The following is a 121,896-nucleotide window of genomic DNA, read 5'->3' on the forward strand; positions in this document are numbered from 1 at the left end:
AAAATTTTGTTTCTCCAATCTTCCCAAAACTCTGGATTCTGATAGAGGGCCATGAGATTTAGACCTGAGTGCAAAAATGGAGGCTCTAGCCCCTTCCAGAGCTGAGATATCAAAACTCAAAAATTCGGCCCGAAAAAAAAACCCCACAGTGGTACCCCTTACGTTTTTTTTTTTGGGCGAAAAATTAAGTTTCTCCAATTTTCCCAAAACTCTGGATTCTGATAGAGGGCCATGAGACTTAGACCTGAGTGCAAAAATGGAGGCTCTAGCCCCTTCCAGAGCTGAGATATCGAAACTCAAAAATTCGACCCGAAAAAAAAACGACAGTGGTACCCCTTACGTTTTTTTTTTTGGGCGAAAAATTAAGTTTCTCCAATCTTCCCAAAACTCTGGATTATGATAGAGGGCCATGAGACTTAGACCTGAGTGCAAAAATGGAGGCTCTAGCCCCTTCCAGAGCTGAGATATCGAAACTCAAAAATTCGGCCCGAAAAAAAAAACGACAGTGGTACCCCTTACGTTTTTTTTTTTGGGCGAAAAATTAAGTTTCTCCAATCTTCCCAAAACTCTAGATTCTGATAGAGGGCCATGAGACTTAGACCTGAGTGCAAAAATGGAGGCTCTAGCCCCTTCCAGAGCTGAGATATCGAAACTCAAGAATTCGGCCCGAAAAAAAAAAACGACAGTGGTACCCCTTACGTTTTTTTTTTTTGGGCGAAAAATTAAGTTTCTCCAATCTTCCCAAAACTCTGGATTCTGGTAGAGGGCCATGAGACTTAGACCTGAGTGCAAAAATGGAGGCTCTAGCCCCTTCCAGAGCTGAGATATCGAAACTCAAAAATTCGACCCGAAAAAAAAACGACAGTGGTACCCCTTACGTTTTTTTTTTTTGGGCGAAAAATTAAGTTTCTCCAATCTTCCCAAAACTCTGGATTCTGATAGAGGGCCATGAGACTTAGACCTGAGTGCAAAAATGGAGGCTCTAGCCCCTTCCAGAGCTGAGATATCGAAACTCAAAAATTCGGCCCGAAAAAAAAAAACCACAGTGGTACCCCTTACGTTTTTTTTTTTTTGGGCGAAAAATTAAGTTTCTCCAATTTTCCCAAAACTCTGGATTCTGATAGAGGGCCATGAGACTTAGACCTGAGTGCAAAAATGGAGGCTCTAGCCCCTTCCAGAGCTGAGATATCGAAACTCAAAAATTCGACCCGAAAAAAAAACGACAGTGGTACCCCTTACGTTTTTTTTTTTGGGCGAAAAATTAAGTTTCTCCAATCTTCCCAAAACTCTGGATTATGATAGAGGGCCATGAGACTTAGACCTGAGTGCAAAAATGGAGGCTCTAGCCCCTTCCAGAGCTGAGATATCGAAAATCAAAAATTCGACCCAAAAAAAAAAACGACAGTGGTACCCCTTACGTTTTTTTTTTTGGGCGAAAAATTAAGTTTCTCCAATCTTCCCAAAACTCTGAATTCTGATAGAGGGCCATGAGACTTAGACCTGAGTGCAAAAATGGAGGTTCTAGCCCCTTCCAGAGCTGAGATATCGAAACTCAAAAATTCGGCCCGAAAAAAAAACGACAGTGGTACCCCTTACGTTTTTTTTTTTGTGCGAAAAATTAAGTTTCTCCAATCTTCCCAAAACTCTGGATTCTGATAGAGGGCCATGAGACTTAGACCTGAGTGCAAAAATGGAGGCTCTAGCCCCTTGCAGAGCTGAGATATCGAAACTCAAAAATTCGGCCCGAAAAAAAAACGACAGTGGTACCCCTTACGTTTTTTTTTTTGGGCGAAAAATTAAGTTTCTCCAATCTTCCCAAAACTCTGGATTATGATAGAGGGCCATGAGACTTAGACCTGAGTGCAAAAATGGAGGCTCTAGCCCCTTCCAGAGCTGAGATATCGAAACTCAAAAATTCGACCCGAAAAAAAAAAACGACAGTGGTACCCCTTACGTTTTTTTTTTTTTGGGCGAAAAATTAAGTTTCTCCAATCTTCCCAAAACTCTGGATTCTGATAGAGGGCCATGAGACTTAGACCTGAGTGCAAAAATGGAGGCTCTAGCCCCTTCCAGAGCTGAGATATCGAAACTCAAAAATTCGACCCGAAAAAAAAACGACAGTGGTACCCCTTACGTTTTTTTTTTTTTGGGCGAAAAATTAAGTTTCTCCAATCTTCCCAAAACTCTGGATTCTGATAGAGGGCCATGAGACTTAGACCTGAGTGCAAAAATGGAGGCTCTAGCCCCTTCCAGAGCTGAGATATCGAAACTCAAAAATTCGGCCCGAAAAAAAAACCCACAGTGGTACCCCTTACGTTTTTTTTTTTGGGCGAAAAATTAAGTTTCTCCAATTTTCCCAAAACTCTGGATTCTGATAGAGGGCCATGAGACTTAGACCTGAGTGCAAAAATGGAGGCTCTAGCCCCTTCCAGAGCTGAGATATCGAAACTCAAAAATTCGGCCCGAAAAAAAAAAACCACAGTGGTACCCCTTACGTTTTTTTTTTTGGGGCGAAAAATTAAGTTTCTCCAATTTTCCCAAAACTCTGGATTCTGATAGAGGGCCATGAGACTTAGACCTGAGTGCAAAAATGGAGGCTCTAGCCCCTTCCAGAGCTGAGATATCGAAACTCAAAAATTCGACCCGAAAAAAAAAACGACAGTGGTACCCCTTACGTTTTTTTTTTGGGCGAAAAATTAAGTTTCTCCAATCTTCCCAAAACTCTGGATTATGATAAAGGGCCATGAGACTTAGACCTGAGTGCAAAAATGGAGGCTCTAGCCCCTTCCAGAGCTGAGATATCGAAACTCAAAAATTCGACCCGAAAAAAAAAAACGACAGTGGTACCCCTTACGTTTTTTTTTTTTGGGCGAAAAATTAAGTTTCTCCAATCTTCCCAAAACTCTGGATTCTGATAGAGGGCCATGAGACTTAGACCTGAGTGCAAAAATGGAGGCTCTAGCCCCTTCCAGAGCTGAGATATCGAAACTCAAAAATTCGGCCCGAAAAAAAAAACGACAGTGGTACCCCTTACGTTTTTTTTTTTTGGGCGAAAAATTAAGTTTCTCCAATCTTCCCAAAACTCTAGATTCTGATAGAGGGCCATGAGACTTAGACCTGAGTGCAAAAATGGAGGCTCTAGCCCCTTCCAGAGCTGAGATATCGAAACTCAAAAATTCGGCCCGAAAAAAAAAACCGACAGTGGTACCCCTTACGTTTTTTTTTTTGGGCGAAAAATTAAGTTTCTCCAATCTTCCCAAAACTCTGGATTCTGGTAGAGGGCCATGAGACTTAGACCTGAGTGCAAAAATGGAGGCTCTAGCCCCTTCCAGAGTTGAGATATCGAAACTCAAAAATTCGACCCGAAAAAAAAACGACAGTGGTACCCCTTACGTTTTTTTTTTTTGGGCGAAAAATTAAGTTTCTCCAATCTTCCCAAAACTCTGGATTCTGATAGAGGGCCATGAGACTTAGACCTGAGTGCAAAAATGGAGGCTCTAGCCCCTTCCAGAGCTGAGATATCGAAACTCAAAAATTCGGCCCGAAAAAAAAAACCCACAGTGGTACCCCTTACGTTTTTTTTTTTGGGCGAAAAATTAAGTTTCTCCAATTTTCCCAAAACTCTGGATTCTGATAGAGGGCCATGAGACTTAGACCTGAGTGCAAAAATGGAGGCTCTAGCCCCTTCCAGAGCTGAGATATCGAAACTCAAAAATTCGACCCGAAAAAAAAACCGACAGTGGTACCCCTTACGTTTTTTTTTTGGGCGAAAAATTAAGTTTCTCCAATCTTCCCAAAACTCTGGATTATGATAGAGGGCCATGAGACTTAGACCTGAGTGCAAAAATGGAGGCTCTAGCCCCTTCCAGAGCTGAGATATCGAAACTCAAAAATTCGACCCGAAAGAAAAAAAAACGACAGTGGTACCCCTTACGGTTTTTTTTTTTTGGGCGAAAAATTAAGTTTCTCCAATCTTCCAAAAACTCTGGATTCTGATAGAGGGCCATGAGACTTAGACCTGAGTGCAATAATGGATGCTCTAGCCCCTTCCAGAGCTGAGATATCGAAACTCAAAAATTCGGCCCGAAAAAAAAAACGACAGTGGTACCCCTTACGTTTTTTTTTTTGTGCGAAAAATTAAGTTTCTCCAATCTTCCCAAAACTCTGGATTCTGATAGAGGGCCATGAGACTTAGACCTGAGTGCAAAAATGGAGGCTCTAGCCCCTTCCAGAGCTGAGATATCGAAACTCAAAAATTCGGCCCTAAAAAAAAACGACAGTGGTACCCCTTACGTTTTTTTTTTTTGGGCGAAAAATTAAGTTTCTCCAATCTTCCCAAAACTCTGGATTCTGATAGAGGGCCATGAGATTTAGACCTGAGTGCAAAAATGGAGGCTCTAGCCCCTTCCAGAGCTGAGATATCGAAACTCAAAAATTCGGCCCGAAAAAAAAACGACAGTGGTACTCCTTACGTTTTTTTTGGGGCGAAAAATTTAGTTTCTCCAATCTTCCCAAAACTCTGGATTCTGATAGAGGGCCATGAGACTTAGACCTGAGTGCAAAAATGGAGGCTCTAGCCCCTTCCAGAGCTGAGATATCGAAATTCAAAAATTCGGCCCGAAAAAAAAACGACAGTCCCCTTATGTTTTTTTTTTTGGGCGAAAAATTAAGTTTCTCCAATCTTCCCAAAACTCTGGATTCTGATAGAGGGCCATGAGACTTAGAACTGAGTGCAAAAATGGAGGCTCTAGCCCCTTCCAGAGCTAAGATATCGAAACTCAAAAATTCGGCCCGAAAAAAAAACGACAGTATTACCCCTTACGTTTTTTTTTTTTTGGGCGAAAAATTAAGCTTCTCCAATCTTCCCAAAACTCTGGATTCTGATAGAGGGTCATGAGACTTAGACCTGAGTGCAAAAATGGAGGCTCTAGCCCCTTCCAGAGCTGAGATATCGAAACTCAAAAATTCGGCCCGAAAAAAAACGACAGTGGTACCCCTTACGTTTTTTTTTTTGGGTGAAAAATTAAGTTTCTCCAATCTTCCCAAAACTCTGGATTCTGATAGCGGGCCATGAGACTTAGACCTGAGTGCAAAAATGGAGGCTCTAGCCCCTTCCAGAGCTGAGATATCGAAACTCAAAAATTCGGCCCGAAAAAAAAACGACAGTGGTACCCCTTACGTTTTTTTTTTCGGCGAAAAATTAAGTTTCTCCAATCTTCCCAAAACTCTGGATTCTGATAGAGGGCCATGAGACTTAGACCTGAGTGCAAAAATGGAGGCTCTAGCCCCTTCCAGAGCTGAGATATCGAAACTCAAAAATTCGGCCCGAAAAAAAAACGACAGTGGTACCCCTTACGTTTTTTTTTTTTGGGCGAAAAATTAAGTTTCTCCAATCTTCCCAAAACTCTGGATTCTGATAGAGGGCCATGAGACTTAGACCTGAGTGCAAAAATGGAGGCTCTAGCCCCTTCCAGAGCTGAGATAAATTCGGCCCGAAAAAAAACGACAGTGGTACCCCTTACGTTTTTTTTTTTTGGGCGAAAAATTAAGTTTCTCCAATCTTCCCAAAACTCTGGATTCTGATAGAGGGCCATGAGACTTAGACCTGAGTGCAAAAATGGAGGCTCTAGCCCCTTCCAGAGCTGAGATATCGAAACTCAAAAATTCGACCCGGAAAAAAAACGACAGTGGTACCTCTTACGCTTTTTTTTTTTGGGCGAAAAATTAAGTTTCTCCAATCTTCCCAAAACTCTGGATTCTGATAGAGGGCCATGAGACTTAGACCTGAGTGCAAAAATGGAGGCTCTAGCCCCTTCCAGAGCTGAGATATCGAAACTCAAAAATTCGGCCCGAAAAAAAAAACGACAGTGGTACCCCTTACGTTTTTTTTTTTTGGGGCGAAAAATTAAGTTTCTCCAATCTTCCCAAAACCCTGGATTCTGATAGAGGGCCATGAGACTTAGACCTGAGTGCAAAAATGGAGGCTCTAGCCCCTTCCAGAGCTGAGATATCGAAACTCAAAAATTCGACCCGGAAAAAAAACGACAGTGGTACCCCTTACGTTTTTTTTTTTTTGGGCGAAAAATTAAGTTTCTCCAATCTTCCCAAAACTCTGGATTCTGATAGAGGGCCATGAGACTTAGACCTGAGTGCAAAAATGGAGGCTCTAGCCCCTTCCAGAGCTGAGATATCGAAACTCAAAAATTCGGCCCGAAAAAAAAAACGACAGTGGTACCCCTTACGTTTTTTTTTTTTGGGCGAAAAATTTAGTTTCTCCAATCTTCCCAAAACTCTGGATTCTGATAGAGGGTCATGAGACTTAGACCTGAGTGCAAAAATGGAGGCTCTAGCCCCTTCCAGAGCTGAGATATCGAAAATCAAAAATTCGGCCCGAAAAAAAAAACGACAGTGGTACCCCTTACGTTTTTTTTTGGGGGGGCGAAAAATTAAGTTTCTCGAATCTTCCCAAAACTCTGGATTCTGAGAGAGGGCCATGAGACTTAGACCTGAGTGCAACAATGGAGGCTCTAGACCCTTCCAGAGCTGAGATATCGAAACTCAAAATTTCGACCAGAAAAAAAAACTACAGTGTTACCCCTTACGTTTTTTTTTGGGGGGGGGCCAAAAATTAAGTATCCCCAATCTTCTCAAAACTCTGGATTCTGATAGAGGCACTGGCGATTCTAGGGGGTGGCCTGGCCTGGCCAGGGCCACCCCTGAAAGCTCATTGGCCACCCCTGTGGCCACCACAGATCTGATAGGTAGTTGGTCAAGTTCGTCAACACAAGAAACAAGAGAAATGCTGTCAATCAATGGTGACAGCTGATCAACCGATTTAGGTCCAGTTTTACCTTTTTTAATAACACAGTAATAGTCATACTGAGGCTCTGAGAGCTGTTTTCTGCTCAGCGGACGTTTGGCCATGCAGGTCAGGTTACTAATGAGATGCGCGCGCTGGCTGCTGCTCCGTGAAACAGGTGGACAGTCTTACAACAGCAACAAATACAACGATAAAAACGCGGGAATCTGTAGATTGAGAGGTATGGTAATTTAATGTTTAGTTATGTCGTAGTTCCCTGTGAATGTGTAGGAAAACTGAAAAAGTCGAACTACACTTTACTAGCTAGATTAGCATCCTGAGAGAGTGCAGACGGTAAAGAGGACGCGTGCAGCTCTTAAAGGGGCCACACCTTATTTCCACTCATACATCGCCATTAAATATAAAACGCTATTTTCTGGAAGACAGATGGTGGTTTTTGCAGATGTGTGTGTTCAATTATAGCTAATGTTATATTTTTCGCCAACCAGTGTGTTAAATATACTGTGACAGTAGATTTAAGTTCAAACACAAAAAAACAAGCTGTGACTTATTTATTTGCTCAGTGGTTTAAGGGGAGTTTAAAAAGGAATTTTTGTTTGTATCAATTAGCTCATCTTCACAGTCCACATATATTTTTAGAAGTTTAAATAGGCAGAGTAAATTGCATTAAAATGGCACAAATGTCATAAGTTAAATTATGAAGAAGCATCTTGACTATTTATGATTTTGAGTCTTAACTGTTTGATTTTAAAAACGTATTAATGTATGCTGAATCAAAGCCAACGTTTCAATTTATACTTTCATCAAGGCCTTGGACATGAATACTGTCTGGGTTGAAAAACACTTTTTGCACATTTTCATACATCACAAGGCATCCTAATGAAATTATTCAGTCATCAGGCCATTCTCTGTGTTACCTGTGTTTGCTTTACTTATTTAAGTCCCCTCTTGTGGTTAAATAAAAACACTCCTGGCAAAGAACAAACTAAGAAATTCAAATTCCAGTATCTCTAACAAATTATATTTAAGCTAAATAATAACATAAACTAAACATGTAAAGAACAACAAATATTTTGTTTTTTTCCTCACAAACTTAGTTTTTTCTTTTGCTTTTACAGATACACTTTTGAATAAGGTCCTATCTTTAAGCATGTTGGTTTGTCCTGTTGGATTTCTGTGTTTTCATGTAACCACAAGATGGTGCCTCAATTAGTAAAGCAAACTCAGGTAACAATACAGGTGACACAGATGATGAGCTGACGACTGATACATGTTATTGTATAGGATGAGTTAAAAGCAGTTTAATTTTGCTAATCTAATCTAACTTGTGAAGTGACAAGGACTTAAATCCACTACAAGAAAATAGCTCTTAGAAAATATTTACCCTATCCTGACCATAATTACTGATTAAAAATAGACATGTTAAAATAACCAGAGATACTTGAGGACTGTCTGTGATTGGTGGTTACGACTGTTTTTAACAGGATAGACACCTTTATTCGACAGTTATTAGACAGGAAATCATGGGAGAGAGAGAGGATGTGATATGCAGCAAAGGACCGGGATTTGATCCATGGTCGGCTGCGTACATATACGCATTTAACTTCGCTATGCCATGGCCACCCCACTCTAGCTTTGTGTCCCATCTTGGCCACCCCCCAAAAAATGTCCTGGATACGCCACTGCTCTCCACTAGAGCGTGTTAACGCAAACGTGTAAGTTTCACGTTTGAGGGGGTTAAACCGTGACATCTACACATTTTCCAAAGTGGACTATTTAGGCTGCTTCATTAAAAATGTGACATTTAGACGTTTTTTTCGCCGTGGATCGAGGCAAATGAATCCTTTTCACCTTGAAAATAATAAATGTTTTTTGCATTTTAAATAATAGACCATTTCTCAGTGATCGTCAATAAAACAAAATTTCATTTTTCTCGGTTTAATGAAAACCAATAGGTCGTGATGGTAAGTTTCAGTTTAAGTGTAAGTTTCACGTTTGAGGGGGTTTAAACCGTGACATCTACACGTTTTCAAAAGTGGACCAACGTTCACGTCTTGTCGTGATACCGGAGGGGTATTCCAGAAAGCAGGTTATGTGACTTACCCGGGTAAGTTTAGGAGTAAGTAAGCGGATAACCTCTGCTTTTGGTTCCAAAAACGGAGGGAACTTTCGGGTTATGTAAGTAACCATAGCAACTGACTCTCTGAGGATAACCTGCTCAGGAGCAGGTTATGTTGCAGGGTTAGTTTGTTTCAGACAGGTGACGGAGCATGGCGTGCCCTTTTGAAGACGATCCAGTGGATGTGGAAGCACAGATAATATGGATAACAAAAAATATATATATAATTTGAATATATATATATATATATATATATACACTCTAAAAAATGCTGTTTTGTTTTAACCCAGTTTTGGGTAAATGTACAAGCCCAGCCATTGGGTTAAAAAATGCAATTTAAAAATGCAACCCATGGCTGGGTTCATTCATATTTTACCCAAAATTGGGTTAAAACAACTCAGCATTTTTAGAGTATATATATTTATATAATGGTTTGTCCATTCTATGATATTCTATGACAGACTATTTACTAATCTATTCATACTGGTTATTTACAGTCACAATCATTTTAAATGTTTCTAATTATATAACTCAATTTAAGGGTTCCCAAATGTGAATGGGTGCATTGATGGAACCCACATTCATGCATTAAAGGTCCTTCAGTCAATAAAGGAGACTATGATAATAGGAAGTCAATCCATAGCATCAATGTGCAGGTGACAATAGATTTTTTGGGTGCTAAATGTTTGGGTGTTTAAACCATTAAATCACCCTCATTACTGGTCCCCACTAACTAGGTTATATGTGATGCAACCCACCTCATCACTAATGTTGAAGCCAAATGGCCAGGGTCTGTACATGTTGCCAGTGCCACAAATTTCAACAGGGTATGTTTTGCCTTACATAATGCAATTATACACTTTAACTACCTTTATAGGACACTTCAATGGTTACTTGCTGGGGTACAGAGGGTACCTTTGTCTGCCCTATATGATGACACCCTACCCTGAACCTGAGCCTGGACCGCAGGCACAATTCAACCTGGCCCACAGCAGAACACGGGTCAAGTGGAAATGACCATAGGCATCCTGAAGGCCCAGAAAGGTCATGTGACATCATTGCTGCTTGTCTTGTTCGTCACAACATTGCCACTGAGAGGAGAATCACTTTTTCTGATTTGCTTTTGAAGGTGGGCCTTATACAGCTCTTAGGCAACTAGAAAGACAGAATAATTAAACATGACTGAAAAATTCTGTAATATAAACACAGACCAAATATTTAAATGAGGAAGGAGAACTGCAGAACATTTCTTAGACTGCTAAGATTCTGTGTGGAGGTAGATATTAAAATCTCCTGCCATTTTCTGTAAAATGACAATTTATTTATTCTCTTTTGTAAAAAAGGGGGAATGCATTGTATTCATCATACCTCTATGGGCCTCTTCACATTTTGTGTTTCTGTCACAGCAGAAGTGGTCTCTTCATCGTCATCCTTCAGTGAAAATAAGGCAATAATAAGTCTAATGAACTGCCCCCTGGTACCCCATTGCCCACAGGTCGCCCTTTATTCAGGGACAGTGCCAGCTCCTCGGCTGGGGTGAGGGGAGGGGAGGTGGAGGGGGACCACACCTGTTTTACAAGCCTCAGCCTTCTTTCTATTAGAAAACTAAATTACATTAGATACTAAATTACATGGCATCAGTAACTAGTTTAGTAAGTTTAGAAAATATTACCTTGCTGGGGAATGTTTTTGTTTCATTTTGACTTGGTTCACACTTCTTCTGGTTCCAGAAGGATTAACGTTTCACCTTATAAGAACCTAACATATAACTAGCCAATTATGTGCATTACTAATATTAAGGAATGTATGGAGTCCAACAAGTAAATAGGCTACTTGTCTATTTTTAAATGCCCCAGATAATTTTTGCCTAATGACAGGGGGAAATATCCCATTTATATATATTTTTTAAATATAATTTATAAAACTCAAGCATTTACTCTGTCCGTTATTTTTTGCCAAGCCAACTCTCTTTCTTTTGCTGATGCAGCAATATTGTTTTTTTTTTTTTTAGTTATAATGGGCTTGTAAAGGGCTCAAACATATTTTTAGCTATGAGAGTCTCAGTCTGCATTACATTATCAATGGATTTTTAGGATGCCAAACAATTATTATAATAATGTAATAATGATTTATAATTATTCCTATGACGTACTGTAAAATCCATTTATAGCCTATAAATGTATGTAAATGAAAATGAATATTTCAAAAGTATATTTTAACCTACATTAGGAAAATAAAAATACTTTTGTCCTAATTTCTTCACTTGCAAGAAATAAACCCTTGAGCTTTTATTTAGGAGAAAACACCAGCAGCCTGACCATGATGATCGCGTGAGCAAAGTAATCGCAGCACAAACTGGATGCTATTCTAATGTCAGTTATTATAATGGCGCAACGCCATAACATGGTTTCAATTTTAGTTCGTTGGGAAAATATAATGCTAGAGAGACCTTAATGTTAGGGTTTACATTTTATATCTTTACAAATCTGTGTTTCGAAAAGGGAGAAGAGAGAGTTCGGCAAGGCGGATTCGAACTCGCGTTCAGCGCTTCAAAAAACTGCTGTCACGTTCTTCACGCCCTACGACCCACGCCACTGAGACTGTTTCAATACGGGTGTCGTTTTTTTCGTGTAAAGACAGGCACTAGTTCAAATGCTCCGTTGTAGAAAATGTAAAAACAAAAAAAAATGTTTTCTTCCCTTAGCTTGGGACATGGCGAACTTCCAATAAATACATTTTATCAGACCGGGCCGGGCCGGCCCTCGCGGCTTCGAAACACTACCGGTGTCAGAACACCGGCCCACCGGGAAAACTCCCGACTCTCCCGATTGCCACTCCGCTACTGATGAGCAGTGACAGATCAATGCGACTCAGACGAACGCACTGAATTATCACTACTGAAGTGAACACAAATCTGTGCAGCCAACTCAATTACTAATTATTATTTTTACTAACCCCCAAAACTATAAATTTCATCCCTTTTGGGAGGGTCCAAATGTTTTCAAATGTTTTTCTCTTTGAGAAATGAAGTGATGTGCAGTATGAGTAAAATAGTGCTTTTGACATTGGGTTAATGTAAACCTGTTGTAGGAGAGCTGCAAAATAAAAACAGCCTAGTAGGCACTTTAAAAACTAATGGAAATGTTACACAAATAATTTTTTTATGCTTATTCAAACCTACCTACCTAGATCACTCACATCAGCTAGAAACACCAAGGGTTCACTCTAAGCATGGAGAGTCTGCTTTTAGCTATTATGCCAGCAGCCGCCACTGGAACCAGCTTCCAGAAGAGATCAGGTGAGCTCCTACAGTAGTCACATTTAAATCCAGGCTCAAAACACATCTGTTTATTTTTCATATGTTTTAATCTAAACTGTTCTAATTATTCTGATTGCTTTTGATTACTTTAATTTTTTCTATGTAAAGCACTTTGAATTGCTATTGTGTATGAAATGTGCTATATAAATAAACTTGCCTTACCTACCTACCAGTATTAACTTTCACATGCAGTTACACATTAACCTACCTACCAGCATTAAAAAAAAATTATCAAACAACCAGTACATCCCCACGTTGTTTGAGAGGGTTTCAAGAAAGATCCTCCTCACTCCTCCAAAAACAAACTCCAGCATATTCAGTGGTCAGACATGACTGGATCTTAAAACGGCACAGGGTTCTGTGGTCAGATGAGACTAAAAAAAGAGCTTTTTGGCAGTAAGCACACTAGATAGTTTGGTGGACATGAGGATAAAAAGTACCCCATGTCTACAATTTAATAAACCATTGGATCTTTAATGTTGGGGAGCTATTTTTCTGCAGGAGGTCCTGGACTTCTTATTCAGATACATGGCATTGTGTATTCTATTAAATATCAACAGATAAAAAATCAAAACCTGACACCTTCTGCTAGAAATCTTATTATGGGCCATGGTTGGATCTTCCATCTGGACAACGATCCAAGACAAACATCAAAATCAACACAAAAATTTGTTAGGGAGCACAAAATTAAGCTTCTGTCATGACCGTCCAAAAACCCTATAGAAAATAAAGTGGTCCGAACTGAAGAGAAGAAGCACCAACATGGATCTGGGAAACTGTATGGAGGAATGGTCTCTGATCTCAGGTCAGGTGTTCTCCAAACACATCAGGCATTATAGCAGAACACTCAGGGCAGTTATCTTGGCAAAAAGAGATTGCAAAAAGTATTTAATAAAAGGGTATGAATAATTGTGGCCAACGTGTTTTGGAGAAAAACATTTATTTTATAATGTGATCCCACATTACACATTAACAAACATACCTACCTACAGGTATTAACTTTCACATGCAGTTACACATTAACCTACCTACCAGTATTAACTTTCCCATACAGTTACACAAACCAACCTACCTACCTACCAGTATTAACTTTCACATGCAGTTACACAAACCAACCTACCTACCTACCTACCTACCAGTATTAACTTTCACATAGTTACTCATTACCTTTCACATGCAGTTACACATTAACATACCTACCTACCAGTATTAACTTTCACATTCAGTTACACACTAACTTTTACAGAAAAAAATGTACACATTAATGTGTACAAAAAAAATACACATTAACCTACCTACCAGATTTAACTTTCACATGCAGTTACACATTAACATACCAACCAGTATTAACTTTCACATGCAGTTACACAAACCAACCTACCTACCAGTATTAACTTTCACATTAAGTTACTCATTATCTTTCACATGCAGTTACACATTAACTTTCACATAAAGTTACTCATTATCTTTCACATGCAGTTACACATTACCATACCTACCTACCAGTATTAACTTTCACATGCAGTTACACATTAACTTTCACATACAGTTACTCATTATCGTTCGCATGCTGTTACTCGTCATTTCACATGCAGGTACTCATCATTTTTCACAGGCAGGTACTCGTAAACTTTCACATGAAGCTACTCGTAAACTTTCGCTTGCAATTACTCAACAACTTTCTCACGCAGTTACCTATCGATTTTCACTGCAGTTACACATTAGCTTTCACATGCAGTTACACATCAACTTTCACAAGCAGTTACTCGTCGCCTTTCGCATGCCCGTTACTCATTAACTTCGCTTGCAAGTTACTCATTAACTTCAGTGCAGTTACTCATCATTTCACATGCAGCTACTCATAAACTTCGCTTACAAATTACTCATCAACTTTCAGATGCAGTTCCACATAAACTTTCTCTGCAGTTACACATAGACTTTCACATGCAGTTACCGGTTAACTTCGCTTGCAGTTACTCATTACCTTTCACATGCTTGCTACTCGTCTTTCACATGCAAGTACTCATATCTTTCACATGCAGCTACTCGTTACCTTTCGCATGCAGCTACTGGACATTTTCCGATGCAGTTACATATCGATTTTCACTGCAGTTACACATTAGCTTTCGCATGCAGTTACACATTAACTTTCACTGCAGTTACTCGTTGCCTTTCGCATGCAGCTACTCATTAACTTCGCTTGCAAGTTACTCATTAACTTCACGTACAGCTACTCACCATTTCACTGCAGTTACACGTTAACTTCGCTTGCAAGTTACTCATACTTTCACCTCAAGTTACTCGTACTTTCACCTGCAGTTACACATTAATTATCACACGCAGTTACACATATGACTTTCGCAAGCATTTACTCAATAACTTTCACCAGCAGTTACACATTAACTTCCACTTGCAGCTACTCATAAACTTCATCTGCAGATACTCATCACAGTAACATGCACTTTACTCGCCGACTTTCACCTGTAGTTACACATAGATTTTCACTGCAGTTACACATCAACTTCCACAGCAGTTACTAAATAACTTTCGCATGCAGTTACACATTAACTTTCACATGCAGTTACACATTAACTCACATGTAGATACACATTAACTTTCACATGCAGTTACACAGTAACACTTTACAATAATGTTCGTTAGTTAACATTAGTTAACTACATTAGTTAATATGAACTAATAATGAATAGCACATATACAGCATTTATTAATCTTTGTTAATGTTATTTTCAACATTTACTAATACTTGATTAAAATCTTGTTAACATTAGTTAATGCACCGTGAACTAACATGAACAAACAATGAACAGCTGTGTTTTCATGAACCAACATTAACAAAGATGAACAAATGCAGTAACAAATGTATTGCTCATAGTTAGTGCACGTTAGTAAATACATTAACTAATGAACCTTATTGTAAAGTGTTACCAGTTACACATTGTCGGTTAAAAACAAGAAAGTGGCTAGTAAAAACGTCGAGTGGCTGGTCGATTTAGAAATCCACAGTGGCCGCCGGTGGACAAAAGAGTTGATTTCCATCCCTGCTTGGTAATGTCAAGGTGTCATAACAAAGACATCTCAAACAATGTCATATTTGCATTAAAACTTTCATAACTGAGCAAAAGACACTTAATGACAGTTGTCACAAACATGCATAAACCTTCCTTCATATTCATAATACATCATGTTAGTCTTATGCATACCCCTTCAAGTAACGAATGAATCTCAGACAGTTCATAAGAGAAACGTGTGCAGGATTCCGTGTTGCAAGAATGCGGTCTTGACGAAGCCTAACTTGTTTCATAAATGTAATATATTTTTTAATATTTAATTTATCAGTCAGAGCAGGAATCAAGGCTACATTCAGCAGACAGTTGTAAACAAAGCCTGCGGAGCGATTATATCCGTCCATCTTGAGGAATGAAAACGGTTGAACCAAAGAACGTATATTGACAAAAAGTGAACGCTCAATTGCAACACAAGTATTTTGCAGTATTATCTTATATTAATGACCGTTAAAACAAAACTATGTAAACAAAAAAAACACAGCCACTGTTCAAAGTGGCAATTAAAGTTATAGGATAACGGACACAGCGCATCAATGATCATCATGTTTGTAGCATGATCCAGGGGATTAAAACGTACAAAATATATTTCAGGCCTAATGGAGTTGGTAACTAATATAAGTAGTAAATGTGTAAAGTTGCATACAATGGAAATACCATAGACTGTAAAAAATATGGACAAAGCGTCTGTGACGTCACTCACAGACTTTCTGAAGAACAGGTTTGAGGCTGTTTATGGGGGGTATGGGCGGCGCCATATTAGAAAATCTTGAGAAATACAAAATACAAATGTTCAGAAATACAAATGTTTCAGAAAGGATACAGAGATGCGTCGTGTCAGATCATGGCCAAGACGTCCAATTCCACTCGGCGCAGCCCGTTATCAGCTGTCAATCAAAGTTAACCGCCCTTATTTTTCATACATTTTATATCTAAATACGATCTAAACTAACGAGTTAGAAAAAAATTCACTCACCTCACAGTTGTCAGGCACTCAGAACCTATCGAAAAATACAATAAAAGTCAAACTGTAAATATATGAATTGATGCTGTGAAAACGGACATTTTAATGTGAGGTCTATGGATATTCACCCCCTTTTGGGACCGACCCCTAGCAGATTTTCGATGGATTGCAGTTTCTCCCACTTCCGGGTAGGCTTCATTTTTCAGATTAGAATTTTGCCGCTTGGGAAAAATTAGAAGAAAAAAACTACCTCAAAAAACTGTTATCTATGCTGCTGTCCAGTAACTCCAGTTGGAATTTTCACCCCAAAATGGCGGCCGCGCTCCTGAAGCACCACCAAAAAAAGCATCAGAGTTTTGCTTCTTGTTCTTCTATACTCTTTGGTTGAACTCGGACCAATAAGAGGATTGTTTTATACATGTGGCTTGCATAAACACATTTTGGTACGCTTTGAAATGTTGCCTTGTGAAAGCAAACCGAACGAGTAAAAAATTAAATCCGTGCTTCAGAACAAAGAAAATGACCTACAGGTATGAAAATGCAGCCCTACACTGCAACCTATGGCATGAGTTGGGCTTTGCTAATCAGGTTTTCTGATAATCAAGTCATTTTGTGTGAAAAGACAATGGTCATGAAAACAGTAGACTTCCTTTTGGAAAAAAATACATTTGGTTGGAGAGACAGTGCTCACAGAAGGCACATGCAAACTTTCTTTCTCAATTGGCTCATTTTGGCTTTCATGGGCTCTATAATAACATTTTCTACCTCATGAATTTCGCTGAATATGAAATGAATATCTTCATAAATGGATATTAAAGGCTTTAGCTGTGCTTTGCCGCTGGAGTATAATAGAAACCCACATTTTGCTTAAGCCGAACAATAACTGCTGGCAAATAAACTGTCGAGGTATAAAACGGTTAACGGTAAAGCGGTAAACGTGCGTGGGAGAGAGCAGACCTTGCCTATATCAGAGCAACTCAAAATTTCGACCCAAAAAAAACGACAGTGGTACCCCTGTGGGGTTTTTTTGGTGCGAAAGAATAAGTTTCTCCAATCTTCTTGAAACTCTGGATTCTGATAGAGGGCCATGGGACTTAGACCTGAGTGCAAAAATGGAGGCTCTAGCCCCTTCCAGAGTTGAGATATTGAGATCCCACTTAGCATTTATGCCATTATAAATATCTCAATATCTCAGCTCTGGAAGGGTCTAGAGCCTCCATTTTTGCACTCAGGTCTAAGTCCCATGGCCCTCTATCAGAATCCAGAGTTTCAAGATGATCAGAGCAACTCAAAATTTCGACCCAAAAAAAACGACAGTGGTACCCCTGTGGGGGTTTTTTTGGTGCGAAAGAATAAGTTTCTCCAATCTTCTTGAAACTCTGGATTCTGATAGAGGGCCATGGGACTTAGACCTGAGTGCAAAAATGGAGGCTCTAGACCCTTCCAGAGCGGACATATTGAGATCCCACGTAGCATTTATGCCATTGGGTTCGTGGACGGTGGAATTATGGGACTGCGCTTAGTGCTACGGACTCAGGGGCCCTAGCTGAGTGCGGGAAAATAGTTTTTATCACGACAGAAAATTTAATTAAAATGTCTATCAAAAATACTCCCCCAAATCCCCATTCAATAGATTGCCGGTGGGATCGTGCCAATTGCAGCATATTGAATGAACTGCGGAAAAACGTAAAAAAATACAGTGGGTTATTGGACAAATAGTGGGCTTGTGGGACGGGGGCATGGCCCGGGAGTGGTAAAGGGACGTTTGGTAAATATAGTGGGTTATTGGACAAATAGTGGGTTCGTGGGGACCGGTCAGTGGGCGGGGGGCCGATCGCCCTTACGAAGCGGTGGTCGGTTGGAGACCTCCAATGATTCCACGCTCATTCACGGCATCATCAAGCTATGCCTTTGTTTAGAATAAGTGACTTCTAGTGGCGAAACTTACATACTGTGCCTTTAATAAAGAATCAAGAATTAACACCAACCTCTTTGTTCTTCAGTATGTTTCATTCTGCAGTGTTCTGGATCTCATGTTCTCAGTGTCCTTCAATAAACTCTGTGTTTGTGTTGGCTCTTCCTGATGGTTTGATGCTCGTCTTCACTTGTAGCTGAGGGGAATATTCCAGCGTTTATTGGTGAACTGCAGTGGGAGGAGCTTCACTGAAGGAGGAGTTTCACTGGAGGAGGAGGAGCATCACTGAAGGAGGAGATCTGGCAAAATCAATAAGAAAACACATACTGAGTTTGTTTTTATACTAATTTACACATTTTAAATGTTTATTCCCACCTTTTCTATCTAGTAAAGTAACTTTTAAGTTAATTAATCTCAAAGGTCTGATTTCACAGACAGGACTTGGATTAAGCCAGGAATAGGCCTTTGATCAATTAGGGCATTTAAGTAGCTTTTGGGCTAGGGGTGTAACGATACCCTCATGTTAGGATTCGATATATATCATAATAGTGAACTCCGAATATCGAATGTACAGTCAAATCAAATAAAACTTGTTTTTTCTCCTGTATAGTTTGGTAATGCTACAATAAGATACCATTTATCAACATTAGCTACTTAATTCACATCAACACATTGAGTGAACAATATATTTTTACAATATTAATTAACGTTTGTAAATGTTATTTAATAGAAACACTTGATTGTTCATGTGCTTCATTCATTGTGCATTAAATAAATGTTAACGGATTAGAACTTTACAAACAACTTTAAAAATGTGTTAGTGTATACTATTGTTTATTTTAGGTCATTTTATCTAATTTTTTTCTAAAGTGTTTATAATACAAATGTACAGTTTCCATACTTGTAACCGTGATAAACACTTAAATATATGTAAATTTAGTACGAATTTAATTAGAGAGCTCTATAATTGTAATTGCTACTAGTAGGAATTAAATTGTAAAGCTCTCTAATTGAATTCTTACTGGTAAAAATGCAATAATGACGAGTAAGGCTGGGTACAATTTAAGCTAAAACGGCTTGCCATAGAAGTGTCAAGAACAGTCGTGTGTATTATTTGTGTGATTTTAGAGACTAAACTCACCTGAAAGCAGTGAAAACAGGGAGAGTCAGAGTTTTGCTGTCTGCACTGGTGACCTCCGTTTCCATGGCAACTCAACTTCACGCGCATGCCCGTTAAAGGAGTAGTTCACTTTTGAAAAAACTTTTGCTGATCATTTCCTTACCCCCATGTCATCCAAGATGTCCATGTCTTTCTTTCTTTCTTTCTTCAGTCGAAAAGAAATTTAGGGTTTTGATGAAAACATTCCAGGATTTTCTCCATATAATGGACTTCAATGGGAACCGGATGGTTCAAGTATCAAAAGACGGTTAATGACAGTTTCAGATGCAGCTTACATTGATGCTACATTATATGTTACACAATATCTAATTGTCTATACACAAAATTCAATAATAACTATTTTAAAACTATTTTATTTAAAGTCAACCTACAGTATTAATGTTGTGTAAATGTCTATGTGGTGTTTTTAATATGCTTTAAGACAAACCATGTGTAAGTTCATGAGGGGCTCATTTGAATATTCATAGAACTGCGTATAGAAAATGAGGGAAGGGTGTCCAGTTACATTCAAGATATTTTAGAGGAACGTTTTATGAAGAACATTCAACATCTCATCTCTCGATGATATCCTCAAAACATTTCCCTAATGTGACACAGAGAACGTTCTTCTCTTGTTATTATGAAACATTCTGCCCTACAAAGCAAAAAGGCAGTAACTACGCAGAGTGCAGAACTGAGAAAAATTACTTTTGCTAGGGCTTTTTTCAGTTATTGTACAAACGACTACCATTTTTCTCTAAAATGAGATGCATTTAAGATAAGATATTTTGTCACATAACAAAGGATGCCTTGAATGTCATGAAAATTGTAATAATTAATGCTTTACCAAAACCGCAGTTACTGCCTTTTTGCTTTGTAGGGCAGCGATTGGGATGATGTTATTTTGAGATCATTGTACAAACTTTAACTTTAACAACATTCATAAAACATGCTCATAATTTTGCAAGTAAAATGTTGTAATTTTGTTAACTTGTCACATTAGAGGAACGTTTTATGAAGAACATTCAACATCTCATCTCTCGATGATATCCTCAAAACATTTCCCTAATGTGACACAGAGAACGTTCTTCTCTTGTTATTATGAAACATTGGGATGATGTTATTTTGAGATCATTGTACAAAAACATTCCTAAAACGTCTTTTGAATGTTGCAGTTAAAATGTTATATCTTAGTTTGCATGTTACATTATATGAACATTTTTAGACATGTAAAAACATCCTTAAAACATTAGTTAGACATTATATTCAAATGTTTTCTTTAGAACATTAACCAAACTTGTAGGGAATGTTAGCCAAAGTTCTGAGAACGTTCCCTGCTAGCTGGGTAACGATGCTTTCGGGAAATGCACCCCTGGACGGGAAGATCTCTAGGAGTTGGAAGATTGTGTCGTGATTCTGATTCTGACACAGGTTTGTGGATCTGAGTATCGAGATTTCGGTTTTATTTCACATGATTCTTTTTTATTATTATTTAGGAACAGATGAGAACAATCTTGTAATAATCTTGTAATTAAGAACTCATTGTGGAAAAAACGCTGTATTTTTGTATTTTCATTGCATTTTTAATTGATAAAAAGTTAAACAAATTAAATAATACGTTTTAGAATAAATATGAATCATTAATCGATAGTCGAATGAATGAATGAGGTCACATCTCGATTGTTTACTTCGAACCGGAAGACGCACCCACTTTTGACAGAAGGCCTCATGTGGCGTAGGAAACTTGTGGATAAAGTTAACTGAATTACTATTTATAACTTGAAAATTAATATACTATTAAATACAACTCATAAATATAATTTATAACTAGGTTTTATGTAGAGACAGAGAGAGAAAATGTATAAGACGGTTTCAAAGGTGTTCATTTGAACATAGCTAATATTTCATTTGAATAATTAATTTTCTTTTTTTCATAATTTTAGGGAGATGACCAAATGTCTTAACCCCAAATACCACCCACCCTCTATAGGGACTGTTTAGCCAACCAGCTTATTCCTGCTTGGTATGACACTGAAAAGCAGAATGTATAATTGATGGTCTGAAAAACGTCCACAGTGATGGATGGACCAGCATTACACAGGACCACTACATTACCAACATGACATCATGACTTTTGCGTAAACATATACGCCACTTTCGAGTCAGGTGGCGTGTTATCTCCACGTATTTTGTGCTATCCGCGTGTATCCGCGTGTATGCGTATATGTCTACGCCATTAACGTCCGCGTCATTCCGCGTGTCTGAACACGCAGTCAAATCTCCAGTCATAAATGCCATTAACCCCAGTGACGGTTAAGTTTAGGGATGGGGTTGAGGTAAGTCATATCTTTTTTTTACCTAGGATGGTAAGGGAACAGTCATAAATGCCATTAACCCCAGTGACGGTTAGGTTTAGGGACGGGGTTGAGGTAAGTCATATATTTATATAACGTTAAATCAACGGTGTTCATAAACACGCTGAAAGGCGATTATGCGTCTTGATAGCACGCCAAAAATGGAAATACGAATTGGCGTGTCATACACACGCTACTTCATGAGATCAGTCTGACATTACAGTCACACTACATTTTGTTTGTGAGGGAAAAATGAAACAAACAGTCCTAAAAAGTAAAGCAGTCTACGACGTTCAGACAGGTCCTAATGTTGCCCACGAAATAGAGACAATTTTGGAAGAGTTTGGAGTTAGGGAGAAAATAGTTGCAGACACAGTGGACAATGCTGCAAACATGATTGTAGCTGTCAGTAGACTCCATCTTTAAAAAATGCATGCTTTTCACATACACTGAACATTGCTGCACAGAAAATCTATGTTTAAGTGTCATTGTATGGCTGAGGAGATCTTCAATGGCCATGACTGTTTTGCAAGAGAAGCTGCAACAGCATACAGTAATCCTGGACGTCAGAACTTGGTGGAATTCACTCTATCTAATGATAGACAGATTTCTTGAGCAATATCTTGCCATCCAAGCAACTTCCATGGACCCAAGGCTGAGAGGCTCAATGGAGAGGCACAGGTAGAAGGAATGCATGTGATACAGGATAACTGATAATGATGAATCAGATTAATTCTGTAATGGGCAGTGTATTAGATGCAAGATTTCATGTTTGCAAATTTCAGATTGGAATGCATCACTGACGAAGACCACAAAAAGGCAGAGGAGTTTACAAAGCTCATGAGTTAAATGTACACTTCCACTCTATGTGTATCGAGTGACAGTACTCCAACCTGTGGCCAAGTCCTTCCTATCCTCCAGAAACTTGAAAAACCCTTTCAAGTTCAAGAGAATGACACACTCTTTGTGGCTGGAATCAAGAAAAAGGTTTGGGAAGATCTGTCTAAGGTACAAAAGAAAAAAAATACTCTAGCCATCTACCACTTGGTATTTCATGATGATAATGCCGTACAGATTAGTGCTTAGTGCATCAGTGCCGTTTACAGATTACTTGTTTTGAATTTACTATCTTAAAGAATGAGGACATCAGGCACTTCCTTTAAGAGGCTACAGTGATGGATCCACGCTTCAAAAACAAGCTGCATGCAGACAACATTTGGGAGAGGGTAAAACTGGCTGCTGTAATGGCACAAAACAAGGTATTGTTGTTTTCTTTCACACAAACTCATGCACACGGGGAACAATGTATACTGTGAATGTCTGCTTCTAATGCGAAGCTCTCTCTAAAGGTGTCAGAAGAGCAGGAAAGAGAAAAAGGCCATGAGCAAGAACAGGACAACACTTTAAAATGCAAACTCACAATGTTAAAGATGCATTGTCTGGATGTTGTTGACAAGGATATATACACTCTGTCATGGTGCAATATATCACAGGAAGCAATAGCGAGTGAACAGTTATTTATTAGAACTCAGTCAAACGCAGTAAGCCAGGAACACAGTGACGCAGGGACTTCGATGGTCAACCCGATGATGTGAAGACAGACGGTGAAATCCACAGGAAACGATGAACAAACACTCAAAGCACGATCGAAACTTCACGGAGGACGAGACGATCAGGAACACAGGAACCAGGGACCAGGACAAGGACACACCAACACCAAACAACGATCTGACAAAGATGAGAGAACAGTGGTGAGTATATATAGCGTGGTGGTGATCGACTGCAGCTGGTGATGATTGATGATGAGCAGCTGGAGTGGATCAGGTAATGCCACGCAGACACGCCCCTCACACACGTGCATTCATACAACAACATAAACACGAGACTAGAAGGAAACAGAGGAACTGTCCACCGTGACACACTCGCCTAAAGGATTATTAGGAACACCTGTTCAATTTCTCATTAATGCAATTATCTAATCAACCAATCACATGGCAGTTGCTTCAGTGCATTTAGGGGTGTGGTCCTGGTCAAGACAATCTGCTGAACTCCAAACTGAATGTCAGAATGGGAAAGAAAGGTGATTTAAGCGATTGTGAGCGTGGCGTGGTTGTTGGTGTCTGAGTATTTCACAATCTGCTCAGTTACTGGGATTTTCACACACAACCATTTCTAGGGTTTACAAAGAATGGTGTGAAAAGGGAAAAACATCCAGTATGCGGCAGTCCTGTGGGCCAAAATACCTTGTTGATGCGAGAGGTCAGAGGAGAATGGGCCGACTGATTCAAGCTGATAGAAGAGCAACTTTGACTGAAATAACCACTCGTTACAACCGAGGTATGCAGCAAAGCATTTGTGAAGAAGACACAACACACACAACCTTGAGGCGGATGGGCTACAACAGCAGAAGACCCCACCGGGTACCACTCATCTCCACTACAAATAGGAAAAAGAGGCCACAATTTGCAAGAGCTCACCAAAACTGGACAGTTGAAGACTGGAAAAATGTTGCCTGGTCTGATGAGTCTCGATTTCTGTTGAGACATTCAGATGGTAGAGTCAGAATTTGGCGTAAACAGAATGAGAACATGGATCATCATGCCTTGTTCCCACTGTGCAGCTGGTGGTGGTGGTGTAATGGTGTGGGGGATGTTTTCTTGGCACACTTTAGGCCCCTTAGTGCCAATTGGGCATTGTTTAAATGCCACGGCCTACCTGAGCATTGTTTCTGACCATGTCCATCCCTTTATGGCCAGCATGTCCCCATCCTCTGATGGCTACTTCCAGCAGGATAATGCACCATGTCACAAAGCTGGAATCATTTCAAATTGGTTTCTTGAACATGTCAATGAGTTGACTGTACTAAAATGGCTGCCACAGTCACCAGATCTCAACCCAATAGAGCATCTTTGGGATGTGGTGGAACGGGAGCTTCGTGCCCTGGATGTGCATCCCACAAATCTCCATCAACTGCAAGATGCTATCCTATCAATATGGGCCAACATTTCTAAAGAATGCTTTCAGCACCTTGTTGAATCAATGCCACGTAGCATTAAGGCAGTTCTGAAGGCGAAAGGGGGTCAAACACAGTAGTAGTATGGTGTTCCTAATAATCCTTTAGGTGAGTGTATTTTTTTATATTACTAACTAACACTAATTTTCTTGCTTTTTAGGAAGTGCCTTGCAAGAAAGTTAAAAAGTGTCCATTAGCCATTCTGTTTGAAAAGGAGGATAAAGCTCTGCAGGGGATTGTGCTACCAAATGCTATTGGCTTGTCAGTTGATGAGAGAGTTGACAGAGAACTTCTTTACTATAAAGAACGGTCCCCAATCCCCACCTATGAAGACCCTGCTGTTTGGTGGGAGAACAGAGAGGCATTGCCTATTCTGTTTCACCTGTCTGAATCGTACATGTCTGTCCAAGCATCTTCTACACCTTCAGAGAGGGTATTCTCCACTGCTACAGACACAATAAGCAAGGAAAGGTCCCGCATTCTCCCAGAGAAAGCAGACATGTTGATTTTCCTTCAGAAAAATTGTTAATGTTTTTGTTGCAAAAATGGCTAAATACAGTAATATATGTTGATTTTTTTACATTGCCAACCTGCAAATTCTTTTGACAGTAAGTAATAAACACAAAAAAGATTGAGTATTGTGCAGTTTGCCTTACCACTATTTATTTATAATTTGTTAAACAATTTTAATGGAACCGGAATCGGAACCAGAATCGTTAGACAGAACTGGAAAAAAACACCAGCAGAGACAACAGAGGGAAAGACACTCAAAGACACAGGCTCGTCCACAAAAGAGCTGATCATGGAGGAATACACATATAGGGTACATACCGCTACATATGGACACCCCAGTCTAGCACAGCTTCCACAATGCATACGAGTGTAGGCCTGGCTTCGGACGCTTCTGTCCCCCTGAGAGTCTGAATGCCTCTATTGTTGGTCTTTTCTGGTGAGTATACGGGAAGATACTGGCTCTACACGGAGGCTATAGAATCTAGCGACCGTATTAGGTGTCGCCCACACCGCACGTCTACATATATCTGTCGGTGAGGTGACTTGAGCAGGCGCACAGGAGAAAGCAACACTTCTAGGGCTCTGATCTTGGTAATTGGCCCGAACGCAGAGTTCCTCCATCACCCCCCGCAAGGTGGACCGCCCGACACTAGGTCTATTACCTCTCTTAAAGGATTAGTTCACTTTTGAAAAAACTTTTGCTGATAATTTACTCACCCCCATGTCATCCAATATGTCCATGTCTTTCTTTCCTCAGTTGAAAAGAAATTAAGGTTTTTGATGAAAACATTCCAGGATTTCTCTCCATATAATGGGAACCAGACGGTCCAAGGTCGAAAAGAGAGTTAATAACAGTTTCAGATGCAGCTTCAAATGTCTTTAAATGACACCAGACGATGAATAAGGGTCTTATGTGAAACGATCGGTTATTTCAAAACTTATTCCAAAAATGTAACTTTTCTAAGGACAAATGCTAGCCTTGCTCTATTCTGTGAGGCGCGTTTGCAACGTCACGTAATACGTAATTACGTTCAAAAGGTCACGGGCGACGTAGCCGGAAGTACAGAATCAAAATCGTCTGACATCGTTGTTTTACCTTTTAAATCCTTTTGTAATTGGCGTTTGAGTTAGTTTGCACGTTCAACCTATGCGTTCAACTTGTAAACACTGACTCTGTACTTCCGGCTACGTCGCCCGTGATCTTTTGAACGTAATTACGTATTACGTGACGTTACAAACGCGCCTCACAGAATAGAGCAAGGCTAGCATTTGTCCTTAGAAAAGTTACATTTTTGGAATAAGCTTTGAAATAACCGATCGTTTTGCATATAAATAACTATATATATATATATATATATATATATATATATATATATATATATAACTATATAACTGAAAAACTGGAAAATAAATTTTTTACCCTATCCACCTGTAGTGTTTCGGCTGTGAATAATGCACCTATTGTCTCGATAACAATTACAAGAAAATGGGACCCTTATTTCAGTGTCATACGGTGGATCCTTATTCAGGGCACATTCTTTCTAATTATGTGGTACAACAACTTTTCCTCAAAAATGCCTACAGGGTTACACAATCTTGAAGATTCGGACCTGACTATTTTACATTGTATGAATTTTCATTTTGTGCTGAACAGTCCCTTGAAAAAAAATCACTGCGTCACTTTAAGCTTTTGTAAGTTTAGTATGGTTTTGGGAGGTTGCTGTAGGACAAGTGTCTGAAACTGGGCCACCGGTTGTCTGTTTGTATTGCAGCAAGATTTTTCCATTACTGGAGATACAAAAACATGTTGATCGCTATATGAGTATAGTTCTTAGGCAACATTTTATTTCTGAAGTGTCAAATTTACAGTGCCCTATCACACATTATATAAATATATTTTGATCACAAATTCTTTAAAACACCAATTTAGCAATATGCAGGGCAGCTTTACTTGCAGCAATACACCAGCAAGTAGTCCCAACACCAGCAACAGCATTCCCAATCTTGAAAGCAGCAGCAGCAGCAGAGCAGGGAGCAGCAACAGCATTCCCAATCTTGAAAGCAGCAGCAGTAGAGCAGGGAGCAGCAACAGCATTCCCAATCTTGAAAGCAGCAGCAGCAGAGCAGGAAGCAGCAACAGCATTACCAATCGCTAAAGCAGCAGAGCAGGGAGCAGCAACAGCATTCCCAATCTCGAAAACAGCAGAGCAGGGAGCAGCAACAGCATTCCCAATCTCGAAAACAGCAGAGCAGGGAGCAGCAACAGCATTCCCAATCTCGAAAGCAGCAGAGCAGGGAGCAGCAACAGCATTCCCAATCTCGAAAGCAGCAGAGCAGGAAGCAGCAACAGCATTCCCAGTCTCTAAAACAGCAGAGCAGGGAGCAGCAACAGCATTCCCAGTCTCTAAAACAGCAGAGCAGGGAGCAGCAACAGCATTCCCAGTCTCTAAAACAGCAGAGCAGGGAGCAGCAACAGCATTCCCAGTCTCTAAAACAGCAGAGCAGGGAGCAGCAACAGCATTCCCAGTCTCTAAAACAGCAGAGCAGGGAGCAGCAACAGCATTCCCAGTCTCTAAAACAGCAGAGCAGGGAGCAGCAACAGCATTCCCAGTCTCTAAAACAGCAGAGCAGGGAGCAGCAACAGCATTCCCAATCTTGAAAGCAGCAGAGCAGGAAGCAGCAACAGCATTCCCAGTCTCTAAAACAGCAGAGCAACAGCATTCCCAGTCTCTAAAACAGCAGAGCAGGGAGCAGCAACAGCATTCCCAGTCTCTAAAACAGCAGAGCAGGGAGCAGCAACAGCATTCCCAGTCTCTAAAACAGCAGAGCAGGGAGCAGCAACAGCATTCCCAGTCTCTAAAACAGCAGAGCAGGGAGCAGCAACAGCATTCCCAGTCTCTAAAACAGCAGAGCAGGGAGCAGCAACAGCATTCCCAGTCTCTAAAACAGCAGAGCAGGAAGCAGCAACAGCATTCCCAATCTTGAAAGCAGCAGAGCAGGAAGCAGCAACAGCATTCCCAGTCTCTAAAACAGCAGAGCAGGGAGCAGCAACAGCATTCCCAGTCTCTAAAACAGCAGAGCAGGGAGCAGCATTCCCAGCATTCCCATTCCTACTGCCAAGCTGAGGGTTGATTTGTATGTTTGAAACTAATATTTTCAGATTGGAAAATCGAGAGTGATGAACAGCAGGCAGCATACCAGTTTCGAAGAAATGTATTACTTGGATCGGAAAACCGGACACCCCTTAAGGTTACACTAGATCTAACCAGCAGTATGCAAGACAGAGATACACAGTTACTTTGCGATGCTTATGTCCAGAGTACAATACGGCTTCATTTTAAATATTGGTAAGTATTTTCTTTACTTTTCTTGTGCAATTGAGAAGGGTTTTGTCTTAATTATTGTGCGAACTACTTGTCAACTTTTACAATTTTTTGAGATAACACTGGAAAAATGCTGTTCTTCAATGGAGAAGATGATCACTTGGTGTCATCGTCCTCACGCGTGACCTTTTTAAGGTCATTGGTCAAATGATTGGCCACTCTTCATTCACGGAGGGCCACTCTTGACAGGACTGAGCACCTCCATGTTCAACCTACTTCTAGGAAGTGACGAGCCAGCCATCACAGACATGAGAGACTGCCCAGACCCAGATATAATGCACAATCTTTCTCTGGTTAGTTTAATTCTACTTTAAGTCATCACATTGCTTTTTATTTTGCAATTTAAATGACAAATAATTTATTTAAACAATTTGCTTGTTCTTTTTTCATAGCTTGAAGAGCCACGGAATCTGACAGATGTGGAACGATACAAAGTGAATGATCTTGCTTTTTGGCTGGGACTTACCAACATTAACCACAGAAAACCGGAAGTGGCTTGCAGAAACCAATTTTATACATGCGGTATTCAGTACTGTGGTCTATTTCTGCATGACACGGACTGTTAAATGAGCAGGAGTAGCTTGTTTGCAGACACATGATTCTAGTGAAGTGGAACAGTTGGTGAGGTGGTGTGAGGACAATAACTTAATCCTTAATACATCAAAAACGAAAGAGATGATTGTGGACTTTAGAAAAAAGGCAGTCCGGCACCTCCCCCTCTCCATCAATGACCAGATTGGTGAGAGGGTCACCTCCTTCTGCCTTTTGGGCACTACCATACATCAGTCCCTCTCATGGGACATGAACATTAGTCACATAGTAAACAAAGCCCATCAGAGACTCTTTTTCTCCATCAGTTGAGAAAATTTGGGGTTAGCCAGAAAGGCATGACTCACTTCTACCGAGCCATCATAGAACACGTGCTGACCTTCTCTATCCTATCCTGGTACGGTAATGCGACCAGTCAGGATAAGCAACAGTTAGAGAAAGTAGTCCGCAGAGCCTCTAAGATCACTGGCTGCAGCCTGCCAACTATAGCCTCACACTTTGACACCAGGATTAACCAGATGGCAAGATACATCACTTCTGACCCCGATCATCCGGCTCATTACCTGTTCACTCTTCTGCCATCAGGGAAGAGGTACAGGAGTATTATCAGCAGGACATCACGCTTCAGAGATAGTACCTATCTCCAAGCAATACACTATTTAAATAATTCGCTTGTACACTTAACGTCCAAATAAGCTTCATGGATTAGTTGTTATACTGTAAGTGTTGCTGTGTATTTGATGTCTTTTTTGGGGGGGAGGGGGGGGGGGTGTATCTGTGCTGTTTTTGTGTTGTTGTTACTTACTTTTTTGTTGTGATGTGTATGTGTGGCATATATGCGTGGCATGGGCTTTGGGGCCAGTGTGTTGATATAAATTAAGTGGTATATGTGGGCATACCAAGACACATTCAACTGTATTGTTGAAATGGCTAAATAAATCTTTGACTTTGACTTGACTTGAAGTTTGAAATTCAGATGGAGGACAGGAAGTGAAAAGCAGATTAGACCACAGGGTCATATAAAACAAATTTCAGAAATTTCCCTAGCTCAAGTTTAGTGCTGAGCAGTTTTGACCAAATTTGTATTTATTTAAGACTCTAGCCTAACAATACCCTTCAACCGTGTCTTTTTCACGATACAGCACTGCCTCTTGTACCTTTTTGCTTGCATTAAAATTAAATACATTTTTATTTGTACTTGCAATTTTTGTCAAATCAGTACATAAGGCTAAACACATGTATTTAAAATGTGATCAAATGAAAAAATATATAAAATATCCATTCTTATCCACAAGTTTCCTATGCCCCTTGAGGCCTTGGGTCAAAAGTGGGCGCGACTTCCGGTTGGAAGTAAACAAAGCGCGATTTGACATGCTTGACACTCGTTCATTCAACAGTTGACAGTCATTCAAGTTATAGCGATCCAAACTAGCTAATGAAGTGGGAACACAACCTCAACGAAATTAAAAAGGGTGAAATAACAGTACCTTTACCCTCCGCAGTAGCTGATTGGGAGTATTATAATAACATTATTAATAATCAATACTCATCAAGGCATGGTGACAGACAGTTGTGCGAGCTGACAAACAATTAAAATAAAAAATACACACTTAGTCATTGTGCTTTGGAGTTTATTCAAAATTATAAATGAATGTGCTGCTTGAATACATTAACTGGCACATTTGGTATTCTGTCAACACCGGCTTTGATCCTGAGTTTAGCTGTAACATCAGTAGCGAACAGCCAATCACATGCTGAGAGAGTTTATAGAACATTAAGAATTTTAACAAATGTACACAGGAAGATTCGTTGTCTTTTGGGAGGTGATGGAAACTACAGTCGTTGGCAGGATCACTCTGATTTCGTTTTCAGCTTATGTTCAAAACAATCACGTTTAAGCCACTAAATTAGTTTAGTCCGGCTATACATACAACCGCGAACAGCACATGTTGTCCCTGAGCTCCGTAACGACATCTCTCATAAAGATTTGCGTCTTTAAATAGTAAAATAATTCTCCAAAAAACAGCTAGCCTCTTCGCTAACTAACACAAAATACCAATGGACCCACTTTATTGTTTACAGGAGCGCCCCTCGGAAACTTGTGGATAATATGGTGCCTAATTCTCTATGGTCGTAGAGAGAAGCAGATGAAACAATGATTAATTTCAGATGTCAGTAAGCTAATTTCACAACTTTGTAAATTGTGCACCCACTTATTATTTTTACAGCTACAGCATTGGATATTGCGCAGCTTGTTACATTTTGGGTGGGTTGGGCAATCCTCTCACAACATCTGCAGGTGTCTAACTCCATGAAAATGCCCACCGCGAAATAAAACTGCCTTCTCACAACACTAACTATATGGACTTTCAGGTGGATGTAAAAGCAGCAGTGTCCACAAGTGAAAGTGGATTTGGATGAATTTAATCATTTGGAGAGTTCCTGTGCTTTTTAAATGAAAAGGCCAGTCCTCAACTGTTAGCCAGTTTTCTCCCTGCCATCAGGCTTTAAACTGGACTGTTTAGTTCATGTCCATTAATTTATTCGTTCCAAGTTACATAATTTGTAACTTAAAGATGAAATTTGACGTTAAAAAGGTAAATGTACTTGTTATTTAATATGTGTATTTGCAAGTTTTATGATTTCCATTACACAAGAGTAGATGTTAAAACTTCATGTTGATTTGTACTCGGCTTTCACCAAGATAAGCACAAACTAAGATGTATCTTTACAGTAACCTTTCCTTCTCCATCCATTAACGCTTCTTTCCATATGGTGGTGTGACTCCTCTTCTGTCCGGCGTTAACGACTGCGTGTACTTGGCGTGTCAGCACACACGACGGCTGCAACTACAGTGTGTTCTCCCTAGTGGACCAGCACCACAACCGTCTGGATTGAGCCGAGTAGGGGACATCTCTAGGGTCTTCAAGTGGGCATCTTCCGTCCTCAGTGTTTCGTTGACTAGCCCACTACACCTCAAGAGGGCTCGACAGAGCTGCATCCCAGAGTCCCCCACTCAACTCAGCCCAGCTTACTGACCTCTACATCCCTCCTGCTGCTGAGACCTAACCACAATCTTTCAATCTCTCCGCAACCCAACCATACGCGCCAACCCGTTTGACTAAGGCTGTCGAGCCCCACTGGTGCGTTAAAACAGGTTCAGTGGCAACGGTTCCGTATGGCATACTACCTACCGCAAAACACAATATCTGCCTATACACAGGAACGTAATAACTGTAATTACTATGCAACTATACCAATAAACCAACAGACTCTTCAAGTTTTCAAGAATTCTACGAAACCGTAGCGTGTACACAGCCAGCTAGAATCTTTCCGTCTCAACCACAGCCAGTTGCTGCTTCAGATCAGTTCTTTACTGTGCGACGCAACTCTTGGCCACTGAATCCGACGTCTCTGAGGAACCGGGTTGTTGAGTGTGCCACAAAACCTCGACAACCCACTTCCACTGGATAAACCTGGACTCTCCATCCTCGCTGTTCTGCTTCAGTGGCCAGATGAGCATACCGCAGTTTCTTCCTCTCATATGCTTCATCTACCGCATCCTCCCATGGCACTGTTAACTCTATCAGCTGAACAAAGCGTGCTGATCCAGACCACAAAACTATATCTGGTCGGAGGTTAGTGGTGGCAATCTCCGGTGGAAAAATAAGCCGTCGATCAAGATCAACCAGCATCTTCCAGTCCCCAGCAGCTTCCAGTTGTCCTGGGCGGAGGAATATGTATGAAAATGTAATTACCAGCCACTTTCTGCATCCGATTTTTTTTTGTACATCATTAAACAAATTGTAATCAAGAATCTCAAGAGTTGAACAAAGTTATTAAAACAGGTATACGTTTCAGTGATTATGACATCAACTGGTTTATCACACTGACTGTATCGTAATAATTTTGAACAGCACTTAAAAATGGAACATCAGGATGAGGCAAGGTTGCAGTTTCCTCATGGGTAAGTTCTGGTGGTAGTTGAACCTCAGAGGAGTGTGGTCCTTCCCAGTCCACCCCATAGTCGTCATCCACCTGGAGTAAAGAAAATCTGTTACATTCTCCCCAATCTAGAGTTAACGATGCTTAGAAAGTGACAGGAGACTATTCATGTGATTTCTACATTTTTATTAAGGTCAACATAAGATCAATGAATGGAACATATTAAGGAGAACACAATGTCCATAGGTTCTCAATGAATATAAGTTTTAATATATTTATGTAACTGGTTTAAGAAATGAAATATTTCTATATTTTAAAGGAACTACACTCATCTTGCTTTGAAGATTTAATTTATTGTTAATTTCTAATGTATTTTACAAAAAAACTACAGTATAGAAAGCACTTTTGCAGCCTCCTGATCATGTATTGTTATTCAGATATATGTTTTGGAAAACAAGAAAATGATTGCAAAATAGATTTTTTAATGTCACGCCTTTATGAATTTAAGGTCTTGTTTTGTTTAATGGCACATTAACAAAAAACAAACCTGCAACTATTCCTTTAATATTTGTGTAGTTCAGTTTTTTGTTTGGCATCCACTACTTAAAGTAGTGATTTTTATTAGCAGGTAACTAACCTGGCAATTTGAAAGCACCTGGTATGGATCTTGACTATCCTGGAACCTTGTCCAGAGTTGCAGCGGAGACTGGTAAAATCCAAGATGCCTTTGCAGCTGTGGCAGATAGGTCCAATGCAGAGCAAAAAGATGCACCTCATTGTCAGGATTTAATGTGCCATCTTCCTCCAGATCAAGACAGGAGAACAGGTCCAAAACTTGCTAGCAAACATCTCTCCACAGTCTCTCGATCCTGTAATTATAACATAAAAGCTTCCTCAAACAGGCCCGATATACTGTAGATACTTAGCTACTACATTTCTTACTAAACATGCTGAAATTATAGACTATTTTCAATCCTCATATGCATTTCTTTACAGTAGGAATGAAAAAACCCAGTCTTAATTTTAGATGCCAAGATTTAATCAGTCACTTACTGGCAAAGTACTAAATAATAAAATGTGGGAGTATTGGTTTTCCCATCGATAGGACACCATACAGTCGGCCACATCAACATTCTCCCGGCCATTATCAGATCGCACTCTAGAGGGTAATCCAAAGCGATTTACAGCTTCTATGAAACTGTGAGCACATCAGAAGCACTGTTTTTCATACCAGCTTTTAGATGCACAATCATCCTGCTGAAGCCTTCATGGACCACACGTCTCCTCCTATGCAAAAAAACATTTTTAAATGCAAGCAGAGCCGGCTTCACACTGCGCTCAGCAGGGGGGCATTTCATTTCAATGGGTGGGCATTATCTATGGGGACTTTTTTTCCGGATATCAGATATCCTATATTTATTATTGCTGCTTTTTCTGTTAGCTATATTACCATGAAGTGATGCAACCCATACCATAAACACATTGTTGCAAGATGTGCAATTCTTAAGAAAATTGATAAAATAAGGGTTAAATAGGCCTATACAAACAAATAAAAAAATTAAAAATTCCAAGACCGACTCTGACTTACCACAGATTTATTATAGCAAACGAACATGCATGCGCAGTCTCTCACTGACAGGATAGTAGTTTACCTATCTCACTGGCAGATGTGAGAAAAAAAGCTATCTTTATTCGGCTTTGCTCCAACACAAGCATTTACTGTAGTAGCCTACTATTAAAAAAGCATCATGTAGTTAATTAACTTTATCAAAACAAATAAAAAAACAGCCACAACATACACAGATAGTATTCTACAATTTCCATTTAAGAAAATATAGGCTTAAACACCTGTTTCTCCACGGCGGGAGTGACATTTCAAGACAACGGACAGCGCTAAAACTGAACTAAATAGGCCGCCTACTACACAATTTAGTCTCATCACAACATAACGTGACAACAAAATATAGTGAACTTTGACATTACATAAAGCCAGAATACACTAACAACCTGCCAGCATGAAACTTTAAATTTAACTTACAGCTAGAAGAGCCGAAGACGGCTAAGCTGATTGGAACTTCCTGAGAACAGCGTCCTTCCATGCACCACAACACTTTTTTGTCAAGTCCTTCTCGAATGCAAGTTGAACTAGGCTGGCCTTTCTTGTGTGAAGCATGCTCCTTCTGTGTTCTGAAAACACATTTTTGTGCGTGGAGAACGAATTTTCGCAGGTCGCGGTAAAAGCACCAAATACCAAAGCCAGTTTGAGTGCCGTTAACACATCGCCTTAAAGGGTAACTAAACACCAAAACAACTTTTTTAGTTAATGATCTGTAAGAATGGAGCTTCATAAATGCTGTTCATTGATTCGAGTACATTTTTTGACAATTGAGTATAAAGTGTTTTGAATTTCAAATATATGGTGTAAAAACGTCTGAGTGCTGCCCTCTTTAGGTTAAACGGAAAGCTCCTGCAGTAGGGGTACTTTCTGACGTAGGGAACTCTCAGACGCCCCTCTGTCACGCCCTTGGTGCGAGCTCACCACGCCCTTGGCAGCCCCTGGTATAAAAGCAACTGGTTCCGTCAAAACTACTGTAGCGAGTCAGGAGTTGGATTTATGAGTATTGAAAACGATCAGGATAGCATATATTAGCATCTAGTTAGCATAGCATTTATATAGTTATTACTTAGATTATTTTTGAAAACGATCAGGATAGAGTATTGTTGCATCTATTTAGCATAACATTATATAGATAATTTAGATTATTTTGTGTAGCTAGTAGCATAGTACAGTTAGGATAGCTTCAAGTTAGCATAGATTTATGAGTGTTTAGTACAGTGATCAGGATAGTAACGGAATAGAGGTGGACATGGGCTTCTCCACACGCAGTGCCAAACACGGACTCCTCCACCGCAGCGGCGTCTTGATGTGAGTGATCATGGATATTTTAATCACAATTTATGGTTAGGATAAAGTTAATCCTCTGGGGTCGACAAACGAGCCGGCGCATTTTGCTGGATTTTTTCACATAGCGGCAGAATATCAATATGAATATATGCCCACAGAGCGCGCGCTATTGAGATCAACTCGACGACAAAACTCATCAGATGCCGGTCGCGATGCGGGAGTTAAGACCGCAGTTTCAGCCAGCGGCTCGAATGGATTTGGCCCTGTGTCTACATACAATTCACCCTCATCCATTTCAGGTGAAGGTGAAGGTGAGGGAGAAAAGTCCTCGACTTCAAATGGCCGCTCTGTTGCAAAGGCAGCTACTTGCGTCACTCCAGTCTCTCTCTATTTTAGAGTCTGACAGCAGCTGTCACTCACGGCGGGTCTCAGGTGCACGCCCCCTGGCCCCGCTGGGGTCTGCCCATTTTTTCAGCATTTTTCAAATATTGCTAGTGGGTGGAGTCAGGCTCTGACCAGGGGTTTAGTTACTCTTTAAGCGTTTTGTCCCTGAACTGTCCATTTCTCCTTTGAGTCGTCTTCCATTTGTGACTGTAAAAATCGGCGTGCGACGCAGGACTCTGACCCCACTCTCTCCACTCCTACTAAATCCATAATGTGTTTGATTTTTTCAACATTCAGAAAACTTTTATTTTCTGGGTCAAGAGCTTCCAATGCGCTAATCACATCCATTTCTCCAATTACGGCATCAATCGCACTGAAAAAAAGTCTCTTCAGCTCCGACTTGTCGGTGTCGTTTGGTCCCATACTCTCCTCAAGAACGTACTCGTCCAGGTTCCTGTTCTTAACACGTTTTCTTTTGCCGGCTTGTATGGGCTCGTTGTTGTTGGTAGCAGTACTCCAGAGCTCGGTAAATGCATCGTCACAACTCAGATCACGAACACAGTCTATCGCACTTTGCACGAGTTTCGCTGCATTCAGTAGGTCCATTTCCTTCGCCTGTAGCGGTTTGTTAGGCGAGTCCATGTGCACACCAAGTCCAATGAACACAAAGCTGGGCTCCTTTATTTGGTGTAAAGTGGAAGTGGCATGTTTATGGAATCCTTTGTTGGATTTGTTTGCATGCTTCTAGTTGCAATATCCCTTTGTGATAAAAACTGAATCAACATTGATATGCTGTCTGTGGCTGACCGAAATTTCCTACAAGGAAAACAGAAAGCGCTGTCTGTGTTCACGGAGTACTCCAGCCAGTCTCTCCCATGGTACCACGTACTCACAAATGAGCGTTTTTTCCCATTGTAAAGGCGGCTTGGATACTTGTCCAGTTTCACCTGGTTGGGCTTTTCGTCACCGAGATCCTCAGGTGGACTTTGAGGTGTAGGAGGGTTGGGTCCAAATGTAGTGGAGCTGGAGCTACAGGTGCTAGCTTGGGAAGCTGCTTTGTTAGCGGCCACGCCGGCCACGGAGTCTGAGTCACAAACGTTAGCCGGGCTGTCGTTGTGTTGCTGTATGTTGTTAGCAGAATTGTTACTCGACGTGGAAGGATAAACTGTGGAATTGAACCATTTTCTTATATCTGTTTTGTTTTGAATGCAGTCAGGAATCTCGCGCCAACTGAAAATCATTTCATTCACGTATTAACGTGCGTGATGGGGGGGGGGGGGGGTGCTTTCCTCACAGTGCCACACAGGGATTTTAAGTTGGTTTTATTATATTTTCAGCTAATGAGCAGTTTGTAGAAATATATTTTTATTATTTCTCACAGAAATGTGAATTAAATTAAACTGATATTATTTTGTAAATTATATCATAATTCAATTTGGGGGGGGCATTGCCCCCTAATACCCCCCGATACCGCCGGCACTGAATGCAAGTCTTTTCTGTTGCTGGAAGAGTGAGTTAAAAAAAAAAAAAAAAAAATCAAGGAACAAAATATCAGCAAACTAAAAGATAAATTCTGTCATTGGCAGTAATCGGTTCTCATGTGGACATCTGTAAAAAAAAAAAAAAAAAAAAAAAAGATTAAAAAATGGGCTTGGCATCTGATAAAACTCATGCACTCAGACAGTTGTGTTTACAGTGATAGGCCTAGTTCTGAGATCCTATGAACATGGAAAAGCACTGCTTATGTGGTCAGTCACATGGTTGTACGAACGTCTTGGATGACGTGGGGGGTGAGTAAATTATCAGAAATTTTAATTCTAAAGTCTAATCCTTTAAATTGTAAACACCTACCTTATTGGTTTGTTGTCACGAAGACTGCTGCGTGAGGAAACTTCAGGAGACGAAAAGCAGGTTAACAGTCTTTAGTAACAAGGCAGAGCCGCACGGCCGATCCACAGAAATAATCTCTTAATATTCTTGAAGGAACAGTGAAGCACACGCAGCAGGTCTCGTGAGCTGGAGATGGGAGAGCAAAGGAGAATTGGTGAAGCGCAGATCCCTCACACCTCTTCTGGACTCAAAACAGGTAGCCGCCAGATCTGGTAAGGTTCAGTAGATTTCAGACAACTGGACAAAACATACTGTATAACGAGAGAGTTCAACAGCGGTAACTAACGCGACGGTCAACAATAATCCGACAAACTAGAGTGAAACACGAGACTAGAAACAGAGAGTAGCAAATGATAGAGGATAGAGAACAGGTACGACAAACTGATGAGAAACAGCTGGGAAAGATAAGTGGGAGAGCGAACAAGAGGGAATAGAGACAGAGAATGACCAGAAGAGGGAGACAGAGACCAATAAAACACGAGAACAGAACCAGGTCAGGATCATGTATAATTTACACAAATATATATATATATATATAAACAAATATATTATGTAAACAAAATGTTTATGTTATATATCTGATTAGTTGATTCGACATCGCACACACACACACACACACACACACGCACACTTACAAGTTCCCCCTCCAGTGGTCTCGGGGCATGACTGTCAGAGTGAGGTCAAAGCAGATCAACATGGTGAATTTCATTATTAAAACACTGTTAGAAAACTGGAGTGCACACCATTAAGATGACTCTTCACAATCACAATTTATTTCCTAATGTGTAAAACTTGCACCTTTAAAAAAGACAAATTCACAGAGATCACAGAGTACAAATTTAAAAAATCACTAAACAGGAATAAATAGGAATAACAACCTGAATTAAAAAAAAAGAAACCTATAATAGTATTGGTCTATTCTCATGTATGAAAACTAATATACTGTATCACATGAGTCACGAGTACTTTTTTTGGTATGTTTTGCGTTTTTGGAGGATCTCAGAAGTATGATTTGTTGTATGGAAAAGAGTGTTTGAACAAATATTGTCAATGAAAGATATGACTCTCTCACACACACAAGACACTAGCTGCCACCTACTGGTGTAATGATGTAAACAAAACAAAACAAGTCACTGAACAAAACAATGAACGTTTTTAGTGAATCGATTCATTGAATCAAGTACAAGGATTCTTTGATGTCATCATTGATATCCAACACCCATTTTATTTAGGTGTTGTGATGTGTAGTAATAATATGTTATATATTTATTAATATATTATTTTCTTTCTATTTTCAAATACATTATATTCTCAATTGTTAAAGTAAGTGGTTATTGTACTAAACTGTTAAAAATGCAGCTGTTTTCTTTCAAGTATAATGTAATGCCTTGAGACATTGGAGCAAAAATGCATTTTCTAGAGAGAGGCAAGTCTTTAGACATGGCTGGGAAAGATTGTCCCGGATGGAGATCTTCCAAATGAGATTCAGAGCCACTGAAGTCCCTCACACTGCTTTGACGTCGATGTTGGCGACTCCATGCACTGGAGGAAGTTGACGGCAGTCGAGTGAAGCTAGAAGTTTCTGTGGCCCGGCCTCAGAGGGAATGAACTTCTCTGTCAGAGTCACCGTGTCCAAACTCTTTATGTCTCTGGGAAAACATACACACAATAGAGAGTGAGAGTGTATCCGTGTTTTTGAACTGATTTGTTACACTGCTAAATATTGTTTTATCATAATGTTATATAATGTTGTATCAGTTACTAGGCTGTGAAACAGTTAAAGGAGAACTCCGGTGCAAAATGAACCTTATATTTATTTTATGATATTTTATACACACAGTCAACTTCGCGAATACAGGAAGAAGCCATCTTGGAAAAATAGTCTCTACCAGTCGATCAGCGCACTTGGATCAGCGTTCGTAGATTGACTGGTAGAGACTATTTTTTAAAGATGGCTTCTTCCTGTATTCGCGAAATTTACTGTGTGTATAAAATATCTTCTTATTAAACTGTTTGGACACTGACAAAGTTCTCAATGCTTCAGTTTGAATGTAGGGACCCTTATTGTGCTACCGTGTTACTGTGGGGGTATTTTGAGCCTTGTTAGTGGTAATAACAAGCGATTTTTATTTACTATGCCCTATATACTAGCGTTATACTAGCATTATAGGCTAAACTGGTTTTAGAGATAAAACTATTTACATTCGGCAATCATGAAAACAAATCTCGGATAACGGTTGACTGGCAATGTGTAATTAGACCAAAGGTTCATTTTGTGCCGGAGTTCTCCTTTAACAAGAGATGTATTAAATGTATACCTTGTGCATGCTTTTGTAAATATAGTTTGGCTTTTTCTGTTTTGCCATCACATGAATTAAAATATATTCAAATACACAGTTATTTTAATTGCTAATACTGTTTTTGTTGTTGTTGTTGTTGTTGTTTTAATCAAATAAATGCAGCTTTGGTAAACATAAGATAATTCAGACCCCAATTACGGACCCCAAACTTTTGAGAGATAGTTGATCTAACAACAGACCATAATGAGGCCAACCACATCTGATGTACATTTGACATTGAGCATCTTACCCGTAGGAAACCTCCCTGACACTCTGCAGTCCCAGTCCTTCAATGCGAAACTTCACGTTCTTCAGTGGGCGCTTAAGGGGGTTCTGGAAAATGATTGTAGCCTTCAACTCTTTCCCAACTACTGCCGCATCTCCATCAGGCTGAGGGGTAGAGGAGCTCACATTACAACAAGTGTCATGACATTCAAGGAGTAGTTCACTTTTAAAAAAGCTTTTGCTGATAATTTCCTCATCCCCATGTCATCCAAGATGTCCATGTCTTTCTTTCTTCAGTCGAAAAGAAATGAAGGTTTTTGATGAAAACATTCCAGGATTTTCTCCATATAATGGACTTCAATGGGGTCCAAACGGTTCAAGGTCCAAAAGACAGTTTCAGCGCAAACTGTTCAAAGGGCTTTAAACGATTCCAGACGATGAATAAGGATCTTATCATGCGAAACGATCGCTCATTTAATAAATAAATAAAATAATAAAGTTTAAGTTTTATAAGCTCAAATGCTCGCCTTGCTCTGTTCTGTGATGCGCGTCCGTGACTCTCCTGTCTGAACGAATCTTTTTTCGTGTCATTTGGTTCATTCAACGAACAAAATGAGCGAGTTGACTCAGAAAAAGATTTGTTCATTTTGATGAACGAGTTTGAACAGGAGAGTCACGAACGCGCATCACAGAACAGAGCAAGGCGAGCATTTGAGCTTATAAAACTTAAACTTTGTTATTTATTTATTAAATGAGCGATCGTTTCGCTTGATAAGACCCTTATTCATCGTCTGGAATCGTTTAAATCCCTTTGAACAGTTTGCACTGAAACTGTCTTTTGGACCTTGAACCGTTTGGTTCCCATTGAAGTCCATTATATGGAGAAAGTCCTGGAATGTTTTCATCAAAAACCTTAATTTCTTTTCGACTGAAGAAAGAAAGACATGGACATCTTGGATGACATGGGGGTGAATAAATTGACCCTTCACTAAGCCCCGCCCTCCCTAGTTACTGTTGCTACGCCTGTCAAGCTTTCGCGGCTGGCCCATCTATTATAGTGTGGATGCACCCGGTGTCAGACATTTCAATGAGACAATTAATAATTTTCGGCGAACAAGTGAAATATCTGAGAGAGCAAGACAAAAGGGACTACAGTATGCATTCGAGGGATATATTCACGACATTATATGCAACCGATTAGAGAATAATTTCTTAAAAATTGAAGTTAAAGCCTAACGTCATAGTCCCAGCACAAGCAGCAACGCCTCATACGCTGACCGTTCAAATGGGAAACACAAATTGAGGAACAGCTCATACACAGCAGGGTATGTGAAAATAATCTTAATAATTATAAATAAAACAGCTTATCAATAAATCTTGTGGAATAACACTAATACCGGGAGAGCCGCGATCGGATTGGGTTAAGTTACTTTTAGCCCCGTCCACACTACTGCGTTTTCGTTTAAAAACGGAGAATTAAAACGAATACGATCTCCCTCCACACCAGCGTTTTATCTGCGTATTAGAAATGATCTCCGTCCACATTAAAACGACTGAAAACGCGGATCACGTGACCATTCACCAACACTGGGCGTGCGCGTGCCGGTGTAAACAGGGAATTACGAATCAGGGAAGGATACGTCATGACTGATAACGCCCAATCATAGAGCCGAGCGTCAGCGTTTCTGAACTCCTCCGTTTTGTCTCGTCCACACTAAAACACCCTCCGGAGATTCAAAACGCAAAACGCAGCTGCAGCGTTTCTAAACTTCTCCGTTTTAAGGTCTTCGTTTTTTCCGTTTTAGTGTGGACGGGAGGTGCAAACGTAGCAAAAGGTCTCCGTTTTTAAACGAAAACGCAGTAGTGTGGACGGGGCCTTAGTAAGGGGTAACGTTAGTAGGACGTCGAGTAACAAAATGCTGAAATATATTTTAAAGTATGTCAGTGAGCCTTTGTCTTGTCTCTTTAATTGTCTTATTTTACGTTATATCATTATGACCAAAGAACCGTCAATATTTCCAAGAAATAGGTGTTTTTGTTAAGCATGTCGACATTTACCAGTAGTTGTGAATGGGTCTCGCACATAGATGCTAGATCACGCCAATCATTCCTCCCCTTGGCTTTTAGATTTTCTGGAAGGAAAACAATTCCTCTCCGCTCTCCCCCGTCCAAACTTTTAGTATACCGGTATCAGATTTGCACAATCCATACGCACAATGCTTCAGCATGTTTCCCTCGTTCGAAAGCTTGCCAGACCTCCCGCGCATAGTTACGGTTGCTAAGACATGATTGGCCAGTGGCGGTTTTCGGGCGTGGCTTAGCGAAGGGTCAATTATCAGCAAAAGTTTTTATAAAAGTGAACTACTCCTTTAATGAGATTTCAGGGTTGATTTCATGAAACCTAAATTAGGCCTGGTTTGTAACCTTAATTTACCACACATATTAGTCTTGATAGATACACGTTAAAACAGAGAAAGTCTTTTAAACTCACTTTGATGACTATGTCTGGTGTGCGCAGTCTGAAGCGAAACTGCGTCGCCAGAACCTGTTTGGTCTGTGTGACCCGTCCAGTGAGCGTGAGCATCAGCATGGCCTGGTCCACCAGCTGGTCTTTATAGTGATCATATGGCAGACACCACTCCAACGTCTCAACTATGACAAGGAAGATGAGTCTCTAATTGGCATCGGTAATCCAAAATGAACTGAGCGCTGCATTAAGGTCTCTCACCTCCGTTGGCTTGGAGTTCGATGGGTATCTCGTCTTTCTTCACTGTAGATTTGTACACCCCGGTGTAGTAGATAACAGCCACCTGGCTGTGGAGGTTGAACGTGCGCTGTTCTGCACTCGTGTTCTTCACCGTGACGACCAGTTTGGCGTCTGCACCGAGCTGAGGCTCTTCTCCATCGATGGTGACCTGAACGGTGACGTCATCCGCACTGGAGACCTCGTACATCGCTGATTTAGAGCCGTACTGACAGGCTGTTTCCACAGCAATGCGTTCTTGCTCTGAATCTAGCAAAGGAATAGGGATGTGACGCTCATTGTTTTGTCTGGATTTTTTAATTTATTCATAAGTACAATGAAAATGCATTTCATTCATACAATGATTAAGGATGAAGATGCGACGTCAGCCATATTGTGCCAGATCGCCGGCAACACACCAGCTTACCGATGGAGAGGAGACACTATGATGAAGCCAATCAGTATATGGGGATGATTAGGAGGCCATGATGGATAGAGGCCACTGGGCAAGTACTTGATTTATCTATACTTGATAAATTAGGACTTGATTTATCGTGTCATTCGAAGGACGGTGGTCTTTGACAGTATAGTGTCCCCAGTACCATACTGGGGTGTTAGGACCCACACAGACCACAGGGAGAGCGCCCCCTACTGGCCTCACTAACACCTCTTCCAGCAAAAACCTGGTTTCCCCGGGAGTCTCCCATCCAGACACTAACCAGGCTCGACCCTGCTTCGCTTCAGTGGGGGACCAGTCTTGGGCTACGGGGGGATATGGCAGCTGATAGCATGTCAAATATACTTAATGATAGCATGTCCAATTCAACCGAACGAGCCAATTGTTTTCAATGAACCACTGATTCATTTGAAAATTGGATTGATCTGTTCTTGAGTCAACAACTCCAGTCTGCTCCAGTTAACTCACTCCTATTAAGCACATTACAAATAAAGTAATTTTGTACTTTAACTCAATTTGAAAATAAGCACATACATTTACTGGAGTTACATTATATGAAGGTATCTGTACTTTTACTATTTTACTTGATCATCCACCCCTGATGAATACAAGTATAACATCTTTGCGCATGTGTAAAATGTGGAAATGTGTGGAAATACCCCCCCCCCCCCCCCCTATAACATCAGGAACATTCAACATTTATCCACCCATCTTTTTTTAAGGGTTTATAATTGTCAATCAATCAGACTATTTAAAGGAGTAGTTCACTTTTAAAAAAAAACTTTTGCTGATAATTTACTCACCCCCATGTCATCCAAGATATCCATGTCTTTCTTTTTTCAGTCGAAAAGAAATGAAGGTTTTTGATGAAAACATTCCAAGATTTTCTCCATATAATGGACTTCAATGGGAACCAAACTGTTCAAGATCCAAAAGACAGTTTCAGTGCAAACTGTTCAAAGGGCTTTAAGCGACACCAGACGATGAATAAGGGTCTTATCAAGGACCCTTCGAGTCACGACTCGAAAAAAGATTTGTTCATTTTGATGAACGAGTTCGCACAGGAGAGTCACGAACGCGCATCACAGAACAGAGCAAGGCGAGCATTTGAGCTTATAAAACTTAAACTTTGTTATTTATTTATTAAATGAGTGATCGTTTCCCTTGATAAGACCCCTATTCATCATCTGGAATCGTTTAAAGCCCTTTAAACAGTTTGCACTGAAACTGTCATTTGGACCTTGAACCATTTGGTTCCCATTGAAGTCCATTATATGGAGAAAGTCCTGGAATGTTTTCATCAAAAACCTTAATTTCTTTTCAACTAAAGAAAGAATGACATGGACATCTTGGATAACATAAATTATCAGCATTTTTTTTTTTTAAAGTGAACTACTCCTTTAAGTTTTTAGTTGACTTCCCTTTTATTTTTTTACCTTCCGGGAATTTGTAGAGGTGCGTGATGTCCTCTCGTTCATCAGAACCAACTGCTTTAGTGCTGATGAAGTGACCGACTGATTTCTTCTTAATATGGACGGGAGTGAAGGTGCCATCCGCAGTCCGCTGCCAGTAGACTTTATCACTGTTCACCTTGAACAAAAAAGAGTGAAACATTCAGTACCTGCACACCTCTTCTTAAAAATGAAGTGATATACCAGAAGTTTTAGGTATACCTCTGCAAATACAAATGGCGTGTCATGCTTGAGGTAAACTTGTCCATTCCGGACAGCTGCGACAGAAGCGGGACCACAGCGAAAAACGCCCTGACTGGTCTCCTGAGGTGTGGCATCTACTGCCTGCCAACCCCCCAAACCCTCGGGTAGATCCGGACGGGCCATCCAGCAGTCATTCCACACATGGAAGTTCCTGCAGACACAAGACAGGGACATGTTTATGTTTACTGCCATGTTTAATTTGACAGGATTGAATGGTACAGAATTTGGGAGTAACAGTAATAGGCTAAGCTATTTAACATTACAGTGTACTCTGTACTTGTCTAGATTTGTTTAAAGTTGCTTAAACTATTGTAAATGAAATGTGAGCTGACCAGACAGAATCTCGATTAAGTTCCTCAATCGGCTCATAATTCTCATCTAAATACACATCTGTCGTCAAAGAAACATCTGTGTCGTGAGCAGACTCGAAGTTGGTAACGCTCCGGGTGGGAATCCCTAAACACCTCATCACTGCAAATGAGAAAGAGGTTTAATTGTTATGCTCAAATCAAATTGACATTCGTTCTCTTACACATCCTCAGACACATGCTCTAACCTGAGGTGGTGACCCCAGAGAAGACCCAGCACTGTCCGTATTTGACCGGCGTTCCTCCGTTCTCGTAGAACTGTCTCAGGATGTCACTGCTGCCGCTCCAGAACGTGGGGGCCATGCCATCATCGTACGTACCTGACCAGTTGCCTATCAACACACCGTTGTCATCAGGAGAGTTAATCTGTTGAACGATAAATTATTCTTTTAGTGCATCTGGATATTTTTAATGGTTGAATTTACGCATAGGTCAGCCATGATAACTGATATGTACTTTCAAGGTGGTAGGAGAAGCCAGATGATCTCTCTTTCCTGTCTATACAACTTTGTTTTTTTTCTGTCTCGACTTGATCTCAGTAGTGTGGGCCAGGAGAATTTCTTTAACCCCCCTGCACCACCTGTCTACACTCACCTAAAGGATTATTAGGAACACATACTAATCCTGTTTGACCCCATTTGGCCTTCAGAACTGCCTTAATTCTACGTGGCATTGATTCAACAAGGTGCTGAAAGCATTCTTTAGAAATGTTGGCCCATATTGATAGGATCGCATCTTGCAGTTGATGGAGATTTGTGGGATGAAGCTCCCGTTCCACCACATCCCAAAGATGCTCTATTGGGTTGAGATCTGGTGACTGTGGCGGCCATTTTAGTACAGTCAACTCATTGACATGATCAAGAAACCAATTTGAAATGATCCATGGTGCATTATCCTGCTGGAAGTAGCCATCAGAGGATGGGGACATGGTGGCCATAAAGGGATGGACATGGTCAGAAACAATGCTCAGGTAGGCCGTGGCATTTAAACGATGCCCAATTGGCACTAAGGGGCCTAAAGTGTGCCAAGAAAACATCCCCACACCATTACACCACCACCACCAGCCTGCACAGTGGGAACAAGGCATGATGATCCATGTTCTCATTCTGTTTACGCCAAATTCTGACTCAACAGAAATCGAGACTCATCAGACCAGGCAACATTTCTCCAGTCTTCAACTGTCCAGTTTTGGTGAGCTCTTGCAAATCGTCGCCTCTTTTTCCTATTTGTAGTGGAGATGAGTGGTACCCGGTGGGGTCTTCTGCTGTTGTAGCCCATCCGCCTCAAGGTTGTGTGTGTTGTGTCTTTGCTGCATACCTCGGTTGTAACAAATGGTTATTTCAGTCAAAGTTGCTCTTCTATCAGCTTGAATCAGTCGGCCCATTCTCCTCTGACCTCTCGCATCAACAAGGCATTTTGGCCCACAGGACTGCCGCATACTGGATGTTTTTCCCTTTTCACTCCATTCTTTGTAAACCCTAGAAATGGTTGTGTGTGAAAATCCCAGTAACTGAGCAGATTGTGAAATACTCAGACACCAACAACCACGCCAAGCTCAAAATCGCTTAAATCACCTTTTTTTCCCCATTCTGACATTCAGTTTGGAGTTCAGGAGATTGTCTTGAGCAGGACCACACCCCTAAATGCACTGAAGCAACTGCCATGATGGTAAACCACCAACACCCCCCAAAAAACCCACCCGCAAAACAAAAACTTCTAAATTAGCATAGCTAAACATTAAACACTACTAAGTCTCACACTGAATATTAATCTTGGAAAAATATATAACACTTAATTTGAGGATTTACCGTCCCTTTGGGTAATGCTGGGACATTGAATCCCAGTTTCAGTTAAATTTAAGTTAGGCCTAAATTCTAGAGAAAAAAAAAATTACTCAGTTTTATGAACTCAAAAGAAAAAGAAAGTTCTAAATACTCATTAAAGTTCATTTGAAAGATGTTGTTATGGACTGCAATAAGACGGGGGACCCAGAGAAGAAGGTTGCCATTATACTGTAAGTGAACCCCAGTGGACAGAAATAATATGATCCCTTTAAAGGGAGCATTCAAACTCACCATTGCAGACAAAAGCCTGACCACATTGACAGGATCTCCCCATCCTGATGCTGGGGTACCACTGTGCTCCAGCAAATACAGACACGATGGAAGGATGCCTTTATCAAACTAAGATACAGAAGAATGTTTAAAAAAATGCATTTTATCTTTGAATGAAATTAAATATAATCCAATTTGAAATCTGTTTTTCTGCCATACGTTCTAGCTGAGAAGAACTCAGGTTTTAATGAAAACAATAGATATGTTGTTTATATGGATGCATTGCTCTGACCTGGCCAAAATTCCACGGCCTGTCTCCGATCTGGTTGTCAGTTCCGTAATAGATTATTCCCATGTCATTTAAAACATACTCTTTCCTCTCTTCCTCATTATCCATGTACACAGAGTCGCCTAGAAGAGGAAGAGAAAGTGGATGAAGCAGAGTTTACATTTCCCAGCATCTGAGACAGACCGTGTCGAGAAAAATCAGGACAAAAATGAGGCGGCACTGTCCACAAATGGGACAAAACAGGCACTGGAACTAATACTCCCACTACTTCTTTACATATTTTTCAATACATGATATATATTTGTCTTGATTATATACTTGATGTACATATATCTGTCCAAATCATGGATGTTAGAGACTTAATATGATCATACATTATGAAGCTGTGCGCAAAATGTGGGACAGTAAAATATACTGATAATGGTAATTTGAATACGTTAAGAACTAAAGTAACGTTCTAACTTAATTTAATATCGGTGCAGTAGATTATGTAAAGATTATGACAGTTATTGCATACAGATAAGAAGGTCAAGACATCTGAAGTGGGACAGGACAAAATCCCAATTTTAGGCGGACAGACGTTTGATTAGTTTAAAGGGGACATATCATGCAAAATCCACTTTTTTAGCCCTTAAATGCATTTTGTTGTATATTTGGAGTGTTTATAAGTACAGAAAAGATGAAATTATTCTCTTCAGGTGCTTCGTTTATATCTTTATATTCTGTTTTGGTCATATTTTTCAACCTGTTCAGATTTTTCTGTTTTCTATGACGTTTTTTGAGCAAGTGCGTCACCGTATTTGCAGCAGAACTGCCAAATAAGGACATCGACTACCGGTCCAACACTTCGAGCAATCCGCCCTTATTATTTCTCGCTCCGATTTTGTAGTCCGAGCTCAATGATGCAGAAGTTACGAGAGGGCAAGTCAAAATGTTCAGTTGTTGACCTGAAGCACTTCAAGGATTCCCACTTCAACAACCTCCGCCAGTATAAAGAAGGGTTTGCCGATCGACTTCGTCTGAATGAGAGGTAAATTCCTTCTATCTTTGGAGACGACGAACAGAGCGTTTCGATAAGCTGTAAATATCGTTAATAAAAAAATAAAGTACTTTACTTTCTTAAAACACATGGTGGTCATGGTTTAGCAGTACCTTTGTTTTTCTTTTGAAGTAACGTTACACGTCTGCAGTATTAGGCCGGATTCACATATAGCGCCTAAAAACGCGTAGAAAACGCTGGGCGCGCTGCATTCTCCATTTTCCAAAGCGCCAGGGCGGTTGCGCTTTAGTTGGTTCTTGTCACATGACCTATTGTGTGCGTATGGTGCACTTGCGGTATTCTAAAAAGTTGCGATGTATTTATTCTTTTATTCTTCCATTATGAGCGCGCATACCGCGCGCCTACATTTGAAATAACGAACTTGAGCGCGCAAAAGACGCAATATGTGAACCGGCCCTTATTGTTCTTGAGTTTCATCAATGGTCATTTAGCTGCGTTGTTTTCTGATGCTTTTCTAAACGTATCATATTATCAGCACAGATTGTTTGTGGTAAGATTAGACCGTAGTCATTTATCTTGTCGGTGTGCTTGTTTTAACAAGAGAAATAGTCGACTTTCACTAATAACACAAAACAGTTAACTCGCATACCAATACATCCATATGAAGAGGTTGTTCTGCAGGTTCGTCGTCGTCTTTATCAACTCGCTCGCTCTGGCTGGAATATGTAAGGCTTGATGGACAAGTCTTCTGTGGTTGACATTTTATTAACGTGTGAATAAAAATGTTCTTTGAAGGTATCGTATATAATCGTATATCTCTAATCAAACTACAATAATGGCCGAACGTGGGGAGTTGAACCGACCGTGAACTCATCGACCTGGAGAGCGGGCGGGGTGTGACGCATCTCCTTTTTATTTAAAGGGGCCGCTTTGAAACGGGTCGCTCATCAGAAAAGGGGCTTGTGGAGCTATAATAATGAGGAATTCAGACCCAAGCATTGCAGTTATGATTTATATAGACCACAACGGTATGATTTATATGTAAAAATGAATGATTTAAAAGCATGATATGTACCCTTTAAAATAGGGGTGTCCAGTCCTGCAACCCCATTTAAATACACCGGAACCAGCTAATAAAGCTCTTACTAGAAACTTCCAGGCAAGCAGGTTTGTTGAGGCAAGCTTAAAACAAGCTGCTCAAGGTTAATTTAATGTTAGCTAAAATATATGTAATGGCTAACATATCCAATAGATTTCAACAATAAACATGGAATTTGTGCTTTTGAAACATGTCACCGGACGGTATTTGTGGAATGTGCCAGATAAAATCACACCACTGTTTTCATTATGCATACTTCCTGATGTTATCATTCCCCCTATCTCTCTCACCCCACCCTTGTTTTCACCTTCACACCAGGGGTTGAACAGCATGTAGATGTCATTGTCAGGACTGTACGGAGACATGGCCTCGCCCGTTGGGGAACGTGTCGCAACGCCGAGCCTGTATTTGCCAATAGCAGCAGTTGGCAGGGAGTTGACATGCAGTTTGATTCTTTTGTCTTTCTGTTCAACTATCTTGGCCTCCCAGCAGTTATCCTGGAGCTCCTCCACCAAAGGAACAATCACATGTGTGCCTTTGGACACATCTGGGAGATTACCTGCAAGACATATGCACAAACAAATGCCAAAACATAAACAAATCAAAAGTTTTAAGTCGGTGAGATTCATTTTTAGTGTACATGCAATTTAAAGGAACTGTCTGTGTTAAGGGTTGTAAGATGGCAAAACTGACCTAGTTTGAAATCTAAGTGAAGTTTATCTGCCTTCGAGTTGAAAGGTCTTGAGAGCTCGATCAGCATCTGAAAGGTCTGGCCTCTGCGGATAATGAGGTTTTGGCTGCGGTAGCGATCTGTGTGATGCTCAAGTCGGTTCGGTTCTTTGTTGGATTTGAGAAGGTCTATTGAACGCACTTCCAGTACGGAACCTGAAAGAGAGACGGATCGAGCTTGGATGTTGTGCATTTTATATTGATCCAAAAATAAAAAATCTGGCATCTGTGGAACATTATTGCAAATGTTTTCCTTCCACGGAAGAAAGGAAGTCACACAGGTTTGGGATGACATGAGGGGGAGTAAATGATGAGGTGATCTATCACTTTAATATCTGTGCAAGCTTTATTTTTGGAGCCTAAACAGCCTCTGTCCAGTTCGGTTACCTGTCTCTGGCATCTCGGTGGTTTCTGTAGGTCTATCTGTGACGTCAACGCCTGCTGTTTTGCGGCAGCAGCAGCGGAGGCAGCTCTGGCGCAACCATGTGCAGCATGACCACTTCGTCTCTGCCTTCTTCACCTTCTCTGGATCCTCCGGTGGAAGAGTACCGGCTGGAAAGCGGCCAATGGCAGAACGATTCCTGATTGATAATGTGTCGACAGGCATGCTGAGAAGTAAAACAAAAAAATGGAGAATTTTTGGAAGGATTCAGACGAGCTTAAACATTAACACTATTTGTCTAACTAAGACTTTCACATACTGTTTCTGTTAAACAATCATCAACTCACACATCAGCTGTGGTAAACAGAAGCTCAAGCATGTTCTCTTGATGAGCAAGAACCAATTACGCATCACGTTTGAGCTTCGGCAAGAACCAATGAGGTTCACTCTCGTGTTACGCATCACGTTTGAGCTTCTCAAGAACCAATGAGGCTCTTTCTCGTGTTACGCATCACGTTTGAGCTTCTGCAAGAACCAATGAGGTTCATTCTCGTGTTACGCATCACGTTTGAGCTTCTGCTAGAACCAATGAGGTCCATTCTAGTGTTACGCATCACGTTTGAGCTTCTGCAAGAACCAATGAGGTTCATTCTCGTGTTACGCATCACGTTTGAGCTTCTGCAAGAACCAATGAGGTCCATTCTAGTGTTACGCATCACGTTTGAGCTTCTGCTAGAACCAATGAGGCTCTTTCTCGTGTTACGCATCACGTTTGAGCTTCTCAAGAACCAATGAGGCTCTTTCTCGTGTTACGCATCACGTTTGAGCTTCGGCAAGAACCAATGAGGTCCATTCTAGTGTTACGCATCACGTTTGAGCTTCTGCAAGAACCAATGAGGTCCATTCTAGTGTTACGCATCACGTTTGAGCTTCTCAAGAACCAATGAGGCTCTTTCTCGTGTTACGCATCACGTTTGAGCTTCGGCAAGAACCAATGAGGTCCATTCTAGTGTTACGCATCACGTTTGAGCTTCTGCAAGAACCAATGAGGTTCATTCTTGTGTTACGCATCACGATTGAGCTTCAGCAAGAACCAATGAGGCTCTTTCTCGTGTTACGCATCACGTTTGAGCTTCTGCTAGAACCAATGAGGTTCATTCTCGTGTTACGCATCACGTTTGAGCTTCTGCAAGAACCAATGAGGTTCATTCTCGTGTTACGCTTCACGTTTGAGCTTCTGCTAGAACCAATGAGGTTCATTCTCGTGTTACGCATCACGTTTGAGCTTCAGCAAGAACCAATGAGGTTCATTCTTGTGTTACGCATCACGATTGAGCTTCAGCAAGAACCAATGAGGCTCTTTCTCGTGTTACGCATCACGTTTGAGCTTCAGCAAGAACCAATGAGGTTCATTCTCGTGTTACGCATCACGTTTGAGCTTCTGCTAGAACCAATGAGGTTCATTCTCGTGTTACGCATCACGTTTGAGCTTCTGCAAGAACCAATGAGGCTCTTTCTCGTGTTACGCATCACGTTTGAGCTTCTGCAAGAACCAATGAGGTTCATTCTTGTGTTACGCATCACGTTTGATCTTCTGCAAGAACCAATGAGGCTCTTTCTCGTGTTACGCATCACGTTTGAGCTTCAGCAAGAACCAATGAGGCTCTTTCTCGTGTTACGCATCACGTTTGAGCTTCAGCAAGAACCAATGAGGTTCATTCTCGTGTTACGCATCACGTTTGAGCTTCTGCTAGAACCAATGAGGTTCATTCTCGTGTTACGCATCACGTTTGAGCTTCTGCAAGAACCAATGAGGCTCTTTCTCGTGTTACGCATCACGTTTGAGCTTCTGCAAGAACCAATGAGGTTCATTCTTGTGTTACGCATCACGTTTGATCTTCTGCAAGAACCAATGAGGCTCTTTCTCGTGTTACGCATCACGTTTGAGCTTCTGCAAGAACCAATGAGGTTCATTCTTGTGTTACGCATCACGTTTGAACTTCTCAAGAACCAATGAGGTTCATTCTTGTGTTACGCATCACGTTTGAGCTTCGGCAAGAACCAATGAGGTTCATTCTTGTGTTACGCATCACGATTGAGATTCTGCAAGAACCAATGAGGTCCATTCTAGTGTTACGCATCACGTTTGAGCTTCAGCAAGAACCAATGAGGTTCATTCTCGTGTTACGCATCACGTTTGATCTTCTGCAAGAACCAATGAGGCTCTTTCTCGTGTTACGCATCACGTTTGAGCTTCTGCAAGAACCAATGAGGTTCATTCTTGTGTTACGCATCACGTTTGAACTTCTCAAGAACCAATGAGGCTCTTTCTCATGTTACGCATCACGTTTGAGCTTCTGCTAGAACCAATGAGGTTCATTCTGGTGTTACGCATCACGTTTGAGCTTCGGCAAGAACCAATGAGGTCCATTCTAGTGTTACGCATCACGTTTGAGCTTCTGCAAGAACCAATGAGGTTCATTCTCGTGTTACGCATCACGTTTGAGCTTCTGCTAGAACCAATGAGGTTCATTCTCGTGTTACGCATCACGTTTGAGCTTCTGCTAGAACCAATGAGGTTCATTCTCGTGTTACGTATCACGTTTGAGCTTCTGCTAGAACCAATGAGGTTCATTCTCGTGTTACGCATCACGTTTGAGCTTCAGCAAGAACCAATGAGGCTCTTTCTCGTGTTACGCATCACGTTTGAGCTTCTGCAAGAACCAATGAGGTTCATTCTCGTGTTACGCATCACGTTTGAGCTTCTGCTAGAACCAATGAGGTTCATTCTCGTGTTACGCATCACGTTTGAGCTTCAGCAAGAACCAATGAGGTTCATTCTCGTGTTACGCATCACGTTTGAGCTTCAGCAAGAACCAATGAGGTTCATTCTCGTGTTACGCATCACGTTTGATCTTCTGCAAGAACCAATGAGGCTCTTTCTCGTGTTACGCATCACGTTTGAACTTCTCAAGAACCAATGAGGTTCATTCTTGTGTTACGCATCACGTTTGAGCTTCGGCAAGAACCAATGAGGTTCATTCTTGTGTTACGCATCACGATTGAGATTCTGCAAGAACCAATGAGGTTCATTCTCGTGTTACGCATCACGTTTGAGCTTCAGCAAGAACCAATGAGGTTCATTCTTGTGTTACGCATCACGATTGAGCTTCAGCAAGAACCAATGAGGTTTATTCTTGTGTTACGCATCACGTTTGAGCTTCAGCAAGAACCAATGAGGTTCATTCTCGTGTTACGCATCACGTTTGATCTTCTGCAAGAACCAATGAGGCTCTTTCTCGTGTTACGCATCACGTTTGAACTTCTCAAGAGCCAATGAGGTTCATTCTTGTGTTACGCATCACGTTTGAGCTTCAGCAAGAACCAATGAGGTTCATTCTCGTGTTACGCATCACGTTTGAGCTTCAGCAAGAACCAATGAGGTTCATTCTCGTGTTACGCATCACGTTTGAGCTTCAGCAAGAACCAATGAGGTTCATTCTTGTGTTACGCATCACGATTGAGCTTCAGCAAGAACCAATGAGGTTTATTCTTGTGTTACGCATCACGATTGAGATTCTGCAAGAACCAATGAGGTTCATTCTCGTGTTACGCATCACGTTTGAGCTTCAGCAAGAACCAATGAGGTTCATTCTTGTGTTACGCATCACGATTGAGATTCTGCAAGAACCAATGAGGTTCATTCTCGTGTTACGCATCACGTTTGAGCTTCAGCAAGAACCAATGAGGTTCATTCTTGTGTTATGCATCACGATTGAGCTTCAGCAAGAACCAATGAGGTTTATTCTTGTGTTACGCATCACGTTTGAGCTTCAGCAAGAACCAATGAGGTTCATTCTCGTGTTACGCATCACGTTTGAGCTTCAGCAAGAACCGATGAGGTTCATTCTTGTGTTACGCATCACGTTTGAGCTTCAGCAAGAACCAATGAGGTTCATTCTCGTGTTACGCATCACGTTTGATCTTCTGCAAAAGGTTTGTTCTCATGCATCAAGTAAGAACATAAACAGAACGTCACAGAAGAACAGAAGGTCTTGCAAGACCTTCTGTTGACGTTCTGTTTATGTTCGCTGATCAATGTTCAATTGAATCCATTCCTCATATAAAGCGATTGCATCTCTTAAGAAGATTAATAATTTGGAATAATTTGCTAAATGAATATAGATTACTTGTACAATATCTTCATGAACTTTTCAAAGCATCAAAGTGTTAGTTGCATAGCTGTCTATGGAGGGACAGAAAGCTCTCGGATTTCATTAAAAAGATGGAGCACCAAATGGAGCAGCATTTTTGGCCACAATGTTTTTTTTGTTTTTTTTAACGGGAACTTTATCCCCTTCAACTGAGCGGCTTTTGACCCCAACCTTCTTTTCTTTCTTTCATTCAACAGTTACTGAAATAATGTTGACTTAATCACTTTTTTTCACATCCATTTATTTATTGACTAAGTAGTAGTGCAATAGACAGCATAATACAGACAGGCAGTTATTATTGCAAATTAAGCCCAGATTTTTTTATTCAATTGATCAAAAGTAACAAGATGTTTATAATTGTACAAACTATTAATATTTCAAATAAATGTTGTTCTTTTGAACTACCTATTCATAAAATATTCTTAAATAATTGGTTTCCACAAAAATCTGAAGCATCACAACTTTTTTTCCAACATTGATACTAATCAGAAATGTTTCTTGATCATCATATTAGAGTGATTTCTGAAGGATCATGAGTAATGATGCTAACAATTCAGCTTTGATCACAGGAATAAATGACATTTTGCAATATATTCACATAGAAAACAACTATTTTAAATTGAAATCATATTTGATAATGTTATGTTTTTACTGTACTTTTGGTCAAATAAATGCACCCTTGATGAACATATGAAAAAAAATCTAACCGACTTCAAACATTTGACAGTCGGCTGATAATTATCTCTAAATAAATAGCTTCTGGCTCAGGGTTGGCCATGCAGTTGTCTACATTATCCCTAATCCCTTACATAACAGTTATTTGGGCATATCTGGACATCCACAATATACATAGTTTCCATATTTTAGTATTGCAGTTTCTACCAAAATACTAATAAAATACAGTAGTATACAGTCAACAGCAGTCTGCATCTTCTCAGGTGAGATCCTTTCATGGAATGATAAAGCTTTTCCTTACTTGTTTGCAGTTTGTAAAAGTGTCAGTCTTCCTTAATCCCGGTTCACGTCTCCACTCTAAAAATGATCCATATAATACATCGACTGAGAGAATTGAATTAGGATTGAGCTCCAGCAAGTGTCTAGTTTTTACTATTATATATAGGGTAGGGCGACGAACCAGTGGGAAGATTACATGAGAACTGGTTCAACAGGATGACTGGGATGTTTTAAAACCATGCAATAGTCTAGTAATTCAGGGCATGGGAGATGACACAAGTTAGCCTGGTCCAGATGTTCACCAAATGCATGATTAAGATCATTCAGTGTTTTGAATGGTCTTAGCTGGATTTTAAAGCAGGGAATTCTTTAAATAATCCCATTAAAATACATCATCACAACATTCCATACAAACCAGTTCTTAATAAATGCCAAGACGTGCTCTTTTATGAATCAACAACCACAAAAGCATCAATACTACTCTAATTACTGATCAAAAAACATAATTGCTATACCAAATTGCTATTACATTTTAATTACTTTTAAATAATTTCTTTTTTTAGTAGTCAAAGGCACTAGAGATGATGTATATATATATATATATATATATATATATATATATATATATATATATATATATATATATTAATGAATCATTGCAACTTAAACTGGTGCTTGCAGTCATATTTTGCACAACACTTAGCATCCTCCATCTCAACATAGTCTTTAATCCTTGTGCTGCATTAGATTTTTAACACCGTTGAGTGCATTAAGGACCAAAAATGGCCACATATTAAACATTGCCTAAAATATTATATATTACTATTATTTTCCACTTTTACCAAGTTAAATCTTTAACCAGCATCAGTCCTCATCATAACTACCAAAAATGTTTTCAATTTCAGGATTTTAACCCTTTAATTACCAGTTTTGTTTGCAAAACCATCGATTTGTATAAGAGGAAAAAACACAAAAATTCAATTATTTTCAATAAACTAAATGCAAAGAGAAAACTTTAGATTTGGATTATCACAGTCCCACTTTGCAAAAAATCCCACTTAGCGCGTTAGAGACCAAAAATGGCCACCTATTAAACATTGCCTATTGCCTAAAATAAGGTGCATTTCCACCCATAGGGAATAAATATGTAGTGACGTCATCACTATATAATGCAAATATAATGCTTTTGCTTCAAAATGAAAGGATGTTTGTGCAAAAATCATGTTTCATGTATTACTGACAGCCTCGGATTTAAACAACGTTTTAATGGGTTTCAATGGGCCATTTTTGGTCTTTATGGTGCTGAGTGTTACTATTTGATCTACACAGTGTGTGTTATACATATTTTGCAAAATGGGATCACATTTTTTACATGTATCCAAAAAGTCACAATTTTGCCAAATTTCATACCATTTGCATTAAAACAGCCAAAATGGTCAAAGAAATTAAACTGCAAAAGACCAAAAATGTCCCTAATGCAGCATAAGGGTTAATAAGAGCCCACAGACTAATATCTACAGTGACGTCATCAAAGAATTTGACCCAATTAGACACAAACATGGGGAAGAAGAAACGGGTGTCTTTATTGGCGTGAATACTCACACCACAGATGGCTTTCTTCACCGATACATCGCTAGAACAAACAGGACCTCCAGAACTTGAAGGGTTAACAGTGAAACACTTCTCTCCATCAGCATGCAGGTGTTCATAGTGCTCAAACTTTATTTGAAATGAGAACCGTCCTTTATCACACACACACACACACACACACACACACACACACACAGACAGGGTGCTGACTGTTTTTAAAGGCACAGTTCACCTAACTTTAAAAAAAAAAATTCTCTCACGTCTGTGTCTAAACGTAATTTATGTGAATTAAATTAGGACTGTTACTGTATGGAAAAGAGCAGCATGAACGTTCATCAAAATATACGTACATACAAATACACACGACCTAACAAATGGCTGAACCATCACTGTCCGTCTGATCAGGTTCAGCACACGAGGTACAGGTTTAGAAGTTGTTAGTGAGCTCGTTTTAGTATCTAAAGCAGTACATGTGACACACACATATCAAAGAGACAGGGCAGTAACCAATGGCAAAAGCTGGCTGAGCTCAGACTCGATGTTGGCCGTTTTATGGACCGGGTTTCCACGCAGATCCAGTCTAGTCAGTTTCGTGCAGGACACCAAAGACTCAAGATCAGACAGTTTACAGATCTCTGAGAAACACATTAAGAAAACACTTTTTACACGTTAATGTACAAACTAAAAATGTCAATTACACACTAAAAACCTCAGATAAGATAATTAGATACAGCAGGATACACTTTATTTCCATGGTCCGGTTTAGACCTTCTACTGACTACAAGTAAGTTCGTTAACTTATCCCAACCTAACAGTGTAATACTCTTCTAATACTCTAACTAGATTAAAAAGTTCGTCGAGACAAACTTTAAGTTGGCTTGTGAAAGTTTGGAACAGAAAGTTTGAAGAAGTTTAAAGTAGTTTGAAGAAGTTTAAAGTAGTTCGAAGTTTAAATTAGTCTAAAGTTTAAATTAAGTTTAACTTAGTTTAAAGATAGATAGATAGATAGATAGATAGATAGATAGATAGATAGATAGATAGATAGATAGATAGATAGATAGATAGATAGATAGATAGATAGATAGATAGATAGAGTTAGAGAGATAGATAGATAGATAGAGTTAGAAAGAGACAGATAGAGTTAGAGAGATAGATACATAGATAGATAGAGTTAGAGAGATAGATAGATAGAGTTAGAAAGAGACAGATGGAGTTAGAGAGATAGATAGATAGATAGATAGATAGATAGATAGATAGATAGATAGATAGATAGATAGATAGATAGATAGATAGATAGAGTTAGAGAGATAGATAGATAGAGTTAGAAAGAGACAGATGGAGTTAGAGAGATAGATACATAGATAGATAGATAGATAGATAGATAGATAGATAGATGCTAGGGTATTCTGGGTGGTTGCTATGGTGTTGCTAGGTGGTTGTTAGGGTGTTCTTGGTGGTTGCTAGGGTGTTGCTAGGCAGTTGCTAGGGTGTTCTGGGTGGTTGCTATGGTGTTGCTAGGCGGTTGCTAGGGTGTTCTGGGAGGTTGCTATGGTGTTGCTAGGCGGTTGCTAGGGTGTTCTGGGTGGTTGCTAGGGTGTTGCTAGGCAGTTGCTAGGGTGTTTTGGGTGGTTGCTATGGTGTTGCTAGGTGGTTGTTAGGGTGTTCTTGGTGGTTGCTAGGGTGTTGCTAGGCGGTTGCTAGGGTGTTCTGGGTGGTTGCTATGGTGTTGCTAGGCGGTTGCTAGGGTGTTCTGAGAGGTTGCTATGGTGTTGCTAGGCGGTTGCTAGGGTGTTCTGGGTGGTTGCTAGGGTGTTGCTAGGCAGTTGCTAGGGTGTTCTGGGTGGTTGCTATGGTGTTGCTAGGCGGTTGCTAGGGTGTTCTGGGAGGTTGCTATGGTGTTGCTAGGCGGTTGCTAGGGTGTCCTGGGTGGTTGCTATGGTATTGCTACTTGGTTGGTAGTGTTCACATATGGTTAATATAAAGTATCCATATTAGCATTTAGCTATTCACAGCTAGCATGTTTAACATATTGAAAGTCCTGTGTGCTAGCATGAGTCAAAAGACCCAACCCCCATCGCGATACAATTTTCTGATTTTGAGATATAGCTGTTAAAAAATGGTTGCTAGGGTACTCTGTTTGGTTGCTAGGGATTGGCTTGACAGCTGCCAATCATGAAACTCCAAAGGCAGCTTGTCAGTATGAATGATTTAAACCGATCCCCATCTCTATATGTTGTTCTGATGCAGAGATATAAATCTTGCTTAATGGTTGCTAGGGTACTCTGTTTAGTTGCTAGGGAGTGGCTTGGCAGCTGCCAGCGATGAATCTCCAAAGGCTGCTTGTCACTATAAATCAACTCTCATGACTCTGTGACATTCAGAATGGAAGATATCCCTCTTTAAAATTTGGTTGCTAAGGTGCTCGTTAATTGTTGCTAGGGCGTGGCCAGAAATTGATGAGGTGATTCATGGTTGGCACTTTGCTACCCGGAGTCAAACGAGACCACCCACATATTTCTATGACACTTCTATCCGGAGATATCCCTTCAATCTATTTCAATGGAAGTCTATTGGAGTTGTTGCTAAGGTGCTCTAAATGGTTGCTAGGGCGTGGCTTGATAGCTACACAATGATCCTGAGAGACTGATTGGTCGTATGAGTAAAATGAGCCCGCCCCTTTGTCTCTATGACACTGTGATCCAGAGCTATGTTCAATATAAAACCCTAATGCAATGTGTAGGACGGCCCATTTCATGTAAGTCAATGGGGCAATTTTGGGCAGCTCCTGCCCCCCAGGGGTGCAACTATTCCCCCACTGTGAGGTATTTTCTTACAGAGCCTGTCAGCCTCTTCAAATGTGGTATATTACAAGTTTCTGAGGAATCAGCAATATTTAGTATTGCACGAGGCCTGCGGCCTCGTGCCTATGGCCTACGGTTGCTAGGGTGCTGTAACTGGTTGCTAAGGTGTGAATTTAGAGTTTGAGTTTAGAGTTTATAAGTTTAAATGAGTAAGTGTCCAGTTTATTAATTCATGAGTTTAATAGTTTTATGAGAGTTTATAAGAGTATGAGTTTATGAATTTAGAGTTTATGAGTTTAGAGTTTATAAGATTAAATGAGTCTTAGAGAGTTCAAGTTTAGAGTTTATTAATTTAGTTTGAGTTTAAGAGTTTAAGATTAGATAGATAAGTGTCATAGATAGATGAGTTCATTAGTTTGAATGAGTTTCAATGGCTCATATAGTATATAGAATGGCAGTTTGATTGAGTCTGGGGCTTCAAGGTATTTAGATTTGAATTTTTGACAGTTGGGCAGTTTGAATTTCTCAATGGGAGTCAATGGGAGTTTTTTCCGACTTTGATCGTCATTTTTAGGAGAACCGTAAGTCCGATCAGTTAGAAAAGATATAGCACACCGAGTCAGAACAGTTTGAGTGTCCGTGCCGAGTTTGGAGTATGTGGAGTTAAAGCTCTAGGAGGAGATAGAGTTGCAAATTTTTGAGTAAGAAGAATAATAATAATAATAATAAGTTTAAATAGCATTTCAGTAAGTTGGCTTTCCCAAGCCAACTTAATGAGAGTTAGTTAGCATGTAGTTGCAAAGTTACTAGAGTATTTTATACATTACTAATATGACCATCAAAATTGCGTTAACTGATAAACAGTAAATTACACATTCTTAAAGGCATACTTCACCTCCGGAAAGATGGACGTGTATTTAAAATGGGTCATTTATGTAGAAGAAATGTGAAATTATTTTTGAATTTGGAGCTTTCTAGACTGAGAAAAGCCAGAAAATGTATTTTTGTCTTGTGTGGATGAAAGACAACAACTCCCAGAATGCACTTGCTTCACTGCCCTAGGAGGCCACGCCTACCGGTAACAGAGCGCAGTCGTTAAACAACAAGTCTAGGCTACTAGTGATGAGTCTGCCCGAAAATGTCCACCTGTCTATTTGCTTCCTGTTTTCGGTCGAAGCCCACAGTAGTCGATCGCCGAGTTCACGCGCGTGCGATCATTGGTGAATATCATCTCAAAGCCAACACTGTGTGGTGTACTGAGAATAGCAGCTCAGATGGATAGTTCATCCGAATCAGATGTTGAACACACGGAGGAGGTTTGAGATGATATTCATTAATGATCGCGCGCGAGAACTCGACAATCGACTACTGTGGGCTTCGACTGAAAACAGGAAGTAAATGAAGAGCTCTTTTCCAAAACGCGATAAACGCCATTTAAAAAAAAAAAATGAGTTTTTCGTGTCATTCTGCTGTGGACAGAGCCCTTTCACTGCCCCATCAACGTTTCATGCCAAATCGCTATATTTCCTTGTTTAAAATGTACTGCAAGATATAGTTTCTTTCCAAACCGCGATAAGCGCCAGCCCTGTTTTTAGCCTAAACGCGATAAATCCTCAAATTCGATGCAATCCAGCACGGCGGCACTCTGAACAGAGGTTTATTATGTTCATTCATTCCTCAAAATGAGTCCTAGTTTTCTAGTCGACTATAGTAGTAGATCATTTAAGCCATTTGTCTAATCAGTAATCACATATATTGATTTAATTAAATGGGAGAGAAACCATATGAGCGTTTTTTAATTGCCTATTCCGCATCTCAACGTATGCATAAAGCTTGCCACAAAGAACCGACAAAAAGTAATGATTATGCATGAAACATTTGAATTGTTTATTAATAAACTAGTGTTTTCTGTCAGTGTCAGCAGCAAAGATAAAGTTGATGATGCTTACTCGCCATCGCAGTGAACGCGCATAAGCCTATAGAAACGCATACTTCGAATTAGCCTATACGCAGAGAGTTGCCAATTTATTTTAGTTTTTAATTGTTTTGTTTAAAAGTAGACATTTAAAGCTTTCTGTAGCCTCGTTCTCAGGTCTGTGAGGCAAGCGTCGCGGTGTTTCGGTTCATATATGATGATGTTTCGGTTCATATATATGATTCGGTTCGCAATGTTTCTGTGTCCTGATTTGTCTGATATTTGCTTCTAATGTTTTAATCCAGTCAATTTGTTGATGAAAAATTTATTAAAATGAAGATAAAATTTATATCAAACGAAATTTACAAGCTTTCTACAAAACAAAACTTAATAAGTGGTCAAAATCATGTCTGACGCACTCCAAATATTTTCCGATATTGGGCAGCTTTTGAATTTAGATCCTATCTTACTCATCTCATGCGGTTCCCTTTTCATAGCCTATACTCAACATTGATTAAATAATAAAAATAAGTAACGTAATATTATTAAACACAAATGTGAAACGTAGCCTATTTTTTTTTTTTTTTTTTTTACTTATATTTAAGCGTCACGCCGCTCCGCTTTGCTCACATGCTATGTAGCCTATACATGTGTGTGTGCATGTGCTGGAGGGGTGCCCATCCCTTTTTTAAATATAGTTATCATTATTGATCATTTTTAATAATTTGTTTTTTTTCATGCATATGTTGAAATTGGTACTATTTTTTGAGGTGTGACACTTCACTTAACCCTTGTGCTGCATTAGATTTTTAACACCGTTGAGTGCATTAAGGACCAAAAATGGCCACATATTAAACATTGCCTAAAATATTATATATTATAATTATTTTCCACTTTTACCAAGTTAAATCTTTAACCAGCATCAGTCCTCATCATAACTACCAAAAATGTATTCAATTTCAGGATTTTAACCCTTTAATTACCAGTTTTGTTTGCGAAACCATCGATTTGTATAAGAGGAAAAAACACAAAAATTCAATTATTTTCAATAAACTAAATGCAAAGAGAAAACTTTAGATTTGGATTATCACAGTCCCACTTTGCAAAAAATCCCACTTAGCGCGTTAGAGACCAAAAATGGCCACCTATTAAACATTGCCTATTGCCTAAAATAAGGTGCATTTGCACCCATAGGGAATAAATATGTAGTGACGTCATCACTATATAATGCTAATATAATGCTTTTGCTTCAAAATGAAAGGATGTTTGTGCAAAAATCATGTTTCATGTATTACTGACAGCCTCAGATTTAAACAACGTTTTAATGGGTTTCAATGGGCCATTTTTGGTCTTTATGGTGCTGAGTGTTACTATTTGATCTACACAGTGTGTGTTATACATATTTTGCAAAATGGGATCACATTTTTTACATGTATCCAAAAAGTCACAATTTTGCCAAATTTCATACCATTTGCATTAAAACAGCCAAAATGGTCAAAGAAATTAAACTGCCTAATTCAGCATAAGGGTTAATGACTTTACTAAAAATGATACCAAAAAATGGATGGATGTATAGCGTTTTGAAAAAAAAAAAAAAAATTTACTTTTAAATTATCATTAACAATATTGTTGTTTGATTTAATAATCATTGTTCAAAATCTTCAGACTGAACCAATAAAACATTTCAACAGGATAATTTGAATATTCACACAATGTGTGGGTCTAGGTAAAAAATGTAGTTTTCCTGAACTATTGAAATGGATTTATAGCGTTTTGGAAAAGAAATCCTCAAACACAGGTATGTGCGCTGGCTGAATTAACATTTTAAGAGGCTAAAAGCAGGTTTAGACCATGCCCCATTGAAGTCAACAGGGTGCCAATTTTAAAAAGAGGATAACAAGGTGTGGGCAACACCGATTTTTGTCTTTTTTGTATACCGACAGCACACCAAATGTACAAAAAAATGAGCTCGATGTTAAAATTGACCAGAGTTCTCATTTAACTACTCTTAGTTAATGTTAATTTAAGCATTTACCGATACATTATTAAAATCACATGTTGTTTATGTTAGAATTAGTTAATGCACTGTGAACTAACGTGAGCAAACAACTACATTTTAACCCCACAGAGAAAAGGGTTTTGACATATTTTTGTTAAGAAAAGGATACGATTGTTCTTCAGAGAAACCTCCTCCAGTTTAGGCAGATGATACAGCCCCTCCAGACTTTCAATGGCGTTATCATCGGCCTCCAGCACCTGAAGCATTAAACACTACATGTGAAGCGCAATACACCACGCCACTCCACACAAACACTGAGTTCACACAGAATGCATTTTACCATTCCACTGTGCTAATGTGTTTTTCAATGCAAACACGTGCCAGACAAACCGTTGCAGTCGTGTCTCTTATCTTTTGCGGACACACACACACACACACACACACACACACGATACACCGGCAGGGCTTGACGTGAACTTTTCCGCTCTCAAAAATACTTTCCACAGTTACAAGCCACTCAGGATTTTCACTGGCCACAATTCTGACGTCGATACCAGGGGGGAAAACTGCCATATAGATATTAAGAGCCCGACCGATAAAGGATTTTGAAGGCCGATATCGATACAATTATTTGCTGGTTTTAAAATCCGATATATCGGCCGATAGTGTTTTTCCAGAAACGCGCAACAGATTTCCCGGTCCCACTTTATATTAAGTGGCTTTAAGTACCATGTACTTACATTGAAATTAATAATTTGATACAATGGACTTATTGTGTACATACATGTTTTTACATTGTACTTATATTTAAAAAATACCAGCATGTAGTTACAGCCGTAATTAATACATCTGTAATTACACAGCTGACCCATCCCTTACAATTAAACCCACACTTAAACCTACCCATACCACCACACCTGTCCCTAACCTTACCCATATCACAGCTCAATAGCAGCAAAAGTGATTTACAATACAACATGAGCACAATAATACATTGTACTTATTTGTAAATGTAAGTACATAGTACTTAAAGCCACTTGATATAAAGTGGGACCGATTTCCCTAACATTAGTTATTTTTGAGTTTTAACTAAAACTAGAAAAAAAAGTTTGATGACAAACTTTAAGTTGGCTTGAGAAAACCAGGACCAGAGCGTTTGAAGTTTTGAAGTTTGAATGAAGTTTTAAAGATAGATTAGAAAGAAAGTAAGAAAGAAAGAAAGAAAGATGGATAGATTAGTTAGAAAGATAGATTAGTTAGAAAGAAATATAGATAGATAGATAGATAGATAGATAGATAGATAGATAGATAGATAGATAGATGTTTTTGGCAAGAAGCTAACATGATTAGCATGTAGCTAGCTTGATGCTAATTTGATTAGCATGTAGTTAAGATGATTAGCATGTTGTTAGCATGATTAGCATGTAGCTAGCATCATAATAGCATGATTAGCATGTTGCTAGCATCATGCTAACGTGTTTTTATCAAGAAGCTAGCATGACTAGCATGTAGCTAGCATCTTGCTAACATGATTAGCATGTTGCTAGCATCATGCTAGCATGTTTTAGCAAGAAGCTAGAATGATTAGCATGTAGCTAGCATCATGCTAGCATGATTAGCATGTTGCTAGCATCATGTTAGCATGTTTTTAGCAAGAAGCTAGCATGATTAGCATGTAGCTAGCATCATAATAACATTATTAGCATGTTGTTAGCATCATGCTAACATGTTTTTAGCAAGAAGCTAACATCATTAGCATGTAGCTAGCATCAAGCTAGCATGATTAGCATGTTTTTAGCAAGAAGCTAGCATGACTAGCATGTAGCTAACATCATAATAGCATGATTAGCATGTTGCTAGCATCATGCTAACATGTTTTTAGCAAGAAGCTAGCATGATTAGCATGTAGCTAACATCATAATAGCATGATTAGCATGTTGCTAGCATTATGCTAACATGTTTTTAGCAAGAAGCTAACATGATTAGCATGTAGCTAGCATCAAGCTAGCATGATTAACATGTTTTTAGCAAGAAGCTAGCATGACTAGCATGTAGCTAACATCATAATAGCATGATTAGCATGTTGCTAGCATCATGCTAACATGTTTTAGGAAGAAGCTAGCATGATTAGCATGTAGCTAGCATCATGCTAGCATGATTAGCATGTTGCTAACAAGAAGCTAGCATGATTAACATGTAGCTAGCATCATGCTAGCATGATTAGCATGTAGCTAGCATCATAATAACATGATTAGCATGTTGCTAGCATCATGCTAGCATGTTTTTAGCAAGAAGCTAGCAGGATTAGCATGTAGCTAGCATCATGCTAGCATGATTAGCATGTAGCTAGCATCATAATAACATGATTAGCATGTTGCTAGCATCATGCTAGCATGTTTTTAGCAAGAAGCTAGCATGATTAGCATGTAGCTAGCATCATGCTAGCATGATTAGCATGTAGCTAGCATCATACTAGCATGTTTTTAGCAAGAAGCTAACATGATTAGCATGTAGCTAGCATGATTAGCATGTAGCTAGCATCATGCTAGCATGTTTTTAACAAGAAGCTAACATGATTAGCGGAAAGCTAGCATGATTAGCATGTTATTAGCATCAAGAAAGAACGAAAGAGAAAGAAAGAATTTTTAGAAAGAAAGATGCATAGATTAGTTAGAAAGAAAGATGGATAGATTTGTTAGAAAGAAAGAAAGAAAGAAAGAAAGAAAGAGAAAGAAAGTATTGTTAGAAAGAAAGATGGATAGATTACTTGGGTAGAAAGAAAGAACGATAGATTTGTTAGAAAGAAAGATGGATAGATTAGTTAGAAAGAAAGATGGATAGATTTGTTAGAAAGAAAGATGGATAGAATTGTTAGAAAGAAAGATGGATAGATTAGTAAGAAAGAAAGATGGATAGATTAGTTAGAAAGAAAGATGGATAGATTAGTTAGAAAGAAAGATGGATAGATTTGTTAGAAAGAAAGATGGATAGATTAGTTAGAAAGAAAGATGGATAGATTAGTTAGGTAGAAAGAAAGATGGATAGATTTGTTAGAAAGAAAGATGGATAGATTTGTTAGAAAGAAAGATGGATAGATTAGTTAGAAAGAAAGATGGATAGATTAGTTAGAAAGAAAGATGGATAGATTAGTTAGAAAGAAAGATGGATAGATTAGGTAGAAAGAAAGATGGATAGATTTGTTAGAAAGAAAGATGGATAGATTAGTTAGAAAGAAAGATGGATAGATTTGTTAGAAAGAAAGATGGATAGATTAGTTAGAAAGAAAGATGGATAGATTAGGTAGAAAGAAAGATGGATAGATTAGTTAGAAAGAAAGATGGATAGATTAGTTGGAAAGAAAGATGGATAGATTAGTTAGAAAGAAAGATGGATAGATTAGTTGGAAAGAAAGATGGATAGATTAGTTAGGTAGAAAGAAAGATGGATAGATTAGTTAGAAAGAAAGATGGATAGATTTGTTAGAAAGAAAGATGGATAGATTAGTTAGAAAGAAAGATGGATAGATTAGGTAGAAAGAAAGATGGATAGATTTGTTAGAAAGAAAGATGGATAGATTAGTTGGAAAGAAAGATGGATAGATTAGTTAGGTAGAAAGAAAGATGGATAGATTAGTTAGAAAGAAAGATGGATAGATTTGTTAGAAAGAAAGATGGATAGATTAGTTGGAAAGAAAGATGGATAGATTTGTTAGAAAGAAAGATGGATAGATTAGTTAGAAAGAAAGATGGATAGATTAGGTAGAAAGAAAGATGGATAGATTTGTTAGAAAGAAAGATGGATAGATTAGTTGGAAAGAAAGATGGATAGATTAGTTAGGTAGAAAGAAAGATGGATAGATTAGTTAGAAAGAAAGATGGATAGATTTGTTAGAAAGAAAGATGGATAGATTAGTTAGAAAGAAAGATGGATAGATTTGTTAGAAAGAAAGATGGATAGATTAGGTAGAAAGAAAGATGGATAGATTAGTTAGAAAGAAAGATGGATAGATTAGGTAGAAAGAAAGATGGATAGATTAGGTAGAAAGAAAGATGGATAGATTAGTTAGAAAGAAAGATGGATAGATTTGTTAGAAAGAAAGATGGATAGATTAGTTGGAAAGAAAGATGGATAGATTTGTTAGAAAGAAAGATGGATAGATTAGTTAGAAAGAAAGATGGATAGATTAGGTAGAAAGAAAGATGGATAGATTTGTTAGAAAGAAAGATGCATAGATTTGTTAGAAAGAAAGATGGATAGATTAGTTAGGTAGAAAGAAAGATGGATAGATTTGTTAGAAAGAAAGATGGATAGATTTGTTAGAAAGAAAGATGGATAGATTTGTTAGAAAGAAAGATGGATAGATTAGTTAGAAAGAAAGATGGATAGATTAGGTAGAAAGAAAGATGGATAGATTAGGTAGAAAGAAAGATGGATAGATTTGTTAGAAAGAAAGATGGATAGATTTGTTAGAAAGAAAGATGGATAGATTAGTTAGGTAGAAATAAAGATGGATAGATTAGGTAGAAAGAAAGATGGATAGATTTGTTAGAAAGAAAGATAGATAGATAGATAGATAGATAGATAGATAGATAGATAGATAGATAGATAGATAGATAGATAGATAGATAGATAGATAGATAGATAGATAGATAGATAGATAGATAGATAGATAGACAGACAGATAGACAGACAGACAGACAGACAGACAGACAGATAGATAGATAGATAGATAGATAGATAGATAGATAGATAGATAGATAGATAGATAGATAGATAGATAGATAGATAGTTCATTAGTTCATATAGAATGGTAGTTTAATTGAGTCTAGGGCTTCAGGGAATTTACATTTGAGTTTTTGTTGTACGCTATTGGGCCACCGTAGTCTTGGCTCAATTTGACCATGCTGCAATGAAAGTCAATGGGATTTTTATGATTTTTAATATTAATTTTTAAGAAATCTGAAAGTCGAATCAGTCTAAAAAGATATAGCACACTAAGTCAGAACAGTCTGAAGGTCTGACCCGAGTTTGGAGTTTGTAGAGTTAAAGCTCTAGGAGGAGTTAGAGTCAGAAAATTTTGAGTAAGAAGAATAATAATAATAATAATAATAATAAGTTTAAATAGGATTTCAGTAAGTTGGCTTTCTCAAGCCAACTTAATAATATGATAATGCATATTAAAAAGAAACGTGTTTCTTTTATTGTCACAACAGTACAGAGGAACATCAAAATATATTAAAGTTCTGATAAATAAAATAATAATTTGTCCCTGCATTGCCTTAAAAGCTTCCTGCAACCTGGATCAGCAGGATGTGTGGCGCGTTATACACGAGTGTTGCCAACAGGGACGGTGTAGAGTGCCCTCTGGTGGACAAACTATACAACTCATGACATGGTTCAAGCGTTTTTCATCTGTTTTTATGTTATTTTTGAAGTATTCATTTATCGGCCATTAGAACTGCCGATACCGATAGTTTGGAAAATGCCTAATATCGGCCGATATATCGGTCTGGCTCTAATAGATATATCTAAAATTATATTTAATATGATCTCATAATTTGGCAGCAGGATTATTAGGCTGCTGTCACTTTAACCTGACGCACAGATCCATTGCACTCTTACACGTGCGTTTTCTGTCCCAACTGTTTATGTTCACAAAGAGTGACATTTGGACATCATGTTGTTTGTATTTGACTCTTTAAGTGCAATACGCAGCGAAAAAGAGCTCAATTTAGTGGTGAAAGACGACTTTACGTGCCACGGTTCGGCTGTGAGGACACGAATGTGTAAAATTATGCACAATGAATACACACAACCCCACGCCGAAATCTAGCTTTGTAACAGCAACAATATTCATCCGCAGCAAATGAAACCAGTGAGTGAGTGGAGGCGGGTTTGTGTTAGGGCTGGGTATTGAGACAAATTTCACAATTCGATTCGATTCAATATCGATTATTTTGGATATCAGTTACAATAAATGGCCATTTTTCTCAAGGGAATGAAATCTCTGAACTAATGCTGTAAACTATGGGAGTCTGGTTGGGCTTCATTAGCCTAATATGAAGGTAATAATGAACTGTTTTGTTGCTTTACAAACACTTAAATTACACTTTTATTTATATTTATAATAAGAAGATTATATGAAATATAAACATTTAAATGGTGGCTGTCATAAAAACTTGCCAGATTTATTCAAATATGCATTAAATATTGAAGAACATTAAGATTATAATGCATATGTAATATGGTGTATGTATTTAGCAAAATGCTCCTCTCTAGAGTTATTTTTTCTAGCTGACTAACGAGTTTATGTGGGTTTTCTGAGGTAAATATGACGATGACATTGATTACAAGCTGTTTAACTGACGTCTTTCCACGGTTGAAACGCTGATTGAGCGAATCAATGTGAACCAGACTGTTTAAATGTTGAGCCAGCAATATCATTGGCTGCAGGATCAGCTTGTGGCATACTGTACTGATGAAGAACATCTCTTTTTTAACAGCAAAACACATTCTGTGTGAATTGTTTGTGGGACAATGAGGAAAAGCAGCATGGGTTCACCTCGAGGCACTGCAACATGGCAAACTGAGGCGGCAGCCGCAAAAGCTGATTGGAGGAGAGGTTGATGTGGGTCACCAGGAGAAGCTGATCGAGGTGACACAGGGTCGTCAGGTTCTGATGTAGGAGAGAGACGGACAAAACAAGAGGCATCAATGCCAGATATTTGTTTTCCAGCAGTGTAACATTGACCAAACAGAACTGAGCATGTAGTGCAGGAGGAAGTGTGTGTGGTCAACGCCTGAGAGCCACTGTGTGACAGTAAGAGAGCGAGGGAAGCATGTAGGATGGCTGAGTGGTGAATAGAGAGTGTAGATTACTGTAATCCACAAGTTCTGGTAGACCGGGTGTGGAGCTGTGTGTTTTCACTGTGATTCAGACACATTTCTCAACCTTTAATAGGCGCACCCAAACATTCATTATTTGTAATTTGTCACTCTTTGTATTGAAGAGAATGCATGCCACACTGAAATATAATTGTGCATAAGTACAATACAACTATTCACAGACAAAAAATAAAAACGTACAGAAAACAAACATGGCTTTGGAAACCGTTTTTCATAAATAATAATGAAAAATGTGTACGTTATTTTATTAATACCAGAATGTATGAGGATTTGATAAATAAAATGGTGAATTCTCACCTCCAGTGCAATTTTATTCTTAACAGGAGTAAAACTTTCAAAACTAACTATTATACTAGAGAAATCATATATTAATTCCAATGAATTCTTCATCTGTTTGGTTTTTTCCATTCTTTAGCATTCAACATTTTTCGGGTATGTATTCCATTTAATCTGCTTAGCAAGCCTTCAGAAATGATATTAAATCCTAAATTATTAATGTCTTTAAAAGATTCACAAAACAATCCACACCTCATCAGTGATTGCATTGCATCTTGTGTCCTGAAATGATGCCAATAGTATTATTTCATCTTTACCTTTTTTGAGAATGGGGTTAAAATACACTATTCAAACTTAAATGGTTGTAATTCAAGGATGATTTGGAATATATACCCAATTTGTTTTTAAATATATATACCCAAATTTGCCAAACAAAGTCGTGTTTTTAAGAAAACTTATTGCAGACACTTCAAAAAATGAAAAAGTTATGGAAGTTCAAATTTACAGTAAATCAAATATACTGTACTGTGTATTTTCTATTTTATATAATATATATATTTTAAACCTCTAAAATTATGATAAAATCAAATCCATAAATCTAACGAAGTTATGTTCCAAATTTGAAGTTGATATCACAAAAATTGAAGTTCCCATGAGATTTTGTTTGGGCGTAATACCAAAAATAGCCACCGGGTGCCATTGAATTTAGTTTCTGCCCAAACAAATTAATACATTTCTGTCCAAATATCAGTTCTGTCACAAAATTTGGGACCTTGAGACACAGATCTTTCAAGATGAGAAAAGGTTTTGATCATAAATTATGAAATATAATGATGCCCAAAAGGGGAGGGGCCTAATAAAATAATTTAGAGTACCGTTTCTATGGTAACGCAACATTCAATTATAAAACTGTTTTCACAGGATGAATTCTGAGTTTGTACGCTTTCAAATGATGCAAAATTTATGATAACTACTAAAATACGTGATAAAAAAGATAACGTTATATTTTAGAGGGTAACATATCGTGTAATTTTTAGAGGATAATATTATATTATCATTTTTTATTGAAAAATACTAGATTTTACGTTTTATTATGAACTTTTAGCATGAAAACCCAAAGTTTCGATTATTAAAGGTGTGTGCATCAGCTTTTTGTGACAAAGGTCAGAACTCCCATTATGGTGCAGAGAGGCGCACTCTTGTCAAAAAAATCATCGGTTACTCTTCTTACATAATTTGTAGCAAAAAACAGCAGTCAAATATCTATTTAGCAGTCTTAGACCTTTCCAACGATATATAGTTTGACATGACTAGATTAGGATTTAATAGTAATATAGTGAAGTTCATTTAGGTTACAGTCAAGGGGTTATGAGTACAAACAGATTAACAGTTTATCATATTTAAAATGCGCTCTATTAAAAGGCTGAACGGCCAATCACAGATTTAGAAAGGTCTCTCTCACGTGCAGACGGTCGAGTAAGACTAGTTCATTGTATATTACTCATGTTTCCGTCATGCCATTCATACTCACACCCTAACCCTAACCCATTCAGTCACGTTCATTACGTCAAGAACATCCTGCTCACTATCATCATCCCGAGAAACTATTTAACATACTAATAGGTTACACTTTATTTCGATAGTCACTTTAGTCACTTTTTCAACTACATGTCAAGTAACTCTCATTAGAGTATTAGTATATTATCGTAGACTGTCAGGTTATGGTCAGATGTTAGGCTTTGGGTTAGGAGAAGAAGTTGACTTGTGGTCGCCAAGTTACTTATAGTCAGTTGAATGTCTTTTGGGGGACCAACAAAATAAAGTGTTAGCAGATATTAAGCAGACAGTCTCCTAATACTATAATGAGAGTTAGTTGACATGTAGTTGAAAAGTTACTTATAGTTAGTAGAATGTCTAAAGTGGACTATCGAAATAAAGTGTCACCTACTAATAAACTGAAAAAAAAGGATAATATTTAAAAAATTTAAATTTAAAAATAAATGTTTTATGTATTAATGAAGGCGCATCTGAAAGCAACTGTTTGTAATTGGCAATCTTGCATTATGTCACACACACAAGCATTTATGATTTTAAAGTCATTTTCTAAAAAAAGAAAAAAGCTTTCTTTAATTGTTCACAATGAAACTGTGAAAATACATTTAAAAAGATTCACGCCAACTTTAAAATAACGGCGAAGGGAAGGGTAGTTCAACTGTTACAAGTCCTGCAATTTAACAGTAAATATGCATTAGGAAGATGTATCCCTCAGATCAGACAACTTCATTGGAAATAAAGCAAATAAACTAAATGAAAAACTGAACGCTATAACACTCCGGGCCCTATTTTAACGATCTGAAACGCAAGTGTCAAAGCGCATGGCGCAAGTAACTTTGTGTGCGGGTCTTTGCTGTTGCTATTTAAAGTAACTTTGCTGTTGCTATTTTCCCGGCGGGATAAATAACTCTTGTGCCTGACGCAAGTTTAAAAGAGGTTGGTCTGAAGTAGCTTCATTATTCATAGGTGTGGTTTGGGCGTAACGTGAAATAAACCAATCAGAGCGCCATCCAAAACACCCTTTAAGAGCAGGTGCGCATGTTGATTGTTATTATAACGGCGGGTTTACCAGGCGCGCGCCAGGACAGTGAAAGACAGAAGTGACGGTGTATGTGGATGGAGAAACTCTCGCACATCAGCGTCGGCTAAACATTATAGCATATACTGTACTTATGTTTCGCCACTATTGGGCAAACAGGTCTGATCCTTCAGTACTACAATTAGCCTTAAAAAATGGGTTATTCACTTTTTTTCATCTTCATGTAAAGCACAATGATGTCCCTCATGTGTTAATATTTTTCCATGTTATAATGTATGATTTGCAAAAATAAAAACTACTTCAGCTGTTATTGATGAGAGAATCAGTGTATGCGTTTTTTTTCTGGTCAGTGGCGCAATGGGCTATATGCACGGATAATGGTGCGTTCTATTATACCCAACGAACCGACTCGGACCTCGGATTTGACGTCACGTCCACGTTTCAAGCGTTCTATTATGTTTTGCTTGTCCGAGTCGGAGAAAGCTGTTGTAATGGTAGCACTGGCCGAGTACCAGGCACTTACATTAAAATAAACATTTTATGACTAACGTTACACCTCATCAAAACGCAGCCATTTGAACTTAAAAATGTTCACTTTATTTAAAGTTTTTCATGTTAATCTTCTGTTAGCAACGCTAGCAATTGCACTCACAACAACCGATTCCCATACCTACAGGGCAGAGGTGGGGACAAGTCACACATGGTCAAGTCCAAGCAAGTCTCAAGTCTTAACCATCAAGTCTCGAGTCAAGTCTCAAGTCGCAGTTCAGATAAATCAAGCAAGTCAAGTCAAGTCAAGGGTTCACCCTAAGCAAGTCAAGTCAAGTCCTGATAAGTTTCAAGTAAAGTCAAGTCACACTACTAAAATAAATAGAGGTACATTTTTTCGATACATATTTATTTTTGCACAGAAAAGATGAACTTTTATACATATATTATGTATCTTATTTAATATACATTTGCTATATTAATCATATGCATATCTGTGCTACATTAATATCTGAAAATAAAATAAAATTGTGTTGTTTACACAAAACGTTCAGTGTCTATAGATGTATCGATTCTAAGATGTATAATCCAATCTGTCTAATTCAAATTAATTGAAACGGTCTAAAATGTATGAAATCTAAAATGTAATATCTTATATAAATATAAAATATAAAATCTATGAAATGTATGAGAATATAAAATGCATTTTTTAGTAGTTTTTCTTATCATAGCCAACAAATGTCTTCGGAAACTTCTTTTCCTCGATTTACTGAAACCTATATGTAAAACGCATTTGCAGCTGCACAGCCGTGTATATCTATGCTGCATATACAGACATCCCAACCTACAAGAATTCATTTCAGGGAGGTATATCTCAATGAATGTAATGTTAGGGAGGGGGGATATAAAAATGTTAATAAATATAAAATATGTTAATATGTTATATTAACATATTTAAAATATGTTTAAAATAAATATAAAATAAAAATGGTAATATGTTATATTAACATATTTTATATTTAATATTACATATTAAATAATATTATGTATATTATATATTAAATTTACATAAATATTAACAAATGATTGTTTTAATTATGGAATTCTCCATAATTAACTCCTAAACTTCAGTAGAGAACAATTCTTTGTAAGGAAGGAGGGGTTTCTTTACTGACTATTGAGTGTCGCTAGGAAACACGTCCGCGCTGCGCTGACGAATCGGCTGCGCGGCTCGGATCATTGAACCGTGCAGATGACATGTCTGCGCGGCACGGGCTCTGTAAAGCCCCGCTGTCTCGTCCCACTTTTGGTTTGTTTGGCTTCCCATATCTCTGCCGTGCACACGCCGCACGCTATGTATGTTATACGCGCAGTATCTCGCTCTAGATTCCGGGAGATTTTAACTCATTTGCGGGCATCAGGGAGACGCTATCAATATGCGTGAGACTCCCAGTCCCGGAACTTCCATTTGGCGCGGTTTGAATTGAGCAGCGTTAAAGGCACAGATGCCGATATAGTGATGCTGATGTCACAATATATATATATATATATTTTAATTAACTGTATTGCTGTTTGTTTATTATATGTTCAAGTCATTGTCGAGTCTTCCACTTCAAGTCAAGTCAAGTCTCAAGTAACTTGTTCTCAAGTCAAAGTCAAGTCAAGTCATTTTTGTACTTTAATCAAGCAAGTCACAAGTCCTGAAAATTGTGACTCGAGTCAGACTCGAGTCAAGTCATGTGACTCGAGTCCCCCACCTCTGCTACAGGGGACGCAGTAATACGAGTGATTATAATCGTCATTTAAAATACCAAATCGGTTCAAAAACAATGAATACAATTCATTCTTACAAGTCACAGGGCGCAGCCATTTTGAATTCCGAAACGGAATTCTTGCTCGGTGTCCTCACGGTTGTCCGACGTCCGAGAGGAGAAATCCGAGGAAAGGGGGCGTGTTGCTAGGCAACGTCTGTCGTCCGTTTCGGATCTCCGAGACGGATGAATAATAGAACGCACCATAAGTTCCGCATTTGACGTAAGGATGCTCGTCCATTTCCGGTTGTGTAGATTAAAGCGGAGGAAAACCGAGGAAAACGGGATTATGGCAGAGTCTTCAATATTTACCGTCCTCCCGTCTTTAAAACGAAACGTACATACGTTTAGATGTAATTTTATATACAGTTAAGTTTATTTAATATAATTTTAAAAAGAAGCATAAACACAACGAGGGGTGTCTGTTTTATCTGTTTTTGTGACTAACGTTTCTTTAGTATAACCATGAAGTATAAAATTCAATATAAACTCTCGGTATTGCATTGGACTCTATGATCGGCGGAAGTTATCGAGCATCCCTAATCCTTCACCGGAAATACCGCCGTGCATAGAGCCCATTGTTATCTGGAAGTGTAAAATAGCACCAGGGAATGTTTGCGCCGAAACACGCCTCCTTTATGCGCCGATCCGCCCAGGGAGCGCAAGTTCATTCGTGCGTCTGTGGAGGAAAAAAGCCCACTTTGCGCGCGTGCAAAATAGGACCCTCTGAGTCCAGGCCGGCCGCTCTCACCTTATTGGACAGGCTGAAGACGCGCACCTCGGCGTACTCCATTTTCAGGATGGTGTTTTCAATCAGAAACTTGCTGCACAGATCACTGTAGTAGGAAGAGCGCATGGGGTCCACTTCCTGTGAGAGAGAAAAAGACCAATCACAACATCCCCATCAGCCCACGGGGGTTCTGACTGACATGATTGATACACCAGTGTTGTAGTACTCGGACTCGTCTCGGTCTCGAGACTCATATTTTAATGGTCTTGGTCCATTTGGACTCGGAATTGACTCGTACTCGAACATTATTTTTTTTTAGGACTCAGAATTATTCCCGAGTCCACTCGAGTTCAATTCAAAATATTTTTCATGATTATTAATGTATGTTAATAAAATATTTCTTTAAATTGATTGACACGCCCAGTGATTGGTGATTTTCTAGTGCGCAACTGCGCATGACAAACTGTAATAAAATTACTTTTAACACCACCTACTATGTGGCCTTTTTACCCTAAACTGATCATATTTTTTAAACTCTAAGTAAATTCAGTAAAAAAAAAAAAAAAAAAAAAAGGATTTCTCTCAACCCTCACTGGTCTCGGTCTCGGACTCGACTCTCTCTGGACTCGGTGTCGACTCGGACTCGAGTGAGGTGGTCTCGACTACAACACTGTGATACACTACTCTGAATAACCGCCTGAATGCGGTGTGGTTAGTAGACAGTGTGTGTGTGTGTGTGGTGTGTTCTCACTTTGAGGGATTGGAAATGTGCCAGCGTCTCTTTCTCATGGCCGAGAGGATCCAGAGCTCTCATGAGGAGGATGATGGTCAGCAGACACCCTGAAACACACACACACTCACAGCTTCTTTTCTCTAAGATGATGCAAGAATACAAACGCTATGTGAAGTATGTTTGTATAAAACACACACACCCTTATGAAAACACACACACTTACATTTGTTCTGAGGCTCGAGCTCCAGCAGCTGATTGCAGGACTGAAGCTCGGCCTGTAGCACTGAACTCTTCTCAACCGACAGCTCACTCCTGCAACACACACACACACACACACACACACACACACACACACACACGTTGTTTTCACGTTTTATGGGGACTCTCCATTGACATAATGGCTGTTATACTGTCTCTTCTCTACCCTATACCCCTAAACCCACATCACACACAACTTTCTGCATTCTTTACATTTACATTTACAAAAATTATTTAAAAATGAAAAAATTCTGTCAGCTTTTGGTCACGACATAAAATATAGCTAAGTAGACACAGACACACACAAACATACATGTCCTTAAAGTAATTATAGCTGGAATTACAGGCTGGAATTTTTAAAATATATGTAATTAAACAGCAGACTCTTCCCTCACACCTTAACCGACCCACACACACACACACACCTTACCTGTATCAAATCTCAATAGCAGCGAAAGTGTTTTATAGTACACCATGACCACAGAAAGTGTATTGTACTTATTTCCGATGTAAGTGTATAGTACTTACAGCCACTTCATATAAAGTGGGGCCGATAATCATTAAATGTAATATACACACACTCTCAGAATGCAGTTATTCACATTAAACTTGAGTCCTGTATGATGGATCAATGCATCATTAGCACGTTTAATGCCTTTTTTTTGTTAATTGTAACACAGTTGACACAAGTTTCACTCTAACTGAACCGAAACCCCACCCTCGCAAGACATGTCAGCAAACCTGAATGTGTGTGTGTGTGTGTGTGTGTGTGTGTGTGTGATCGGCAGGCAGAGGGTGCGTCACAGGTTCATCACTGATTTCTGTCAGCTAGCTCAAACGTTATGCATCGAATCACAAAAAATGGCCAACTTTAATGATCACCGCTCAAACGTGATGTGCCCCGTGAGCCAAACATGAATGAGTTCACACACATGACACATGCAAGATTAAGAAAAGCTCAATTACTGCAAATTTACAGTTCAGTTTTGAGAAATACGAAATGTGTTTTAGTGTTTAATAAAAACTATATTTAAAAATGTAAATTCACTGTTTAACTTTATCAAAAGTGTATAGTTTAAATGGCTTTTAATATTCACACTATCAATCAGAAGTGTGGGGTTATTATTGTTGCTTCTGAAAGAAGTCACCAAAGCTGCATCCAAAATACAGTAATATAATGAAATAAAGTTATAATTTTAAATAACTCCCTTCTGTGTGAACATATTGTAAAATGTCATTAATTCCAGTGATTATTACTCCAATCAGATGATCCTCCAGAAATCACTCTAAAATGAGGATTTGATGCTCAAGAAACATTTCTGAATATTATGAATGTTGAAAACATACTTTTGTGGAAACGTGATACTTTTTTCAGGTTTCTTTGATGTATAGAAACATCAAAAGAACTTAAATAAAAAATAAAATGTTTATTTGAAATAGAAATGTACAGTAGAATTATAAATGTATTTACTGTCTCTTTTCCCTCGGTTTAATGCATCTTTGCTAAATAAAAGTCTGACTGACACTAAACTTTTAAATGGTAGTGCTAGGCTCAGATTTATGGACAGATGCATGTTGCCAATTAAATTGCTTAATTCTTTATTTGTTGCATTGCATCGGCTATGAAGCGGAGGGTTTAGTGGTCAAACACACACACAGCAGTACCTGAAGAGTTCCTGGTCAGTAGCAGAGTCTCTGCACCAGCTTTCAGCACAGCCTACAACACCACAGAGAAGATCACACATCAATAAACACAAACACACGTCCTTGATCTCACACACACACACACACACACACACGTCACCTGTGTAGAGAGCGCAGTCTCTGTGTGTGTGTTTCTCTGTCCAGTGGATGGTCAGGTTGTGTTCATTACTCGTGTCACTGATGGAGCCGGGAGGAAGATCACACAGCTGACAGAAACGTTAAAGATCTGTGTGTGTGTGTGTGTGTGTGTGTGTGTGTGTGTGTGTGAAACAAACAAAGGAAGAGCTTTTTATCTGGAAAAGAGTGTCTGGGACATTCTGCTAAATGCCTCTTTACGGGTTTCATTTTCAACATTCAGTTCCAACATGAACAAGCTCACCCAGGTCTACGGCTGCAGGCCGGCGCGCCTCATCAAGGCCTTTAGGGTCTTTAGTTTTACAGTCCCTCCAGGATTTCACAATTTTTTTGTGTGATTTTTGCGATCAAAATGACTGATTTTGTGGTGGTAATTTCCAAAAATTTGTGAAAAAATGTGCGATTTATATATAACATTTACCATAATGGTTTTCAGTCCTTCCAGAAAAACGCGGAGTTTTTTTGTGATTGTTGCGGGCAAAAATTGATTGATTATGCGGCCAGTTTTCTTTAAAAATGCGATGGAATATGCGGGATATTTATGCAATGTTATGCGATGAAATTGCAGGAATTTGCAAAAATTGCAGTTTGATGAAAAAGAGAAAAAAAGTGATTCCCCCAACATCCTGTTAATATAAGAGTCATTTCTTATTACTTCCTTTGATAAGCAAGCATACTACATCATAGAAAGTGCTGGGAATATTTCATTTCTCATCTTGTTTTATTTCAGACTGTAACGAGTTTAATAAGGTGTGGCCCCTTTAAGAGCTGCTGAACTCTCTGCAGTGCCTCGAACGCCCCATGTGTGTTTGATGCTACTTCTTTTATCTTATGTTTGTCTATTAAGTAACGATGTGACGGTAGAACGTGTGACGGACAGTTATACGAGTTCGATTTGTGAGATGTCGATCGCCTCCGTGAGTCTGTCTGGCGTCACTTCATAACGTTCCCATGGAAACAGGGGGAAATGGCTGCTCTCGTGTGAAGCAAACACAACATTTTTCAACTTTCTGCTAAGATACATGTGACTTTTTTTGCAACGAAAATGCGAGGATTATGAAATTATGCAAACCCCGCATATTTTGCACGGAAATCTGCAATATATGCGGCGTATTTGAAAAAATGCGGCCCCCGCATAAATATGCGGACTTTGCATTGAATTCAGCGATCGCATAATCACGTTTTTCTGGAGGGACTGGTTTTAAGGCTCTCCTAGGTCAGATTTCATCAGTATCGCTCTGTCTCCATGAAGCCCCTCCTTCTGAAAAGCACAGTGTGCTCTGATTGGTCGGCTGGATGAGTGTGTTGTGATTGGTCAAGCGCTTTGAGTGTGTTTTGGGAAGTGTCCCACCCCTTACAGCTAGTTTCAACACACTTCTAACTCAACCAGGCCTCACCGCTTTATTCTGCGTACGCCGTGGGCACGAATTATGTAAATGAGGAGCATAGTGATGTGTTTGTTACCGGGAGAAGAGTCGTCAAGACTACAGCGAGTTCCTGATATTTGTGCAGCAAAACAGCAACGTCACAGAACAGAGGAAGTCAAACATAAGCATAACAGGTCCTCTTTCAAACAGGAAGGGCACAGCTTGGTGACCCGGAAGTGAAGGATACCCAGACAGGACTGTGACGGAAACGCGGATGGGCGCACCTCCACTCCACCGGCTGAGGCTGGCCGTCCAACAGCAGCATCAGACCCACTGACAGCGCCTGAGAGAGAGAGAGAGAGCGAGAGACACTCACTCACTCTGTGCTGGGTAAACGGTGCCGGAGGATTTCTCTCACTTACATGAACAGGTTTGGAGAAGGCCACGGACACCCTCTCGCCCTCCCGGCTGACATACACACAGCTGATCATCTCCTCTCGCTCCGCTACACACACACACACAGCAGGAGTGAGCAGACTTGTCACATCAAATGTGCAAAACACACACACACACACACTCACCTCGGCCCAGCAGCCAGCGGTAGTAGAACCAGGCGCTCTGATCGTTGGGGTCGGTGAAGAAGGCATTATGGGCCAGCTCGTATTCTACAGAAAATCAATATCTTATTACATGGCTCACTGAAACACCTTTGACTGGGCAAATATTTTAGTTAAAGGAGTAGTTCACTTTTGAAAGAACTTTTGCTGATAATTTCCTCACCCCCATGTCATCCAAGATGTCCATGTCTTTCTTTCCTCAGTCGAAATTTGATGAAAACATTCCAGGATTTTCTCCATATAATGGACTTCAATGGGAACCAAACGGTTCAAGGTCCAAAAGAGAGTTTCAGTGCAAACTGCAAACTTGTTCAAAGGGCTTTAAACGACACCAGACGATGAATAAGGGTCTTATCAAGCGAAACGATCGCTCGTTTAATAAATAAATAACAAAGTTTAAGTTTTATAAGCTCAAATGCTCGCCTTGCTCTGTTCTGTGATGCACGTTCGTGACTCTCCTGTTCGAACTCGTTCATCAAAATTAATGAATCTTTTTCCAAGTCAATTCGTTCGTTTTGTTCGTTGAATGAACCAAATGATTCGGAAAAAGATTCGTTCATTTTGATGAACGAGTTCGAACAGGAGAGTCACGAACGCGCATCACAGAACAGAGCAAGACGAGCATTTGAGCTTATAAAACGTCAACTTTGTTATTTATTTATTAAATGAGCGATCGTTTCGCTTGATAAGACCCTTACACCGTGTCCTAACTACACGCCACGCCGCGACTCGCGATAAAACGTATCTTTTCCATGTTAATCAGAGTTTTTGTCCTAATTAGACTGTGGCTGTGGTTTTTGATTGACGTGTGGCGTCTCACATACGCGTCGCGTCTACTGTGGACAGACACACTTGTTGTCGCTGGAATTTTATCGCGTCGCGTGTAGTTAGGACACAGTGTTATTCATCGTCTGGAATCGTTTAAAGCCCTTTGAACAGTTTGCACTGAAACTGTTTTTGGACCGTTTGGTCCCCATTGAAGTCCATTATATGGAGAAAATCCTGGAATGTTTTCATCAAAAACCTTCATTTCTTTTCGACTGAGGAAAGAAAGACATGGACATCTTGGATGACATGGGGGTGAGTAAATTATCAGCAAACGTTTTTTCAAAAGTGAACTACTCCTTTAGTACCACAACATCCTAGACGCTTGATTGTGATTGGCTGACATATTCTGTGTAGATTATTTCTGAACTGATATAAAGTAGCTCCAGGTCTTCACCGTATTATCACGTCAGCCTTCGAGAGCACAAACACCGGCCAGAAAATACATCATGAGAAACAATCACAGAAAAATTGTATGATAAAAATAATTTCAACTCAAATCAATATTTCCTTTCCAGTTGTGTATTGTGATAAACGTACACTCCAAATCAGTTTCTACGTTTATTTTGTCCGAATGACTGCACATTATCGTACTGTAATTCTAGAAATGTCTTTTCTGCTTGCATTAATAATTAAGTTGACCTTAATTTATTTAAGCAAATTATTTTTTCTGCGTGAAACATAAATAATATATGTTTTATTGTTTTCATTTTTAATACACAGAAACGTAAAGCTAACGATAAGGAAGAATGGGATCAGAAAATAGCGCTTGTATTACGCACGCAACCAAACAATGGTCAATATGACATTTTAAAAAGAAATGAATCATTTTATCCACTTAACTGTCACCGTCCCACAGGTGGGACGTTTGCCACTATATTTTTAAAACAATAATATCTTAGTAAATACCTTAAATAATATTGACAAACTATATATCATTTGAAAGCTTACAATCTCTAGTTTTCATATTTGGTGACTGAATTTCAAAATATATTACAGAGGAGCCATAATTTATCAATATAAAACAAGAATATTTTCATACTCATAAGGCGTGTTCAGACCTTTATTTTAAAATAGCAGTAAACATGAAAAATCATGAAAAAATGGTAGATACCTCAGTTTGTTTTCATGCCAAAAGTTCAAAAGATAGAATCCATTCAATTATTTTGGGAAAAAAAAGGTCTGAAAAGTTTAAAATATCAAGAAAAAAATAATAAATTCACCATTTGTGACGTGGCAGCTAGCTATGACTTACATGCGTGTTCTTTGTGTGTGTTTCTTAGAGGTTCAATTCATATCAAAATCTGCCAAACTTCCCATGCTACTCCTGAATAGGATCTCTACTTCAGAAATTGTATGAAAATTGTGAAAATAATGGTTCATATCACTCAAAACACGAATGGAAAAGCAGGCGCCCTTATATGGGCAGTAATAGAGTCTGATTGTGCCCTAGTGAAAAAGTTTGGTACTGCGCTCAAACAAAATCTTACTGAAAGCTCATTTTTTGAGATATCAACCTAAAATTTGAAACACAACTTGTTCAGATTTTTGGCCTTGATCTTTCTGCCATTTTAGAGTAGCCCAGGTTTTGAAAATATATATTTTATGTAAAATATGAATAATTAATATTTTTACATTGTACATTTCCATAAACTCAAACTTCTATAACTTTTTTTCTGTTTCACTTTCTTAATTTATTTCACTTCTACAAAAATCTGCCAAATGTCTTCTTTAAAACAAGACCAATCATATGTCTATATTCCAAAGCATTCTTAAATTACAACCATTTAAGTTCGAAATGTGCATTTTCATGTCTATTCAAAAAAGGGGGGGTGACAGTTAACAGGTTATTTAGCGATGCATTAGACTGATTCATTGATAAAATGCTCTTCTTTTTAACTCAAAAGAATCTCTGAAAATTTAAATATTAAACGGCATAAACATTGAAAATAATCAGAAATGTTTCTTGAGCATATTAAAATGATGGAGGATCATGTGACACTGATCATGTGACTGGAGTAAGATTTAGCTTTGATCACAGAAATAAATTACATATGACATTATACTCACACAGAAAACACTTATTTAATGTTTAATAACATTTCCCTATATTACTGTTTTTACTCCACAGCCTCGGTGAGCAGAAGAGACTTCTTTCTACATTTATAACCCCAAATCTTTTAACATCTACTATTGATAAACTATTTGCTGAGTTTAAAAACACCGATTGGTCGATACAGTGTCCAGGATGTGCTGATTAATTAACCTTTACCTTTCAGAAGCTGCTCCTCACAGACTCGGTGTGAGTGACCCTGAGGCGAGGCTGTGCTGGGGGCGGGGCTTGAGCAGGGGGCGGAGTCAGCGGCAGGCTGGGGGCGGAGCCGAGGCAACAGCGTGCTCCGGTAATGCCAGCTGGAGTAGTTGGAGAAATTGGAGCCAATCAGGCGGTCTGTAAACTGCAGCTCCTGCTCGACAGAAACACCGGACTCCTTGACCACCGTGCGGCGGTAATCCCAGCAGTGGACTGAGGGAAGAGGAGCACACGTCAGCGCACGGAGAAACACACTAACCTGAGCAACACACACTCCATTCTGGGTCCGCCGTACAGTTGCGCTCGTCCAGGCCGAGGCAGCGGTCGCAGAGGCCGAGCTCCCGGGTCCAGTCGGGCCGGGGCAGGCGCGTGTTCACCCAGGTGCGGTGGTGCCAGCAGCCGTAAGACTTGGGGTTGACTTTCAGACAGGCCTCGATGAAGAGCAGCTCAGACTCGTACAGCTTCTGCACCGCATCCGCCTCTCTAGAGGAGCAGACGGCTTCAATATAACTTCAATATCATACAAATCCACTTACTAATAAATTATACTAGTCAAAATACTACAATAATTAGAATTAAGTGTCATTTTTCAGAAGCCCTGGAGAGAAGGAAAAATAGTTTGTTTGCATTTTATACATGTATGATATGAATAAGTCACAAATCATATTATAACATTTCATAATAAATTTAAACAAGACTGATGGGATTCAGATAATTGATATAAATGGGAAACTGAGATAAATGGGATCAAATAAATAGTTTTGATATATATAGTACAAAAAAAAAAAACACATTTTCACCAAACAAAATGGATGTCTGCATTTAATACGTGTGTGGTTTGCATTACATGCATAACTTTGAAATAAACCTAGATATGATATTTGCTAAATATTATAATACTTAGAAAAATATTAGATTTCTAATCAAATAAAAAAACAATGTTTTCACCCCAAAAACACATTTAACATTTAATACGCGTGACATGCAAATATGGTCATGAGGCAACACCGTCATCTCTCAACACTGTGAGATTATCTGATTGCGATGAACACTAGATCAACACATGTCAGAAATATTTGATGTGACCGTACACCGGTGTGGAATCTGATGAGAGAAATGCAGCATAACTCAACAGGTAAGTCAACCTCACACTTCTACATTCACCACACACACACTCGCGCTCGCTCACCGTAGCGTCTCCAGGTGCAGCAGCACTTCTCTCCTGTAGTTCCACAGGGTGGCGATGTCGGGGTTTGAGGACAGCAGCAGCTGAGTCAGGTGTAGAGCCTCCTCGTCCTGCTCGCCCGCGCCCCTCTGACACACAGACAGAGCCATCACACACTGTCACGCGACACACTCCTCACACACACGCTGCGGGACAAACCTTCTTCAGGACGGCGTCGCGAGCGCACACAAACGCCTTCAGCTTCTTCTCTCGCTCTTTCCTCTTCTCCTCCTCCTGCTGCGCTGTTGACTTTATCTTCACACGCCCGTGCTGACACACACACACACACACACACACACACTGTCAGATGCAGGGTTTTTCATGGGAAACTTTACAGGTTTCAAAAAATAAATTATAATTAGAATGATCATATTTAGGGGTCAGTCGCATTAGAATGTTCATATTTAGGGGTCCGTCGCATTAGAATGATCATATTTAGGGGTCCGTCGCATTAGAATGATCATATTTAAGGTCCGTCGCATTAGAATGATCATATTTAAGGTCCGTCGCATTAGAATGATCATATTTAGGGGTCCGTCGCATTAGAATGATCATATTTAGGGGTCCGTCGCATTAGAATGATCATATTTAAGGTCCGTCGCATTAGAATGATCATATTTAAGGTCCGTCGCATTAGAATGATCATATTTAGGGGTCCGTCGCATTAGAATGATCATATTTAGGGGTCCGTCGCATTAGAATGATCATATTTAAGGTCCGTCGCATTAGAATGATCATATTTAGGGTCCGTCGCATTAGAATGATCATATTTAGGGTCCGTCGCATTAGAATGATCATATTTAGGGTCCGTCGCATTAGAATGATCATATTTAGGGGTCCGTCGCATTAGAATGATCATATTTAGGGGTCCGTCGCATTAGAATGATCATATTTAGGGGTCCGTCGCATTAGAATGATCATATTTAGGGGTCCATTGCATTATGATCATATTTAGGGGTCCGTCGCATTAGAATGATCATATTTAGGGGTCCGTCGTACTAGAATGATCATATTTAGGGGTCCGTCGCATGAGAATGATCATATTTAGGGTCCGTCGCATTAGAATGATCATATTTAGGGGTCCGTCGTACTAGAATGATCATATTTAGGGGTCAGTCGCATTAGAATGATCATATTTAGGGGTCAGTCGCATTAGAATGATCATATTTAGGGTCCGTCGCATTAGAATGATCATATTTAGGGGTCCGTCGCATTAGAATGTTCATATTTAGGGGTCCGTCGCATTAGAATGATCATATTTAGGGGTCCGTCGCATTAGAATGATCATATTTAGGGGTCAGTCGCATTAGAATGTTCATATTTAGGGGTCAGTCGCATTAGAATGTTCATATTTAGGGGTCCGTCGCATTAGAATGATCATATTTAGGGGTCCGTCGCATTAGAATGATCATATTTAGGGGTCCGTCGCATTAGAATGATCATATTTAGGGGTCCGTCGCATTAGAATGATCATATTTAAGGTCCGTCGCATTAGAATGATCATATTTAGGGTCCGTCGCATTAGAATGATCATATTTAGGGTCCGTCGCATTAGAATGATCATATTTAGGGTCCGTCGCATTATGATCATATTTAGGGGTCCGTCGCATTAGAATGATCATATTTAGGGGTCCGTCGCATTAGAATGATCATATTTAGGGGTCCATTGCATTATGATCATATTTAGGGGTCCGTCGCATTAGAATGATCATATTTAGGGGTCCGTCGTACTAGAATGATCATATTTAGGGGTCCGTCGCATGAGAATGATCATATTTAGGGGTCCATCGCATTATGATCATATTTAGGGGTCCGTCGTACTAGAATGATCATATTTAGGGGTCCGTCGCATGAGAATGATCATATTTAGGGGTCCATCGCATTATGATCATATTTAGGGGTCCGTCGTACTAGAATGATCATATTTAGGGGTCAGTCGCATTAGAATGATCATATTTAGGGGTCCGTCGCATTAGAATGATCATATTTAGGGGTCCATTGCATTATGATCATATTTAGGGGTCCGTCGTACTAGAATGATCATATTTAGGGGTCAGTAGCATGAGAATGATCATATTTAGGGGTCAGTCGCATTAGAATGATCATATTTATGGGTCCGTCGCATTAGAATGATCATATTTAGGGTCTGTCGCATTAGAATGATCATATTTAGGGGTCCGTCGCATTAGAATGATCATATTTAGGGGTCCGTCGCATTAGAATGATCATATTTAGGGGTCAGTCGCATTAGAATGATCATATTTAGGGTCCGTCGCATTAGAATGATCATATTTAGGGGTCAGTCGCATTAGAATGATCATATTTAGGGTCTGTCGCATTAGAATGATCATATTTAGGGTCCGTCGCATTAGAATGATCATATTTAGGGGTCCGTCGTACTAGAATGATCATATTTAGGGGTCAGTCGCATTAGAATGATCATATTTAGGGGTCAGTAGCATGAGAATGATCATATTTAGGGGTCCGTCGCATTAGAATGATCATATTTAGGGTCCGTCGCATTAGAATGATCATATTTAGGGGTCCGTCGCATTAGAATGATCATATTTAGGGTCAGTCGCATGAGAATGATCATATTTAGGGGTCAGTCGCATTAGAATGATCATATTTAGGGTCCGTCGCATTAGAATGATCATATTTAGGGTCCGTCGCATTAGAATGATCATATTTAGGGGTCCGTCGTACTAGAATGATCATATTTAGGGGTCAGTCGCATTAGAATGATCATATTTAGGGGTCAGTAGCATGAGAATGATCATATTTAGGGGTCCGTCGCATTAGAATGATCATATTTAGGGGTCCGTCGTACTAGAATGATCATATTTAGGGGTCAGTCGCATTAGAATGATCATATTTAGGGGTCCGTCGCATTAGAATGATCATATTTAGGGTCCGTCGCATTAGAATGATCATATTTAGGGGTCCGTCGCATTAGAATGATCATATTTAGGGGTCCGTCGCATTAGAATGATTATATTTAGGGGTCAGTAGCATGAGAATGATCATATTTAGGGGTCCGTCGCATTAGAATGATCATATTTAAGGGTCAGTAGCATGAGAATGATCATATTTAGGGGTCAGTCGCATTAGAATGATCATATTTAGGGGTCCGTCGCATTAGAATGATCATATTTATGGGTCCGTCGTACTAGAATGATCATATTTAAGGGTCAGTAGCATGAGAATGATCATATTTAGGGGTCAGTCGCATTAGAATGATCATATTTAGGGGTCAGTCGCATTAGAATGATCATATTTAGGGGTCCGTCGCATTAGAATGATCATATTTATGGGTCCGTCGCATTAGAATGATCATATTTAGGGTCCGTCGCATTAGAATGATCATATTTAGGGGTCAGTAGCATGAGAATGATCATATTTAGGGGTCCGTCGCATTAGAATGATCATATTTAAGGGTCAGTAGCATGAGAATGATCATATTTAGGGGTCAGTCGCATTAGAATGATCATATTTATGGTCCGTCGCATGAGAATGATCATATTTAGGGTCTGTCGCATTAGAATGATCATATTTAGGGGTCCGTCGCATTAGAATGATCATATTTATGGGTCCGTCGTACTAGAATGATCATATTTAAGGGTCAGTAGCATGAGAATGATCATATTTAGGGGTCAGTCGCATTAGAATGATCATATTTAGGGGTCAGTCGCATTAGAATGATCATATTTAGGGGTCCGTCGCATTAGAATGATCATATTTATGGGTCCGTCGCATTAGAATGATCATATTTAGGGTCCGTCGCATTAGAATGATCATATTTAGGGGTCAGTAGCATGAGAATGATCATATTTAGGGGTCCGTCGCATTAGAATGATCATATTTAAGGGTCAGTAGCATGAGAATGATCATATTTAGGGGTCAGTCGCATTAGAATGATCATATTTAGGGGTCCGTCGCATTAGAATGATCATATTTATGGGTCCGTCGTACTAGAATGATCATATTTAAGGGTCAGTAGCATGAGAATGATCATATTTAGGGGTCAGTCGCATTAGAATGATCATATTTAGGGGTCAGTCGCATTAGAATGATCATATTTAGGGGTCAGTAGCATGAGAATGATCATATTTAAGGGTCAGTAGCATGAGAATGATCATATTTAGGGGTCCGTCGCATTAGAATGATCATATTTATGGGTCCGTCGCATTAGAATGATCATATTTAGGGTCTGTCGCATTAGAATGATCATATTTAGGGGTCCGTCGCATTAGAATGATCATATTTAGGGGTCCGTCGCATTAGAATGATCATATTTAGGGGTCAGTCGCATTAGAATGATCATATTTAGGGGTCCGTCGCATTAGAATGATCATATTTAGGGGTCAGTAGCATGAGAATGATCATATTTAGGGGTCCGTCGCATTAGAATGATCATATTTAGGGTCCGTCGCATTAGAATGATCATATTTAGGGGTCAGTCGCATTAGAATGATTATATTTAGGGGTCAGTAGCATGAGAATGATCATATTTAGGGGTCCGTCGCATTAGAATGATCATATTTAGGGGTCCGTCGTACTAGAATGATCATATTTAGGGGTCAGTCGCATTAGAATGATCATATTTAGGGGTCCGTCGCATTAGAATGATCATATTTAGGGTCCGTCGCATTAGAATGATCATATTTAGGGGTCCGTCGCATTAGAATGATCATATTTAGGGGTCAGTCGCATTAGAATGATTATATTTAGGGGTCAGTAGCATGAGAATGATCATATTTAGGGGTCCGTCGCATTAGAATGATCATATTTAGGGTCCGTCGCATTAGAATGATTATATTTAGGGGTCCGTCGTACTAGAATGATCATATTTAGGGGTCAGTCGCATTAGAATGATCATATTTAGGGGTCCGTCGCATTAGAATGATCATATTTAGGGTCCGTCGCATTAGAATGATCATATTTAGGGGTCAGTCGCATGAGAATGATCATATTTAGGGTCCGTCGCATTAGAATGATCATATTTAGGGGTCAGTCGCATTAGAATGATTATATTTAGGGGTCAGTAGCATGAGAATGATCATATTTAGGGGTCCGTCGCATTAGAATGATCATATTTAGGGTCCGTCGCATTAGAATGATTATATTTAGGGGTCAGTAGCATGAGAATGATCATATTTAGGGGTCAGTCGCATGAGAATGATCATATTTAGGGTCAGTCGCATTAGAATGATCATATTTAGGGGTCAGTCGCATTAGAATGATTATATTTAGGGGTCCGTCGCATTAGAATGATCATATTTAGGGGTCAGTCGCATTAGAATGATCATATTTAGGGGTCCGTCGCATTAGAATGATCATATTTAGGGGTCCGTCGCATGAGAATGATCATATTTAGGGGTCAGTCGCATTAGAATGATTATATTTAGGGGTCCGTCGCATTAGAATGATCATATTTAGGGGTCAGTCGCATTAGAATGATCATATTTAGGGGTCCGTCGCATTAGAATGATTATATTTAGGGGTCCGTCGCATTAGAATGATCATATTTAGGGGTCAGTAGCATGAGAATGATCATATTTAGGGGTCCGTCGCATTAGAATGATCATATTTAGGGTCCGTCGCATTAGAATGATCATATTTAGGGGTCCGTCGCATGAGAATGATCATATTTAGGGGTCAGTCGCATTAGAATGATTATATTTAGGGGTCCGTCGCATTAGAATGATCATATTTAGGGGTCAGTCGCATTAGAATGATCATATTTAGGGGTCCGTCGCATTAGAATGATTATATTTAGGGGTCCGTCGCATTAGAATGATCATATTTAGGGGTCAGTAGCATGAGAATGATCATATTTAGGGGTCCGTCGCATTAGAATGATCATATTTAGGGTCCGTCGCATTAGAATGATCATATTTAGGGTCCGTCGCATTAGAATGATTATATTTAGGGGTCCGTCGCATTAGAATGATCATATTTAGGGGTCAGTAGCATGAGAATGATCATATTTAGGGGTCCGTCGCATTAGAATGATCATATTTAGGGTCCGTCGCATTAGAATGATCATATTTAGGGTCCGTCGCATTAGAATGATCATATTTAGGGGTCAGTCGCATGAGAATGATCATATTTAGGGGTCAGTCGCATTAGAATGATCATATTTAGGGGTCAGTAGCATTAGAATGATCATATTTAGGGGTCTGTCGCATGAGAATGATCATATTTAGGGGTCCGTCGCATTAGAATGATCATATTTAGGGGTCCGTCGCATTAGAATGATCATATTTAGGGTCAGTCGCATTAGAATGATTATATTTAGGGGTCAGTAGCATGAGAATGATCATATTTAGGGTCCGTCGCATTAGAATGATCATATTTAGGGGTCAGTCGCATTAGAATGATTATATTTAGGGGTCAGTAGCATGAGAATGATCATATTTAGGGGTCCGTCGCATTAGAATGATCATATTTAGGGGTCCGTCGCATTAGAATGATCATATTTAGGGGTCAGTCGCATTAGAATGATTATATTTAGGGGTCCGTCGCATTAGAATGATCATATTTAGGGGTCAGTAGCATGAGAACGATCATATTTAGGGGTCCGTCGCATTAGAATGATCATATTTAGGGTCCGTCGCATTAGAATGATCATATTTAGGGGTCCGTCGCATTAGAATGATCATATTTAGGGGTCAGTCGCATGAGAATGATCATATTTAGGGGTCAGTCGCATGAGAATGATCATATTTAGGGGTCCGTCGCATTAGAATGATCATATTTAGGGGTCAGTCGCATTAGAATGATCATATTTAGGGGTCCGTCGTACTAGAATGATCATATTTAGGGGTCAGTCGCATTAGAATGATCATATTTAGGGGTCAGTCGCATTAGAATGATCATATTTAGGGTCCGTCGCATTAGAATGATCATATTTAGGGGTCCGTCGCATTGGAATGATCATATTTAGGGTCCGTCGCATTAGAATGATCATATTTAGGGGTCCGTCGCATTAGAATGATCATATTTAGGGTCCGTCGCATTAGAATGATCATATTTAGGGTCCGTCGCATTAGAATGATCATATTTAGGGGTCCGTCGCATTAGAATGATCATATTTAGGGGTCCGTCGCATTAGAATGATCATATTTAGGGGTCCGTCGCATTAGAATGATTATATTTAGGGATCAGTAGCATGAGAATGATCATATTTAGGGGTCAGTCGCATTAGAATGATCATATTTAGGGTCCGTCGCATTAGAATGATCATATTTAGGGGTCAGTCGCATTAGAATGATCATATTTAGGGGTCAGTCGCATTAGAATGATCATATTTAGGGGTCAGTCGCATTAGAATGATCATATTTAAGGGTCCGTCGCATTAGAATGATCATATTTAGGGGTCCGTCGCATTAGAATGATCATATTTAGGGGTCCGTCGCATTAGAATGATCATATTTAGGGGTCCGTCGCATTAGAATGATTATATTTAGGGGTCAGTAGCATTAGAATGATCGTATTTAGGGGTCCGTCGCATTAGAATGACCATATTTAGGGGTCAGTCGCATTAGAATGATCATATTTAGGGGTCAGTAGCATGTGAATGATCATATTTAGGGGTCCGTCGCATTAGAATGATCATATTTAGGGGTCCGTCGCATTAGAATGATTATATTTAGGGGTCAGTAGCATTAGAATGATCGTATTTAGGGGTCCGTCGCATTAGAATGATCATATTTAGGGGTCCGTCGCATTAGAATTATTATATTTAGGGTCCGTCACATTATGATCATATTTAGGGGTCAGTAGCATGAGAATGTTCATATTTAGGGGTCCGTCGCATGAGAATGATCATATTTAGGGGTCAGTAGCATGAGAATGATCATATTTAGGGGTCCGTCGCATGAGAATGATCATATTTAGGGGTCAGTAGCATGAGAATGACTATATTTAGGGGTCCGTCGCATTAGAATGATCATATTTAGGGGTCAGTAGCATGAGAATGTTCATATTTAGGGGTCAGTCGCATTAGAATGATCGTATTTAGGGGTCCGTCGCATGAGAATGACTATATTTAGGGGTCCGTCGCATTAGAATGATCATATTTAGGGGTCCGTCGCATTAGAATGATCATATTTAAGGGTCAGTAGCATGAGAATGACCATATTTAGGGGTCAGTCGCATTAGAATGATCATATTTAGGGGTCAGTAGCATGTGAATGATCATATTTAGGGGTCCGTCGCATTAGAATGATCATATTTAGGGGTCCGTCGCATTAGAATGATCATATTTAAGGGTCAGTAGCATGAGAATGACCATATTTAGGGGTCAGTCGCATTAGAATGATCGTATTTAGGGGTCCGTCGCATTAGAATGATCATATTTAGGGGTCCGTCGCATTAGAATGATTATATTTAGGGTCCGTCACATTATGATCATATTTATGGGTCTGTCGCATTAGAATGATCATATTTAGGGTCCGTCGCATTAGAATGATCGTATTTAGGGGTCCGTCGCATTAGAATGATCATATTTAGGGGTCCGTCGCATTAGAATGATTATATTTAGGGTCCGTCACATTATGATCATATTTATGGGTCAGTAGCATGAGAATGTTCATATTTAGGGGTCCGTCGCATTAGAATGATCGTATTTAGGGGTCCGTCGCATGAGAATGACTATATTTAGGGGTCCGTCGCATTAGAATGATCGTATTTAGGGGTCCGTCGCATTAGAATGATCATATTTAGGGGTCCGTCGCATTAGAATGATTATATTTAGGGTCCGTCACATTATGATCATATTTAGGGGTCAGTAGCATGAGAATGTTCATATTTAGGGGTCCGTCGCATTAGAATGATCGTATTTAGGGGTCCGTCGCATGAGAATGACTATATTTAGGGGTCCGTCGCATTAGAATGATCATATTTAGGGGTCAGTAGCATGAGAATGTTCATATTTAGGGGTCCGTCGCATTAGAATGATCATATTTAGGGGTCCGTCGCATTAGAATGATCATATTTAGGGGTCCGTCGCATTAGAATGATTATATTTAGGGGTCTGTCGCATTAGAATGATCATATTTAGGGGTCAGTCGCATGAGAATGATCATATTTAGGGGTCAGTCGCATGAGAATGATCATATTTAGGGGTCACTCGCATGAGAATGATCATATTTAGGGGTCCGTCGCATTATGATCATATTTAGGGGTCTGTCGCATTAGAATGATCATATTTAGGGGTCAGTCGCATGAGAATGATCATATTTAGGGGTCAGTCGCATGAGAATGATCATATTTAGGGGTCACTCGCATGAGAATGATCATATTTAGGGTCCGTCGCATTAGAATGATCATATTTAGGGGTCTGTCGCATTAGAATGATCATATTTAGGGGTCAGTCGCATGAGAATGATCATATTTAAGGGTCAGTCGCATGAGAATGATCATATTTAAGGGTCAGTAGCATTAGAATGATCATATTTAGGGCAAAGTAGAGGAAATGCCATAACACTGAAAGGAAGAACAACTCACCATAATTCACCCCTTGATTAAGATCTATAAAAAGGAAAACACAGCAAGGTCAGCGAATTTTTATGTAACACAATAAACGCATGAGCAAAAGTCTGAACATACGATAACGTTGCCTCCTGAATCTGAATATGACACACCCATAACACAGGCTGAATCAAGATCTCCATCCATGTCATTTAAAATGTGAAAAATATCTCATCAGCACAAACTTCCTACCGCTTAAACCGCAATAACACATGAGTGTAGAGCTGTAAAGTCATCACAGGTCTAAACACCCCTGGATGATTGATCTGTCACATTGATGATGCACAATAATCACTGAAGCTTCACAGCACGCTTTAAACACTAACGTTACTTAAACCCGAGGGTACGTAACGTTACCTATTAAACACATTTGCATGATGAATAGCGTTTATGTTTTACCTGTGAGTTTGACTTCAGGGTGTTCTGTGCAGGATATGTAATAAATGCGAACTGTACTACAAATAACTCTTCCGTCGCATCAAAAACACGTCATCGTCGTGAGTCCCATAGATATCAGAGACTAGAGCGCCCTCTGCGTGAGATGTCTGGAAATCCGTATATTTGTGTGGCCACACTTTAATGAGTTAACGTTACTTACAAAAAATAATCCCAACGAGAGATTTTGTATATATTTTTTTGTAAATAAGTGTGAATGTATTAATAATAATAAAAATAAAATAAAAAACACAAAAAAACAAAACAAAAAAGTAGGCTACAATGTAAAAACATGCATGTACACAATAACTGCTAAATATCAAACTGTAAGAAATTACTAAAGTAGGGCGATTTTTAGTATATTTTTTCTTTAGAAAAAAAAAGAAGAAGGAAAAAAACCTAAAACAAATATTTTGCCAATATAAGAAAACAAAACAAGTGCATTCATCAAATCATTTAATATGTTTGGTTATTTTTTGAGAAGGCTAATTAATATATATTTTTATTTAAATTTAGTTAAATTAACGAGTAGCATCAAAATAAAATAAAATCATTATACTCTAGCAGAAATGTTTTCATCATTTTCTAGAGTAATCTTTTTGTCCCTGCAAATAAAGGCATCACTTTTCTGTCAGACAGAGCTGTGTAAATGCATACAGGCTTCATACAACATGCATTCAGACGCTCAACACGCACATCCATGTTTTCACGCATTTCTTTGCAGTTTAAGTCCCAAAATAGGACAGATTTGATAAGATCGAGTTACTAGCATCCAGTCCTCTGAGAGTCGAGTTATTGTGCGGAGGGCCAGCAGTCACCAAAGACGGTTTCTGGGACACTGTGTAATGCATAAATAAAGAAGACTATCTTCTTACATTTGTCTCTTATGAACTCCAACAGGAATTGTATAGTTAAATCCCTCATTAAAAGCAAACACACACCAGCCGTTTCTTCAGGAAGTGAATGACAATGACAACATCCACAAAATCATATATTATTGACACAATATATCTTTATGTATTAGTACAGATGAAATTAGACCACATTACAAACACTGTTTAAATGTTACAAAGCAAATTAGAATTGAACCACGTCATTCACGTCATGTCAGTCGTTCAATACAAGTACACATTCAATCCCTCCTCAGTTCATTCTTGAGTATACACGTTTTATACAAGCAAACGAGAATAAATATGTACAAATCAACCTAATTCAAGAACAAAAAGACAAACATTAAAACATCTTTTCAAATTGACAGTCAAGGTTTTTTTTTTTCTTTTTACACATAAACACACAGAAGAGTGTTAATCCAGTGCACTGGTAAATAAAGGCACCAGTGTGTAAGGCAAGTACGCTGATGTCATTTATGCATTATTTAACATGTGCTTCAACTGTATTAATAGTGTTACACAAGTCCTGAATCATCTTGAATGTTTTATTCTCCATGATATTTTATTAAACCTCAATGATCTCATTGTTAGTGAAGTTAGTATTAAAGACTGTAGCCTGATATTGTACACATGAAACCACCCCAGGATGTGTTTATTTGTTTCCTGTGGAAAGTGTTTAACTGAATGAGGAGTAATGCAGATGGAGGTTCCCTTCAGTCCCGTGTGTAACCGAGGCAGCGCTCAGGGTCGGTCCTCCTCAATGCTGAACTTCTCCATGGGTTGTTTGCCCAGATTAAAGATGTCCTGCAGCAGATCGCGCGGCGTGAGGACGTGTGTCGAGCCTGAGGACGATAGCCACAGGGGATTGGAAGACATCAAGCATGATTCAGGGTTAATGCAGGTGATGCTGGTGTGGACCCTTACCGATGATGACCTCGCAGGATTTATTAGCCTGCGTGACCTCATAAGCGCAGCGCATCTCTGAGGGACTGACCCCCCCCAGGAGGAAGATGATGAGGCGTGAGCCGCTCCTGAGGTCATCCGGAGAGCTGCCCTTGTGCTTCTGCCGCGCACTGACACCAAACACACACCGTCAGTGGAAGAACACACACACATGCCCTCCGCATACAGTGCTGTTCAAGAGTTTGGGGTTTGTTTAGCTTTTGGAAGACGGCGAATGTTCACTTATTTGATCGAAAATACAGTAAAAACAGCAATAATGTGGAATATTATTAAATACCTGTTGTCTGTGTGAATATAATGTAAAATATAATGTTTCAGCGTCAGTCGTCAGTCACATGATCCTTCAGAAATCACTCGCTCAAGAAACATTTATTATCATTCTCGATGTTGAAAACAAATCAAATTATTGTGATTTTGATGAATAGACCTATTTGAAATAGAAACATTTCCTAATATTATATAAATGTAATACGTCTGTAGTTTGACAGAAGCTTTTAAAGCCAGCAGTGTGAGCATTAGGTTTTGACGAGCCTGCAATGCATTGAAACATCGTCTTCTGATTAGATCACAAACTAAAACGGCATCTATAGTTTCATCACATCTCACGGCTGTCCAGTTCACTGAGAAGACGGATCGTCTGAGGATTATATAAAGGCGTACAGATGTAGGCTGATGTTTCATTTGGGTCCACTAGTAAAGTTTACTAGTTTTATGTCATTTTTCTTTCTTCAGTCGAAAAGAAATTAAGGTTTTTGATGAAAACATTCCAGGATTTTCTCCATATAATGGACTTCAATGGGAACCAAACGGTTCAAGGTCCAAAAGACAGTTTCAGTGCAAACTGTTCAAAGGGCTTTAAACGATTCCAGACGATGAATAAGGGTCTTATCAAGCGAAACGATCGCTCATTTAATAAATAAATAACAAAGTTTAAGTTTTTAAGCCTTGCTCTGTTCTGTGTGACTCTCCTGTTCGAACTCGTTCATCAAAATGAACAAATCTTTTTTCGAGTCATTTGGTTCATTCAACGAACAAATCGAACGAATTGACTCGGAAAAAGATTCTAACGAGTTCTAACAGGAGAGTCACGAACGTGCGTCACAGAACACGTCTTGCTCGCCTTGCTCTGTTCTGTAATGAGCGTTCGTGACTCTCCTGTCTGAACGAATCTTTTTTCGTGTCATTTGGTTCATTCAACGAACAAAATGAGCGGGTTGACTCGGAAAAAGATTTGTTCATTTTGATGAAAGAGTTCGAACAGGAGAGTCACGAACGTAAACTTTGTTATTTATTTATTAAATGAGCGATCGTTTCGCATGATAAGACCCTTATTCATCGTCTGGAATCGTTAAAAGCCCTTTGAACAGAAACTGCCTTTTGGACCTTGAACCGTTTGGTCCCCATTGAAGTCCATTATACGGAGAAAATCCTGGAATGTTTTCATCAAAAAAAACTTAATTTCTTTTCGACTGAAGAAAGAAAGACATGGACATCTTGGATGACATGGGGGTGAGGAAATTATCAGCAAAAGTTGTTTTAAAAGTGAACTACTCCTTTAACTTTCCCGGCACAGTTTTATAATGAACCTAGAGATCACTAGCGTTGTGTTTTGAGCCGCTGCTTTGGTAAAGCATCTGTGAAACGGAAAGAAAACAAAATGGTGATATCATCGCATTATCACAAGACAAAGGCTTGTGTCGGTTTGGGAACGAAGCGTCTCAGAGCGCTTCATCACAACAACTCCTGTGTATCCAATTTCAGTTGCATATATTTTGTTCTTGCTTTGATTGTTTTGCACGTTGACAGTCAGTGTGAGATATAGGCTGTATTTGAGTCTTGTGTGTATCTTTGGATTAGTTTACAAAATAAAACAATACTCTTTGAATCAGAATCGTATTGCATTTCAATGTTTTAAACCCCAAATCTTTTCAGGAATGTTAGATTCAATGTAACTAGCTACTTCTTGGCCACAATTTGTAGTGTAGCAAACGACTTTTCCAGTGACTGTATCTTAACTCCTTTAACTTTAGTTTCAGAGCTTCTCCAACACTGCATCCTGGCTGAATAAAAGTATTCATTTCTTTAAAACAAAAAGAAATCTTACTGACCCCAAAGATTTGAACAGTAGTGTATGATCTGACATCATGCAATTACATCACCAGCAGGAAATGAGAAGAGATTTCATTGTAGGTGGTCCATGTTATTTCAAATAAAGAAATAACATGAAACCAGGCAACAAAAATGAACCTAAATGAATGAAATGTGTGATTATGTGAACACAGAGCAAGCAGCAAACCACCCGAAGCTGACCCTTGCCTTACCTCACCACTCTGAAAGCCCAGAGGAACGAGAAACACACATTGACTACGACTGGAGAGTTCAAATATGCCAAGATACTCAACCTAGAATATGGCTTTAAAGCCAGGCTCAGACTACAGGAGTTTTTGAGCCCGATTTACCCTTTCCAGCATGGGTTTAGGTCAGCCCAGATGATCTGGTAGAGGGAGGCGTTGACAGATCATATCTTAAATCTGCTCGCGGACACCAGACAATATCAGACATGTTTTATATTTAGGATTTAAATCAATGATTACGTCAGTTCTTCCACAATAGCCAATGAGAGACAAGTCTAGTGACAGAACTTTTGAAATGGCGGTAAAACCAGCGAGGCGCTTAAGACACTTAACCGCTAGTTGCTCCAGAGGCGTGCGACCTCTGACATATACAGCAATTGTAAGTCACTTTGGATAAAAGCGTCAGCTAAATGAATACATGTAAATGTATTAATTTATATATTGTAGTGTGTGATGCGCCATGACTTTCATGGTGTGTGCAGGTTTGAGATTTTAAAGAAGAAAATGCCTGAAGTTTCTGCTGATGTGTGTGATGCAACCAGATTTCACAATCAGTTTGGATTTATAAACTCCTGTAGTCTGAACTGAGCTTAAGTGTGTATCTTAAAGTAAATGATACAGTCATTAAAGGCATAGTTCACTTTGAAATTAATTTTTGGTGTGTTTTATCTTACCTCAAGGGCATCCAAGATGTAGGTGTCTTTGTTTCCACAGTATTTTCAATTTTGATATTTTTAGCTCAAACCGTTGTTGTCTATCAGTCATATAATGGAGGTCTATGGTCACCACCTCAAAGAGCATGCACAGAGAAGTCCAAATTAAACATGATTTAATGACTCGTGAATGTAAGTACACATTGATGGCCTAAGACACGAAACGAGCGGTTTGTGTGAGAAAACAAACAGCAATTATATAGTTTTTACCTCTTGTATTCACAGCCACGTCCAAGTGATCTGAGGCCCAGGCGCTTTGGTCTGCGCACGCGTCGGAAGTGATCTCTCGCGCGTATACGTCACTCAGATTTCAAAAGTGTTATCCTTCACTGAGAAGATCTAAACATATTTAGATATACAGGAAATCGCAATGGAAGACGATTTCGATATATCAAACGACAACGTTGATTTTTTTTTTTTGCAACCGCGCGAGAGATCACTTCCGGCGTTTGCGCAGACCAAAGCGCCCATGCCTTCAGATCACTTGGACGTGGCTGTGGTTACAAGAGGTAAAAAAACGATATAAATACTGTTGGTTTTCTCACACAAACCGCTCGTTTCGTGTCTTAAGCCATCAATGTGTACTTACATTTACGAGTCATTAAATCATGTTTAATTTGGACTTCTCTGTGCATGCTCTTTGAGGTGGTGACCATAGACCTCCATTATATGACTGACAGACAAGAACGGTTTGACCTAAAAATATCAAAATTGAAACTAATGCTACACCTACATCTTGGATGCCCTTGAGGGAAGATAAAACACACCAAAAATTAATTTCAAAGTGAACTATCCCTTTAAGACCGGAGGGAACAGTGAAACAGAGTGTGGCTCTACCTTACGGCACGCGAGCCGTTCCACGCAGACGGGCACTCAGACTGAAACGGCCAGTCTTTAACCTCCAGTTTGTTCTCCACTGCATCCTACCACACACACACACAGTTGACAAAACCAAAATATAACACAGTAGTCTTTATTAGCTCTTCTTTCTAATGCACAGTGGTGGATCCACAGGAAAACCGTATTCCCCGGGGTTTCTGTGGTCAGAGAACTCTAAAGGTGCTACAAAAAACCTGGACTGTATTTTTGTCATTTAATAAGGTTAATATTGATGCTTCTGCTAGAGAGGATGTATGTGGCGCAGTGAAAGTGTTAATTGGGTTTCTTGCTTTAATAATGGCATTCATTCTTGCTGCCTGAGATACTGTGTGTGATGCAAAGCCCTGTTATACTGCGTTCCTGTATAATGATGGTTTCTATCGCCGTGGAGTCATGAATCATGATGGGATTAAGAGGTGGATTCGTTTTAGTAGGACACCACTGACGGCTTAGCATAGCCTGACGGGCGCTAATGCTAATGCATAACACAGCGACAACTTGTGCAATTCAGTGTTTATTTCACTGTAATCAACTAGAAATCACATGGTTTTCACCAGTGTTAAAGTACTAATATAGATGACAAGGAAATCAGACTGTGATTTCTGGAAGCATGACATTTGATCTGTCAGTCAAAGCCTAGGATATAATGTCAGTGCCCTTAGCCATGAACACATGTGCATTGGTCTTACATTACATTATACACTATATAAGTGTAAGCTCATATATCAGGGATGGAGAATAAGGATGGCATGCGCTTCGGGACACTCACTTGCCCTTTTGGGATGATGAAAATCAGTGTTGTTCTTACATGTTTGTATTTCCAGTATATACATTACGGTTACAAACAAGACAACGATGTACAATAAGGTCAGCGAATGTTAGTCAGCAAACTGCTCATTGTTAGTTCATGTTAGTTCAGGTTCAATGAACAATATATTATATGTATTAATCTGTAATACACATATATTAATCCAAGTGGGGTAACTCATCCGATAGCCAGGGGGTCAGAGAAATAATTTGGGTAACACTTTAGAATACGGTTCCTTCGTTAATGAATAACTACACAAGAACTAATGAGTAACACAATATTAACAATCTAGTAACTATTATTAACTAACAAGAAACTCGGATTAACGAACTAGCAAGTAATAGCGCACAGACGAAAGTGGTAGTTCACTATTAACTAATCAATAACTACTATTTTTTTAATACTTCCCAGAGAACTACTGAAAAAAGTTTATTAATAATCTAGTAACTACTATTAACTAAAAGAAACTCATATTAACGAATTAGCAAGTAATAGCTCACAGATGAAAGTGTTACTAGATACTTCTGTGGGAATTACTAATTATTTGGACTCAAGTGTTACTACATGATCTAGTCATGATTTGTGCAAACGTTTGAGATTTTTGGTGAACTTTAGTAACTTTTAGAAAATGTCTTTAGTAACACTTGAGTCATTACTAGTTCGTTCCAATGATCTTCACTTTATAATACGAATCCAAATAATTAGTAATTCCCACAGAAGTATCTAGTAACACTTTCATCTGTGAGCTATTACTTACTAATTCGTTAATAAGAATTTCTTTTAGTTAATAGTAGTTTTCTAGATTAATAAACTTTTTTCAGTAGTTCTCTGGGAAGTATTAAAAAAATAGTAGTTATTGATTAGTTAATAGTGAACTACCACTTTCGTCTGTGCGCTATTACTTGCTAGTTCGTTAATCCGAGTTTCTTGTTAGTTAATAATAGTTAATATTGTGTTACTCATTGGTTCTTGTGTAGTTATTCATTAACGAAGGAGCCGTATTCTAAAGTGTTACCATGATTTGCTATACCATGGTTTCTGGACTACAAGTCAAAATTTTAATCATGTGAACCGAGGTACGATTTACACTGAACAAAATTATAAATGCAACACTTTTGTTTTTGCACACATTCAACTTAAAGATCTAATCTTGTTCTGTGTACACAAAAGGCCTATTTCTCTCAAATATTGTTCACAAATCTGTCTAAATCTGTGTTAGTGAGCACTTCTTTGCTGAAATCATTGCGGATTAGAGCGTGTGGTTATTGCACAGGTGTGCCTTAGGCTGTCCACGATAAAAGACCACTCTAAAATGTGCAGTATAAGAATAAAAACTTTGGGTAATAATACTTTGGGAATAAAAGGACAGTGTTAGAGTAACTCACCTCCATAACATCTTTGATGACGGGTGTCCAGCGAGAAACGTTGTAAGTCTCCTGGTCCGAGCGGTCTCTCCGTGCTTGTTTACGAGATGAGAACATGCTCGACTGTTATGAAGAGAGATGAAGGTGAAAAACTAAATAAAAAAACTTGTTCGTCCCACACCAGACACCAGTACTTCACTACCAAGTTCATTCAATAGCATATTAAAGTTTATCAATCCTAATAACATTTCAGTATGGGAAATGGCTCATGGGTATTGATACTGAAAGACTGGCATTGTAAAACCACACAGTATACTCTCACTTCCATATTCCTCAATATGCTCCAAGCTTCAAGACATATCACAACCAAATAAGTCATTAGTATGAGGAAGTTATATGACGGCAGTTGGAGAAAGAGGAGAAAAACACATCCGCGGACTCACTGTGGAGACAATGGGGACCCCCAGATGTTTCCAGTTAAGGATATACCCGGTTTCATGCTCGATTTTCACATTCTGGATCAGTTTATTCAGGTTCTCCTCTGTTGTACCTGTCCATGACACACAAACACACACATCAAGCACGAAAACACATCAGCCGTTTCCTAATCTCTACGGGCCAGTTGTTCAAAGGTAAGCTGATTGTCGGATTGGATCAAATCTTGAAAATGGGTTGTTGAAAAGGGAAAGAAGGAATCTCAAGTCAGATTAGATCAGGGAATCCAATCCTTGTTTTAATCTGGATCAAACCTTCAGTTTGTGCTGTTCAAAACTTGTCAGTGGGATTTGGATAACTTTGATCAAAAAACAGGATTATCCTGTTGGATTTCAAGGTGGATTTCAGGAAGAAAATGTAGTAAAACTTTAAAATTGCTCAAATAATACATTTGTATCATTTGTGTATATACTTTTATTTATATTTTGCACTTGACTTGTGTAACAGTGATAAAGTAGACATTAAACTAACAATAAAGCTATTCAGTATAGTAAAAATTATCATCCCCATTTGTATTTTTATCTCAAAATAAGAAACACTTACAGTGACCCCATGTTGACTCTTCTACCTGTTCTTTACATAGCTGTGATATGTTGTCCCATTTAGAGCACTGGTAATCTTGAAAACTGTGTATCTGGATCAATGTTGCATAAAAGTAAGACGGATTACCTGATCCTGGATAGGAAAAAATGGGATTTCAAAATCCGGATCATTTTGATCCAGATTAAATGTTTTGAACAACTGGCCCTACATGACATGAAAAGAGAAAGATCCACCGTTGAGACTGAAGATGTAGAGAAGGACGGCCCGGATCTTGTCAGTGGTGTCATACTGGTTCAACAGCACAGGAAGTAACGTCCTCATGGGGTCCTTGACCTTCTGCCCCTCAGCATCTGCACCTACAGCCAGATCCTACACACAAACCAGAGGCCTGAACATACACACTCGGCCCAGAAGAGGGCGTCCTTTCCCTCAAGCGATCACCATGCTCTACCTGTTCAGCTTTGCAGAGTTTTTCCACATATTTCTGATAATGGCCCATCAGATCCTCGGCTAAACTCAAGTGGATGGTTTTCTGAAAGAGACGGGAAACATAAAACGTCAAGAGGGTTTGTACAGTATTTTAGGCAGCCTGTTGAATGCATAGATCGCAGGTGTCATGTGACGGCACACTCTTCCAGGCATCTCGATTACCTGAGTAACCTGCTTACGGAAGGCTGGCATCTTCTTCATGAGCTGCGAGAGCGCTCCGATTGTGATCTGCCGATGACACACTCGTATGAGGGAATCAGTAACTGGAGACTGCTGTTATTGTTCTGAGCTGTTATTAACTGTAAACACATACTGTACCTTCCCATCAGCCGACTGCTTCTCATTTCTGCCGGCAGAGATGTCCTTCACCAGTTTGGGGATTTGCCTTTGGAACAAACACACGAGAGCTGCTTACACTGCTATGGATGTTTATGATAATAACAGGGCTACACTGCATGTGTCAAGCAATCCCATAATGCACTGCAACAAGCTCCAAGGAGGACGGAGTTGAGAGAAATGTATAAAAATACACTACTTTGTTATAAGATTTCAATTTAAAATAAACACTGTTCTTTTGAACTTTCTATTCATAAAAGAATGCTGAAAAAAAACATCAAATCATCACATCTGATGATTTCTAAAAGGTCATGTGACACTGAAGACTGGAGTAAGGATGCTGAAAATACAGCTTTAAGCTTCAAATGGTCTTGTTTACACTTCTGGGCTTCAGGGTCTATAGGAACCCAACAATTAAATGAGTAACTGTACAAAAAATATACATTTTTAATCATACAAATAATATATCATACGTTTTTTTGTTTACTTTGTTTCATCTGTTCATTAATGCTGTGTTTTTGGAGATATAAAGTACTTTTGTATCCATATACCACACAATTCCTCAACTACACCATTAGCTTGCATATGAAATATTATTTTTTTATGATACATTGCATTTATGCTCTAGTACTAGGCCTTCATTTCCATGTAAAAATGTTCAGATTTATACCGATTTTTTTTTTTTTTTTGACACATGAAGAAAATATATTTAGTTTTTTTTTTTCACATTTCTCATTCATTTCAATGTGGGGTCATATTAACCCTGAAGACCAGAAGTGTAAACATTTTTCTTACATACCTTCAGAACAACCGAATCAAGCCCAGTTGTGTGTGTGTGTGTGTGTGTGTGTATAGATAATGTATGAAAAGTCACAAAATCTTATTCCACTGAGATGAAGGGAATCTTTTTTTTATTAAGTAAAAGTCAATTGGGGTCCTATAGACCCCATGACCCGATCGAGGGTTAACATCACAGCAATAAATTACATTTCACAATATGTTCACATAGAAAACTGCTATTTCAATTTGTAATAATATTTCACAATATTTCTGTTTTTCCTGTATTTTTAATGAACTAAATGCAGACATATTTCAAAAACATGAACAAATTTTAATTTGAAACAGTATTTTATTAAATCTAGAGAAGTACTGACACACACAGTGAAGTTAAATAATATCTGGTTCATTTGAACTGGAGTATTTCTACTCACCCAGTGACCTCCGCAATGTGCATGTGACGTAATTTGACCCATAATTCATCCTCTTCATTCAGCAAAGCTTCTTTCTTGGAGCCATCCTTTGTTTTATACCTAAGAGTAAACGCACAGCAGAACCATAATAAGAACAGGGGTGTGTTTAAGGTAATGTCTGATTTCACACACTGATCCTCCGAATGATTACAGTAATCATTACAAGCTCGTTTCAGAGTGATTTGGCTGAGGTGACGCACTCATAGGTGTTGTCCTTCATAGGTATGAGGTCATAAGCCATGGCCTGGTAGGTGAGCTCGTGAAGAATGGGGCTGACGGGGTCCAGCGCACGATCAACGATCAGAAGCTGAGCCGGCGTTTTTGCCTGAATATGAAAGAAAAATTCTGATGGTTTGTGTCCCTTACAAGATGACATCAGAATAAAATCCAAGACCAGAATCAAGCCTCAGGGAGGAATGAGGAAATGACCTTATTCACCAATCCCACAAGGGCTTTTCCTACAAAATTACTCATTCAAAGTCTGAATGTGGCACTGAACAAGCCATTATTTTATTATCATGTATTATACATTAATTTACTTCTTGCTGTAAACATTTCGGATTTACTTAGAAAGACTTTCCTTTTAACCAGCCATTGTTATAAACACATTTCAGAGCAAATAATTATAAAGAAAATACATATTTTGTGAAAAGACTGAAATACACTACAATTCTAATATGCTGATTTGCTGTTTAAGAAATATTTCTTCTTATTATTATCATCATCATCATCATCAATGTTGAAAACAGTTGTGCTGCTTAATATTTTTGTGGAAACCATTTCTTCAAGATTCTGCGATGAACAGAAAGTTCAAGAGAGCAGCATTTATTTGAAATGAGAAACTTTTGTAACATGAGAATTTATATTTCACGATAAATCACAATTTAGCTATTTTGGTTATTAAAATTAAGAAAAAATAGTTAACAGTTTTTACCTGGAAAAAATTTATTTAATAGTACGAAATCCTGCAGAAATTGAATTATCAAACTTAAAAATAAGACACAGCTTAGTCTTCACTGTATGACTGAAATCTAAATTGATTCTTATTAAAGACACAAAAGTCTGTTGTAGTTTGATTAATATTAATAATAATAAAGAGAGCACAGGATTATTAGGCTGCTCTCTCTTTACGGCCAAATGCGCAGAACTAATACGCTGATACACATCAGGTTTCACTTCACACACCACCGGCTGTTTCGGTGTATCCTCCACACGGTGGGCAGTTTGACAATTGTTTATGTATTTGTCTATTTAGGTTCATTAGGCAGCAGAAAAATTCACAGTTTATTGCACTTAATAAGTCTCAAAATCATGCACGTTCTGTTCCTCATTCATGCATGTCAATAACTTTAAAGGAGTAGTTCACTTTTAAAAAAAACTTTTGCTGATAATTTACTCACCCTCGTGTCATCCAAGATGTCCATGTCTTTCTTTCTTCAGTCGAAAAGAAATGAAGGTTTTTGAAGAAAACATTCCAGGATTTTCTCCATATAATGGACTTCAATTGGAACCAAACGGTTCAAGGTCCAAAAGACAGTTTCAGTGCAAACTGTTCAAAGGGCTTTAAACGTCTCCAGACGATGAATAAGGGCTGATAAGACCCTTATTCATCGTCTGGAATCGTTTAAAGCCCTTTGAACAGTTTGCACTGAAACTCTCATTTTGACCTTGAACCGTTTGGTTCCCATTGAAGTCCATTATATGGAGAAAATCCTGGAATGTTTTCAACAAAAACCTTAATTTCTTTTCGACTGAAGAAAGAAAGACATGGACATCTTGGATGACATGGGGGTGAGGAAATTATCAGCAAAAGTTTTTTTTAAAAGTGAACTAATTCTTTAAGTAGTTCTGCGCTATGCAGATATTTTTATTTACATACCCCTAAATCAAAAACGATAGAAATTCTATCATCGCTACAATATTAACTGTCACTTTTGATCAATTTAATGCATCCTTGCTAAAAAAAAAAAAGTGTATTAATTTACACATAAATACATTACCCTTAACTTTTAAAGAGTATTCTGCATCTCAAGAAAACATTTTTTTTTATGTATAAAGCTTTGTATCCAACCAATATGTTGTAAACACTCTCACCTTTACTTTCGAGTTGTCATCCAACTCGTAATGTCGCGCCAGTTTATTATCCACAAGTGCAGCCAACTGCTTTCCATATATGAGCGCTGAATCTCTGCAGACGACAGAATTCAATCATTCGAAGTCCCTTCAAGCATCAGGTGTACTGCGAGCACATGTGAAGTGAATAAGAGTGTGTGTACTTCTTGTATCTGACTCCAGGGTACTCGTCCAGCGTGGCGCAGAGAGTTACGATCTGATCAGCGATCCTCTCCAGCGTCTGATCTCGGTCCTGACTGTCCGGACCGTAGACGCTCTTGAAGGCCTCTGGGCTGTCACAGGTGAACACCTGCACAGGTGACCCATAAAACACAGTCATGCGCAATAAAACACTCTGCCAGACCAGCCTACATGAGTTTGAAGAACACAGATGAACTCACCTGTGCTTCCAGTGGCAGAAACGAGATGTTGATCTCTTTACACACTTTAATGTGTTTGGCACAGTTCTTCTTCATCTTGTCGAAGAGCTCATCAGGACAGTCTGGGGTCATTTCAACATAACAGTAATAAAAATGTCACTGCTGCTAAAAACAACACACAATCTAGTTGAAGCAGTGAACTCACAGTCAGTGAAGAAGACATATGCAGCTCTGTATTTGGGTTTGGGATTGAAGTCATTGATAAATGCATCAACACACTGTAAATATAAAACATCCAGGTCACAAACAGATCATCACAATAAAGTAAGGCTTATTATGTACACTATATGGACAAAAGTATTGGGACAAATCAAGCCATGCAGTCTGCACTTACAAACATTTGTGGAAAAAATGGGTCGTTCCAAACGGTTCAAGGTCCGAAAGACAGTTTCAGTGCAAACTGTTCAAAGGGCTTTAAACGACTCCAGACGATGAATAAGGGTCTTATCAAGCGAAACGATCACTCGTTTAATAAATAAATAACAAAGTTTAAGTTTAAAAAGCTCAAACGCTCGCCTTGCTCTGTTCTGTAATGCACTCCTGTTCGAACTCGTTCATCAAAACGAACAAATCTTTTTCCGAGTCATTTGGTTCATTCGGCGAAAGAAACGAACAATTTGATTCGGAAAAAGATTTGTTCATTTTGTTGAACGAGTTTGAACAGGAGAGTCACGAACGCTCATCACAAAACAGAGCAAGGTGAGCTCGTAAAACTTAAACTTTGTTATTTAAAAAAAAAAAAAAAGAGTGATCGTTTCGCTTGATAAGACCCTTATTCATCGTCTGGAATCGTTTAAAGCCCTTTTAACAAGTTTGCAGTTTGTACTGAAAGTTTCTTTTGGACCTTGAACCGTTTGGTTCCCATTGAAGTCCATTATATGGAGAAAATCCTGGAACGTTTTCATCAAAAACCTTAATTTCTTTTCGACTGAAGAAAGAAAGACATGGACATCTTGGATGACATAGGGGTGAGGAAATTATCAGCAAAAGTTTTTTGAAAAGTGAACTACTCCTTTAAGACACAAAAGGTCACCAAATGCCGAGGCGCATGCTTTAAAGTTACCAAATCTCTGCCGATCTCATAGCTGAAGAGGGAAACTTCCACTGGCAGGAATATCTGCTCAGAAACTGTGCGGCGAGAGCTTCACCCAATGGGTTTTCATGGCCGAGCCTCACATCGCCAACTACAATGCCAAGCGTCGGATAAAGTGGCGTAAATCACACTACCAAGCGAGCAGTGGAAACCCATCGCCAGTCTGATGGGTGAGTCTGGGTTTGGCCTGACTATACTGTAGTTTGGTGGAGGGGGGATGCTGGTGCGGGGTTGTTTCTCAGGGGTCGGGCTTGACCCCTTACGTCCAGCGAAGGGAAGTCGTAATGCTTCAGCAAACCAATACATTTAGGATGATGATGTGCTTCCAACTAGTGTTGTCAAAAAACTCGGTACTTCGGTACCAAGTCGGTACTAAAAAAAAAAAATTTTACGGTACCAGCTTTTCTAGGTACCGAATACCAGGTTCGTCCAGTTCTGTTCTAGACGCGATGTCTGAAACGTGCACAGTTGCGTCCTCTTCATAACGCTGATATGGCTCTCTCTCTCTCTGAATCCACTTGTTGAAACGAAAGGAGGAAAGAGCCACATATGGAAATATTTTGGATTAGGCTAATAATGTCACGTTGCCATAAGAGGCCGATTACATGCAAATTCGCAATTTCAAATATAGGCGTGATTCAAGCGCGCTCCTAATAAAAACTCGTTGGCGTTGCATAGCAACGACAGACGCCGCGTGAGAGCAAGCGCTTTGGAAAGAATAAGCACGCGCAAAAATATAATTAAAAAACACGCGCGACATGTGAACGTCCTCTAAAGTGCTTTCGGGGTAGTTTTACGAGTACATGAGCACAGTAGTATCTACCCGACACCAGAGTACTATGGTATTAGTATTGTCATTTAATGTCAGTGCCAGTTCTAGGCGTATTCTTGCCTTTATAACTCGGCAGGTTTAAAAAGCCTTTTTAAAATTAAATATGAATTCAGTTTTAGATTAATAAAAGGACAGTCAAGTCAAATAAAACATGTTTTATGGTAATGCTACAAAGATACCATTCATAAACATTACTTGGTTATCAACGCATTGAGTGAACAATATATTTTTACAACATTAATTAATGTTTGAAAATGTTATTTATTACAAACACCTGATTGTTAATGTTTGTTCACTTAATTCATTGTGCATTAAATAAATAATGGATTAAAACTTTACAAACAACTTTAAAAATGTGTTAGTGTATAATATTGTTTATTTTAGGTCATTTTATCTAATCTTTTTCTAAAGTGTTTATAATACAAATGTACAGTTTCCATACTTGTAACCGTGATAAACACTTAAATATATGTAAATTTAAACTAAGCTTTGGTACCGAAATTGGTACCGAGAACCGTGAATTTTAACTGGTATCGGTACCGAATACTGAAATTTTGGTACCGTGACAACACTACTTCCAACTTTGTGGGAACGGTTTGGGGAAGGCCTTTTCTATTCCAGCATGACTGTACAAAACAAGGCCATGAAGACATGGTTGGATGAGTTTGGTGTGGAGGAACACATAGTCCTGACCTCATCTACACCTTTGGGATAAAGTGGTTGGAGATTGTGAGCCGGGGCTTCTGGTCCAACACCGGTGCCTGACCTCACAGATGTGCTACTGGATAAATGGGCAAAAATACCCACAGAAAAACTCAAAATCTTGTGGAAAGCATTCCCAGAAGAGTCGAAGCTGTGAAGGGGGACCAACTCCATATTAATGTGTATTTATTTAAGCATGTTTTCACTCCTAATTTGTTTGAGCCCTCTAAACGCTGTCAGAGTGATTTAGTGTGATTATCTGAACAAACCAGTGATCTCAGACCCCCTTGAAAGGACCCAAAAGTGAACCATACTCAGACCACCTTCGTTTGAGGGTCCGTTTATGGTTTGATTTTTATTAGATTTTGTGAAATGTCAAAGCAATGAGGTCCCGGTCTATTTTGCATATCATGACAAAATGTGTCGAAGTGGAGAGTCAACTAAAATAAAGGATGGCGAATCCAGCTTACAGCTCCTGCTTTTGAATCGAATCTTTTTCTAATGTTTTTCCGATTTGCTGTCGCAGTCCGAGATTCGCAGTGCCGAACCATCTCGAACAAGCCTGGTGTGTTTGTGTGTGCCGCGCTAGCGTTGCTGGGCAACATGAGATGTATACGGTGACGTAAGATCTGGCTCTGTGATGCTCTCTAGCCTGTGGAAAGGCAAACCGGCTCTTTGAAAGCTCGTCAATCGAACCGACTCCGAACCAGCACTAGCTCTAGCTCTGGAAGAGGGTGGAAAAGGGGGTATAAGTGAACTGGGTTTGGTTCTTTTAAAACGAACCATATGTGAAAACACCCTAGTGTGCGACGTCATTACAGTCCCTGTGGGTTTAATGATCATCACGGGTCCCAATACATTTGACCATATAGTGCGTGTGCCTGAACTCTGACCTTGGCAGTGGGGGTCATGAAGTAGACGGCCTTCATCTCTGGAACCGGTTCTCTGTTTTTGTAAATGTCCTCCACGACTGTGATCAAACAAAAGGCAACACGTTATGACAATAATTCCCCATCCAAGAGGAAATGAGAAAGCTTCCCTTCTGGAAAACACAGGAAGGAAGAGCGTCCGACTCTCACTGCATAAAGCATGTTCAACTGAACAACGGGAGCAAAACCTCCTCCCCTTCACTTACTCGTGATGCCCTCTGACATGAGATCGGACATTTTGCAGCAGGAGGAGAGGAGGCGGGTGGTAAACTGGTCCAGTATGAGGATCTGCGAGACAGATTTGACATCAATCACAACTGCGGAACAGGAACTGTTAAAGGAACACGCCACCGTTTTTTGAAATAGGGGTTATTCAACGTCTGCGCTACATTGAGATAGATTGGCGTTTTTTAACATGCTACCCGGCAACAAAGGATCCCATTCATTATGCTAAGCTAAGCTAACGGCGACGCTGCCAGACTAAGACAATGCACTGAGACAAAAACGCGTTTGCCCACCTATTTAAATGTAGCGGAGACGGTGAATAACCCTTAATTCAAAAAACGGTGGCGCGTTCCTTTAAAGAGATACTTTAAAGCTACACTGTGTGATTTTTACCGCCATCTAGCGGTGAAAAGATATATGACCATCCAGTGAATATTAGTTTCTGTTCCTCTCAATTCCGATTTCGTTTTAACTCCTACGGTGGCCAATGTAGTCCAAGATTAACATGGCTTCCAGTTCGACCTCGTCCATTAGTACCCCTTACCCGTATGTATTTTCAATGGCATATTATACACTCACGAGAATACTTTATTACTTGAACGAAGTAAACATACATTAATGAGCACATATATTTTTGAAAGAACTAAGTGTTTTTAGCTAAGAATAATCTAAAAGAGTTACACAGTGTAGCTTTAATGACTTACTTTCTTAAGAATCCAAGCAAAGAGTTTCGGTTCCCATTGACTTCCATTATATGTTTTTGTCCATACAATGGAATGGTAAAAGGACTGCATTTATATAGTGCTTTCACAGACTTACATATTGCCTCACATTCACCCATCCCCAAGTCAATGGGCAACAAAAATATATAGTTACAAACATTCTTCAAAATATCTTCTTTTGTGTTCTGCATGAGATAGAAATGCATCTAGGTTTGAATGCATTTCTAAATTATTCAAGTTTTTCATTTTTGCATGGACTATCCCTTCACGTAATTAAAAAAATCTGGTTTTAATTCCACTCTCAAACCAAGGTGCCCTTTATTAAAACAACCATCCAGTAATTATGCTTGTGCAGTAACACTTTATTCTTACACGTTACATGTACAGGTGTGTGCTGTTAATTCATATTACTCATATTATAAAATAAGGTTCCATCCATTTGTTAACATAAACTAACAATAAAAACTAAACTAAAGCATTTGTTAACCTCAGTTAATTTTACATTCAAAAGGTACTAATATATTATTAAAATAAAATGATATATCTGTAATTATACGGACAAATAGATGACGGACAGATAGAAAGATACTCACTACTGGAATCAATCATAAATGCATTCAAACTGACCTTCCATACTTCTGACTTTCTGCAGTCGGCAATGATGGTGTCCTTGATTCCTGTGACGTCAGATAAATCAATCTATTAGTTAAAGCAGTGAATCAGTTTTGCTGATGATGCATCATGGAACTGAAAAAAAATTCCAAGAAGTGTTATTTTTTTGTTCGGCTTGAGGGCAAAGACGTAGTCTTAAATAGAGATAAAAAAAATGAAAGTATGATTATGTTAAATGAAAGTAAAAGTACAAGATATGTTTTTACCAACTTTGGGCTTCTTTTAAAAACACACACACACACACACACACACACACACACACACACACACACACACACACACACACACAATTCCACTTCCTCTCTTAAGTTTAGATTTATTAATATCTTACTTTTTTTTAAGTAGTGAAAAGTCAGTCTGCCCTGCAGTGAGGACAATTGTATGAGTGAAAGGTGAATTTGATTAATGTGTCAATTTACATGCAGATCTTGATCTGTTATGGTTTTTTCTCCACATTTTGACTACTGTGTCTCTTTAAAGGGCCCTGGTTCAAAACTACTGCTATATATACACGTCAAAGTGCATTTACCCCTTTAAAATACTTGCACATAGCCTACACACATCAGAATCTATACATTTAACAAGGTAAAATGACTTTGTGCTTGTCACGGCTATCAAATGTTATGGACACGAATGGCTTTCCTTTCATTAAATGTCATAACACAGCACACCGGAAGTCGTTGATAAAGTTCACAAACACAAGGGCGCGAGAACTGAAGTTACATCATGACATCATCAAACACTCCGCGTCATCCAAAGTCATGACAACATACAGACAGAGGCCACAACTAACGTTATAAACCCGTTCTCCGTTAAAACCAAACACAAGCCCTGCAGTTCAAAGTGAGCTGAACCGGACAGGCTAACACTAGCAGAGAAGCTAACGGAAACAGTGACCCACTGTAACACATTTACCGAGACAAAAAACGGGACACACCCCATATCGCACTTTTTTTCTTATTTAACCCCAAAACAAACACCTAAATAACTTCATGAGGCGGCTGTAACTCCTCTGGGCAAGCCCAGCACACTAGTTTAACTGTGTCTCTTCAAACTTCTGACAGCTCTTCCTCTGGGCTAAACTCGTATACATTATGAAGTGTAGCACTGTGCATGCGAGGCGTGAGAAGAAAATCAACTGTTGCTCTCAATCAACTTACTTTGCCAAACTATCTTTTTCAAGCCGTATTCTGCTCCAGTTGCCATCTTGAGTGAGTCAAAGCAAATGCGCGCTCCCGTCATCTGGGAGGAGTGAGTGCGCGCGCATGCGAGCGTTGGATACAAGTAGAGGATATTATGCGCAGATTAATACGTGTAAAACTCGGATTTGCAAAAAAAAAAAACCAAAAAACATTAATCCCCAGTGAACAAAGATTCCGTTCATCAAACGGGTCATCAATTGGAGCGGCAAACGAGTGGCAGAATGTGTTCTGGCAAAACTTTACAATAAGGTCTCATTTATTAACATTAGTTATGCATTAGCTAACACAAACTATCAATGAGCAATTTAATTTAAAGCATTTGTTAATCTTTATTAATGTTAGTAAAATATTGTTATGTTCATGTCATGAGTTAGTTTATAGTGAGTGCATGTTAAAGGCACACTATGCAAGAATTGTACCTTAATAAAACAGTTTCAAAGTCATTTCAGTGGTAATTGTAAACAAACTCATAATAGGGCAAATCATCCTGGTAGTAAAGCTTGAGGGCGGACACCGCTGGAAAAATCATCAGCCGGAAACTGAAGCCTCGCGGGAGCCGCCATTGTAGCAGATGAGACTATCACCTGCTGTTAGCATCCCATTAATGGCAGTCGTGCGTTTTCTTCTTCTTTGCCTGTGTTGTTTGTGGTGCATTTACTGTAGGGTGTCTGATGAAGGGCACGATTTAGGGTGTCTGATGCAGGGGATGGTGGTGGTGATGGTGATCCAAGTTGCAATGGTCTGTAAATGAAACGTTTTTACAAAGATTAGTTATCATATTGATCACATCGAACAGAGAGAAATATGACATGGGTGACATACTCTGTGTGATACAAAGAGGATGATCAAAAAGTCAAAAAACATATGAAGCTCACTGAAATTGGAAAACATTTTAAATATACAAAATAAATGAACAAAACAACCAAAAAACAATAAAAGCAATGTCCCGGTTAACAGAAAATGCACTTGAATAAATAGCCAAAATACAAATAAAATGGTTGTAAACAAAACCCGACCATACCCTAAATTATTTGTTATTAAAACATTAACACACAAACCACTGTTAATTTAACATAAAGCAAGCAGCTACTGCGTGCATTGTCTGGCATGACTGAATGGGCTCCCTTAATAATTCCAAAAAAGCTGACAGTTCATCATGATCTCACACATCTCTGTTATTACCAATGAAGCTGACTGCACAATGAATCTCATATAATATCTAGGCTACACTTTGTTTGTTATAATTAGAGGATTTGCCAGCATACAGAATTCATCACTGAATAAAAAAAGTCTGTTTTGAGCAGTGAGGGAAGTATATCTTAAATGCTTCTGATTGGCGTTCAAGAAATCAACATGTGATTGGCTACATCGCTCAATAATGCAAACATGTTATAAATAGAAACTCTAGCCTGTAAATCGTTACTACTTTGTTTTAGTTGTTCTTGCAGATGACTAAAAATCTATTAGTTTTTATATGTTTTATAAATAAATATTTCTAGTTTGCGGGAGTACCGCAAATCGGTTTATTCTCCCGCAACTCGCACACACAGAGTGAGTGCATTACCGCTTGCACTCGGCCATCGAATCTAGTGCAGCGCCGCACTCTATTGCGTTGGGAGTGCACGTCTCTAGATCTAAGGCCCGACCCGAGGATAGTGTCAGCCCAGGTCGGGTCAAGTCCTTGCTCGGGCAGAGAATCTAAGCTCTAGTTCACGCTAAGGAACCGGGAGTTTGTCATCCAGTCTCTTTGGTATAGAGAGACAGAGAGAGACGACGAGGAAAATAAACAAGCATGCAAATGTAAATTATCGTGTCCAGAAAAATTTGAGTTTGCCATGCCTCTATCATATTTGCTGAGTGACAAAAAATACCTTTTATTGACAGTGATAGACAGTTGACAAATATCTATACCAACATAAACATAAAATTTGCAACGTTACAGCACTCAGCATTAACCTGATGTTGACAATGGAGTTCTCCTGTAGCCTTATTTAGGTCAAAGATAAATATTTCCACTACATTACTGCCCTGGCCTACCTGTAAACCATTCCTTTGCTACTAGTCCACTCGCTCCACTATAAGGTATAGGCTTTCCTGATGCAAAATTAATAGTACAGACAGTAAAGGCAGAGACAGGTAAAGGTCACATTTTTTAGGATCTTAGGATGCCAATAATCAAGACAAGCAAACAGGGGAAAGTTATTACATACGTGTGTATCAATATGTGAAGACCCTAGAGATGTCCCCTACTCGTCTCAATCCAGATGGATGTGGTGCTGGTCCACTGGGAAGACCATACTGTAGTTCCAGCCGTCGTGTGTGCTGACGCGGCAAGTACACTGCAGCCGTAATGCCGGACAGAAGGGGAGTCACACCAACATATGGAAAGAAGTGTAAATGGATGGAGAAGCATAGTTTACTATAAAGCTACGTCTTAGTTTGTGCTAATCTTGGCGAAAGCCGAGTACAAATCTGCATGAAGTTTTAACATCTACTCTCGTGTAATGGAAATCATGTGCAAAATAACTTTTAACTAGATTAGTTAAAGATAGTGTTTCAGTTGTCTTTGAGGTCAATTAAAACACATACTTACTGTACAAAGGCAAAGACGCTGTGCAAAATGGGCCTGGGCTCTGAAAAGAGCCTTTGGGGTGTATGTAGCTCCTGTTGAGAAAAAGACGAAACATGAAAAGGAGTCAAATATATTGCAAATGCCTTTGTGAATTAATGTGCACTCAATTTATCTTTATTGACTAAAACAGTATGTTAAGAAAATGGCAATTCAGAACTGTAGGATGACTTCTAGATCAATCACTCACTGAAAAAAACAGAAAAGACCATTCTATTTTGTTTAACAAAGGTTAAGGCTCTATTTTTATGAATAGCTGTGTGTCTTCACTTACTATCACTTTACTATAACCACTTCTTTGTATGACTGTCTAGTGGCATGCCCGCTTGTACTAAACTAGGTCTTTGATTGACAGGTCTAACGTTACTTTTCACGGTAAACGCACAACAAAAGAGCTGCTTTAATTTTAAGCATATGTCACTTAAACAAAATAATTAAAAATCCCTTGAGTGTAAGGGGTTAATATTATAAATGGACAGATGTATGATTGTTTGGAAAAAAGTCAGTCCATAGTTTTATGACCGTTTATTAGTTTAGCCTGGTTGTTTTAGGTTATCCTCAGACTGACGAAAAACGAGTTCCCCTCATGTCTAAAAATACATAGGCTACTGTCAAAAATAACTAATTGAAAATATTTAATGCGAGAACATAAAACAGTCAGTTAATAATTAAAGTCAACAGTTAGAAAATAACTGTTGATCCTCCGCCGCCAATCTCTGTCATCCATATCGTAAACATTTCTCAGAAAACTCGACGTTTTCTAACAAAATTATATTTTTCAATGAAAAAATAAGTACATAAAACAAAATAAACACTTACTGGCCTGAAAACGGTGTGTTTGAAAAGGATAAACATACTCACAGAGTCCGTTGCTGTAGACTTAGCTGTAGGCTGTAGTGTAGACGATGCTGAGATCACTCACGCGCATAGCGCACCGTCATAAAAACGTGTGCACGCGCGTGAAGGTCTTGATGTGGACCAACGGTTGCGCAGATATTATTTATTTAAAAAAATAGAAGCGGGATCGGCAAAATGGTTCATCACGGTTCCTCCACCGATCTCCGGAGTTGTGCATGAAAGTGGCTTTTCATCCCGCGGCCCGCCGATGGTTTACCCACCAAAGTTTTTTGTTGTGCAGGGGAAAATCCCCTCCCGATACTTTGCCGCTGGTGCCCTCCAATTGCCAACGTCGGCAAGACGTTCAGTGCTATCTGGGATTGACTCCCATTCACTTTGGCGTCACTTTGACAGCGAATAACTTTACATCTGAGGCATCCAAAGACTTCATTATTTATTTCTAAAGAAACACGACAATTTGTAAAAGGCTCCAGTACTTTTACGTCACGGCACCGTAGAAGCCGTTTTAGTAAAAATATAGGCTAAAGATTGTGTCATAACCACGGGACTCTCTGTCGCACAATAGAGAAATTACCGTATAGACAGGAGGAGAAGCTCACGGGCAATCTTTTACTGTCTATGAGGCAATCGGGGGGACATGGAGGCATAAAGTCAAGGGAGAAGCCCATAGATAGAGAGTCCATTAAAGCAACAGGACAAAATATTTCAACAATGTTTTTGAGGAATTAGGTGACTCAGATTTGTCTTGGCATGTTATGCAAGTTTGAGAGGAGCGCCCCAGACAAATCTCGCGAGAATCACGACATGCTTTACGGCAACGATGTCACATAAACAACAACACATGAGGCATGGAGACACTTGCGCCTCTCTGCTCAACCCGTAAATCAATGCATCGATCCGCAAGATTTGTTTGAGCTCTTAAATGGTCTAGTGGGAGATCTTTTGCCAAGCGTGTCAGACGTTACAGGTTCTCTCTCATTAAAACTGAATATGTCCATCAGTGGAACAGTCTATATCAAGCAGGGACACGTTTGTGTGCATTTTATTTAGTGATTTCACTGGAATGAATAGAGAGTCTCCGAGTGAAGACTGCAAGACACACACTGAATCCATGACACTGATAGCAGCGGACACGAGCGCTCATGTTTGAGTTCAAACACACATTTCAGTGCTAGATCGCTTATTTAATGCAAGAAATGCACACTATGCAAGATATGTACCTTAATATAACAGCTTCAAAATGGGTATCAGGCTGT

General features: G+C 39.2%; 3 protein-coding genes and 3 long non-coding RNA genes across 6 annotated transcripts; all 6 read right to left on the bottom strand.

Moving 5' to 3' along the window:
- Positions 1-14,965: 14,965 nt before the first annotated feature.
- Positions 14,966-18,547, bottom strand: LOC148970512 (uncharacterized). The gene is made up of 4 exons (XR_016148125.1): positions 18,294-18,547; positions 16,318-16,342; positions 16,165-16,228; positions 14,966-15,320 (listed from the first exon to the last, which is right to left on the bottom strand). It is a non-coding gene; the product is annotated as an uncharacterized LOC148970512 (long non-coding RNA).
- A 14,539-nt stretch (positions 18,548-33,086) lies between these two features.
- On the bottom strand, positions 33,087-38,415 carry LOC148970513 (uncharacterized). The gene is made up of 3 exons (XR_016148224.1): positions 38,277-38,415; positions 33,774-34,005; positions 33,087-33,229 (listed from the first exon to the last, which is right to left on the bottom strand). It is a non-coding gene; the product is annotated as an uncharacterized LOC148970513 (long non-coding RNA).
- A 651-nt stretch (positions 38,416-39,066) lies between these two features.
- On the bottom strand, positions 39,067-58,356 carry tgm1 (transglutaminase 1, K polypeptide). The gene is made up of 14 exons (XM_039671311.2): positions 56,906-58,356; positions 51,721-51,941; positions 51,298-51,489; positions 50,912-51,163; positions 48,509-48,627; positions 48,238-48,345; positions 46,351-46,528; positions 46,127-46,265; positions 45,753-45,945; positions 45,516-45,669; positions 43,608-43,892; positions 43,371-43,531; positions 40,905-41,044; positions 39,067-39,964 (listed from the first exon to the last, which is right to left on the bottom strand). Exons 2-14 carry the CDS (start codon positions 51,938-51,940, stop codon positions 39,820-39,822), a joined length of 2,286 nt encoding a protein of 761 aa, XP_039527245.2. The 5' UTR covers position 51,941; positions 56,906-58,356; the 3' UTR covers positions 39,067-39,819.
- Positions 58,357-58,440: 84 nt separating this feature from the next.
- On the bottom strand, positions 58,441-97,233 carry rabggta (Rab geranylgeranyltransferase subunit alpha). The gene is made up of 17 exons (XM_039671348.2): positions 97,105-97,233; positions 96,682-96,705; positions 87,328-87,438; positions 87,133-87,257; positions 86,239-86,426; positions 85,905-86,156; positions 82,772-82,855; positions 82,613-82,695; positions 82,438-82,533; positions 80,789-80,894; positions 80,650-80,701; positions 78,950-79,038; positions 78,745-78,833; positions 78,015-78,131; positions 71,751-71,864; positions 65,358-65,445; positions 58,441-59,108 (listed from the first exon to the last, which is right to left on the bottom strand). The coding sequence occupies exons 2-17, from the start codon at positions 96,682-96,684 to the stop codon at positions 58,960-58,962; spliced, it is 1,746 nt and encodes a 581-aa protein (XP_039527282.2). The 5' UTR covers positions 96,685-96,705; positions 97,105-97,233; the 3' UTR covers positions 58,441-58,959.
- An 899-nt stretch (positions 97,234-98,132) lies between these two features.
- Positions 98,133-117,207, bottom strand: stxbp3 (syntaxin binding protein 3). Its single transcript, XM_039671329.2, has 19 exons — positions 117,112-117,207; positions 115,907-115,956; positions 114,539-114,620; positions 114,297-114,373; positions 110,922-110,994; positions 110,738-110,838; positions 110,501-110,646; positions 110,319-110,412; positions 108,425-108,549; positions 108,186-108,284; positions 106,957-107,023; positions 106,801-106,866; positions 106,601-106,681; positions 106,383-106,518; positions 105,555-105,661; positions 105,133-105,234; positions 102,898-102,983; positions 98,955-99,103; positions 98,133-98,872 (listed from the first exon to the last, which is right to left on the bottom strand). The coding sequence occupies exons 1-19, from the start codon at positions 117,191-117,193 to the stop codon at positions 98,772-98,774; spliced, it is 1,824 nt and encodes a 607-aa protein (XP_039527263.2). The 5' UTR covers positions 117,194-117,207; the 3' UTR covers positions 98,133-98,771.
- Positions 117,208-117,771: 564 nt separating this feature from the next.
- Positions 117,772-120,994, bottom strand: LOC120468090 (uncharacterized). The gene is made up of 4 exons (XR_016148145.1): positions 120,644-120,994; positions 119,747-119,817; positions 119,364-119,492; positions 117,772-117,894 (listed from the first exon to the last, which is right to left on the bottom strand). It is a non-coding gene; the product is annotated as an uncharacterized LOC120468090 (long non-coding RNA).
- Positions 120,995-121,896: the final 902 nt, after the last annotated feature.

The sequence above is a fragment of the Pimephales promelas genome, chromosome 20, assembly GCF_988280905.1.
Source record: "Pimephales promelas chromosome 20, fPimPro1.hap1.1, whole genome shotgun sequence".
Taxonomy (NCBI): domain Eukaryota; kingdom Metazoa; phylum Chordata; class Actinopteri; order Cypriniformes; family Leuciscidae; genus Pimephales; species Pimephales promelas.

Excerpts from the sequence above, each read along its gene's own strand:
- tgm1 (XM_039671311.2), bottom strand. The coding sequence starts at position 51,940 with ATGCCTGTCGACACATTATCAATCAGGAATCGTTCTGCCATTGGCCGC. Across the intron at positions 51,490-51,720 it reads CACCGAGATGCCAGAGACAG|GTTCCGTACTGGAAGTGCGT; the intron begins GTAACCGAACTG and ends TCTCTCTTTCAG. Across the intron at positions 48,628-50,911 it reads GTTCAACCCCTGGTGTGAAG|GCGACTCTGTGTACATGGAT; the intron begins GTGAAAACAAGG and ends TTCCTCTTCTAG.
- rabggta (XM_039671348.2), bottom strand. Across the intron at positions 80,895-82,437 it reads TCCGTCACAGTCCTGTCTGG|CTGTGTGATCTTCCTCCCGG; the intron begins GTATCCTTCACT and ends CGTTTCTGTCAG. Across the intron at positions 79,039-80,649 it reads ACTGACCAGGAACTCTTCAG|GAGTGAGCTGTCGGTTGAGA; the intron begins GTACTGCTGTGT and ends TGTGTGTTGCAG.
- stxbp3 (XM_039671329.2), bottom strand. The coding sequence starts at position 117,193 with ATGACGGGAGCGCGCATTTGCTTTGACTCACTCAAGATGGCAACTGGA. Across the intron at positions 114,374-114,538 it reads CATGTCAGAGGGCATCACGA|TCGTGGAGGACATTTACAAA; the intron begins GTAAGTGAAGGG and ends GTTTGATCACAG. Across the intron at positions 106,867-106,956 it reads AGCAGTCGGCTGATGGGAAG|ATCACAATCGGAGCGCTCTC; the intron begins GTACAGTATGTG and ends TGTCATCGGCAG.